General features: G+C 46.6%; 1 protein-coding gene across 1 annotated transcript; it reads right to left on the reverse strand.

Moving 5' to 3' along the window:
- Positions 1 to 74954: 74954 nt before the first annotated feature.
- efnb3b (ephrin-B3b) lies at positions 74955 to 118963 on the reverse strand. The gene is made up of 5 exons (XM_062566355.1): positions 118920 to 118963; positions 107518 to 107807; positions 82275 to 82367; positions 79102 to 79164; positions 74955 to 75443 (listed from the first exon to the last, which is right to left on the reverse strand). The coding sequence occupies exons 1-5, from the start codon at positions 118961 to 118963 to the stop codon at positions 75031 to 75033; spliced, it is 903 nt and encodes a 300-aa protein (XP_062422339.1). The 3' UTR covers positions 74955 to 75030.
- Between the last annotated feature and the right edge of the window lie 17742 nt (positions 118964 to 136705).

Consider the following 136705-nt stretch of genomic DNA (forward strand, 5'->3'; position numbering starts at 1 on the left):
CTCGCCTCCTTCACTATCTCGCCATGCCCGGCTTTCTCCCCAGGCGACCCCAGAAGTCTTCTTGATCCCAAACAAAGGTAGAGCCCTTAAAATTGGCTTAAGGGGGGGAAAAGACAGAGAAAATGTAATGTATCTGTTTCTATCCAGGCAGCCAGTGGGAACAAATATTGACATGTAATTCTTTTTTTCTTTTTTTTTTCTTCTCCCCTGTCTGTCTGCGGCCAAACCGTTGCTTCCATTGCAGTTGTGAGGGAGGGAGGGAGGCAGAGTCCGTGTCACCGGGGAGACCGACGTGAATGATATATTTTTTCGTTCTTTTCTCCCGCTCCTTCCCCTGCTCTGTCTCCGCTCCTCTCTGTGCCCTTTTCTTTAGCGAGGCTGCTCGGCTGTGGCTCACGTCGTCTTTGTCGCTCCCTCCGGTGAGAAAGTGAAGCCCTTTCCGAAAAAGGTAAATAACCATTAGTGGGTGAGTGAGTGGGAAAGGCGAGGCAGAGAATGAAACACACAGAGTGAGAAAGACAGTGGGGAAGAGATGAAACTTGGAGAAGGTCATTTGTTACTTTTTCAATATCCTAAAGCCCCCCCTCCACCACCCGTTACACCTTTTATTTGATCCAAGTGTCTATTTGTCTTTGCTTAAATTGTGTCTTGGCTCGAGCAAGAGAGCTGGTGCGTTTCACAATTTACGTCTCGTAATATAAGAGCACAATGGCAGCTTCTCACGAACCTGCACGATTTCTCATTACATCTCCTTATTTGTCTTGCGCAGACATACAGAAGGACGAGGAGACAAAAAGACGAGCCCCGAGTGGCTCATCTGCTCCGCCTATCACACATTGGACACATATTATTGATCACAGATGCTGCTTGTTGCCCTGGTCGGTTTGCCCTGTGTCCTCCCGTCTGCCTTTCTTCCTCTGTGTGTCGCCGTCTTTCTTCCCCCCCCCGCCACCATCCTTCTGTCCTTCCCAAAGCGCCCCACTTCTCATCTTCCTCCATCTGCCACCCCTCTCTGCATCCCACTTCTGTTACCATCCCTCTAACGCTATCTCTTTGCGGCCCTTTCTTCTGTCAGACAGGCCTCTGTCCTCCACCGTCCCTTTGAGGGTCCTTTGGAGGCACTTGTAGACGAGGCCGGGGCTCATACACTTGGAGGTTACGGAGGAAAAACAGTGGATCGGGTCCAGGGCTTGCTCAGCATCACGGCATCCTTGCTGGTTTGGGGATTTCATGAATAATTGATTAAATAATGGAAAATGTAATGAGGAAGATGTTTTATAATTCAAATTCAAATCAAACAACTCGCCGTGGCATCCGCTCCCTCTTTAATAGGCAGATGTCTGCGGTGATTGGCCGGAGGACAGGGCTGTGTGACTACAATGCTCCTTGAAGCACGGAGGGAGGAGATTGATTCAAGGGTATTTTTGGGGGAGTTGCGTGCAAACAGGTGAGTTTGTGTGTGCACAAATCTTCAAGTTCAAGCAAGTCAATCGTGACATTTGTGTCCGTGTTACGTCCGGGAGATGTTGAGATGTTTTCTTCCCTTTCTCTCTCAATCGCAAACGTAGCATTTTTTGATGATGCTACAACAATGTGGTGAAGCAAAGACAAAGCGAGGGAAAAAGAAACGGCTTGTGCGGGGGTCTGTTGCGTGTGAGTGTATGAGGGCGGGTCTACAGACGTCTGTTTGGTACAGAGCCCCCCGTACCATGCATGTCCACTAATGTCGGTGTGTGTGTGTGTGTGTTTGTGTGAGACACGACGACGCATCCGACGCTTGTGTTCCGAGGACAAGGAGCCGCACACCCCACATCATGGGAAGTGCACGTCACATCCGTGTTCACGCGGCCTCTGCAGCGCCATCCTTCGCTCTGCCGCACCGCTTCTTTCATTTAAACGTCCGCACTCACTTTTTCCACCAGTGCCCACCACTCCCCTTTCTCTGTCCCTCGCAGTTTCTTTTCCTTTCCATCACTCACTCCATAATTTCACCTCTGCACTTCATCTCTCCCCGGGTCTCTCTCTCCCGGCCCCTCTCACCCACACTGCCATGGCACAATGCAGGGATCATTAGTGGCTTAATGGAGGTAGAAATTTTCTGCAGGGGGGCAATAACAATGGCAATGAGAGGTATCCACCACTCCTCTTTCCTCCTATTCCTCCCTTCTTCCATCCAGCACCCTTTCTTCTCCTTTTCTATCTTGTTGACTCTCTGCTTCCTCGCCCTTGCTCCTCTGCAGTGACAGTGACAGCTCGGTGTGAGAGTGGTCCCCCTGTCTCATTTATACTGATATTGGACTCAGTAGAAAGTGTGTGTGTGTGTGTGTGTGTTTTTAGATTGGAGCGTAGTGTGACACATCGGCAAGAACAAACACAGGTGGGATGCTTACACACGCGGGTGTGCTTGTTCACGACTGCGCGCGTGCACGCGTGAATTTCTGCCAGTTTATTTGGGTGTTTTTGTCACAGGGAAAGGGGAAGAAAAATGGTGATTCAGTGACAGATAGCAATGGCCTAATGGTAAAAAAAAGGGAAAATAAATAATGAAATCCGAGCCATTTCTATATGCACACATTCAAAGTCGGCTTGATGTCAGCATTTTGTGAGCATCGCTTCACCAAAAATAGAGACCCATGCTATAAGTGTCACTGACTAGTAGAGGAGCTAAGAAGTTTATTAAAGAGTCATCTAATAAAAACCTGAAGGATTTACATCTGACAAAATGGAGAACCCTAATCATTTTACAAAGCTCATGAGAGGAGAAACAACCGTAATATAAATAACCAAATGCCATGGTAACTCAACTGCGATGCCTTTAACAGCTGTAAGGTGATACCTGGCACCAATGTCCAATTGGTACAATGAACTGACAAATGCAGTGGCTTTGAACCCTTGTATCCATCATCACGGTGTTGTGCACACATCACATTGCTGAAGAACCATGACGAATGGTCATGCTTCCATGGAGGGAAGAGGAGGTTAATGAATGCTTTCATGAGCGTGAACATACAATAGCGGGACGCAAATGACGGCTCCACATGGAGCACATCTCAACTCTACCCCTCCGTATGGAAGGTCTCACCGTGCAGAGGGGACGGGCCCTGCAGGCCAAGCGGGGGGGGGGGGGGGGAGTGGCAGTACTTTGCCACGGCACCCGGTGTTTGGTATTTTTCCTTTTGAGTTGATACCCATCGGAATATACACACTCCTATGAGGTGATTCCTTCACTGAATGTGCGCATTCATATACGCCAGGCGGCGAGTCGCCTGCTTTTTTCATTACGTTTTCACTGTATAGGTCAAGCTCATTAATATGAATGAGATCAGCTGTGCTTTGGGTTTGCTACAGTCCATCTGTAGGATTCATAGAGGAGCATGTGTCTTGCCATACACACACACACACACACACACACACACACAAACTCATGCAGATTTACTGACTTGGCCCACATATCCCTACGCAGAGTCACAGGCATAGGCACACACCCGCTGGCACGCTGTGTATTGCCTGACAACTCATCGCTTTATTTACCCAGCGTTGTGCCGCGGGTCCCTCCACGCCTCTCTCTCTCCATCCATTCTTCTTCTTCTTCTTCCCCTCCTTTAATACAAGCCTAGCCCACAGTTACCTCCTCCCCGATCACCGCCTGCTGCCACAAATCACAGTAAAAAGAGAAGAGAGGGCGGTGAGAAAGAGGGACAGAAAAACATTAAAGGGAGGGGAGGCATTAGCGGGGGTCTCGCTTTCTCTCCCTCCAACAAAAGACCAGTGGGCATCCATCTCGGGCCTATCTGTTGACACAGGGCCACGGAATGAGCAGCCAGCTGGCTGGATCAACACGGATGAAAAATAGTAGAGTCACAGCCACAACAACAACAACAACCAATGCGGCGACAACTACGACAACACACACACACACAAGCCATCTCCTGGCGGGGAGAAGACAAGGAAAGAAGCAAAGACCGTGCAGCCTCCTCAAACGCACGCCACAGGTTGCAACCCCAACCGGAACCACACCTGATGCAACAGCGACGACAAGCTGTACTTTGTCCGGGACATCGGCTGTAACCACTAGCTACTCCACAGCAGGAGCCCCCTCCCCAAAGAACTACAGCTACAACATCCTCAACCTCCACCACCACCTAAGATTGCAGCGTGTGCTGCAGCTACTATTATGCCGGCAACCACTTTTACCGCAGTCAGTGCTCTCAGCCCTCCTCACTTTTATACTTCTTCAGTCCTCTCCCGCATCTCCATCTCTCTCGTTCGTTCGTTGTGCAGCCGTGGTGGTGCGAACATCTGCAAGCCCTAAATCTGAAACTGCACGGCGGGCAAACAGCACCCCCGTCACTCCTAACACCCCCCCCCCCCCTGCTCATCTTCCCCTCTCCATCTCGCCTCTTTCCCGCTCTGCTCGCAGCCATCAAGCACAGCAATCAGCAGAGGGGGGGGGGGGGGGGGGGAGGGTGCAGGGAGCATGAAGGGGAGGAGAGAGGGAGGAATATCAAGGACATTGTTGGTAGAGAGCAGGGGCTTGACATTTAAGGCCAGGGCCGACTGGACGTCATGGGCAACGACTCAACTCATTCCAGATATGAGGCTCACGCTTCATTGGTTATTAACGTAATAATCCAAAACATTTCTAAAGTAAGATTTCTAGTTCATGGAAAACTCTCCATACTTGTTGTTTGGTGGAAAATGAAAATGACTGGTGAGGTGTGACTTCAAATTCAAGATTGTGTTAATTAAACCAAATTGTCATCGAGGACACAGTTGATGGAAGAAAATATGCTTTTTCCTCCAATCAGCTGCGATTTGATTTTTTAGTATTCGCCAGTTTAACTGGAGACTGAAGATGTTGTTTTGGAAACAAAAACAGACAGTAAATACATTTCAAAATATTATTGTACTTTACAAATCAAGGAACTAGTTTTCCAAAATCAACGGAAAGTTGGGGTAATTATTGAATATTATAAATAAATGAATTTGGTAATGGACCTGTTGAAGACAGTGTTCGTGAATTATTCCTGTGACACTAAAACCAGCAAAAAAACTGCAATTATTCCCATTCAAGGAACATCCCCCCCCATTAAATTACACGACACTAGTATTCCATTCTTGGTAATATGGGAAAGTTGATTGGTGCAACTTTAAAAAAATGCATTCTTATGAACTGCGGATTCCCTCGTACACCCATGTTTTCTCCCAACTCGCTGGTGTTTTAAATCTCAACTACCAAATGTTTGACCTCCAAACATCGACAATGATTTCAAGGACTCCCACTTCAGAAATACTGCCTTGAACAATGCACTCTAAATAATGGCTGCCTGGCTATGCTGTATTTGTGTAGCCATCACTATACCGTGCAATGACAAACATCAGCAGCGAGTTTGTAGAGGAAGACCCAAGTAAGAGGAGACCCCCTGTCATGGGGGCACTTCAACATGATTTAGAATATGACAAGAGAAATGAGATTACCACCACACATTTATAACTGTAATTTATAAACAATAATGTTGTTTACGTCTCTCTATCTTGAGAAACATTGTGTAAATATATGTATGTGTGAAGTGAGTGGACATTTCAATATTCAATCAATATTTTCCTCCCGTATTTACAAATTCAGGATTTAAACAAATGTGAAAAATTGTCAAAATCTCCCCATCTATATGGCACCGGCCGGAGGTGTTAAGAGTGAGACTGACCTCCGATTCCCATGTAATCAGTTTTTCCTTCAGTCCGAGTAAATATTTGTGCCAAATTCCTGGAACCACGTTCAAAAGAGCGGGACAAAAACAAACATTAAAACAAAACACATTTAGAGGCTTTTAAATTTGTTTTTGTATGTATGTTAATTAATTTAATTTCTCCCACATTTGTGGAACAATCCTTCAGACAGGACCTTTCCCCTACCAGTCCAGCTGGACCAAACATTTCTATGCCGATTGGTGCTGGTAGCGACTGAGGAGGAGAGGGAGCGATGGTGAAGCCAACAGAAAGGAGTAAAGGAGTAAAGGAGGGGGGGGAGGGGGGGGGGGGGGGGGGCTGAGGGGAACGGCTAGGGAAGAGGGAGATAAGACATGGCGAGGGAAGCAGGGAGGGCTAGAGCGGCGAGAAGTGACGAGAGCTGATCTCTATTGATCACCAAGGACAGCTTCATTATCAGCACTTTAGCGGACACATGGTGAATCCACAACCACTTCCTTCAGTGTGTGTGTGTGTGTGTGTGTGTATGCAGTATTGAGTACATTACTTTTCAGATGTGGCCCAGTAGACACACTGAAGTTGATGGCATCAGTCTGGTTATTTGGGGTTTGCGCGACTCCACTCCATAAAAACGACAACTCATTTGACTTTACTGCTCAATAAAAACGATTGTAATCAGATTACTTTTAATCCCATCACCAAAAAGACCTCCTTGTGTTGTAGCCGTGTTTGTTGGAGCTGTATCCCTAAATCTCTCCACAGCAGTGACTGAGCATCTTCACCGGCAGCACATCCATGAATTAATGACTCTTCTTTCCGAGAGCCGGGGAAAGTATTGAACGAACAAGGAGGTCCGTGAGAATGAAAGGCGGAAGAGAAGAACAATCCAACAAAATAGTCTTTTGTGAGAAATGGCAGCAAGGTCTCCCTTTGCTCTCTGCTTCTGAAGGATTCTATTATGAATGCAGTTTTTGATGGCCAACATCTGTCAGTACAAAAAAAAAAAAAGAGTGAGAGTGGAGCTCCGGTGACAGTGTCAACCATTGGAGTAAAGTAGTTAAGAGTATTAAAGTAAGAATAACTTATATAAGTTCTACCCTAAGTTGCTTATTCTGCAAAATTGTAATTGATATTCATGAGAATTAGCCGAGTAGGCCAATGCCAGATTGTTTAATCTGCAGAAGAAAACATACATTTCATTTTCAATTTTGCAGCGGTTACATGTTTAACTTTGGGCTGCAACCAATGACTTCCATGGGTCTCTGGTGGTTGCCTGGCAACTGCCCGCACACAATAGTCCGGCACCTATAACTTGCTGCTTTTACAATTGTTTTGGTCTACTACAGATCTATTTTCATGGTACAGACATGTAGGCAGAGTGGTATGAATCTTCTCCTGTAACCTTCAGTCAAAAGTACGGCCCAAAATGTGGAATTAGCCTATTATTTAGTATTAAAGCACAATCTTTGCTAAAACTAACCTAATGTTTAAAATAAGACTAACTAAAGCATCAAAATACTGCTCAAATTGGTGCACAATGCTTCTCATATTTAACCGATCGAAGTGAAGCTAATTCTATTCATTGAGAAATCAGTTAATTGAAAAATAAGTAATTATTCATTCTAAAGTTAATTTAATATCGTTGGTTATTGAAAATTGAATATCTTTGAGGTGTACACCGTTAACTGAAGACATCAAGTAATCTCAAGAAACCTTTTGCTTTACAGAAAATGAGTAATCAAACACCAGCGAAACAAAATCAATAACAAGAATAATAGACTTTCACAGCAGACAATTTCACCCGACGCAGCTGAAAAAGCAAAGCGTATCCGTTCTATTCAAGTGGCAATGTGACAGTGAGCCGCCATGCACAATGCAGGACCCTGAAACTGAGGTGGAAAAAGGAAATTCATTCATTTTTATCATTTTTTTATTTATTTTTTACCTGTGCCTTTCCAGCTGTGACGCTTTATTCAATGAAAAAAGCCAATTGCTAGTGGCAGCCACACAAATGCGGAAGTAAAACAAATGTTTGGAGGACTTGAAGAACCACACATTAAATGTATAGAATGTGGTATATTATAATAAGGGCCACAGGTGAACTTACCATATGCCCAATGCGACCTAGAACAAGGCTTTCTCCGGGGACTGGAAGGCTGCATTAGCTCGGCCTCGTTTTTTTACGGCTTTCTCCCGTCAGAAAAGCGGGGAATATGGTCCACTCCACATCCAACCATTCTGTCAATGAGTGCACCATCTGAATGCATTGAATAGTCAATAGCGTAGAGCAGCAGATAATATGGCAGAGGGAAGGGAAACAGGGTATAATGCATGTTCACTTCAAATCTTCTTTCTTTTCCCTTTCAGCAACCCCCCCCCCCCCCCCCCCTCTCCTTCCCTCACACACCCTTCACTTCATATCTTCCTTTCATTACCTGGAGAGGAAACGGCGGAGGGGAGGAAGGGAGGGGTTGAGATTGAAAGTAGTTAGTGGTTGCTGGAGTTCGAGGTGTGTGTGTGTGTGTGTGTGTGTGTGTGTGTGTGTGTGTGTGTGTGTGTGTGTGTGTGGGGTAGAGTGAGGAGAGGGAAGGAAGAATGAGCGAAGGTTGGCGAGAAGTTGCCTTGGCAACGGGGAGCGGGGCCCTCGTTAGCCCAGCAGGTGCTAATAGGGATAACGAGCGGGTGTTGGGGATGTAGGGGGAGCAGAGAGGGAGACAAGACCTTTACCTCTCCCAGCATCCTTTGCTCCAATACTTCCTCTATCTGCTCCTCTTACTCCTTTGTCTCAGACCTCGTCTCCATCCCCCTTTTTTTCTCCTCTCTCCCACCCTGTACATCCCTCCTCTATTTCTTGCTCTGCTTCTCTTTCTATCCATCCATTCCACTTTAAGCATCTCTTTCCATTTCAGCTGCACCGGTTGCACTCATTTCAACAACTACCGGCCTCTCTCTCTCTCTCTCTCTCTCTCTCTCTCTCTCTCTCTCTCTCTCTCTCTCTCTCTCTCTCTCTCTCTCTCTCCATTTCTGCCTCCCTCTTTAAGCCCCGTCCTCTTTTCCACCCCTCCATCCTGCCCTCCATCCCTCCTTACAGTACTTCAAGATAGATGGAAAATAAAGTCCTCCAACAGCTCTCTACATGAAGAGAAAAAAAGGCAAAGACGGACAAGGAAATAAAAGCTGAGGGGATTGTGAGGCCAGATAGAAAAGAAGGAGGCAGAAAGTGAGACAGAAAGAGGACATTCAAATCAATACTTGTCTTTGTCAGGTTCTATTTTTCTGCTTTCTGGTTTTTAGTCCTCCCCCTGTACTATTCCGAGTATCTGTCTTGCTAAACACACACACACACACACACACACACACACACACACACACACACACACACACACACACACACACACACACACACACACACACACACACACACACACACACACACACACACACACACACACACACACACACACTTTGGCCATGAACCCAGCAGCCGCCGCCATTTCAGGTTGTTTTCTCTTGCTCAAAAGCTCTTTCTCCCTCTGCTGCCTTTGCCATTTAGCAGTCTCTGACAAAGCCCCTTCATACGGCATTCAGGCAGAGGACAGATCCTATGCTACCGTTTCATGAATTTAGAGTTCATACAACCTGATGCTAATTAAAACACAAGTGCCCAAGGCCCCGCCACTTATCGGCACAAAGAAAACACAGGGACTCCACATCAGTGCAGCCGGACGCTTTCTGCTACAAATATGTCACACAAAACGACATTCTCACAATTTCCCAAGTTCAGTATTTTCTCTTATGGTAGATAGATATTTTGGTGGCGATGCATCCATGTCTCACCTGTAAATCACTTTGGAAAAAAATGATTGTGGACTGCTAGGAAGAAAGAAGACTGACCTTTTAGTCATTTAGAATATCTGATGCCGACTGCATCCACAGAGAAGACGGGATAGCCCAAGCTACATCTGCACCTTCAACCAAATGCAAATCTCTACCTCGCTCCAGATTTTTCAGAATGCAAATCCTAAAAGCAGAAGCTCCCCTTATAGATAACATACCTGCCTATTCTCTTGGTTTACCCATGGATAGGGTTGGGTATCGTTTGAATTTGAGCGATTCTGATTCCGATTCCGATTCCTGGTTTCGATTCCGGTTCCCAGCGATTCTCGATTCCGATTCTTTTAAGAGGCAGGGTCAAAAAAGTTTAAGTTTAAGGTATTTTAAATGAGCTAGCTAACCAAGGGTCTTTCTGAAGGAAAAAGTCTGACCTTCTCCATCAATGTTAATTCTATGAACTTTTTATTAACTTTACTATGAATTTCTAACAGGGCTGTTTTCAACTACAATATAAATATCAAACTATGAACTTGAATATTGTATAAACATTATAAATTATGAATATATTTTAACAGGGGTACACTTTCCTCCAGAGAGCTTTATTTTTGAAACCTCACAAAAACACATTTACTCGTGAGTGTATGATACTGCAGGTACTTAAACGTTACCTTGCTCCCACTGATGGACGAACCCTTGGAATCAGAGGAAGAGACAGCGCGTCAAACACGGCGCACACGGAGGGGAGGGGAGGGGGGGGGGGGGGGCGCGCAACTCTCCCAACCTCAAATCGGGGACACTTTCGCTGACGGGGGGGTGCTGGCGTTTGACGCGGGGAGTGCTAGTACAACCTTTTTTTTTCTTTGCAGCGCCAGCCTCATTTTAACAGAGGACCGCTCCGCTCTGGCCACCCGTCACCCGCGCGCACACACTGGTCTGACGCGTCACAAATTCACAACAACCGGGAGTTTTTTGCAGAGTTTTCGGTTTGTTTCGAGAAGTGTAACCACACTTTGGACCGCCGACGCACGCTATACATGTTCGATCGCGCTGTTACGCCAACACTTCCGGTGGACGCTTCTTCGTTGGTGTTCAGCGGTTTCTATTTCCGGTCGGCGCCGGCGGACTGAGAATCGAAACTAGGAATCGAATTTTAAACTTTTGAACGATACCGGGTAAATCGCAAAGCTAGTTTCGATTCCAATCGATTCTCGATACCCAACCCTACCCATGGACCTCACATTTTGTGTCTTAGCCTTAGAGGGCCATCAGAGGAGAATCTCATCGCATCGTCACAGCCCCGAACAGAGTTAAACCAGCTGTGTGTGTTGTAAGCTCTGTCGAGGAGGCGATCCCACCGAGAAGCAGTGACGCCGGCCCATCTGCATGGTCCGCTGTGGTCCTGGTGTCAAACACCTGACGTCCAGCGCGTCAGTGCTGCTGTGCTCTGAGGAATGGGAAGTCTGATCACAAGGTTTTAAGTCACCCGGATCCCTACTTCTCTTTGGTTATTTTGAAAGGAATTTGTTAAACGGTTGTTAAAACGTTGTGCGAGACACTCAAAGGAAGCACCCCGTTAAATTGTAAGTCAACTCATTTGGTTTGATGCTGTGGAATTATTGTCCAGTCACCTAGGTTTCTCCCTAAACATAACAACTCTGTGTGGAGGCCGATGAGTCTTTTACCCTGCTTGTTTAAATTCCTTCAATCTGTTTGGTAGTCAGGCTGCTTAACAGCCAACAGAAGACAGGCACAGAGAGGCACAACATGGCCATAGCAAAGCTCTTGATTCAATATCTATATATCACAAAGTTTTCCCCTAACAACTTCAAAACAAGCAACTCACAAAATTGCATCCACCACCAGAGGGTGCGCATTTTTATTAAAGGGTTAATATAACAATAGCGGATTTAACCTGTAATATGTTATAGTTTTATTACATTTTGAGGCGCTTTCCCACTGGGCAAAATAATTAACATTTTGACATAGAGGTTTCTTCAGGTAAAAGAGAGAGTGATTGATTAATGACACCCAGAGGAAACACTTATGTTCTCCCCGAAGCCACCAGACGAGGATCAAAAGACACCTGACAGAAATACACAAATCATATATGTCTTTTTAATCGTTCCACTGTTCCAACATTTATTACCTTGAGACTGCCGTTTTACCTCACTGATGAATCTAAAACAAATTGCATTCTAACTTGGCAGAAACCAAATATCTTCCCCCTGTTCCGACAACTAACCTGGTTTCCGTTTATTTGTGACATAAAACATAACAAATGTCTTCTTCAGTGTACTGGCGGTGTGAAAAGGAGCCTTGTTATAGGTTTTACTGTGGGAATATACCTGCTAATTTTAGTGGAAAAAGGTCTTTAGATGCCCCTTCAGTGCATCGGGCAAATACTGATTAAAAAAAAGTATAGCTTAAAAATGATGACATGTCTTCAAATCCCATCCCAACATTTTAACAGCACCCACTTCTGCTCCACCTGTTGGCTCAGATTGCCGTTTCCCCTGAAGGGGTGAACGCATTATTGTTGTCCCGCCCTGTTTGCAGACATGAGTTAATGCTGCAGGTCAGAGCACACAAGCCAAACATTGACAACTCTATTAACAAATGATTAACTCCTCAACGGGCTGTGTGAGCATTATTTTGTCCTGCACTGTAGGCGGAGGAAGAGTACAGCACACCCAACTACACCCACACATTTTAAATAATAAAAGCAAATGTTAAATAGCTGGCACGGTGCCCTGGAATAAACAATGGCAACGCTCTCATCTTTGGATAGGTACATGAAAAGCAGGATCCAAACTCCAGTCCACCAACAAAACGTGAATGTGTTTTATTTACAGGTCGGATATCTACAGTACTTCATAGTTACATTGCTTTGAAAATGTACGCACTCATACTGCTGCTGAGCAGTTCAGAGGGGCCGCCACACTATTATATTATGCATATGTATTGCATGCATGCAAGACAGAGGACACATAAGTAAGTGATGCACAAACCAACAAGGACACTGTAGCGCGCACACACAAACTTCTGAATGAATAAACGAGTTAGGCAGAGGACTAACTCAAGGACTATCTCTCAGATGTCTCTCTCTCTCTTTTCGTTTCCCTCTCTTCTCAGAAATAAACCAGGTGTGCTTCAGGCGTACCATCCTCCCTCTACCTGCCTGTCACCTCAGGGATGAAGGAGTGAGTGTGAGAGACAGGGGGGCGGGAAAAGAAGAGGAAATTCCCAGCAAAGGAGACAGGAACACAGACATTCCTGGGGTGTGAATGGGAACAACCCCTCCCTTTCATCCTGCTTGGAATCCTGTCCAAAATGCTTGGGGGGGCAGATATGACCCTGAAACGTACTCTCTCTCTCTCTGTCTCTCTCTCTCACACAGACACACACGTCTTCTGTAACAGCTGGATGAAGACATCTGTCATAGCTGTCAGTTTACGCCCCTTGCCTCTCAACCGCAACACCAAAATGCACATGCTAGATGAAGTGTGTGTGTGTGTGTGTGAGCCACCATCCCACCTCCACAAAATCACATGGACAAACACAATCGTCCTTCGCTCTCATCTCTCTATAAATGTGGGATAGAGACATCATCTGCCACACTCAACTGTCTACTGTCCAAACACAGCCGCCCACCTGTCCACGCACACATACACACCTCAAAATCTGCGCGCACACGCAGGCTTGGACTAAACAGATGCAACCAACATCCCCTCACACATCATAGCATTTCTATCTGTAAACACTCCAATTACCTGAGAGCAGCGTGGGGTCCGGGGGGAAATTGCTGCTTCATTATCATAGCAGTTATTATGTTAACCCACGCGTCAGAATCATGGTCACACAAACACACACACACATGTGTTATGATGGGGTTGCGCTATAGGGCTGACAGCACTTCCTTTGGACAGACTAGGTCATTACAGTAAAATACATGCATTCAGTAGGAGAGGAAAACACATGTGCCTAATATAGAAAATAATAGTGCTGTGAGTTGGTGTTTACCACATCATTGAAGTTCCACAGGCAGTGACATAGCTCCCAAAGCTTCTGCTTTTTGGACCAAACAAACAACAAATGCTGCTTGTACAACAGGGGCCCTGCTCTTTAATGTATTGCCCCAATATTCTGCTCTAACTCTGTTAAAGACCTGCTCTGGAGTGGCAAAGCTATAACTGCTAAGCGGCTAAGCGCCTCCTAATGCACTTGATCCTGTGTGTTCCTTCTTCAGAATTAAATATCCACCTAAAGGAAGAGAACGGAAATCTGCTTTTAAAAGACACACCAGAGCAGCGGGTGGTCTGCTTTCTGTTAGTTGTCTTGTTTGCTCACCGGAGCTCTTCTCTTCCAGTTTTTGACTTTAAACGTTTGTGTGTCTTCGAGCCGCCACATTATGGGCTCCGGTGCCTGGTGAGTGCGGGTTCAACAGAGGAGAGTTTCCCAGGGACTGTTCTCATGGAGCAGGCAGTTTTGGACACCTCCCTGGCCTCTGATTGGCCACAGTAATATACTCTTTTATTCCCACGACAATGACTTTTTCACTTGTGCTGGCGCAGCTCTATGCGAAGGGAAATTGAGTGTAGAGAGCTATGGCTCAGCAAGATCTACTTGTGAGGGGTGTTTAGGCCGCTCTTACTTACGGTGTTGGCGCTGTCATCCAGTCAAAAACTTAGGCGGCCAGACACACATTAAATAACATCCTGAATCACCCTCCAACCCTAAAATGGGCTCTATAAAATGCTCCACTGCCAGCTCAGCTCATAACGTTCAACATCACCACCACCGGGAGGACCGAGCAAGGCGGGGATCACATATTTTCATAGTCCCCTAACCTTGACAGTTGAAAGTTATTTGTTTTAGGATAATTCTCAAGTGTATTAACAGGCCCAGTGTTTCACAGAGCTGGTGGTATAAACACAAGCTGTGTTTAGGTTTGAATGGGCTCGAGCATTCCTGAATGACGGGGAAAGGCAAATAGCTGCTGGCAAGTGAGACAGTAGAATAGAATATTGAATCTGCCCAAATATGGAAACAGCCGTAAAACAATCACATCAACAGCAGGACTCTTTCAGGACAAGCCTTTTTTGTGGGCTTCCAAGTGAGCGGATTGAAATGGCACACACGCTTGTATTCGACACACACACACACACACACCAATTTACAGAGCCACATATGCATCCCACTCACACAGTGTTGTACAGTATCTCCATTTGAACAGGGGAGTAGAGGGAGAAGGCATAGAATAGCAAAACGCCAGAGAGACAATTAGCTCTTGCACATGAAGTTACAATGGTGTGTGTGTATGTGATCCTGCGTGTTTATGTGACTGTAGAGGTGTGTATGCATGTGCCAAACGTGTGCATGCATTGCAGCCGGCTGTATGTACACACGCCAGTCAATTCGTTTGCTTACCAATCAAACTCGCTCCCCTTGTGTGTGCATTGTGGCCGTCACTTTTCTCCTGCCCAAAACGCACACAAATACACAAACAGGCGGGTTGGCATTTGCATTGGCAGCATGACACCCATGTCTGGTATCCATACAAAGAGCCACAGAGCTGTAATCCAGACCCAGGCCTTGGTGTGCGTGTGCGTGCGCGTGTGTCATCTAGGGACACAGTTGTCGTCCACGTCGGGTTGCATAACATCACGCTTTAGACTCGTTCCCTGGCAGCACACAGTGTGTGCACGCACGCACACGCGCACACACACACACACACACACACACACACAACCAGCGCCCAGGCCCGGAGAGGTGAGCCTGCCTGCGTGTGCGCCTGCATGGTTGTGTTGTGTGTGTGTGTGTGTGTGTGTGTGTGTGTGTGTGTGTGTGTGTGTGTGTGTGTGTGTGTGTGTGTGTGTGTGTGTGTGTGTGTGTGTGTATCTACTTTTGTTGTGTGACTGGGTGTGTAGCAATGTGGCATAATGAGTCTAAAATCACCCCAGGTGTGTTTAATGTGTTCCAGCTCAATCTGTGTGACATCACACACAGAAACCGCGGTTTCACAGGTGTTCCAGAGCTGATATGCATTTGTGTTCTCACACAAGGACAGATTCATACGCGTTGCATATCTTTCACACTCACTATGTGATCTGTGTGTAGGAGTATGTGTGACACACAAACACACACACATATATACAGATATATATATATATAATTTTGTGTATGGCAGACCCAGGTGTGGATTAGTAGGCCGGGGCTTGGGGAGCGAGCTCAGCACACAGCCACTACTGGGGGGGTTGGCCGGGGTGACACGGGTTAATTAACAATACATGCGCCAGTACACACCTGCGCGCACAACACTGACCTGCATGCTGGTTGGTCCCCAGCGGAGAACAGGTGTAGTTTTAAGGACGGCATGTGTGAACGTGAAGGTGTGTGATTGGATGGCAGACGTAAAATAAAAAGGAGATTGGAGTCAGACAGAAAGGAGGGGACAGGTAGGGGGACAACATAGGGAACAGATGAGCAGACAGACGGAAAGCAAAAGGTCAATAAACACACAGGCAATGCAAACAGACGGAGACAAACAGGCGGAGGAGCAAATACGCCAAACTAGATTGAAACGAGAAAAAAAATGATGGAACCTGGGGGTGGACGATATCATGAGACACTGCACAGGGAGCTAAGACCCAACTAATCTGCGTCACAGGGACAAGCAACGTCCAAAACAACCGCTTTCTGCAGAGACCCGACGGATTTTTGGTTTGCTCGTACGAGTCAGAACTTTCGTTGAAATCTTCCTCTCAAGCTGATGCAGTTTGATTGATTGGCTATTTGAACAATATACTTTTTTTTGTTGATAAGTGACATTGCCAAGTGACATTGCCAAGTCAGTGTACTCAAGCTCTTTTACAACAGCTGCATTTTTTTTTGGGGGGGGGGGGGGGGGTATGTATATACGTTCAATTAAACGTAGTATGACAAAAAAAACTAAATGCATACCAGAAGGCCAAATCGCTCTGTGAAGTGGTTCAATAAGGTCTAAACTAGTCCACAAGTTTAGCATTATTTTTCCTATAACTCACAATATACAGTAAAAAAAAGGTCAAATTCTAGGCAGCATAACCAACACTTGCCATGCTAGTAACGGCTAATGTAGCCGCCAAGGGTGTGTGAGCTCACTTTCGGTCCTAACCTAACCCCAGTAGTTTTCAGCCCCAGCTGACGCTGACTCTTGCAACATCACTTGAGGCCGTTTATCACACAGCCCCCACTGGAGCCACAAAAGGCTTTATACAACTTTTCTCACACATGCACGACTTTAAATGAACGCGGCTCCGCTGGTGAGGTTTTAACCAGAAGCAAAGACAGCAGCAACAACAACACAGGTCTAACTTCAGTATGAGAAGGACTCTTGAAAAAAGGGAGGGGATTCCGAGAGAGACTTTTCAATTTAGCTGCTACATCATATTCTAATCAGAGGTTTATGAAATGTGCATGAATTAATTATTATTATGATTATCCTCTTTGAGTGGATTTGGTGCGGAAGGTTCCAGTGGGCCATGTCTAATGCCGTTTCAGAGGCATTTCCAGTCAGCTACAGTTCAGATGAAAAACAGTTTTTAGGGATGCACAATATTAATTTTTGTCATTACCGGTAATTGATAATTGACTGCTTGGTGGATACCAAAGCATACAGTGATAACCATGCACACTGAGGGTATGACAAGCAAAGACGTTGTGCGCAAAGATGCTTAATTGGTGCATCTCTGGTCTCTCCTTCCTTTTTGCCATGTTTAATTATCACCCAGCCCCACATACCGGGTGTGTAGCTGCTGCACTTTAAGGCTAGAAGCAATTTGACTTTATATTTTCAATCAATAACATATTGGTTATGATATCACTATCAGGATAATACATAAATATCTCAATTTCAAATCAAATCAGTTGATGATTGAAGTGTTTCCCCATTTCAAATGACTGTATTCAAAGTAGAAAATACAGAGAACATAGCCCATTGATTGCTTTGGTATTAACCAATAAAGACTAGTTGAACCTTGCCATCTGCCTTCATTCCATGTACCATCATTGATGGAGTACTATCGATTCCTCCCGTTGAGTGACGCCACAAGTCTGGGCCTGTACAGGTCAGTAAGTAATGATTTGACCAGCGCTCATTATCAGGGGAGACAAAGAGCAAGAGGAGACAGGTGGCCCAAGACAGACCGACCTACTCTATAAAAACAGCGTATATACGGGCCGCGGGACTATGGGAAAACTTTATTGAGGTTGTGGCGTATAAAGATGGAGGTGATTCAGGCTTACGACCTCATATAGGAGAGCACAGACAGAGGAAGAGAGTGGTGGGAGGCACAGACAGGAAGATAGCAGACAGTCAGTGGGGAAATTACTGAGGGGTGCAGAGTGAGGCATGCGGGGAGAAGAGTAAAATGTCAACTCAACACATTATGGAATATACAGGTGGAGGGCGGCGTTAGAGACAGAAAAGGTGGAGAGTGAAATGAAAAGTGTGTGTGTCTGTACGTATGCAAATGCCACTGGGGGGACAGGTTGCTGGGAGTGTACTGTAACAAGTTATGGGGAAGGGGAGGTGGTAGACAGTCACACGAGGGTCAACGTGAGAAAAGGCATGATTCGAATGCATGTGTTGAAGTTAGTATATACAACCTAATTTTCAGTATTTTTACTATACTCCCTTCATGGCTTGAGAAAGATTGGGCTCGCTCATTGGGATAGAGTCCTCAGGATAACTTACACACCTTATCCGCCAACCTTAACCAGCACTAAATGTAAAGGTGAATCATGTTACCAAGATCCCTGTTTAACTTCAGAGGCAGAACACAAATGTAGAAGCAAAGATTCCATGAATACAAGGTCATTTCATTAATTAAACCTGAGAAAATGGTCAACAAAATTTGACCAAAATAAATCTCAGACGGGTAACACTACAGTGTACTGTGTGTGTGTGTGTGTGTGGTAACACAGGAGATCGATAGAGAGACTAACTCACTAAGCCAGGTGTTGTATTCTGTTGGCATATGATACAGACGGTTCATTAATTGATATACCTGCAAAGTGTTTTAAGGACTTTTCACATTTTGTAGCCCAAAACGAAAAGCATATATTCTTTAATGAACGGTCTCTCTTTTCCTCTCTGTGCAAATGTGCAGTTTGGATCATTGGTCGACATGGAGCCTGCCAGCACCTTATGGTGAAAGTATTTGTGTAACTGTGAATATGGTCAAATACTCGGTATTCCGCAGCACAATATTTCCCTTGATATAAGGAAGTGCTATCAAAAGGTGTAAACCAATTATTGCAGAGTCCATGTTCCATCACAATGACTGCGCTAATGCAAATGTTTAAATGTTATAGTTCATAACAGACAGATTTGAAAGCGAGAAGAAAGAAAGAATGTACTAAAGCGTGCAACATGCATTTTTTTTGGGAGTTTGGGGTGATATCGATGACATTTAGGACACGTATGGGCGGAGCGGATGGGTTCTTCTTATCTTCATGCACTGGATTGGTCTTGTTAACAATGTGTGTGTGTGTGTGTGTGTGTGTGCGTGCTTGGCATCAAAACAGGTATCATCCTTGCTGAGGTTAAGCGACACGCAGAAACCAGACGTTATGGGGCGAGTGCCTAATGCACGGTGTCAGTCAGAGCATGCAGCGCGCACGCACACACACACGCGCACGCACGCACGCACACGTTGCAATGGCAGCTCCAGGCGTTGCAAATGACAACGTCAAGGGCGCCCAATTACCACGGCGACTGATCTGACTACCATTTTGCCTGCCTCCGTCAAATGGGTTCTGTCACACAGCCACCTCCCCCAATTTCAGACACAAACACACAAACATGCAGACACAAAAAATGCTAAAATTCTGGGGGATGCAGAATGAATAATGAAAAAGACATGCAAAGATACATCCATATACAGCAGATATCTCCTTTCTCTTGGCGCATACACACACACACAAACCCCTTCTCCCTCTTTCCGTCCACCGCGGCAGCTTTGGCATGCTGTAGAGAGAGGAAGAAGTCCACATTTAGAAAACAGAAGGAGGCTGTTGCTCTGCTTCCATGGAGAGCTCACACCAACATTTTGCCCAAATTCCACTTCCCTTCTTCCCTTTCCCACATTGTAGTAGGCTGCTTAAGGGGGTTCTGTTGTAAACAGAGCTGAGCAGTGCTGCGTTACACACAAAGGCACAACACTTTGGCCCGCAGCTCCGGTCCTGATTAGATTGGTAATACATGATATCTTTGTTTTTCCAACATTTACTTCATCTTTGGCACTCCAATAAACAGCGCTGCGTTGTTTTGGCATTGCGTTTCCTACTCGTCAGTAAAACTGTGTTGGCAGTGGCCGAGCCCCTCTCCTTTGAGTGTGCGCCTTGTTTACTCTTCAACCGTGGTATTTATGTTTACTCTTTAGTCCAAACTAACCACTGCTACCTCATTTCTAATCATGTTAATAAACAATGTGAGAGGCCAACTTAGGGCAAGTGTGTATAGGGGGAATCAACAGGTGGAACCAGCGGAACAGATTATGGATTCGGTGATTTATGACTCAACATCGGGGTCTACAACTAAAATGTAAAGAGTCCATAAGATCATTATGTGACTACTTAGTGTGATTGAATATAGGAATAGAGTTGTATCAACATCTGCATGAAATCCAAATCACAACTAACAAATCAAATGAATTCAGTACGATTCTAAAACTCCTTTGACAATATTTATTGTCACTTAACAAAGAACTGAACATATATGAGACTGAAATGTGAAAATTTCTGCATGAATTTCTCCTCCTCACGTGGAGGAGCTCATTGCGCCTCATGATGACGTTTCAACAGGTTCTAACCACATGAGACACTGGTTTAGTGCTGCAGTGGGAAGTATGAAGAGAAACGAGTCCGTCCATTATGGATTAAATGCTCTACTGACGCTGTCCATTTGTTCCTCATTTGTCTAACACGTCCCTTTCTCTTGCTTTCTCCGTCTCATCTTTCTCAAATTTCACTACCTCTCTTTTCTTCCTAGCGTCTTTTTATTAGTAATTGCCTGTCTCATCTGTCCGCAGTATTGAGATGCCATCATTGTCCTGCCTGGAATGCAAAGACTTGATTTGTCGAGTTGTATCACGTGGGATGATTTAACTCTAATGCAATTGATCAGTGCTTTTAAGCCACTACCATAAAGACGAGTAAAGCTGCACAGTCGAAAAGTGCGTTGTTACGTTTAAATCACAACAGGTTTTTTTTTAGCTTTTGGTCCGGGTCCAGATGGGACAACTTCTGGGTCCGGATCCGGACCGCGGTGACCTCTGCTCTACACCAACACAATGGTGAAAGTGGGGGCGGAGAATAAATAGTCAACCATAAACTAGTGAAATCTCCCCTCAATGCATTAAATTCCTTTAAAACATGAACATTGGTCCATGTGGTGGCATGCAAAAGAAGACCAGTAAATGGCAAACGAGTGGACAGACATACAGTATCAAGAAAAGAAAAGCAGATGAGGTGAAACTATGAGAAAGGTTGAATGTTGATATCTGGAACCCAATTTCAGGAGAAATAGGCGAACACATGGAGAGGAGAAAAGATGCCAAAGACCTGAGAGCTGGACTGGAATAATGGCCATGGGGGGTGGGGGGGGGGGTCACCTGAGACGCGCACCACCCACCAATCCTAACTGCACACCTGCACGCACAAACGTTTAGGCTGGCCTCATTTCAGTTACTCTACTCTTCCTCTCTATTTCCTCAGTCACACACACACACACACACACACACACACACACACACGCACACACCTCTTCTCTGGCCAGAGAGTCCAAGCGGGGTCAGAGTTCAACTCGGTAATGGAGTCTCTCCCACCTGGCAGTGTCAGGTAATACACAGCCGGGGAGGTGTGTGATTGTGCGTGTGTGTGTGTGTGAGCGCGTGAGCTCGGGTCCGTGCGCTGGCTGAAATGGGGCCGAGCCAAATGACCCAAATTGTGGCAGCAACCTTGAAGAGCTAAGGTGGTACACAATGAAAAATAAAAAGCAAGAGTTAGAGAGAGACTGCACATATAGGAGGGAGCATTGGGCGGAGGTGGAAGGTGGAGCGGGTGGGGGGGTCACAGAAGCGATGCTGTGGTAAAACGTGTCCTTAAACTGATTTCAGTTGTTTTCAGAGCAAGGTGTGGTCCTCTCATCTCGATGTGGCACCGCTGCTGATTGGAGGCAGTTAGATGTGTGCGTGTGAGAGAGAGAAAGCAAAAAATGATGTCTGAGTGTCTTTTGTGTTTGCACAAACGCATACATCATGTGCATATACTTGCTTTCTTCGATGCAATCACAGTTTTTTGGCTCTCCGTGTGGATTCTGCCCCACTCGGTGTATGTGCGTGTGTGTGTGTGTGTGTGTGTGCGCGCGCAGAGAGCTGCGATAGGCTGTCTGCAGCTGGCTGTTTCTCAGTGTCTGTGATTACTAATCAGTCAGCATTGTGCCTGAATGCAGATTGTTGACGGGGGCTGGATGGCGAGCTGGCCTTAACACTATGAACCTCATCAGAGCCTCAATCTAAAGCCCTCATTTGGCCTTTTGCATTTCTGCTCGAGTGGATTCAAATCATTTCTAATATCAGGTCACATGGTTGCTCGACGGACATAGAGGGCAGAGAGAGTGCCAATATGAAGCAAGTTTGTGATTCGGGGTGGCTATATGGAGGATAAAAGTGGATTTCTGCAGTATAGTGGTGCTAACAATAGGTTACAGGCGAGCAGCATGATGATCTGCAGCCATTACGGACTCAGAGTTTTCCCTACTCCATCGGTGGTATTGTGTTTAGTATGTTCAGAACTTTTACACACCGTTTTTTGATTTCAACGATTTGGTTAAGACAGCCTGCCTGCTCTGGGTCAATAGGTAGTTGGTCAATTTGAACTATGTTAACCTGTTATTGGAAAACCAGTTGCAACCTTTGCAAATTGGCATCACTTTGGATGTGAATGGTATTGATGCAAAATGGCGAATTTTGCATTGTGTTGTAAAATCGAGCTCAGCCCCGGTGTTAACTTTTTAACAAAGCAACCACAAAAATAATACCCATCTTGTATCAGACAGAAGCATCTTTCACAAACCCTTTGTCTATGAAAAGCACACATTTTAATGATGTGAAGCATCTCTCTGCATAACATACCGCAATTGCCAATGTAGGTTTGTTTTATTTGAGTATACAGAACACAGAACAGAGCTATATGAAATGCAAAGTTTATAGCTTGCCGCTGCCAGAAATAGTCACATTTGTCACGCATTTTTGTTTTGAATACGTTTTGCTCCATTATTCCTGCATTCTTAGACTGCTGAAAAACATATGGCCATATTGATGAATAAGACCTATTGCTGGAGGTATTATTTGTCATTGTGACTCACTCCTGGTGATGGATGAGAGCGAGTGTGTGAATGTGATTGATGGCACTGGGGGTAGCAGCTTACATGGTTGTGTGAGTGAGTATGTGTGAGAAAGCAAAAGTCTATTAATATGACCTTGAGAGGAACTTCCAGCACTGCCTGTAAACCAACAATGCAGACTCAACGTGACGAGCTACGACATCTTTGTGTGTGTGTGTGTGTATGTATGTATAGCAAGGCGTATTGTGAATGCAGATGTATAAAACCTTTTTTTCCAGGAGGAAACTGTCAATATTACCTTTCCCTTTTATCTCTACCCCAGTGACTGTGTGTGTGTGTGTACACATGGGCCAAATTAAATGGTTTGATTAATCTTCCTTTACTTAACTTTCTTTCAAGCCCTCTTTTTAAAAAGGGTGATTTTTCCTTCTTTTGGCCAATACCTCTCTCGACTCCCTTCCATTACGTTGGTCCCCCTCCTCCTCGTCAGTGTGTCTGCTGTAATGCGCTCGCAGTAAATTGCACAGTAAAGGTCCGTCCGTTAACCAGTGATCACCCTGTAGTAAACACACTTCGTAAAACCACAGGCTCTCATTCATCAGCAGCCTGCTCACCTCGTCTATAGGAGCCAAACACACCGATCATTTTCCTGTTAGAAGAGTGCGGCTTCCTCCTGGCGGGATGTCCGGGCCCAACTTGATGATTTATTTACAATTCTGACCATGCGCTTCTCTGGTAAACGCTTGACTTTGAAGGGAAGGATTACTTTCTGAAGCAAGGGCACTGGGCAGCAAGCCTGGGTGTGACTTGGCAAATGTTATAAGTCATTGTGGAGAGCATAACAGATGATGGAGAAAGTACCATTTCAAACGTGTCGTGTTGACTGCCAGTTATTTCTGACAAAAAGCCAAGCTACACGGCCTCAAAATATTTAGGCAATATGAATCATGTTTCCAGATGCTGGAAAGAAATAAGTATATTTCCATTAGTTTGCAACGTTCAGTCAGATTTGGATGAATGTACTTCTAGTGAGAGTACATGGACATTAAATAAGCAGACTTTCTTAGATTGGGTTTAAAACACAATAAAGACACCCAAAAAAAATCTTTGCTTTCAGAAAAATGCTAACCACATAAGCCACTGAAACCAACCCTTGCTACAGCAAAAATAAATGACCTTAAGGGAAGAGGGAAACGTTACCATGAATAATATAAGAGCCATTCAGAGCACACAGATGGATTATGGCCTTGAGATTGACAAGTACGCTTCTCGGCGGGGTTATTAGCTGGAGACTATACTGGCAGTTTTGCACATTTTAGTCCATTAACTACAGATCACATATAGTTTCACATCACTGCTGACCATTTCACAATGCACACCAAGTTTCAAGATTGATTTCCCACCTCTCTGCTAATGCAGCTGTGAGCAGATCCGCCTTTTATAATTCTTCCCTTGAAGCAATCGTTGAATTTGGGCAGCGGCTGTCAAGCAGCAAGACACTTAATGTCTTTATTCAGATCTTTTCCCGCGTTGTCCATGGTTACATAGCATGGGTTTTTTTAGGGTTGATTTTTGACACATGATTCCCAGGCAGCTGCTGCTCTCAAAAGGTTACGGCCAGCAAAACAACGTCTTAACTAATGGTTATTTTTTGTTATAGATCTGAAGTTTATTTAACCAATTAATTGGGATGTCTTTTCAGTCTGAAAATAACTGTAAATGACCATCATAATTCCCCAAAAGAAGTGATATCTTTAAATGCTTACTCATTTTTAGCTGTGACAATTATGTTTTAAAAAAAAGACCAATGGCACTGTTTGATTCTTCAAAAATAATTACAGGTTCATTTTTGTCTATTGACTAATCAGTCATGCCACTAATTATTGCGGCTGTTCATCTTACCTTACCAGAGTGTATAATTGAGACGCCTTTAATTAAGTCCCTTTCAGACATGCACCTCTTTCAGTGCACGTCATAGCAATTCTATTGTTCCCGTGACGATCTCATTAGGTGGTGCCTGGTGACACCTCCGTCACACTCTGAACGCCCCGAGCACGAGTCTGAACGGAGACCCCTCAGGCTAAATGGAGCAGCCCCAGGTTTGAGGAAGAAACAAAGACGAAGAAGTGGTCATTCAGCAGACGGATGAAGTCAGAGCGGCTGTGTGTCACACGCGTCTGGAGAGCGGGCTTATCTCATGATGCAACAGCAACAACAAATAGGACCTGCTGCTGCACAGGCGTGTCTGTGCGGAAAAACCTCCTTTGACTATTCGAGCAAGGCTGAACGTGGCGCTTTGATGAGAGAAGATCCGTCTGAATGGCGTCATTGATTGGGCGGGGGGGGGGGGAGATAAATGACGGTCAGAGACTCATTAAACGCGACCCCTGCCTCCGCCGGAGCTCCTACTGAATCACAGACTCCGCTGAAGGCCGCAGAGATCGCCGCTAACAACGCTGCATCAGCAAGCAGACAAGCGTCGAATAAACACCACACGAGACAGAGGGCAACTTTAATAAACATGCCTCTTTCTCTCCTTTGAGCTCTCGCCGCAAAAAGTGTCAGTCTCTAAAGGTCGTCTTATGTTTGGATGAGATTGTTTCACTTTTTTTCCCCCCCCCGAGAGTTCCTGTACAACTCAGAGCTTTACTCAAATTCACATATGTTGAAATGAGTGTCTCAGAAGTTCAACAAGTCCTTGGTTTGCTGTTAATGTATTCTGCTGTGTCATTTCTTATTTTACAATCCATTCTGTGAGTACTGGGTGCTGTAATATATCTGCTTACTATCTGGCTGACACATCCCGGATTTTAACATTTTGCTTTATGTTCCCCCAAGCTTGATGTGACTGTCACACATTTCCGTCCATCACAAGAAAACAGAACAATTTCTCCGGGATTGCCAGAGATAAAGAATTCTGGTCAGAATCAATACTGGTTATGGTCCATCATGTTTGGTCCAAACTAAAATAATCAAATGTTATTGTAAAGAGGTGGCTTTTTAAACCAAACTAATTCAATTCCATCCCTTTTAGTTGGTTCTCGGGAGCATAGGAGCCAGATGGCAGCCTTCCGCCTAATACAAGTCTAAGCTTGCTATTGTAGACAATAGCATCAAATGCTGCCACTCATCCATAATGCTATTGAGAAAGCCCTAAAGAGTGGAAACGGAATATTTAACAGAGGTTTTTACCAGAGAAGGTTTCCATCCCGATTGCTAGGAAGGCAATAAAAACAAACGGGATGTTAGTGGGCGGGGGGGAGGCCCGTCAATTTATCTTGTTTATGGAAGCGACAGGAGACCGCTCAGCTATTGTGTCTGCCTCTCTGCCACAATTGGTACAATACTCAGGACGAGGATTTAACCAGTTCCATCTGCCTCCTCCTGCACTCCACTGCGTCTCACTCTCTTAACTCCCCGTACCGAATCATTTCTCCATTCCTGCGTGGAGTGTATGCTCCGCGTTTATGCCTTTCTGCACTCATACTCCCCCCCCCCCTCATGATCCGTCCTCTTCTCTACATCCATCTCTTTTACCATTCCCTTACAGCCGTCTCCACCCTACCCCGTGTTCCTCGCTCATTGACCCCGCTGGACGCCATCATTGACTTCTCCAACCGTTGCAACAGCCTCGCCTCGACACCGCGTTTGTCTCACTCAAAAGCAGCACAGTGTATGTGATCCAGGCACAGACCCTCGACAGGCAGCGCAGCGCGGCCTGTCCACCGACTGGAAGACATCTAAACTGTAAAACCGGCAGGAACCCAAAACCATGTTCACACAGCTGTGAGTTGCTGCGAATCTTTGAGGATCAGCTTTGTGCAGTAACAAGGGGAAGCTAGCTTTGCTGTATGACTTTGGGTGAATCTGCTACTAGATAGCAATTTAGCTACTTACCACCGATGACTTTACCTGTGGATTATGGTCAAGCCAGTAGAATTCTATATTCTAATGTATGACATAATAAAGGAAAGGTGTTCAAAGATGTGATCCCTGTTGTGCTACATGTCGAAACAAACAATCAGTCATGAAAATGATTTGCTGATCTGGATGCTTTAAAGCAGCAAATCTTTGTCCAAATCAGCATCCCTTTTGTTTACATAGGCTATGCGAGACTCGCAAAATTCCCAAAGAGCCCGTGAAATGAAGAATAGTAATCTCACATTATTCATAATGCATCAATATTCATCATTATACGTTACTCTCAGAGATAGCGCTGTTTGCTGTGTGCGTGTCCCCTGTGCTGTCCTGGAACGCAGTGGAGGAGATAAATAGACAGAGTCTCAACCATGCAGAGTATTTATTTTATATGTTGGCATTGGCTGCAGTCTGTTTATTCATTCATTTGTTTATAGGGTTGTTTATGTGCAAATTTGCTTTCATGGGCTGTTGCTGTAATTTTTGGTGTGGTTATTGCACAACAAGGAAAACACTTGAAATCAGATTTTTGTAGCCATCATTAGACTGCTGATCTCTCTCTTCCCCCCCCCCCCCCCCTGCCCCTCTGCCACACCAATACCAGAATTGCAATAAAGTACGTTGTATGACAAAACATCAGAACAAACATGATTGAGTGAATTTGACTATTGTGTGATCCCAACACTTGAAATCCACCCCACTAGAGTAGACATGCAGCACATTCTTCCTCCATCTTGCTTGGATTATTTCCCGCTCTCGACTCGGCCGCCTGAGAGGAAAAATTAGACACCATTGACTCACAATCCCCACCCTAGACAGACTCCACATTACATTGATTGACATCATCTTCGGCAACTAAAGCACAGCACAGCTGCAGAGTGGAAGAGCGACAGGTCGCTACACGTGCCACGCTCTTTACTTTCTCCTTTAGCCAAAACATCCAGAGGGGATTCGTCTGCTTGGGAAATGTCGAGTGAGACAGACAGCTCATGGTGGCGCATTGTGCCGACAGGGCACATAGTACAATACCTGTTGGTTTTACAGACGTGATCAGCAAACACAACACATTCATTGTTGTGTCTTTCAGAATACACAAACTCCAGGATGCAGGATGCGGCACACGCCCCGCCCCACCCCCCCCCCCCCCCCGTCCCCCGTCCCCCGTCCCCCGTCCCCCCTCCCGTATTCATTTAGTTTATTTATGATTGGCTGTAAAATTTTACTGTTTATCCTTGTTTTGTTCCCTTTTTAATAGTTACATTTCTCACTAGAGCTAATAAATCTACTGAAAATAAAATGAATAATGTAATGCAAGCTGATATCTTTGGGCTATACGGGCCGGGACTTTACAAAACCAACGATCGCAGCTCCTTTTACTAAATTCAGTGGAGCGAGTCATAAATATCCCACGTGTCCAACAGGTAGCTGCGACAAAGCCATTTGTATGATGATGATGACGACAGTTACTAATATTATTTGAACAAAACATATGATGGAAGTAAAGGCAAAGACGGCTGCGTTGTCGTCCTCCTTGTGCGGAGGCAGACAAACACATCGACCTGCTGACTGACGGCGGATCAGTGGCGAGACAAAAAGACATTTCTGCCAAGCCGCCACGAGAACTGCAGGTAAATACAGCAGAGATAACAGCCTGCATCTCCCCCTTCCCTTATTCCCACCTACTCCACCTCCTTCCTCCCATCTCTGCCTCCTCTGTCGCCACAGCCGCCCCCCCCCCCACCCCACCTCACCTCCCTGTGTGTTGTCGTGGCAACGCCGCAGCCGCCCCATTATAATGTCTGCGTGTTTGTAAGTGGAGTTGCTGCTTTGCCGCTGTTAGTTTCTCCTTTTTCTCCCCCCCCTCCCTTCTCGTCGTCTCTTTGAAATGAAGAATTTAAAAAACGGGGGCCAGGCAGACAGTGGAGAGGAGGAGGTGAGGGAGGGACGCAGGTTTGGAAGGGTGACACATGCGCTCTAGCAATCATTTAGCACTTCCCTTTTGCTTTTATCTGTCCTCAGAGCTGCTTTCTACATTTCCTTTTGTCTCCGAGGTTGGAAGCTGCTCCCGTAAAAAGTGTGTGTGTGCGAGAGCACCCGGGAAGTTTATTATCGGGTTGATGGGGCACGCACGCACACGCACTTTCCTTTTACATATTTCCCGTTCCCTCTCAAACACACAAACGTCATTTGAAAACACACACACCATTACAAAGTGACAGAGTGCATGGAGACATTAGATGCATCGATGAGGAGAATCAAAAGGGAATCCACAATGAGAACAAAACATACAGAGCACATGAAACACCTCCTTTGTGTTGGGCTCCAGGAACCCCGCGCCTCCTAATTAGGAGGAATGAACGCGTGCCAAAAGGCGCACGCACGGTGAGGTTTGCGATCGGTGGATTTCGTGTCTTGTATTCGTTTTCTGTACAGGACAAGCTTGTGTCTGGCAGCATGTCTACACGCGCAGACTGACAGGTGTGTGTGCATGAGTGTGTGTGTGTGTGTGTGTGTGTGTGTGTGTGTGTGTAATCTCCCAGATAAAGTAGGCAGATCGAGAGAGCAGATAGACAGGGGTATTGGGGATGAGATTGCAGGAGGAGCTTAAAGCTGAAGCTGTAAATCACTTAACCTGGGGCTAATGGGCTTATAGGCTGTACTACAGTACACACACACACACACACACAACCTCAGTCAGTCCCTCCCAAACACACAAAATAACTACATATCGGCAATGTTGAGCCCTAAGGCCTCAATAAGTCTCATCTGAAATGTTAACTATTAAATCATGTCCATGCAGAATGTCAACTTCTAAACTGACTCATTTAGAGTGTGTGTGTGTGTGTGTGTGTGTGTGTGTGTGTGCTAGTGATGTATTGCTCCACTGTGATTTTGATCAATGTGATGTGTGTATGTGCGCACAGGTATGCTCTTTTGTTCTTGTCCTCCACGTTTATTTCTCCTGGTTTACATTGATGTTGCGTCATGCCGTGTCATATTTCACATGAATATGCATTGTACGTTTTCATCCAAAGTATGAATATATGTAAATCACCAGGAAGTTCTGCCAGGTAAAAAAAAAAAAAAAAAAATAGTAATAGTAAAGCGGGTCCTCATTAGCCAGTGTCATTATGGACAAAACATGTGACTCATCAATTTTTCCTGCAGCGCTACTGGAATCATTAGTGCTGAAGCAAAGGAGGAGGCAGCCGAAGCAGCCGCCACACATTTAACATGAAAAAGGAAAATGCTTGGGTGGAAGAAAAAGAAAAGACACACACACACACACACACACACACACACACGGTACACAAACACACCGTACCCTCATGCAGGGTCACATATGGTGGGCCATTCGCCCGGTAGGTAGCTCATTACATTTCTCATTATGTCTTTACACACATTTGGCCGATCCTCTGCACTTGTTGAGGTGTGATATACCGGCTCTGTGTTTACACCTGCTCCTCCTCCTCCTCCTCCTCCTCCTCCTCCTCCTCCTCCTCCTCCTCCTCACTCCTCCTGTTCCTACCCCCACTGCTCCATCTCGCCCTCCTGCCCTCCACCTCACACTTCTCTCCCCACCACTTCTATCTGCCTACCTGCCCGCCCGCCTGCCTCTCAGCGCATCCAACGGCGACCACGCCGTCGCCAAGGCTACCGCAGCCATTGTGTACCCAGTTGCCAGGTGACTGGTCGCCGTGGCAATGATCAAGAATTCTGAAGCGCCCGCCGCTGCCGCTCTTCCCTCTCCTCGATAGATAAATCTTCACTGGGGGGGTTTTCTCCCTCTTCTCTCCACTCCGTTGTTGTCCTTCCGTCTCTTCTGTCGACGATGTTGGAAGAAAGGAGTGGTGACCTTTAAGTGGGGCTGAGCAACAATGGAGGGATAGGATGGGATGGATGATGGCTTGCTTGTTTTCATTTGCTCGCTCTCTCTCAGTCTGTCTGTCTGTCTGTCCTCAACTCTATTTTTCTCTTCCCTTCATCCATCTCGTCTCTCGCTGTCCAGCCTGCCCGGGCTAATAATGAATTGGCTCTGCTTTCATTCTCATTTCCCTCTCCGCCCGCTTGTTTGATCACCCCCCCCCTCTAATTTTTCATCTCACCCGTTCTCCAGCCTTGTGTTTTATTTCACCAAACAGCAGACCGTGAATGGCCCTCGCTCGGGCTCTGTCCTCCACGTCTTTGTTCATCCCGGCACTCAGGGGTAATTCAACCTCCGTCTTTTTTTCTCCTTCGGCCCACCCCACCATCATTTTTACAACGTTAACCTTTTTCCATCCTCTATGCTCCCTTTGTCCTTTTCTCTCCTCATCTCTGGACAATTTTGTCACAGGGTTGTAGGGATGCTCTTATCCTTTTAATATGCGTTTTCTAATGTGATATTTAATTCTTGTTCCCCCATCACAAAAGACGATGCTGGCAGATAAAATTGGCGTGCACTAGGATTTGACCATAATGGGTTGTATTTTTTACTAATAATGCGTATTTTTTGGCATTTCCATCAGACTGTTTTTTGGGTTGAAATTCAAAACGTTTCAGAGTTTTCCAGCCAAAAACATAAAAATATCCCATTTCCGCTCCCTAAATGTTACGTGGCACCAACTTCTAATGCAAGCAAAGATGTTTTGGTGGAAGAAGATGAAAAAGTAAAAGAGAAAGACTTATCCAAAACGAATTAAACTGTGAAAGATATCTGGGTTGGTCCTCTGCAAGCTGATGTGCTTAATTAACGTGGGTACCAGAGATTAGGATGAAGATACAGCATTACTAAGTATATTTATTGCACACAGAACCAGTCAGAAGTTTGGACCCATTTTCTCATTCAATGAGAAAGTCCAAAAGTTCACGCGTTCGAATGGTACTGTACATCGACTGCTATGAGAGAAACAACTCCCAACCAAGAACTCTCTGCATGAGAGAAAATTCATGAAGCGCAGTAACAAAAGGTGCTGCAGATTGTACTGTGAAAGTAACCTTGCCTGCTCACCCATCCTCTAGAAGTGCTACCTCCCGCCAGCTGGCTCTGTGTGTGTGCATGTCGTAGTGTAAAGGGCAGGTGATTGCAGTTGCCTGTGTCCGCATGTCAGGACGTGTGTGGATGTGCGTGTGTGTGTGTGAGACTAGGCTTGTCCCTTGATGTGTCCCCGAAGCTTAGCCTGACGCTCCATTGATTTGTATGGAAATACTGCCTGTTCACACAGCGGGTCAAACGGCCTCTCCCGCTCTCTGTCATCAGTGCCCAGCTGTGGGACACCTGCTGTGTTCCCTCATTTGATTTTGTGTGTGTGCGTGTGAGAGCGAGGGATCCGTGCGAGGGTTACAGTATGTGGTGGAAAAGGCTGAGGGCTCCAGCTTGGGTGACTGCAACGCCAGGGTCATCAAATTTGTGCTGATGGAGATGTGTTGACGCTTCAATGCAAGTGTGTGAACGGACATGCGTCTCTGGATGACACTGTTGCACAAGCTCCCTCTCAGGCACATCCACACCTTCCAGCGCGCCCCCCGACAGAATCCATAGGGTTCAAATATAATGAGCAGCAGTACAATTCAACATTCTCCTACCAACAGCCTCCATGCTTTTGTTTATCACCTCATTCTTGTCCTCCTGTTCCTCCACTCAAAAGATGACTCAGTCCTGCACTTGTCTGTCGTGAGCCTCTTTTCTTCCTCTCATTCTTTTTTTTTTCAATCCTTTACTCCATTTTTCAGCATCTTCTGCACCTCCAACTCTCCCTTCCTGCTCCTTCTCTCAGTCTCCCTCTTCATGCAGTTAATGTCACGACCCTATTCTGTTCACGTGCTCGTCACTAAATGACAAACCAGAGACAGCTTCCGCCTCTTAAAAAGGCCAAAGCGAGATGTGTGCAAATTCATCTCTCCCTCTCTCAGCCCTTTTACCCCTCATACAATTTGTGTTTTTTTTTTCCCCATTCTTGCCATCCTGGGCTGCACTCTGTTGAAAACCACAAGTAATGGCACCATTCAGGGCAAAAGGACGCCGCACAGAGAGAAGAAAGGTTCGGTCTCACAGCCCGCTTGTTTGCTTCATTCTCCGTGTCGAAGCATTGGCACAGTGATGCCATCCTTTGTAGCACGGGCAGCCATTTGATACGTGTTGTACACATCAAAATGAAAAGCTGGCTAATCTCAATATACACCTTATTTACAGAATGGAGTTTACCCACTCTCAGAGAATGACATCAATATTTATGAGAGAGTCGCCTTCCACATCTTAGCCAGCATCTTCAAGCAGATGCAAGTTGTGTGAAGATAGGCTGTTTTAAGGTGGAAAGGGGAGGGGTGGAATTGAATTTTGTTTACATTGAATTTTTGACTCACGATGCCCAGACTTTCGGAGCACATCAGAGAATGGCTTGAAAAAAAAAAAAAAAAATGCAACTTCAGTGCCCGCTTCTTTTTTTGCTTTTTTTTTTGTTGTTATTGAGAAGAGCCAATATCCTTTGAGGAGGCGAGCTCACACCGCGGCTACAGAAGCCTCACGTAGGCGGTGAAGATACATGGCTTTGATTACTTATGATATGCAAGGTGAGATGGCTGCAGCCTCACCACCCCAACACGCTCCCTCGTCTTTAAGCTGAATCCAGTCGCTGCAGCCAGACTCCATACCGTATTTATGAGTACGTCATAAGAGTCACTTCGCTTTGGCGCTGTGTGCAGCTGTGCACATAGGGCATGAACTCAAACATAAATCTGGACTGTTATGCCGCGTCGACGCACGCTTGTGTGAGTGGACCATGTTTTTACTATCTTGAGACGCCAGAAAACGCCGTCGTGGGAATGGATAGCCCTTCAAGAAGTGGTCTCCAGTGAGTCTTTTCTGGCGCTTTATTAGAAAAATGTCTTTTTTTGGGGGGTCGAGTGTGCAGGTTAAGGGTGACAACTCCTCGCTAGTAAATTCAAACGCGTGTTGACTTTGGTTGAACAGAAACATGTGAAACTGGAGCATTTCATCCAGAAAGAGGAGCCCTCTCTCTGCGGCCTCTCTGTGTGCGTGGGAGCGAGTGTGTGTGTGTGTGTGTGTGTGTGTGTGTAGCATTAGCTGGTGCTAGCTGGAAGTCATTTCGGTTGGTATTGGATATAGCCTGCAACACATTACACCACTTTACCGTCAGAGTGCTTATGGCAAAGCTCACTTAGTGCAACACTCGCTCACAGACACACATGCATATTGTGACATATGATCATATGTAACACAAACCTTTTATGATATTTGCAGCTTTGAAGGAAATGATGGGGAAGGCCGTTTAAGGAAAGGTTTTTTTCTTTCGGGGAGATTTGGGGAAGGAAAGTGCATAGCACACATTAAGCGTGTTCTTTCCTTTATGCGAGCGTGCATAAAGCTCTTTTATATCATTTTAGATAATTTCTCACTCGTACAGGCTCCAACTAAAGCATATTTCTCCCCTTTTATCAGCCTTCTTTTATCGCTCCATCCTCTTTACAAGCATTTTCCGCTCTCCTTTTGCTAAGTACTCTTCTCTTTTTGCAAAGCCTCTCTCCCCTTTGTCAATCTTCCCATTTCGCCAAGTCTCGTTCGGTCGCCACGCTCTCTTTGTCTTTTCTTTCATCGTGGGTCCAGTCTTCTGTCACCATTTATGTGCTCATACGTCTTGTATCTCAGACATGATGTAGTGTGGATGAAGCACACAATCTAGAGCAGCGCCTGAACTTTAGAGTGTACATCATCTTCTGGATGTTTTTATGCCTTTTAAATGCATACCTGCAGTTATAGCTGCCTTGGGACAAATAATGTTGATCGAATAGTAATGTTTGAAATGTAATCTCTGTTTGTCTTTCTGAGTCGTTCCATAAGCCTCCAGAGACTCCCATCTCCTTTCTGTCTGGTTTCTTTTTCACTGCCTCGATCTACTATTTTCCCCTCATTATTATCTTTAGTCCACTTTATGCCAGTGTACGTCACATTTCTAAAGTGTAGAGTTCAGATAACTAGGTCCATGCAGGCAACATTTATTCCAATATCTGTGAACAATATCTTAACACAGCCCCTTTAGGATATTAACCAGATTGCGGTTGTTGTTGATAAACACGCTAACGTTAATTGACTCGAATCCTGAGTTGCACAGCAATTACCCGACATCCCGACCCACCAAAAGGTGGCTTATTTAAAAATGGAAACATCACGGTGTAATCATTTTTTGGCAGCTATAGAAAGAGCGTTTTCATACGAAAGGATCATTTCAGCAGATCAACGCAATGGTTCTGAATGGGCAGTGTTTGGTGGAAGTGGTAGGTTGATGCTACAGGTGGTGAATGTTAACAAGGCTGACCCTGAGCCCCCACCCAGGTCCTCTACATTAATACATACATGTTTGAATGTGGCCTTCACTTTCCGAAAGTTTCTACCTTTGTTATATCACCTCCTAATTGGTTTACCCTCTGCATCTCTCCAAACTCTCCTCTCTTATTACTTTGGTCTTTTATTTCAGGTTCTTATGTTCCCCGCTTTCTTCTCTTGTTGGTAAGTAATACACTGACCTTCTTTCCAGGCCCGAATCTATAATAGTACTTTGTCTCATTCCACCCCCCTTTTCCCACCCTCTATCATATCTTAAGCAAGGGGAAGAAATGGGGCAGACACTGCATACATTTACGTACTGGCACACACCCATAAATACACACAGGAAGTGACAGACAAGGGAGGCAGGGCCACAAGGGATGAGGAGAGGGACTGGAGGGGGGGCTGACACCAATATGGTGTTCTATTTGTCTGTTCATATCGGTAAACACCACCTCATCTGGCTCGAGCGCTGTTTTCCCGGTGACACCCTGAGCGTAATTATGACACATTGTCCTGCTCCTTGCCATTTTTCTTCAGCAGCTACCACATGCTCATCATGTGTACTCACAGGCACACACGCACACACAAACAAACTTCCACATGCGGACTGACGGTGTGGCAAATCTGTACACAGACACACTTTGATAGAGATGCGAGTGCAAACACACAAACAAACAAACGGACCCACACACTGTGACTCACAGAGACACGCGCGCGTGTCACACTCGTCTTGCATTGTGTTTGCTTACTGGCTTTGTTCCGTCCATCACACTGTGACAGCAAGTCGCTGTTGATTAGAGCCATGTCAGCCTCGACGGGAAACTCAATGGTGAAATATATAAATAAGGACACAATTAAAGCGTTTGAGCAGAGGGGAGGCAACAAGTGGCCTGCTGAAGTGGCACCTCCTGCCGGCAGAGGGCGCTGATGAGCTTCCCACTCAGTGGAGGGAGAGCGGAGGGCGGTGTGAGGTTTCCTTTGTTCGTCCTCCATCACTCTCACCATTCCTTCAACAATTACAGAGAAAGAAATGCAAGTATGGGCATTTCTAGCACTTAGTAACCTCACGCTTTCCAATCATTCACATCTGACCTTATGACCTCAAGTGGTTGTTGAATTCGTTACAAAAAAGAAACAAAAAGAATCTCCAAAGAAACTAGCTTAAAACAAAAAACAAGCTAGTTTCTCACCATCGATCATTGCTCAGACCAGAAACCCACAGTTGGCCCCTGGAGCCCCCAGCAGCGTCATTCACCGGCTTGTCGGAATAAAAATGATTCATGCGTTTTGGGGTGGTTCAAAAGTCAGGCATTCAGCCTTGAAACTCAGACAAACCGGCAGAAATAAAATAAAGACTAGTCAGGGAAGGTGCTCAAGGCACGCAAACTGAGGATGTACGCAGGAAACTAAAAATAGAGGAAGAAACTCGCGAAGGAGGAACTAGAGTGGCTTCAAAAGGAGAGAAAAGAAAAGGAAAAAGAGAGAAATTGCCGCCAGCTGCTACTGATTCCTCAGCAGAGGAGTTGAGTGGCATTTTTATGAAGAAAAGGCACGCAAGCCAGGACGCCAAACTGCGCCCACTTCTCGACAGCCTGGCACACGTGCACGTACATGCGCACACACACACACACACACACACACTCATGGGTAAAGCGGCCTGCACTGGTCCACAGACAAGTGCTCTGTGTGTGTGAATGTGCGTAAACAGGAGCAGAAATGCACTCAAAAATGCTAATTGCAAAGCACAGCTCCATGACCTGCACTGGTGTGTGTCTGTGAGCGTGTGTGTATTTTTGCGTCTGGCATTTCAAAGCTTCTTGTTTGTGGCTCTTAACAAGTCACTTTCATGTCAAATCTCAAACAGACACACACGCACACACTGACACACACTCGCTAAGTAACACCCCAGCGTGGTGTTGCTAATAGTGCTAATTAATAGGCTAAATTCTGCTAATTGAACTCGCTTATGCTGAAGCTCTCTCTTCCTCCTACTCCTCCACTCATCTTTCATTCTCTCTGGACATCAAGTCCATGCTGTTAGCGTTAATTTAAATTTGCATGGTGATTACATTGCTACTCCATAGACTAATGCAATCTCTGCTCTTTCATCATTACTGTAAATAATTCCACGCTAATCCCGCAATCACCGATTTTCAACCTTCTCTCATTTTCAGCATTCATTCCCCCCGCGTTTATGTCTGCGTAAAACCCCCGCTCCAACACACACACACACACGGCACACCTGGTTCTGTTTGAAGCCTCGAGGAGGATAGAAGAGCAGAAGTAGGAGAAAAAGAAGCAGTTTTCAGTTGAATGAATGAATGAGCAGAGTGTGGAGGAGAGAACGAGATCTGGGAGGGATGTGGGGAGGGACACCCATTAGCCATGCCAGCTGTTTCCCTTGCATATTAATACACAAGCAGGCAGGCAAACACACACACACGCACACAAAATGCAGGCACTAATGCTGGCATCGTGTAAACCCATACTGCGAGTAAAGAAAACTAGTGAGACAAGCAGAAGGGTCGGAAATACTGTACTCCACATTTAACATCAAAGTGTTGCAAGAAATTCACAATAGAGTGCGGATTCACGACATACGTGGACACACACAATAAAAGCTAAGTGAAGGATTTAAAAAGTCATAAAAATTAAAGACTAAATTAAAGATTTATGGCAGATACTTCTATATTGATAAGAAATCCACTTACATGCAAGTTCACACGCATCGACACACGCTAAGACTGGGATAAAAATTCTGTGCATTAAACAAAAAAAAACGGATGCATGAGATTTGTAGTTGAGATACGCTGTCCATATTGAAACCATGAAATACACCTAAGTTATCAGGGCAACCATAGTAATCAGACAAATTTGCATGCTATGCTAATAAATGTGCAGCACGAACACCTCACAGGAGTATGTAAGAGGAGGAAGAAATCAAGCAGTGCTGTGTGATGTGTACAGAGAGCAAGAGAAACAAAGAGTGGAGAGAGGGCAAAGGGCAGCCATGATTGTGGCTTTTGCTCAAAGAATTCCCAGAGTGAGCATTATTTATTGAAAGGGGGATGAAGTGCAGAATGGCATCTTCCCTTTAGCTCATCGGCAGAATGAACAAACACGGTCACATTCCGGAAAGCTTTTCACAGTTGTATGTGCTCTGGCATGTAATTTATAAAATAACATGATAGTATGTACATTTGTAAACAAGAAAAATACTACTATTGCTACTAATGTGTAGTCCACCCAATGAATTATATGATTGAACTTATACATCAGCATAAATTGCAGCCTCTAAAATGAGCAGCACTTCCTCAAATTAAAAGTGAACATAAGAATCTTCAGGACGGTCAGACTGATATTAACTTCAATGTATAATGAACTGAAACGCTTTGTGTTTTGGTTGGACAGAAGAAGGTGTCACCGTGGAATGTGGGAAAACCACAATTTCAGATACCAGATAGTTTGATTGTCTTAAACTCCACATTGCGGCAAACCATGTCAAAGCGGTTTTATTGCAAAGATCCCAACATCACCTTTCCTCCTTGTCTGAAACATTGTCTTGAAAGGCTGGCCGGCCGGTTGACCCCTTGGGATCTGCACAATTCACGTGGATGATATATTTTGATTTGATTGAACGGTAAATTTTGCCAAAAAACAACAGGTTTGCAGCTATGACTAAAGCGGCCGTTAAGAGAAAAAGTAGTAGCTAGCGGTAGCTTCTCTAGAAATCCTCCCTCATCCATTTCTCCCACACATATAATAGACAATTATTTCCTCAATGGTAGACCCAATAGAGGCAGAAAAGTATATTGAAATATGAAACTGAAGCCTTGTATGAGACCACTCCTTGTGACTTCTGACTGCATATGAATAGAGAAGAGAGGATGGGGATAGTACAAAAGTACGGCATTAGTGCAGATGTCATGCGGCAAATAGCACCAAGGCTTTGAAGACGTGCACCCTAATGCCACGGATACCTGGGCCTTGAAGAAAAATACCTGAAAAAAGACAAAGCCAGATAAATATGGAAAAATAATATGTCATCGTACCCCGCACAACAGACAGGTTTATGAAATAAAGGGCCAACAGAGTGACAGGGAGAGGGATTCAAAGCAACACATATTCAGAGGCTCGGGGTATGTTCAGAGACAGATGCATTTAAACATACACACAAACAAGTACACACATGCTGCAGGAAGTAATAAGTGCGGTGACATAGACACTGAAACACGGAGACAGGGAGGGAGAGATGATTGTGATGTTGGTAGACACGCACACACGCCGCTCTCTCTCTCTCTCTGGTGCTAGCTTGACTTATGAAACAATGATTGTGGCTCCACACCGCAATATTGCCTTAAAATGTCAAAGCATCCATGGAAGCCCCACTGGGACAAAATGTACTGTCCACACACAGGGCTCAATCTGTTCTCGCAAAGACACATGGCTCTCATTTATCACATTCTATGGCCAGACAAATTGTTTTCCCAAAACCGGGACGTGCGACACGGCGAGAATGGTAAAGAAGGAGAACTGAGAGCCGAGTTGGGCTCTTTTAACACCGATATAGAGCGCTTTGTGCTCAGCAGAGGTGGCTCCTCTGAGTTAAGCCAAAGAAGATGGAAAAAAAAAAAAAAAGTAACCGGTGGAAATAAACCATTAGCAAATCTGGCAATAATTTCTAAAATATGTTGTTTTCTCTCTTCTTTGAAAATAAATTGTTTTTCATACTAAATAAAATGCTTCGACAGCTGCAGGGCAGCCCAAACCGTGGTGTTTGGGGGAGCGGGGTGCGTATCAATTTAATATACTTAATTTATGTTAATAAGGTATTTGCTTTTGGACGCCCTTCATATACAATCAACAAAATGTTATTTTGGCAAAGGCGAACCCATAGATGATATGAATTTTGGTCATAATCTTTGTTGTCTTTATTTGGTTCTGCTGTTTACATTCCTTAAAAATATATGCACCCCTCTGGCATTAATGGGCTACATCTGCATCTGTGAAGAACTGGTAGTGTTTTTCCACTTAAACATAACAAAACAGAGATAAGTAGAAAATTAGTGGAAAATAACGTGACACAGTGGGTGGGTTTTCTTAAAGACGAATGTGAGGATATTCGGTTTCAACCATCATAAGGTTGAAACCGAATATCGTCAACCATCGTGCAGGGTTCCATGCGCTTTATTTAGCGACAGCCTAATTGCAGGTGAAGCAAGGTTCAAAGTCAATCAACAACAACATGGACTTAAGTCCTGTCTATTAGACTTTTGGGAACGTCTTATTAAGTTCTATATGTAGTCCTAGGGGGACAAAACACATATCAGATTCTTAGCATAATGGGTTTGTAGGCGTATAATTAACCTTCTTTGCTGTAAAAAAAAACAGTTAAAAATATATACAAAAATAGAATCCAAGCATCAGCCCAGACTGCAATCTGCCCATGGTTATTTCTTTTTCGGTTATTCTTTCCAAGCATCAGTGACTTGGCTTTAAGACGTTATAATCTGTCTCCATATACCCATAAACCCTTGCGTTCCGGAGCAATTTCCTGTTCAGATTATGTTCTAAGTCTTTCCACTACGTGCTGCCGTTGTCTTGGAGGAGGACAGACAGAGCTGCATTTAGAGGCTTCTCTTTAAATGTGAACGCTTCGTTGTCACCTGGACAGACGCGTGAAGCACTTAAAGCGTTTGAATAAGCTGCCGCAGACAAGCTTGCTGGGAACGCCTCCTAAAATCAATGAACCCCCAGTGGTTCAGCCAGTTTGGAAATGAGGGTTTTAGGCTTACACAACAACCGGAAACTTTTAATCTTTCAGTTTATTGCATTCAGAGGAGATGTTGGAGTGTGGATGGAATTGGTGAACATATGCAGTACATATACTTTGACAGCCGTGGAAGCTTTACCTGAAGACACCTCAGGGATTCAGGAACAGTGCATACTGAAAGCTTGACGCACAATACATGCAACGCACACATCCTGAGTCCGTGCTTTAATTGCAGTTGCCTACATTTCTCCCCCGCGTTTCACGCCAATTAGCGAGATAAACGATCCCATGTGGCACGCTTATTTTGACTTTTACTACGCTCTACACCTACACCTACATGCGCGTTTAAAATAAAGCCGTCAGAATGTCCATCCATTGGTGAACAAATGCGCGTCGATCCGACACATCAAATACGCGTAGGCACATTGAATGCAAATACGTTTATGAATGTTTATAAAAAGAAATGGAATTAAAAAATGTTTTTTTTAAATCCATCAGCAAACCTCAGCTTCCTGTGGCGAGGAAGGCCGTTGGATTTGAGAGCGTCTTAACGGGCTCTCGTCGGGGGAGTTGTGACACACTGGGCGCATGACGCCAAGCTCGTAAGGCTCACCGCGGCGCTGCCACTGTCGCCGGCCAGCCCGAACCTGTACCTTCCACCGCTACACACACCACCCCGACGCCGGCCGCAGGACCGCTCCCTAGCCAGCGCGTCTGTTTATAGATGGGAGGTGGTGTGTGTGTGTGTGTGTGTGTGCGCGCGTAAAAGCTTTCGGGGCACAGTCTCACATTGTGACTCCCACCTCGTGAAAGCCTGCGGTGCGACGAGTGGGGAAACTGGAGACCCCGAAAACGGCCATGGCAGTTTTTATATGGCCTCGAATTGATCCAAGATGGCAGTGCAGATTACCGACTAACAATGCAGATGTGGGCCGCTGTTGTTCATTAGGAGAGGCCATATTAGTTTAGCCTCAGGTTAAGGCGCAGGGGATGGCGAGGGATATTAACTTTGTCATCCTTTTCAGTGGGGTCGTAACCTCCCTCCACCTCTGCCTCCCTTCCCCGTGCTCTATTCTTTCCTTCCTCCTGACCTCCTCCTTTGCCACTTTCACTTCTCTTGACCCCTGCCGCCCGGCCAGCGATTGGGTCCTTTGTGTCAACCGCCGTCTGTGAAAACAGCGGTCAGATAAGCCGGGGCGAGAGCGTCCCTCCTCTAATGCTGACGACGCAATGCGATAAGCCAAGTCAAGTATCAGCACTGGAGAAACCGATTCAATGTTGAGAAAACATTGCGCCCGAGATAGGGCAAACAAAAGTATTGCACATTATGATTGTGTTTATTTCCAAGTCGCAGATAACAAGATGCTGCTGGATGGAAGATAAGCTGGTGCAAGTAGTTGGGCAAACACATAGCTCTGAGCCTGTATGCATAAACACATTACAGTGGAGCGCTGCAGGACGACCTCTTGGCCAGTCCCATGACATTAAAGTAACTAATCTCTATTTTCTATGTCAGCTTACTGTTTTACCTAAAGCCATATTTTGACCAACAGAGATATGGAAATGTATCTATTGGGCTCTAGACACAACCATGGAAGTACACGGTCTACTGTGGTAACAATTTCATCTCAACCCAAGGAGTAATATCCATTCAGGAGTAGTTTTGATGATGCATTATTGATTAATAGTTTGTATTGGTGCAAATAATCACGCTCCAACTTCTCTGTTTGTCACACCAAAAAATGACTGTTGATTTGCAGGACTCCACCACCGTACCAAACCATGATTTAAGATGTGTAAATAGTCAAAGATCATTTTGGGGATTATTGTAGGTAATGATAAAGAAACTTAAATTACATTTTTATTAATTCAAATCTGTAAAACGTTTTTTGGGGTGAAAAACTACATTTTAAAAAGGTTTTTTTTTTATTCAATTTAATTGATGATTTGATATGTTGATCTAGGTCCGAGAGACCATGGTAAGGTCTTCAAATGGACTTTCCCAAAAACTTTTTTTTTTGACAAATGTTTTAGCACTATATTACGTTTTCAATTTCCCATCCCAACAACATGAGATTCTCTCCTCAGAATAACCACTTAAGCTTCTCCACCAAATTCTCTTCAAATGTATGTTCTTCCGAAGTTGTAACATTACTTTTGAAATAATCAAACAAAATCAAGAGTTTTCAGATGCACAACCCCACTACTGCTATTGGGCCTGCTATACTTTTTTTCTTGGTCGAAATCTTCCATCATGAATAAGGAGAGACTGCAACTGGATAAAAACCAAAGCCCAGACACACACGGCGCTCAAATAGCCTTTCAAATCCACTGAGAGAAAAAGCAAGACAGATAAGGAGAGAGAGGCAGAGAGAGAGACACAGGCAAACAGAGGGAGAAAGAGATAGAAAGGTGTAAAATGGAGAGGATAACGAATGAGTGCGCCGCTGAGAGGGAGTCTTAATGATGTCAATTTGATAAGTCTAAAACGAGGTGAAAATTGAAATGAGTGCTGCCGCGGCGGTGGTCGGCGGCGGGGGGAGTGAATGGTGCCGCCGCTGCATTCGTTCGCTTAGATTAGCTGGTGGAGAAAATAGAGACGAGGTGAGGAAGAAGTGAGCAGGAGAGAGCTGTGAACCTGAGCAAAAACCTGAAGGCAGGTGACGAGGAGGAGACAAAGCAAGAACCAGCTGCGGGAGGGACAGGAGGTAAAAAAAAAAAACATGAAAAAACAACAGAGGAAAGAAAAAGGGAAGAAAGAAATAACGAACTAGGGTGAGACAAAGGGAGACTGGGAGCTAAGTTCAGGCCAAAGTCAATTGAACAACTAATGGGAATCGATTTGTTGCCTCTGCCTTTGCTCTTTGGGGAGAGAGTGACATTTTAAAAGGCATATTTTATGATTGGGAGGAGGCGGGGCCGTTTGCCTGGCAACTGAACACACTGACAGCCTGCTGACAGCTGGACGGAACCCACTGAATAGAAGAAATACTGCAAATGGCCCCGTGTGTGCTCGGGGATCCATTGTAAGTCTGTTGAAGTCTGTGTGTGTGTGGGGGGGGGGATTTAGATAATGCAAAGAAGGACCAAGGGGGTGTGCACGTGCCTGTATCTGCATGAAGGTTTTTATTTAAATTCTTGCATAAGTATGCTTGATGTGTTTACCTAAATGATAAATACTTTAAATGGCCTGTGTTTTGAGTCGTATTCGAGTGTGTGTGTGTGTGTGTGTGTGTGTGTGTGTGTGTGTGTGTGTGTGTGTGTGTGTGTGTGTGTGTGTGTGTGTGTGTGTGTTCTGTGAGTAATTCATGGCAGTGAGTGCATGAAATGTGGTGGCCGTCCACATGCAGCCTGGAGTCCTGCCAGTACAGAGGGCCAGCATTAATAATTAAAAGCACTTTTACAGGAAGCATCGCTGCAGCGTCTGCTGTCGGCTGCTCTCTTCAAGGGCACATTCAGGACAATCACACTGAGGAAAAGTTTGAAAATATTATTCGGAGAAGTAGGCTAGGCAACGCCGCAAAACATCTTTTAAAAAAATATAAACACCTTTCTCTAGTCCTTCATCACCACAGCTTTCTAGCCAACTGGATGCTGCAGTTGTGTCTCATTGATGGATCCAAGGTATTTTGTCTTTCCTTTTCCACCAAGCAAAACACCACTTTTGGTTCAGGATAATAAAAAAGTCACAGGGATTCACTCGGGCGCAAGGACCTATCCACAAAAGCAGGGTGCCAAAATAAATAATTGAAGGAGAGTAGTCTCGAGCAGACCCAAGTTTTTGGTGGGAATCCAGCGAGTGCACTAAACTACCTTTTGTGTAATCCTGGGAAAAGCCTTTCAAACAGCATGCCGCGCTGAGGCTCGGATCAAAACAAACAAAACAACATCGCTGTTCACCAGCGTGGCCACGTTGCAGCCCGACAGAGTCATCCCTAAGCCCAACCGGCTGGCCAAGTATCTGCACCGGGGGCCATCCACGCCTTATTGGAAACGCTAATGACCAGCGGGGGAAATCAGCTTCGGCACATTACACCTTCTCAACCGCAAAAACATTATTGTGCATTGCGGACACTAGCACATTAATTCCTGATTAAACTGCTGATACAAATATCCTGTTTCTGGAAGGCAACGTACTATTGTCTGATACTAGATGTTGATGCAGAGACATGTTGCGTTCAAAAGGTGGCTTTTTATTCAGAAATGTCTGGCTGATGAAGGTGGGGGGCTCTTTGTTCTTATTTACTTAGACTTCCTTGTGTTATAATTGGCTTCAGACAGGAACATGAGGTCATTAACGGGCGGTCACTCACACGAGTTCATGCTCAGAGGATGTGGGTGATCAGGGGAGCTCATCTGGGAAATCAGCTGTTCATCAGCTCATCTCTTTGATCAGGGCCAATAAACACCTTTCTGCACACGCGGGCCCCAAAAGACGAGGTTATATTGAACCCATCAATCTCCGTGCATACATTGTGCACCATTTACTGCTGCTGACTGCTTTTACTCTCAAGCAGCTGCCGCGGCAGTAAACCTGTCGGCTGCACTGAAAGCCCATTCACATCACGTTATTTCTATAACTGTTTCTGTGATATTCAAGCCAGTCAGAGACGTATTACATCGACAAACCATGCAGAGGAAACTAACAGGGAACAACAGCTTCATTTCAGCGGCGTCTTCTCCCCATGGAGGTCAGCGTTACTGCACTGCCCAGAACAGCATGGCTCTCTTGGACAGTAAAAACGCCTTTGCATGGATCGATTACGCCAAAGTGAATTGTACTCGCCACGACGATCGATTAACTATGATATTTCGGACAGAAATAACACTGTGCGAGTGTTCTTTATATGACACAATCAACAAATTGAATGCTTCTACCAGCACCGGGCTCAACCTTTCATCGGAGCCCTTCTCTAACAAGCGGCTCTCGCTTGACATTCTGCCGATGTGGTCAGGATTGAGACGGAGGAGTGATCTAGTTATGGTGGTCGACGTTTCAGCAGACCGAGTTAAACCTGTACCAGAGCCATGGTCCATCATGATAAAAACATTTTTTTAAAACAACTCTGTCTCTTAGTTCTGTGTGAGTTCAGTAATGGGCACAGATGTTTGTCGAATGTGGATATTGCAAAAACAACAACAACCGTCCTGCCAGCATGTCAGCCCTCAGAGTGGTGTGATAGAAAGGCTGGAAATGAGTCCCTTTTGTACATATACACACACCTACACACACACACACACACACACACCCCGCCACTTTCTCCCCGTCCTCGTGGCTGTCAGAGTGAGAAATTAAATTTTTCTGATGAGAAACCTTTTTTTCCTGCCCCCATTCCTCTCCTCCCTCCCTCCCACCCTCCCTCACTCACTCTCCTCCCATGCATTCTTTAATTTATTCGCTTATTTGTGAACTATTAATTTATGCAGTGAGAGAGAAATTATCAGTTGTGCAGTCAAGTGTTGGGGCTGCCGCCGCGCTCACAATAGATGATCATCACCCAGGGACTGGCACGAGTCACACACACAGAGAAAGGCATGACACCATACACTTGCTTAAAAGGGGAAGCGAGGCAGGTGCTGCATATCAATTAGGGCCGAAATATCGGCCATCAGTTACGAGTATGGATAACAACAAACTTCCATTTGGTTTTAAATTGTTACAGCCAAGCCGGAGCACTCCCTACCAGTATGCTGGTAGGAAGGAGGTGTGCAATGTGACGAAATACGGCACAGATCTATTATTTGTGTCCACCCTCAAAAACAATTTCTCTGGCAACACAGAAAAAATGCAACATCAGCTTTACTGCTATGAAAAATGTATGTATAATGCTGTTTTAAATTGGACTGGGTTGCGTTTTAGAAACGGTCTTATGAGTCTAATAATTTCTGACTCTTTAGTCCAGCAGTAAAAGTGTACCCTTCAGGGATGGCGGGAAGCCATAAAAGAGAGATTGGAAAACACCAAAAGGAGGCCAATTGGTAATTGGAGGAAAAGACGTAACTCAGCAATAATTGGTACAAACCATGAGTCCATAGGAATTAATACGTCTATTGCTGTGATTCTTTTACTTCTGGCCAAGCTACAGCTATCCACTCGTGCTCCAGTCTACCCAGAAGCCCCGCTCCCAGTTCCCACGCTATCCCAGCATGCTACATGTTTATCCAGTCAGTCATCCAGACGGTGAGTCGGTAATTCAGTCGGTCAATTAGGCGAGGCAGTCTCTCAAGCAGTCGGCGTGGGCCGGGATTAAACTGACGCGCGGACAGGTCGGTCAGCCCCGTGGGGGCAGTGGAACACGACGCGACCCATGCCGCCTCATTAGAGGGTTAACTGGCACGTGTGGGCGACCACTGATGTGTTTAGACTGTGTGTGTGTGTGTGTGTGTGAAGGCTGAGTGGCGGGGCGGGGCTACATGTGAGTGACAGTGGCGTGGGCGAAGGGCTACTCTTCGGTGGCCAAAAAAGAACCCCAGGGGAGGCGGCAGTGTGTGCATTTGTGTCGCTGCGAGTGCCAGTGAAGGACGCCCGTGGGTGGACAGGCGGTTTGTTAAACACGGCTTCCATCCAGCTCGGACAAGTGGATCACAATGGGCACCTAAACGACCACTGGGACTAAGTGCTGACCCCGTGTGACGGGGCCGGGGCCTGGGGCCTGCTTCAGTTGGGATGAATTAGCCGGTTAAAGTCTGAAGTGGGATCTGTTAAGCAAGACTGAAATTCTCAACCACCGGGATAATTGTTTAAATTTGAGACCTTAGTGGAGTTACTATTTCAATCTGTGCCTCTTGTCATAAAACAGGATATATTGGGAGACATGTTCACACCCCTTAGGGTTGTAATAAACATTCTACCACCACCTGCATGCCATCTGGTCTGCTCAGAACACAACATTTGTTTGAATCCTGTATTATCAACTATCCTTTATAGAAATTATTTTTCAAGGTTTGAGTTGTTGTATGTCAGTTAACAGGCTACGGCTCATGTAATTAGGCACGAAGTAATAACCGTTACCAATGACATTTTGTAATCTGGTGTCCTCTAAATTCTCAAAAAGCAGAGATGATTACAAGTGGTTCTTTTCCTCAGCGCAGGTCAAGTCTCGAGTCACTGTGAGTGCTGCTTCCCTAATATTTTCCTTCTGGAAGACAACTTGATATTGATGTTAAAAAAATTCTACTTTGAGCTTTCAAATGGGTTCAAAAGTGGACAAATCAGTTTGTTTATTTAAGTCATCAACCTGTACAAAAGGTTGCATTTTCATCCTTTAATGAGTCTTATCAAATTCATGAAGCTGCAGGTGGTTCTTTCATTTTAATTACTGAACCACATGGGAAAAGTTAGATGATAAAATGCTCTAAACTCCCTCAACATTTAATGTCAAAGCGCCCTTGAACACAGCAGTTATCTAAATATTCAGCGGTGGGGGATTATGGTCATACTGGGTAGTGAGATCATCCCGCTTGTGTGTGTGTCTGTGTGTGTGTGCGTGTGAGTAATGGTCTCCCTGTTGGTGACCCTCAAGTCAAATAAGTATGGTTCCTAAATAATATTAATTAAAAGTTAAGATAATTTTTAAAAATAAATTAAAAAGGATTATTGACCCACCTGCTCATATTGGTATGCTATTATCGGCGGGGATAACAAGGAACATGAACTAATTGGTCATCACGCACGCACACATACGGACAAGACAGATGGACTACGGAGTCACATAATATCTCATCCACACGAACACACACACGCACACACGCATGAATATAAGCCCCCCTCCAACGGCCTAGACAGGGTGGGACAGAGTGGACTTGTCCACATTTTGATGATTGACGGTTCGGCCTAAATTAACTGCTGCAGAGCTCCGTGCGTGTGTGTGGGTTTGACTCTGTGTGTGAGACTGTGTGTGTGTGACTGTGTGTGTGTGTGTGTAAAGCTGTAAGGGGCAACCCGAGTCAGTTATTGATCCGGTCAGCCCTTCAGGCAACTAATCAAATGAGGCGGACACTGAGGGGACACAGAAGGCACTGGGAAGTTTCTCAAGTTTCTTAGATTTGTAAACCACGCGCACAAACACACACACACACACACACACACACACAATCAGCCAGTCAATCTGCTGTTGTGTATGTGTGCATGCACCCGAACAACCATCCTGTCTGTCTGGGTTATCCATCAGCGCCAGTGACTGATGGGTTAAATCCAGAAGGTCCAGCTCTGCAGATGGACATTTCCCTGCTGCTGAAGCCCACAGGGAGAGGCCTTCACTGGGCCAGGCCTCAAAGCTGGGTGTCTGGACAAACGCCCTGGAGTTTTGCCGGTGGGAGGGGGGGGGAGGGCAGGATCAATGGTAGACTTTAAGGATCTCAGCCCTAATAGAATAGATGTCACATGTGTGTTTTTGTGGTTGATGATGGATAGGAATGGCCATGGCTGGAAGAACTGGACAGATAAGATAACTATGATAGTGACAGATAATCTATGAGGCGCGACGATAATTGTGACTTTAAAAACCTGCAATGCACGCATGTAGATGGAGAGTGATGAACTACGCCGTTTCCAGAGCACTACAGGGCAACGTGACAGGATCACATTTAGTCCATGACTCAGATAATAAAAAGTCAGATCATTTCTCCAACCCCTCGGCTGCACAATGTGGAAGAAAAGATTTACAATAATATTCAGAGAATAGTAAATTGCAGCCGTTTGGAAAAGACTTCCCAGTGTGTTGCTATATGCCGGGTGCCGACCAACAATAGAGCACAATCACGGTTTCCTACATCTGTTGCCGGGGTTAATCAATGGCTATACAGTAACAGCGAATAGACCGCTGATTCCATATGCCCGCCAAAGAATAGGCAATCATCGACTAATCAGAACTTGATAGAGGCCACGTAGGATAGAGAACAGCTGCTGTGCCCAGCGAGCACAACTGTAATCACATTATGTATCATTGATCTACTAGACTGAGGATTATGAGCTCCGATATTTCTACTGGGCACGAGAAGCGTCGCACTTTCCAAGGTCACAGTCGGGAGTGCTGGGACTGAACCAGCAAACCTCGGGATTATCATCAATCCATGGCTGATGAAAAATATTTGAGAAAAGGACTTCTGGCTCGCACGATGAAGGCGGGCCAATCCTAGAAACTTTATAACTCTGATTTTCACACATATTTTCAAGTACCACCCTCAGAACACACACACACACATGCACACACACACTGCGCTGCAGTGTAGCTGCAAACTGTCCTCACTGCACTGCAGAGATATTGATGTCTTAATACAATAAAAAGCAAAATAAACATTATTATCCTGATCGTTATAATCATCTTCTGCCCAGAGGCTCAAACTGAATTATTCATAGAGGGCTTAATTAAATGGGTAGACTAGGCTGTGAGTGTTGTGAATTTGTGTATTACGTGAGTCTCTGTTGCCCGATGTCTTGTGGACGACAATCTTAAATGAGAGTAAATATGAAATCATTCTGAAGGGACTTCGAAAGAGAGACACAATGCTGTGACAGAGAGAGGGAGGAGGAAGGATTACACACGCCTACTCGTTCATCCTTCGCTGTGGTCCCTGTCGAGGAAAAGCAAGACGGCAGCTGTTTAACTTTGCAGAGCAACGCAGCTTGTTTTATACACTTCACTTCATGTTTAACTGCCAACACAATAAGCAACCAGTCGCTGCACCACTCGTTAGGCCATAACACACAAGTGTGTAACCAAGCTGAATGCGTCGCCTCAAATGCAGTCAATAGTGAAGTCAAGGCCACAGTCGTTAAATGGCGCCTAGTAGACGGTTATTACTTCTCCCTTGCTCTGATTACTGTATTAAACGCTGAATGAAGCACTTCTTTAGGCCACGCCACTGATATTACACTTGGAAAAATGTCAATGGAGTTACAGAGCCAATATAAACACAAACAAAGGGAGACGAGCAGACCTGGTTGTGAGAAAGCGTTTGGATGCACGCATGCACAATTCAACACACATCTACAGTCCACATACACGCAGCGAAATATCTACACACAGACACACAGTATCTAACCCTGAACATTGGCCCGTATGCATAAGATTGCGTTCATACAGAATGTTATGCATGTACAGTACCAGTCAAGTTTTTGGACACGTTCTTCAATTGAATAAGACCTTCTCTGACGCAAATGAAAATATCCAAGACTGGACACTGTGGTAATGTAAGAGCCCATTCACTTTAATATGCATTAGAAAGAGGGTTACTATTTTCATTACACCCTAATGACAGTTGGGTGGGTGCAACAATCAGCCTCGCGGGACCCCTTCAAAGTCCAAAAACCGTTTCTTTTCTTCACGCGCGCACACGCACGCACGCACACGCACACGCACACACACACAAAATGATAGATGGTGAACAAACATTGCATCCATTTCCCACAAGAAGTCATTTAAACGCTCCTCCCGGGGCATAAGTGGACATGCTGCACACCGTGGACACACAAACATAGGGCAGAGAGAGAGAGGCTGGAGCCCCTGTAGGCCGCCACACCCCGCGACATCGTGCGCAAAAGCAGCAGCGCTCGAGAGACGCGCGCGAGGCATCAGAGATCAAGTCAGCGATACATGGGTCAGAAACACAAAGATGGCTCCCATACCTTGTAGACGCGCGGTGTTCAAGGGACCCTCAGCGGCCGCGACACCCGTCACAATGCACCGAACTCCGGTCAGTTTTTTTTTTTTGGGGGGGGGGGGGGTCAAACCTTTCTCCACGCCAGCAGAAGTTTGGTTTTTGCCTGTTCTTCACGTGTCATGTTCATATACGTTCATATATTTCGCTCCGTCGTGTTGTTTTCAGTGTCCGCCATGATGACAGGAGCTGGCTTCCTCTGCCGGACTGCACACCTGCAGCACCTCCACCAGCTGATTGGCAAACCGACCAATCAGCAAGGAGTACACATCATTCACATAAACATCTCTGGAATTCTCTGGAATATTTCATACATATTCAGAATTGTCGAACTCCAAACAAGACTGTGGTATATTATTTTTGTCAATTTTAGATAATATATTTACATACACCGTGGGTTTGCATACATAACAGACACACAGATGAAGACCATACAGACACACAGTAAAGTTACATGGGGGGAAAAGCACATTCATTCAGCTCCACCACACCACACTTCACTGTGAACACAGATTCACATGTTCCTGTGTTGGCATCTGCTTATATGCAAACACACACACAAACACCCACACAAGGTGCACATGTGAGAGGGGAGGATGTCTGTGGAGTGCAGGAGAACTGAGTGATTAGGTTTAGAGTTTCAACCTTGGGGCAACAGTGGGCAGGGAACACGGGAGAGTAAGTTTCTATTTGTGTGTGTGTGTGTGTGTGTGTGTGTGTGTGTGTGCATCCGTTGCCCTAAGCCCAAAGTGTTATTATACCAGGGCTGCGTCTATTTTTTTTTTTCCAACCCTGAAATCTTTCTGTACACAGCGATCTGTTGACCCTCACCTGAATGTTCTGAAAATTGTTTTCCGCGTTGAAGCTTTGAAACATTTTCCTCTAATCATCTTGAGAGAATGAATCATTTTGAGGGCAATTTCAGTACCACAGAGGAACAAGGGCGTTCTGTTATTACTCTTGTATTTATCTTCTCTCTTGTTGCCATTTAATTTAGTCATTTAATTTAGCCTTTGCCCATCTGCTGACACCAATATCAACACTCTACCTTGTATTAACTCCTTTATTCTCTTAACATGTTACCCTATTACTTATTTTAACACTAATTACTTCTTTCAGCTTCTGTATCCATGAAAACAAGTGATTAATAAAATAAGCAGACTAGACCAATTAGTTGGTCGTCATAAAGGGAAAATGACTCTGTTTACTAATGGCAGCGTTTTTGTACCACCTTGATGCATTTTACTACTTTAAATTGTTTCCACAATATAGTCCATACCGAGCACCAAATGTGCCACACTTTTTATGTTGAATACAATGATAGTTGAACCAACTCGCGTGAATTACCCCTCCTACTAGTTCTTTTTGTTTCATCTTCGAACAAATGTCCCTCTAAAAACAAATCATAGCTGTAAAGTTAATTGTGTTTCAACAGAGCAGAGACAATGGCCACCCAAGAGTCAATATAATCTCTTCTTTTCCAATCTGCCCGAGCTTCCCTTTCTTTTATTCTTTTTTTTTTTACTCACATAGTGCTATAGAGCTAATCTAATATTAGCTCTGCTCAATGGAGGTAGATGACCTTTGAGTCAAGGTTCTTTTAAGTCTACCATGGCCTGAACAACTAATGATGTATGGTAGTCTAAGCAAGGGTGCGCAGAGAGCTTCATTGGCTACTTAATGGTGGCTGTTTAATCAAATTCCTTTTCCCCTCCCTCATAATTCCTTGTGTGCTTTTTTTTTTATTGGAAATGTTTTTCAAAGGAAAGAATCCACTCGGCGTGCAGGGAGGAAATTGAAGGTGCCGAACAACATGCACACATTGAGAGAGTGTGTGTTTGTGTACCCCCCCCCCCCCCCGTGTCAGAGGATAAGACGTGACCGAGACAATGGTGAGTGCTGCTGGCGGTAAGGGCTCATCATAGCCGACCCACTCCGCCCCCCCACCCACCTCCTTCTCGGCTGGCGCACATAAACACAAGCACACGTACACACCGTGGAGCACACACTCCAGCTGGGACGGTACCCGACGGCAGCCACTGGGACTCCCAGATGCCCAGGTGGTGCAGGAAACCCTGGAGCTATGCCCAGACTGGCACCGGAGAGACGGCCTACACACTTACAGAAAGGGTGCACAGTTGCGGCTCACGCACGCCCATAAAGCTCATGTTCCTACGGACACACACAAAAGCACACCCTTGCTCACTCCCCGCCTTCTCGCAATTAACACTGCTCCTGTAGCTGGAGGCGCAGAGGAAATGAGGTTTGGGTTTTGTAACTGTGTGTGTGTGTGTGTGTGTGTGTGTGGGAGAGAGTGAGTGAGTGAAAGAGGGGGAGAGAGTTGTAAGAGGTAGAAGGATTAGGAAGGAGGTGGTTGGAGGGTTATGGTTGGCGAAGGAAATATAATGTGCGGAATGGAACTATGTACTCAGGGTACGGTAATGACCGTGCATAAGAGGTTGTGCGTGTCTGGGTGTATAAACGTGCTCCCCGGATGTGTGCACACCCCTGCGTGTGCATACGTGCACCCACATTAGGTTGTTCCCACCCGTTCCCTCTCTAAGTATCATGTTCAGAGGCTGCAGTTCATTCCTGTCTGTCTGATTGTGTTGTTGTGCAGTCATGGCTAATTACCTTGATAGTCTGTTGACAGCGCTGAGACAATTAAACAACCAAATGGGAAACAGGAGGGAGAACTTGTCTGAAATGTCCTCTCTGAGAGTTGAACCAAAGTGAGTGATTCATCTCCAACATGTGTTTACGATAGGAAATTGTTTACAGGTTAAAGGGATAGAGTTTGTTTAGCAAATTGTAGGAACGCCCGGTACGATGTCAGCTCCGGAGTCAAAGATATACAAACATTTACAATTAGGTCGTAGGAGAGCAATGTATCCAACATTATCATGGACCCCTGTACTATCTGGCCTTATCTAATTCGTCTGCAGCGTTCAGTTTGTCCAAACTTTCATAGGGAGACACCCGAGGTGAGAAATAAATGAACTAGATAACGCCACGGAAAACTTCCGCAGTTAATCAGAAGAATTTAGACAATTACTTTTGGGTTTGAACATTTTTAAATCTACAAATGAGGCATGATCTTTTAAATTAGTTCAAAAACATGCCTATATGTAAACTCTGATTTTTGGATATTAACCGGTTTAAAAATAATGTTTTTATTCATTTTATTTTTATTGACAAAGGTTTGTAGACAAAACAGTCACCATGTTTTACGAAAAAAATGTTCTGAATATTAAGCTATTTTAAAACTCTCTCTTAAAATCTTTTTAAAAAGTTTCTTTCAATAACATGCTTTCTTTTAGTGTAGAGGCACAAACTAAACTATGCATTTTGGTCAACATGCTGAACTACGGTGGTAAAAATGTTAAACATTAGTGCGGAACCGTGTGCATTGTGCATCATGCTGAGGTTAGCATTTAGCTCAAAGCACCACAGTGCATAAGCGCTGCCTCACAGAGCTGCTAGGATGACTGTGGTCTCATTAATTGTTGCCAAGTCTACATTTCTGCAAAGACACAGCACGCCTCAGCTCTATTTTAGACAAATGAGGGTGAAAAACGATAGTAAAGCAACAAATGAGAGACGTCCAAACCAAATATGTCATTAGAAAGAAATAGAAAATAATTTTGCCCAGCTCTCTATAAATGTGATTCTACATAGCAACCCAGGTTCCAGTACGGCCTTTACATAATCACATTTAGAAGCACAGGTTGACCATGAAAACTATTGGTCCCATTTGCAGACTTGACATATACTGTATCAGCCTCCCTTTGACAGAGAAATCTGCACATACATATAAATAAGGCCAGTCTGTTCCATAGGCGATAGCGGCATCCATTATGTACACACATTACATTCAAATGGAATTTGCATAAACATGATTTGGGAATTAAGAGGGTTAGTGTCGCTTGGCGGTGGGAGGCAGGGCTGAGAAGAGGTTTAAAGATGCATTATGGGATTTCTAACAAAGATTTTCGAGGTATTTATCCGACAATAGCATGCGCAGGGGGTGAAACTCAGAGAGACGATGTCATACAACACAAAGGTTGCGTGCAGAATTTAAATCCACAAAAGCCTTTAAGGGTACGACTACGTCGTCTGAACCACCACTTCACTTTTGGGAGTAAATAAACTGAGGCTACATACACAAGGGTTCACGGAGGCTAACGGATGGAAAACAATCCCCCAACATTTTACAACTTCCAGGTCAACTTGGGCTCTTTCGTTCCAGGAGAATACAGATGTCGGCAAGCGGCTCACAGCACCGAGATGCGTTTCCACCTCCAAGCGCAGTGACGCGTAATCAGTCCTTGTGTCGAGAGTTCACCCAGCCGCCTGCGTTGGTAACCCGACAAAATGTACGCAAACACGGCCGGCAGCAGGGCCGGCTTGGCACCAGAGTGGACGCTGTAGACCGATCCCAGATTGGGTCTCCAAGGGTTGTGTGTGTGTGTGTGGGGCGGGGGGGGGGGGGGGGTGAGGGTATTGGTGATGGTGTTGGTTGGGTGCAGGCCACAGTTGGCAGGGTTGTTCACACACTTAGGGCCAGCTCGAGTGTGTGTGTGTGTGTGTGTGTGTGTGTGTGTCTGTGGCTCCTGGTGTGTGTTGGCAGGACGTGCGCTGGCAGCAGCCACGTCTGACACCGGTACAGTTGGTCCCCTCTGGATGTACATTGCACCCCCTACACTCCTGCAGCCCCCCCCCTCCTCCCCCACCCTCCTCTTCATCTCCTCCTCACTTCCGGTGGGGAGGACTGCCTGCTTCTTCGCACCTCTTCTCCCCTTCTTCCTCCTCTTCCTCCTTTTCCAAAAATAATTGAACAATAAAATAATGAAGCTCAGTAGGGACACAGAAAATAAAACTTTATGGCTGCATTCAGGCATTGGTCGAAGAGGAACTGCCATCATATTACCAGTGAATGCCAATATATGATATAATAAAAAAGCAATAACTGCCCAAAGTAACTGCGGATCATAAATCACCATATAACTATAACCACATTTTCACAACAGACCCATCCTTTCCTGTCTGTTGTGCTGTCGTTGTGCACCCAAGAGTGTCCACACAGCATTTTTAAAGCCAAATTTCCCTTCGTCTGGAATAGATTATCTGTCAATATTAACATTTTCCACATCTAGGGAAACCTCAGACCTCTCAGATCAAAAACACGTTGCTGTTGTTTTTTCGTGTCTTTATTTATATTTGAGATATATTCATGCTTTATATTTTAGACCTGCTGAATTAGCTGGTATAACAGTAAAAGTTTTAGTAAGCGGAAGCTTCTTAGGTCTCAACAGAAAGCTTCCTTCCTTCCCCCATCGCCCCTCCCATGCATCTGACATCTTTGTTCCCGCTCTGGTCCTCATCTGTTCTACATTCAGGACAGTAGTCCGCCTTCCATCTCCGGGTATTTTCTTTATTTATAGGAAGCTCGGGACGGCAGCGGACAGGAGGTTCTGGATAGATCAGCCCCCGGGCTAACACCAACACACTTTGTTCTGTGTTCTATGAGTGTGTGTGTGTTTGTGTGAGTGTGTTAGGAGGGGGAGGATATGAAGAAAGACTGGAGGGGGTCTTATACCACTAAAACTTCTCCAGGCACCAAACAGCACATCTGTGCAGAAGTTAAATCAAAATTTACCGTGAAGACACATTCTTTCTTTCCCGTCTTCCTTCCAAAGTGACCCCCTCCCCTCCCCCCCCCCACACACACACACACAAGCCTCCTGCCCAGAGCACTTACTTATTTACAACCCCGCCCTCCCTCTCACAAGACAGTCCCACCTCCTGTCCCTTCCCTCTGTGCCTCTCTGTGGCAGATGGGCACTGTGTGTGACAGCGGGGTCATTAGGTCACATCCACATGGGGTGGTGGTCTCTTTTTGTGTGTGTATGTGTGCATCTATGTAATTTGACCTCTCGCATGCACATATATAATTGTGTGGTTTTTCTTCATGTGTACGTGTGCAAAGGTGCATATTTCTCTGCACATATCGGTGCGCGTGCTGCATTTGCATGCTGTTGTGTCCGCTACTGTGAGTGTGCATTGGCCCAACTGCGTGAATATGTAGGGGTCCCAAGGGCCGCCGCGTACAAGTGGACTGGGGCAAATTTAGTTTGTATCCCTGAAATTGTTCATAACCTCGAGCAACCTCAGCACATACCCACACACATACAACCCCCGCCCTCCTGCTGTGTCTTCAGTCTCAGACATGATATGTGTGACTGTGACTATGTGGCACAGTCACGCATGTTTCCATGAGTGAATGTGTGTTACTGAGAGTGTGTGTTGGTAAAAGAGACACAGACCGCTTGGAATGAGAGTATTTATATGCGTGAGTGTGTGTGTGTGTGTGTGTGTGTGTGTGCGTGTGTGCGTGTTTGTGTTTGCGTGTAAGCGCCATTGTGTATGAGACAGACGCCTGAGGGCATGCTCATCAGCAGAGAGACATAGATTTGCATAATGAAATTCCCTCTATCGCACCGCCGCAGAGGACAAAATAAAACAAGACCCTTAACACACCCTTTAAACACCTAGGCAAATGCAACAATAGAACACACACACACACACGCACACAGTTGTCCTTTGGACCTTTGATTGTAGCTAAAGCCTTGCAAGAGGCTTAAAAGTTTGCATAGGTACAGCTGCTCTTGTTCGGTGGGTGTTTGAGTGTGTCCATTCACTTCCTGGAACAATAACAAGAATGCTTTGCCACTTTGCACTCGTTCTGCTCTCTAAAACTACGTGTCGATCGCCTTTGTGATGTGTGTGTGTTTAATTCTTTAACAAAAGACACGTGGAGGGAATCCAACGTTTCCGTTGCTGGATTTGGAGCTTCACACTATGACTGAGTGATCGAGCTGAAGAATCCCCTCTTGAATGAGCATCATGTGAACGCGGCAGTCACGTCTGCCTGTACGTGTGCGTGCGTGAGGAGAGAGAGAGAGAGAGAGAGAGAGAGAGAAAGCAAGAGCCGGTGCTTTCGTGCTCCACGGTGCTATCAGTGTATCTGTCAGGCGAGATGATAAAGGCAACCGGGGACCTTGGCATGTGCCCGCCTGGCAGACAGGAAATCTCCCATCACCACTGCTCCTCCGCCTGCCTGTCTGAATGTAATGTGGTACACGCCTCACACTGCAGAGGGGGGGGGGACAGAGCAACGGGGGGGGGAAGGGGCGGGTCGAGGTGGGGAGAAAACTGGTCGATAGAGGAGAGGAGGCGATGGCAACAGAAGATGCAGGAACGGGAGAAATCGGTTGTTTTGGAGACAAATCATTTGTCTTCCGAAGAACAGTGGCAGCTGTTGCGTGTAATGCTGGTGGGTGAGGAGGGAGGGAGGGAGGGAGGGAGGGAGGGAGGAAGGGAGAGTGAAAAAGCTTAGAAGAGACAAAAAAGGGGTAAGACGGAGATGCCGTGAAGGCATTGAGGAGAAAAAGCATCCTTTAGCTGTTATGGAGCGAACCTAAAGGGAGTACGAGTGTGTGTTGGGGAGGGGAGGAGGGGGGGGGGGTGGCGAATCTATACAGAGACCACCTGTTTTCGGGCAAACGAGGAGAGAAGCGGCCGAGGACTTCACAGGTCTTAAGGATGTTAGTCCTCTCCGTGCCTATAGACTGCGTTAAACTGCCGCTGGCTTGTTCAACGAGGCCTTCCACACACGCCCTCAGCTGGGCGCGTCCCAACCCAGTAAAACCGGGCTTTTCCAAGACGCTCTCCGCAGTGCATGCACATGCACATTGTGGCCGAGGACAGGCGGAAACCTATTAAAACTCTCATGTGTCGCTGTAAACATTCACAGACACGATCGGGCCCCACTGCATAGCAACCACAGGCTGCACATTAGAAGTGCCAACGAGTCACCGCGACGTCACCCCGTTGGGCTTGAGGACCACAGCTCCGAATGCTCCGGTTCAACATTTGGGCGGTCGCCATTTTGTTTCTCGGCTTGTTGGAATCAGAAGTGACACGAGAGGGTGGAGCGAAGGAACACCGAACGCTGAAGGAAAAAGCCCATTTTACAATCAACTTTCATGAAGTGAAATCACAACGTGAAAGGGTGAAAGCTTTCAAAAAGGTAGCCGTGTGCTGAAGCTTTCCGTGCTTTACAGCCACTTTCACTCTGAATGGAGCCATCATTTATTATCCAGATGACAACCCATAATTGGCTTCTTTCGAAACATATGTTATTTAAGTCCGATGGCCTGCTTTGCCTCGAGTCACAGTGTGGATTTGAAGATCAAGTCTAATACATTAAATCAATAAGGTCTGACGGACAATGGGAAAACATCCATCGGGTATCAGCACGGTGCTCTGATACAGACACACAAGGCTCCCTTTTCGCCCCCTATGAGACACACTTCGTTTAAGTCCAATGTAAACCCATTCACGGTCAGATTAGACGCCCCGAGAAACGTTCCGGATGTCAGGTGGTGTAGTATTAAAAGCAGAGTCTGTGAGGCGAGGTGTGAGGCGATGGACAGGGGGAAATGAACAAGGATGACTGCTGCTTAAGTCCTGTGTTATTTAGTATGTGTGTGACTTAGAGTCACTGACGTCACACACGTAATGAGACCTACGTCAACTATATGGCCCCACATCGCAACAGGGAATGGGAATATATTTCGCTTATAAAACCAATAAAATATGTATTCTTTGATTTTTCTGCGGTGGTTTTGTATGGGTAACTGGACAATACATTGTATAAATGTGTAATGTGTATTCTTGTGTGTGCCGTGCATGTCATCTTCTTAAGGGACTGTGTGTGCATGTTTTCAGTATAATGGTAGCGTGTTGGAGCATGTTCCCACTTTCCGCCACGTGTTCAGCATGTGTACAGGTGTGTGTGTGTATATACACAGCATTTGCAGGTGTGTCTGTGTAATTATGGGAGTACTTTGTACTTAAGTGTCCGTCTAATATGTTCATGTTTTTGTATAATTCATTTAAGAGCACAACAGCACCAAACCTGAGTAGTATGTGTGTGCATTGTCACGTGTAGCGTGTGTAGACCCACATCCGAGTGTATCTGCATGTGTGTGTTTAAGTATGCATGTTGTGTTGTGAGTGTTTGCTGGCAAAACCTGTGCGATATGTACAGCACTGCATAAGAACACTGTTGGACCACGGTTTGATTTTTTTTTTTTTTTTTTAAGAAAGTGAAACCCTTATTTGGGTTTATTTGGATGTCATTTAATCATGTTTCACATGGCTCTTTTCTGGTATTATTTATTTATTCTTTGTGATGTGTTTTTGTCTGCTGTGCAGTGTGTCCATTGTTGTCCGTATGAATGTTTTTCGTTGGGAAATGCATTTCCCCATGGGGGATTAATAGAGTTTTCGATTCATGTTTTCAATTTGAACGGATCACGTGTGTTTTTTCGAAGCAACAAAGCCATAAAAGTAGCCGCGCCGCATGTGCGTGTAATAAACCGGGCCTTTGGAGATGCTCCACTTCAGTGGTTTTACGCGTCCCTGTTCGCCATTTAGAGGCTCTGCAGTGTTTTTTGACCCTTGTCCATCTCATCCCATCATCGCTGCCCCCCCATCCCAGGGACAAAATCTCCACCCAGCCGCCAAACTTCTTAACCTGCACCACTTCACCAAACTCTTCTCCCGCTATTACCGACCACTTACCGCAGCTCACACACCAGCTGTAAATTCTATACTTTTACTGAGCGCGTGTTTGTGTGTGTTCGAGAAGGTGGTGGTGGTGGTGGGGAGGGGGGGGGGGGGGAAGGGGGTTTGACGGCAACCTCTCCTTAGTTTGCTTTCAAAGCCAAACACTCTATCATTGCAATCCTGTTCCATACAGAGAGAAGCGCACACACACACACACACACACACACACCATCTACCAACACCCCCGCTGTCTTCCGCCCCTGCGACTGTTCAAACACGCGCACACACTCACACCCGCACACCCGCATCCACAAACAAAGTGCGATGAACACCTTTGTCTGCAGCCAGCTGTACTGCGTGTAGTCGTTTGAACACCGGGGCATGCAAACGCACACACACACACACACACACACACACACAGATAGATAGACTTAATGAGGACTTGGTAAATGTAAGGCATTAACTATGAACTGAAGTCATTGGTACAGTGCGGAGAAGGGCCTTTGGTATGCTGGCCACACACATGTCCCGATACTGGGCCTTGTGTTCTGTCTCCTTTGGCAACGGAAGTTCAGTATTTAAGAGTGCTGCTAGACAAAACAAATACCCCTCCGCACTCCTGTGTGTCTCACTCTCTTTCGTTCTTCCTCCCTCTCTCTCTCTCTTATATCTCTCTCTCTCTCTCTCTGTCCGGTCATCGTCCTCTTTCCTCCACAGTCCTCTCATCTACTTTCAATCTCCATCATTTGTCTTTCTCTGTTTTTTTCCCCCCCTAACGGGCTTTCTCCTTCTTTTCTTATGGCCTTTCGCGGCCCAGTTCGCACACTAACACGGCTCAGTGCCTCCCTGGACACATACCATTCTCCACACTTATTGTTCCTACTGACAGCTTTTGTAGTCGAGAGAAAAAGCGACCTCTCCCCTCCTCCTTTCCCCCCTCGGTCTCCTAAATTCACCAACTCAGCCCCTCTCCTCTCCTCCCTGCGCCGCTTTCACCCCTATGCTCCCCTTTACCATAGGCCCGCACCACCACTGGTCCACACACACACACACGCACACATTCCACAGGCGTAAAGGTCAAAGGGTGCAGCTGCCTCAATAAAGAGATGGGGGAGGGTGACAGGGGGAGAGATGGACAGGGAGGAGGGTGATTCATTCACTTTCTTCCCTTTCAGCAAGGGGGAGAAAGAGTTAGAGCATGTGGCGGTGGGGAGGGGGGGGTACGTGTTTTTTGGCTGGTTTTGCAGAGTTTTTAATGGCGGCTGTTGTACCCCTTTCTCACACTCTGTTTACTCTCTTTGGCTGCAGCAGATGTAAACAGAAACGGTCGGTTGCAGCTATTTACCGAAGAAGATCCTTGGCCCTGTCTGCTTTGTATTTATGGAAACTAACATGCTGGATCTGCTGCTAGCCAATGGACAAACGCCATCGCTGCTGGATGAAACTAGACTGATTTGTGGGAGTGATTGTGGCTTTTTTGTGTATTTTAAGTTTGCAGTCAGTCATGCTATCCACCTACAATTTCATTAGGATTTCTATGCAACTGCTCTAAAGCCATCCATGAAACCTCAGTTTATACATTGTGTGGCGATGGCGGCGCATGGAGTAGTGTGATGCGCTGGGAGCCGCAAGGTTGGAGGTTTAAATCCCAGCCGCTCTATTTGCCATGTCGAAGTGTCCCTGAGCAAGACACCTAACCACCTAGCTCCCCAGGCAAAAATGTAACGCATGGGTTATGATGCTTTGGATGAAAGCGTCAGCTAAATGACGTATAATGTAATACACTGTATAAATGAGGTGGGAGGTGGGAAAATGATATAATGACAATAGAATCTCTCTATCTTTACAGGACAGGTGACAACCTCTGACAAATGAATCACATAGTTCCTTTTTTAATGTTTTGAATTAAACCCCTTCATAGTTAAAAAGAAAAAACATTTTTTTTTGGGTGAAGTTTTAAATAGTGAGACTGTTTCCCGATCCTATACTATTGGATAGTGAGGATGACAATATTAACACTGATATTCTCACTTGCCTCCAGCAAACACAACAATAATCTTGCGTGTTAACAATCTCCAAAGGCCGGCTCTGTAATTGCACGACATGACATTTCAATCTTTCCTTTCGTGGAGTGTGTTGTTTTCCCAGAAGCAGAACTGAACTCCGCTTCACTCATAGGACTCAGAATCCCTCTACAAAACCACCAGGTTGACTTTTTATTTAATTTTACGCTTCTATGAACCACGGGATAACAGGATCCACGTTTCTGGAACAACAAAGGCCTTATATGCGTCTCAGTTTCCTTAGCTGACTGTAACAAGTAAGTAACAAGTCCAACAGGTTTATGTAACAAGCGTAAAGGCGGCGTTGACGTGTGGGTTTATAGCATGAACAGTGTGTCCCTGTGTGAAAGTCTCTTTTCTTCCTCCAACTCCCCCCCCCCCCCCGACTTGCAATAACAGTTGCCCAATACACTACGTCACTTGTGGCACAAATGTCGACGTTCAACATGGATGTGAAAAGCAGATCGCTTACTGCGTACAGGTGGAGGGCAAAGTCCCTTCGATCAGTGGCGATTGGCGTGGGATCAGTTCGGACCCTCCAACATCTTGGACCTGGCACTAGACCTACGATCGAAGTTAAGATGCCATCACATAGGAAAACGGAAAGCAATCCCTTCTGGGATTTAATAGGGTTTTTACTAAAAATCCTGCCGAAGCCTTTTTTTAAAAGTCACTCTAATGTTCCTGCCGGGACAGATGGTGCCTGTGGTCGTTGGGAAATCATACATTAACCTTTTTCATAACTGCCACTCTCACAAAATGATTGATCTCTTTAATACTGCAAACACAGTGGGCTGCTACCGAAAGTAAAATCTACTTGATTTAATACATTTTTAAAAAACCCGGGGCTGTGGATCGCAGCATTTGCACAGGGATTTCCAAAATCTGGGAATGAATCAGAGCACTGTGGTAAAAAAAAAAAAAAAAAGTGAGACCTACATTATGAATGAAATTTTACTCTCACGGACTGCTACGAGCTGGAAAAAGCTAATGGGAGGCTGCCACAGCACAAGTGGTGTGAAATCCTTCTTGATGGATTGAAAAGTCTCTTCAGGGATCCGAAAGCTTGCCTTCTCGAGCATCTCAAAGGGTGTGGTGCAAACCAGGATGACTTTGGCATGATCACATTTAGACTTGACTGGTTGAAAATTAAATCAGATCTCCTTTGAACGGGATTAGCTTTGAACTCAGCCCAGGCATCATTTAGAGAAAGGTCTCATGACACAGTTTGATCGTAGAAATGTGTGCAGGTAAAGAATCCGCCTCCCCGTGGTTAGTCCTAAACTTTGAACTCAACATGAAAAAATCCCCCGGCCTCTCCAAACTCTCATCTTGTTATGCACACACTTCCTCGCGGGGATGATGATGCATTAAAGACTTGAGAAAGGTGTGTAATGCACCAATTGGTATGATGAAAACGGTTCTGTATCTTGCCTGTTGCACACGTCCTTTGCAAAACAGAGAGGCTTCCATTACTCGTTAGTTTGGCTCTACAGTACATCAAGGTCCAGCCGATTCTTGAGATACCGTAAAATAAAATGGGGTTCATATAAAGGCTCATTCTAATAAAGGAGGTTCTATCTTCACTCCGGAAGTCAGAAGTCATGTTTCGGGAACAGAAGAGTGCATCCAGCTGCCGTAGATTCACTTCCACAGCACCTTCCGACGGCTATCTGCATATTTTTTGCGCTTCGGTTGCTTGAACTATAAGTGAAGATTTCTCATCTCAGCCTTAGAAATGTATGCAAATCAAGTTGTGGCACAAACAAGCCCTCGAAGACGAGCACTGCTCATCCAAAAAGCCTCCCTTCATCACCAACCGCAAGAGCAAATTGCGTGCTTCAGCTGTTAAGACTAATCCAGCTCGTCTGGCACCCGTACACCCTAAAGCCTCTACGCAACTGGAGCTTTTTCTCTCCTGATTTGAGATTCTAGGGATGGAAAACTCTCTCCAAGCTATCTTTGATGTAGGTTTACAACAGCGATGCCATTTCTGTGGAAATCTGGGTAAGAAACAATGGAAAACGTTGAAGTGTTGATTCTTCATTATCTCACCTACAAATACTTTAAGGTGCAGAAATTACAATGCATTTGCTTGTGATTTTGGAGGATTCTCAAATATTCCAATGACGGGAGACTCATGCTTTAATCCACTGCATTGCAGAGAACCATATTGAGTGTTTACCTGACTGATGAAGTATTTACATTTTTTACCTTCTTTTTATAACTTTAAATATTAAGTGTTTTGTGTATTTGTGTTGGCTTCAAAGAAATGTTAATATAATAAAAAAATATTTTATTAGGTCCTTTGTGGTCGTGCACAGTTAGAAATACAAATGTTTATTTTTGTGCATCAGATCTTAAACTGCGCTCAATATGCAGTGATTGTTTCATCATTACCTGACTGAAAACGCCTTGGGCTTTGCGTCCCTTCATATAAATTTCCTTCTTTGAAAGAGTAGCGTAGCGGTGTATAGAGCGATTAGACCAACTACAAGCATTGAATACTTCTCTCAGGTTTGTGCAATAGTCATGTAACACTGAGAAAGAAAAGTCCCCACAATAGATGCAAACTGATTTGGTTGTTTTGTGCATTTTCCAAACTGCACAACTTCAACCACGTATAAAGCATTTTAGCGTGTCCTCATCGTTCTAACTAATCATAAAAATGGCCTCATACATATTAATTTACTAGTACGGGATTGGTTGGTTTGGCCCCATGAAAGCCAGCTCTGTACCTGTAAAGCACGTGCACATCTAAGTCATTTTGAGGGTCATGTAACAGTTGATGCTATTGTATGAAAACTACATTTGTATTAGTACTACTAGTACTGCACTATTAGTAGTGAAACCTACACCGATATAACACCACATCCTTGTGGAAGGCCCTGACTACAGGCACACTGTTAAGGCCGATAGTCCAAAAGAACGCTCGTATTAACATTAACAGTCTCTGGTTACTTTATGGCCCCCTCCTATTCGAAGTATTGTACAACTGGCCCGGTTCAGCAGCGTACAAAGTACCCACAGTCCTTCGGCTGTGGGACTCTTCAACCACCAGACCACCCTGACGCCACATACACAGATTCTTTTGTTAGAAAGCCTATTCCTTCGGCTTCACAATGAGCTTAAAATCTAAGAGGAGTTTTTAAATAAATGAGGTTCCTGGTAAACTTCAATGAAATGAAACAATAGAAGGGTGTTTCGGAAACAAACTCTGGACGACTTTGTTTTTCTTGGTTTGATTGAAATGTCCCTGAGAATGCGGTTTATATAAAGTCTGCTTGGGTTGTTTATCTGCTTTGGGTGCCTGTGTGCGAGTGTGGAATGTACTTGTGTACAAGATCTTTGTTGTTCTTGAGTTGTGTGTTGTTCTTATGTGTAAGTCTCCTCTTGTGTAAGAGGAAGTGACTCCTGGAAAAATATTTTCACAGTATAGTTAGTAGGTTAGTTAATCTAATCTCCATCTTCATCTTCAATTGGTCGATTAACTGGATAAATATGTTATGAGTGACATTCCGGTTTATTATTGCCTATACTTCAGCGATTGGGATTGTAGTTTCATAAAGGCAATTCAAAAGCACACTTGACATGTAGATTACAGCATTTGAAGAAATGTAAAGCATGATTGTTGATAAGCTGTGAATGTTGAGAACTTTCTAAAGTAGTTGAGGATGTGTGTGTTGCATAATTATGTCTGAGTGTGTGTGTATTTGGCAGAAGGGGGGGGGGGTGAGTGGGGAGGAATGTTGCATGACAAGCGTAAGCGTGCTATGTCCCCAACATCGAGGGACCGCAGTGGACTGTCCACTCCGGAATATTAACGAGTTAATCATCTGAAATTAATGCTGTCATATCCTCAAGCCAAACGCATAATGTGCAACATGCCTCCCCTCCCACCTGCTGCGCCAAACCACGCTATTTTCTAACCGTTTTCCCTTCCCTCCCTCTTCTTCTCACTCGCTCTCCATCCACTCTGCATTCGCAGACAGCAGCTGCACTTGTCATCAGGCGCGTTATTAACCGCAACATTTTCTCACTCGCTGAGATGGAGGGAAGGAAAAAGGAAAGATCCAGTGAGGTGGGAGGGAGAGCGAGCAGGAAGAAGAAGAAGAAGAAGAAGAAGAAGAAAAAAGCCAAACGACCAGTGGGAGACAGGTGGTGAAAGAGGAGAGAGCAGAGGATGGTGGTGGGAGGGGGACTGGGAGTGTGTGTGTGTGGGGGGGGGGGGGGGTAATCTTGAGGCACAGAGAAATTGCTGCCAGCATCAGTGCTGTAAAACCATGGATTTCCGACTGATAATTCCTCCTCTGCTGCCGAGGTTTAATTACCCTCTGCCAGAGCTATCTGTCCGCCCCCAGGTCTGGCCACACACAGAAAGGCCTTCGCCTTTGCATCCAATCAAACGCCTTGACCTTTTTAACCCTTCATCTCTTCTCCAATCATGACGTGACATTTGAGGTCCGTCAGGTGCGAGCCATCACTGCACTCTGTGCAGCTCTCCTCCTCGGGGTGGAAAGGCGCCACACTACATTAATCACAGTGACATTGTAATCACAGCCGCTCTGCCCCCGATTCACTATGCAGATTCCTGGGTTATATTTCCTTTGATTTAGAGGTCCACACTTCTGCTCTTATTCTTGACCTTCGCTCATTATTCAACTGCATCTCACTCGGGGTTGTTATTTGGGGAGTCAAGAGGGCCAATGCTTTAGATTTTAAGTTGCGCATCAGCAGAAAAGCTTTTCAAAATGTAATTTAGGGGATTATCCCTCTATTGATTTCACTTAAAAAAACGGACACTTTTCTCTTTTCCATCGCTCGGCTGCTGTAATAAAGCATCGGAGTGCGTGCGTTTCCGGATCGAGCTTCCCTTCCTCGGCGGAGTTGAAGAGGAGGCTCAGCGCGTCTCGCTCGGCAAAGCGCACGTGTTCGCCTTTGTGTGCCACGGCGCGTGTCACTGCAACTTTTTGGCGCCTATCTGCATCTGTCTGCGTGTGTTCAAGCGGCACGCTCACACGCCCGGCTATCATCCTCCTTGGCATTAATATTCATCTGTGTGTGCATTGAGCAGAACAGATTAGCAGGAGTAATGATGAGCATGTAATGATAAGGGGACCACAGCAGTCCCGATAGTCTGAACAGGGCTCCTTTAAACCCGACTGTAAAGAAGCAGACAAACTCATTACAGCTTAACAGCCATTAGATTAGCATTAGTTCCTCTTTGAAGGGAATATTGCTGCTGGTTTCCATGGATTAGCGACCGTGGTGAGCCATTCAACGAATGTTATCACCCTGCCGGTTTGATATTAGACTTAGTGATTGGCATCGTCGGCATGGCTTCTTTACTTTTACCTATATCGGTATCCAGGGGTGATCATCCAGCGACTCTGCAGGTGAACTAATTAACTGCCACCCAAGTGACATCTTTTTTTCCGTGTAAAGGGCAGGCTATGACAATGTCACGGGATACAAAGGAATCAGAAAAGATAACTAAAAAGTGCATAGTATAAGCCTTAAAGAGACAGTTCACCCAAAAGCTGGTAGCACCACGAGCTCATTGCCGTACAGCTAGTGTCTACAAACTCTGTATAAATGTATTAAGATTAATAAAGAAAGAGAAACATGTCTTTTAGATTCGGGGTATTTATATTTATGGTATTTAGGCTAATTATGTTATCACTGTGTTCCCAGGGTCATGTTGTTAATTTTGACGTTGTAAAGAGTTTTAAGGGTTGCATTGCCATGAAAATGCAAAGAAATTGAAAAAGAAGGTTTTAATGCAGCTCGAATGGAGAAATGACATTCTGTAAGTAAGGATCAATATGTATAGTAGAAAAAGAAAACTATTTTGACCGCAAATTGTTTCAAATAGTATAGCGTCAGTATGCCATAGGCTGTCGGTGGGTAATTTCAGCATTTGACCTTGAGAAACATCCTCACGCCTGTGGGTTTCACTCAGGTCCTTTTGCATCACTTTTGAAGAATGAGAAACATTTCCCGGTGACCTAACGCTGCAGTTTCAGTGTGCTCATCAAAAAGATATAATCCGGAACTAAGTATCATCAATTTGAGGTGCGTGTTGGACCCAGCACAGACACGTGTGGCCGGCTGGACGAACAGGAGAGCTGGCTAGCTGGTTTCATCCCCACAGTCCCGAGGAGAGCTCTAATCAGATTAAAGTGAAGGCACCTGTGTGAGTGTTCATGAGGCGCGCAGCAGCTTCGGTGTTTTCAGTGGGCAATGGCGTCCCAGTTTTGTACAATTGGACCTTTTGACATGTAACAGCAGAAAAAAGCACAGGCAAAGGTAATACAATTTGGAGCTGGGTTTACCTGCTTCAGTTCCAGGGTCGTGCTGTTGTTCATGCCGGCTCATTATCTCACTGTCGTGGCTTTCTGGGACACTTTCCTAGAACAGATCTATCCTTAAATGTCATTTGTAACACCTGTGCTTTTCCTGCTCTGGCAAGTCAAAATGCCTACAGACACTAGGGGGGGAAATGACAGGAAACGGTTTAAATCTGTTCCAACTCTAATTAGAAACTACGACTCATTTCCAAAGCCTAGTCACCGCAAATAACCGGTTTTGTTCACAAGCACGTTATGATTATGCTTAATGAGATATTGGTTGAAAAAAAAACCTGCCGTGCATTTATAAAGGTATGGGGGAAATCGCTGCCGAATGGGACACTGGCTAAAGGTTAACGGGAGATTAGCAGCCAGCTGCTGGTCAACGGACGTTTGTTGTGCTCGGCCTCAGTCACAACGGCAGGTTGTCATGGCAGAGGCGGTGAGAAGTGACTGCCAGGATCAATAGTGTGGCACTGCACAGGATTACATGCAGACATGTGCTGGTCTTTGTGCAGCTTGGGGTGAGTGAATGTGCGTGTGTGGCATGTGATCCACTCTCACACATCGCAGATCAAAGAGGAGAGGCCGCTGCCTGGTCATCTTGCCCTATAGGCCACCCTGATGGCACGCCACGCTCCGGAAGGGCCTTAAAAAAACACACACACACACACACACGCACACGCACATACATTCACAACCGGATGAAACGAAAGCTGGAAAGGGGGAAAAAGATGCCAACAGTTACCATAGAAACATGCCACAAAGCTAGGAGCGGGAGAGAAAGAGAAAGGAGAGAGAGGGAGAGGGGGAAATGGAGGAGGAAGAGGGGAGTTAGAGAGGCAGACACAGAATGAAATCAGCTCTGTCAATACGTTGCCAAGCAACACTCAGCACGAACGAAGCCGGGTTTGATAACTTGTTGATAACGCCAGTAGGAGAGCCAGAGTGTAAGTGTGTGTGTGTGTGTGTGTGTGTGTGTGTGTGTGTGTGTGTGTGTGTTGAATGGCAGTGTTATTAGCAGAGGCAGTGAATGAGCCCCTGCTGAGACAAACCCAAAGTGGAGATAAGGAAAGAGACCTTCTACTAAAGGCAGGGTTACCAGTGGGCCTCAGGAACACACACACACACACACACACACACACACACACACACACACAGTAGCAGGACAAAAGACCTCAGCGGCCTCTCACCAAATAATGAATGAGACAACTGGACCAAGAGAGTGGTGCTTAAACATTTTTGTTTGTTTTTTTATTCAACCTTTTTTTCCAAACCAGGAATGTACTAGTTTTTTCCTCTCTTTTGAGGTGTGTTTGGGAAGGTGGGAGGGGTGGTGGGGGGGGGGGGGGAGGGGGGTTCGGGGGGGAGCAAGTGGACGAGGGAGGGAGAGAGCAAGGAGGGAACGGGTCGCCATGATGAGTAGACAAGGGGGTGAGGAGAAGAGGAGGAGAGGACACAAAAAAACCTTCTCAGACAGAGTTGTCCCAAAATACAAAGTCTCAACACGTTACACACGATAGCCACCTCGCTCCGCGGCCTCCACTCGCTGTCTATCGGCACAAAGAAACGCACACTCACATGTGAACACACACACACACACACACTCGCTTTCAAAGACGGAGAGGTGAGGGAGCTCGGCGGTAGCTGCTTCATTATTTTTTTTTTTCCCTCTCTTTCCACTTTCTTCTTTCTCTTTTCAACATGACAACCGGTGGTCGTGTCCGCGGTCCTTAGGAACGCCAACACGCGTCGAGTCGACCAGTCAAACACAAGCAGTGAGCGCCACCCACACCACTTTGAAAAAACACCGACGTGGAAAGCAAACAAAAGCAGAAGAAAAAAAAACAAAAAAACACTAAAACTTGAGTCCAAGAGATACTCAGCATTCTGCTCGGAGGAGGGGGGGGGGGCGTAGGGGGCTGAAAACAGGGCAGTGGCTTCTTCGTGGAAATTTGACGTCGTGAAGTCCGAGGCGTTTTGTTTTTCCTCCTCGCAGTGGCAGTGGCCATCTTTGAACGAAATACTGTCATTTTGGGATTTTGGAGTTGCAGAAGTTGTCGCAGAGGAAGGAGGGGAACAGACACTTCATTTGGCTTGGAGGATATTTTAGGTACTCTGAGCATGTTTAAATAGACACAGACTTAACAGCGTACATAAAAACTAAATTGAAAGGAATAAAACACAAGTTGTCAGTTGTACAAAAAGAAGAATTAGGAGTTTTTCCCCTTCATTTCATCTTTAAAATCAATTTAGATACAGTCAAATACAATCCAAACTCATTTATGGTATAAAAACTTATCTGAACATCATCATTGTGTGTTGAACAAATCCATTTCAGACAAATGTGACACTAAAGTATGAAAGATCCTTATACAATGTTAGATACTGATACAAAACACAGTTGAGAAATGTCGTCAGGTCCAGATTTAACACTAGCTTCACACACAAAACATGTCTACGTCACTGGAGGCCTTATGTGTGTGTCTGAAAGAAATAAAAAGCTTGAGCCTTTCCATTACCACCCATTTTACACAAAAGCCATAAACATGTCTGAGCAACACAAAACTGCATTTTAAAATGATTTTTTAAAATTTTTTAGTATGCACATGTGAACATATTGCACCTCTGAACACAGCTTTGTGTTTTTCGCCCTCGACGTTGAGGTGCTGGGCACTAGCTCCGCTGTGTGTGTGTGTTTGTGCGTGAGGGCGTGTGAAAGAGTGGAGAGCACAAGCGCTCTTTTCATCTGTCCCGTGTCCGTCGGGTCAGTCTCGGCCACAGAAATAGAGTCATATGAAAGCAATCAGCGTTCCTGTCGAGTGTGGCTGAGCGCGTGAGAGAAAGCGAGAGAGAGAGAGAGAGAGAGAGAGAGAGAGAGAGAGAGAGAGAGAGAGAGAGAGAGAGAGAGAGAATGCATGTCGCTCAATGCAATCAGTAGGCATCTGGGACAGTCATTAAAAGGTGTGAAATCTGTGTTGGGTTGTGTGGGATGGTGTGTGTGTGTGTGTGTGTGTGTGTGTGTGTGTGTGTGTGTGTCAAAATGAGTGGGGTGACTGCATTGGGAGAGTAGGTGGGGGTTCTCTCATGTGTGTGTGTGTGTGTCCGCGGGCTAGCAGTGCACTGTGTGTGCTTGTGTAACAAACAGAGGGCGTGTGATGCATCGCAACACAAACGTTGGCGGAAATGAGGAGCAAATCCGAAATGCGCCACCTCAGGTTGACGTTGAGTGGGACACAGTAGATGTAGTGTGTGTGTGTGTGTGTGTGTGTGTCTCTCTCTCAGAGAGTGTGTGACAGATGAGATCTGTCCTTTCCGTGGTTAAAGTTCAATCTCCTCCAAAAAATGTGTTTCAGCTGTTGGTCCGTCGGTCCGAAACCCCTCCGTTCAAAGAAAATGTCTCTCTCCTTAGCCAGCCACTGTGGTCATTTGCTCCCTCTGTCCTTCCTTCCAAAGGGATCCTTCATCTCTCACTCCTGCCGCTCCCATCCTCCCCTCAGCTTCTTTTCCTTTAGAGTGCAATTCCTTCACAGTCTTTTCTTCCCTTGTCTCCCTCCCTTTCTTATTTTTTCTTTAACTTCTGCATTCAGACGCGGCTTTATTCCTCCTCCCCAGACAGCACTCTCTCTCTCTCTCTCTCTCTCTCCCCCTGTTCTTTTTCCTTTATTCTTTCATTTCATCCCCTCTCAGCCCCCTCCCATCCCGACCCCACCCCCCCCCCCCCCCCCTCCCCTCCCATTTCCCACTTCTTTTCACTTCTGCGTTTGAAAAAAAAGCATCTGAAGAAAAAAAGAAAAAAAAGAAAAAAAAAACTTTCATAGATGGTTCTACCTCAACACTTCCACAAACGAGGTCTAAACTTCAAAACTACAGCATAGTACAAGGAGCTATAAAAATATACACAGAGTTCAGAGACCCTAGAGGGGAGAGGGAGGGGGGGGGGGGAGAAAAAGGGGGAGGAGGTGAATGGCAGGGGGGGAAGAGAGGAAGAGGGACACAACCTCTGTTCGCCGGGAGAATTTGAAAAAAGGGATTAAATTAATATACAATGCAAAGGGAAAAGGAAGGAAATAAGGCTGCTATAAATTGTGAAAAACAAAAACAACAGAGAAAAAATGTCTAGCAACGGAAGTGTATTTTAACAGATAAAAATAATAAAACAATAGAAAACTGAAGAAAAAAAACATCTAGAAATGATTTACTGGATATTCATATATATAATCTATAAGTGTTGATAGCGATAAAAAATCTCACTTTTTTTGATATTCGCTCACTATTTTGTGTTTTGGTATTTAAGACACGTCTAAAGAACGCACACATACGCACAGTCACTCACACACAAAGCGCACACACAAACTGAACCCCACACACGCATATGCGACCTCATATGCAAAACTGGCTGTACTGAAGCACACTAACTGCACACACACGTCTAATGTGGAGCAGCAGCGCCATAATTATTATCCAATGTGTATGCACACTCGCAGTCTCACACACACACACACACACACATTATTAAAATATACAAGATTCTGAATGTCTCTGATTGCCCGGAAATCCTCAGACTCGGGCCTGGGCCTGGGCCATGTGACCCCCGAAGAGCTTGCTGATTGGGTGAGTCCGAGGCCCCTATTTTTCTCAGGAGAAAAATCACAAACAAACTAGAACCCTATTGGTGAGTTAGTGGCAGGGGCCGGTCTCTGGTTGGCTGATGGAGCTCTGAGGGGGTGGGGGCAGTGGGCTAGGCAGGTATCTCCGGCGCTAAGTGGGATCCAGGAGTTTCTCTTTTGTTATAGTCCTTTCATCTCAATTTTTTTTTCCTCTTTCTTTTTTAAAACATTGCAAGTCCCAGCGCCAGGTCCGTCCTCCTGGGGACAAAGTGTGCTTCCACGCGCACAAACACACGCTGGCCTTACGGGGGGGGGGGGACCCCTCTTCAATTCGGCACGGGCGGGTCTCGCTTTCCTCCGAGTTAACAGGAGAGGGGGCTCTCAGAGGCTCGTGCCCATTCGTGAGGGCCTTGTTAAGTAGGCCCGACCGATACGAAACTGCCCTGAACACACACGTTGTGGCCCCGTGTGTGAGAACGGGGCGGGCGGGCGGGTGGGCGGGTGGGGTTTATTCTGCTAGGAACACAACTGTGGGCCCGGCAGCGAGTGGTAAGGTGTGTGGAGGGGAGGTTTTTTTGGGAGGGTGGGGGCTCGTGGGGCAATACTGGTAGTATTGAGGGGTTTGGGATCGGAGCTGTGATGGCGAGCTCTGCTGCAGCTTCATTTGGACGGGGGGCGGGGGGGGGGGGGGGGGGGGGGCGGAGGGGGGGATTGGTTGGTGCGGATTAGAGGGAGGTGGGCGTGTCCAGTCGGCCGGAGCGGGCGGCCGTCTCATACTTTGTAGTAGATGTTGGCGGGGCTCTGAGGAGGCATCTCCTGGACGATGTAGACGGGGTGTCCGTAGTCTCCGCTCACCTTCTCGTAGTGCGGGCAGTAGGCCGAGTCCGACGTCCGCAGGGGGATGATGATGTCGCTGGGCTCGGAGCCATTGTTGTTGGAGCTGCCGAGGCCCCCGCCCCCTCCCCGCTTGGGGCTGGTGAGGGAGGACAGCGACAGCGGCGGGTGGTGGGTGTCCGAGTGCTTGGCGTGGCGCCGCCTGTAGCACACCACGCAGATCACGGCCGTCACCAGCAGGAGGAAGGCCGAGCCCCCCGCGGCGCCGGCGATCAGGGCCACGTTGGAGGGCTGCAGGGGCCCGTTCTCGTCATCGGCAGTGGGCCCCTGGGAGGAGTTCCTCGCACCGCCTGCAACGAATCACAGAACAATCTCACTCTGGTATCACAGGCGGTTTTACACACAGCCATTAATCAACGCAAATACGCCGGGGCGATTACACAGCTTGCTTTTTTTGCAATTTAAGTTTTGATGAGCTCTTAAATAAACATAGCGATCCTTATGGCTCTGTGGGTAATGGCGGGGGTTTAGCTCAGAGGAACGCGGCGGACAGCACAGACGCTCACGTGTTGGCCTCCTCTTAGAAAATGCAAGAGGGACGTAAGCACAGACTCTGGTGGATGCCGCCTGGCAGCGCGCATCAAGGCAACGCACTCTATTCCCCCCTCGCCGTAACAACTGTATTTACTTAGCGTTACAGCTAAGCCGCGTGAGGAGAGCCTCCGCGTCCGGCTCCAACCGCCATCACCACACACCTGCCCGTCTCTCTCGTTTTTTTTTTCTCCGTTATCTGCCCGTCTGATTACCGCGCTGTCGGTCGCACACTCTGCGTCTGTCCGTTGTGTGTCTGCCTGAAACTTAAAGATCTTCACAGCCTCGGAGCTCACAGCTTTCTCAACGGGAGGTCGGGTCAGAACTCAGCAGGTGAAAGATGGTCCGGAAAGCGCGCGCGCGTGTGTGTGTGTGTGTGTGTGTGCATCACTGTATAGAGGGAGGAGGGAGGGGGGGGGGGGGCTTGTGTGTATGTGTGTGGCAAACTGGTTGAGGCCGGTAATGCGAGTGCCTGCTATATAGAGACTTTGGATTGGTCTATTATTATTCCCGGCACACATCCCTTTCCTCTTCTCCCTGTCGGTCTCTGCGCGGCGCTTCCTCCGCCTCCGCGGCCTCCCTCCGCTCCGCGGCTCTCTCCATCTGCGGGTTATTGCAGCCGTAATGACCCACCTTGCTCCGAGCTCAGTGCCTAGCAACACAAACGCATGGACGTCCACGGGCAGGCGAGGAAATACGTGCGGACGCACCTCATCCCCCCCCCGCTGGTTTTTCGGCGCCCCCCCACCCCCGCGCCCCGCCACGCCGGACTGACTTGGAGCAAAGCGCTAATGCCGGCCATCGATTATGCTCCCCTGTCCTCCTCCCGCTTTCTTCCTCCCTCCATTAACCCAACATCGCTCAGGCTCCATCTCCATTAGGATGCCCCCCTTTCACCGGTTCTCCTCACCTCTCCTCCTACGCCATCTTTCCCTATATTTTACACCTCTCACGCCCTCCTGTGTTTTTTTTTTTTTTATTCAGACTTTATTAACCACCTTTTATTCCCCTTTGGTCGCTCTTAATTATTTAATAGGTGAATTTCGCCTTAAGAGAGAGACTTCCAACAGGTTAAAAATGAAACAGGTCGAAGTGACAACAGCTGTACTCCCTCCTCCATTTCTTGACTCGAGTTCACATAGTTGGTCTTATGTTTTTTTGTTTTTTTTACATTCTTTTTTAAAACGAGAAAGAGTCAAGACACTATGATTTTTCACTACACAAATTTGTTAAAATGTCAGAACCAAGTGTGAATCAGTGCGTGTTTCCATCAACAGCCTGAAGGAATACATTAAAGGAGACCCGAGAACATTTGATCATTAATAGAGCACCAGTAACTCTGACACATCGTGGCATTTCATTGCTGCTTCCCACACCATTTTTTATTTTTCTCTATCCATGTGTATTGCACATACTCCGGGCATCTGTGCTCTTTTTATGTATGCTTTTTTTAAGGATGGAGTGAAACGGGACATGACAACACCTGCTTTACAAGGGTTACAAGATTCAAAAGCACTGTTTAAAAAAAAAACTTTTGCTAAGATCTTGTGGCTGTTTCCATCAGGTTGTTTGTATTAAGCGAATAACCATCGCCATGACCAATGAGAGGATTAAGGATGTTATGCAAAGCTATTATCTAATCAGTATCTATGTTTGTTTATTTCATAAAATTGGATAAACCCCAACATGGAGTGGGCGGGGTCTAGATTTAAAGTTGTTTACAACCACACACAATGTCCAGTCATGAAGTATAAATAAAACAGCAGCTTTATTTTGCACTGCTCAACTTCTCTGGTGAAAACTAGTTGATGGGAATAAATGCAAGGATATTCCATCTGAAACTATCCACACCTCATGTGTTTGCATCTGGCTAAATTCAAACATCATGCTTACTACTGCCGCTTGCTCTTTGCATGGTGCAGACGAGTCAAATGTATTGTCGGAATATAAGGATTACGAGACCAGTTCTTATGATTCATGGGAAATATTGAAACCAAAATCAAATGACATATATTTTGTATGTGTCTTGTGGTTGATAAAAAAAGGCAGATGTTTGTGAGAGCACAAGATGCAAATATTGATGTCGCCCAGGTGAGCTGGTACAGTAAAAAGAGTAGATACATGCTTTACTTTGGCTTACGGGGGTAATAGCGTAAAAAGATAATTGTTCCTTTATAGAACTGCTTGTCTTTTGTTACAAGGTCGTTATTTCGGAAAAAAGGAATTGCTTTTTGAGGTAACTCCGTAAAAGGTAGATCTTTGGGATTTATGATCCATTATGATAAATGGATATCTTAGATCCTGTGGATGATGTCTTTGTGGTTTAATTCCTTGAGAGGGGGGTTCATATGACGCAATAGTGTTAGTTTACATCCCTAGAGAGGATCACAGGGGACAAACAAAACCCACAATATTCCAGTTAACAGCTGAAATGACTCACACGTGAATTCGAAATGTTGGCATAGATGTTGTGTCAGGAATAAAAACAATCATTTCAGATAAATGTGCGCTAATTCGTCCTTGTGTGAGTATTCAAAATGTGTAAAATCCAAATGTTTGTGATGCAGATCAGTCTTGTAGTGTGTCATTGTAGGACAAACAATGCACGCTATTGTGGCTCACTTCACACGTGCTGTTCTCACGTGAGTAAGGTATGGACAAATCACTGGACAATGTGTGAAGGCCGTGATTGACGCGTGGAATATAGTATACGTATTTACCACCAAAAGCAAATACAGAAAGGGAGACTCAGAGCCCATCATTTCTCCTCCGCTGGATGACTTTGAGGGAAGAGTACGAATCGAGCCTCTCTCCATTTCCATCTCCTTGTTCTATTCCCCGCTCCTCTTTGCGTTTCAATTATTCTTGACTTTTTCCTTCTTGTGTGTCTCCCACTTCTACCCCGGCCTGCTCCATCACTCCCCTGTCTCCTCGTCCTCTCTTCCCTCATCTTTCCGTAATCCTGATTCCTTTAATTCTCCCTCTTGACGGAACTAGAGAATCCAGGCTACCCAAACTAATGACAGTATAACTCTCTGAAATGTCGCCGCCGGTCCAGCCATCTCTCCTGCTGCCCTCTCCCCCCTTTCTCCCCTTCTCCTCCCTCTCTTTTTGCTTCCTTCTCCCAAGGTAGCTATTAGCCGTCTGCAGCCCGCCTGCAGCACTTAGCTCGGAGGGCCCGGGCCTGGGGAGACCGGGAGGAGAGCGATATATATATATACGGCAGAGAAGAGAGAGAAAGATGTGGAATTAAATAGAGAGATCCACACATGTCACCGCTGCACATTCTCCATCTGTCGCCTCCCCCCCTCCCCCAACGAACCCTCCCTCCCTCTCATTTTATCCACCACTCTTTTCCCTTCATCCGTTTTGTGGATAGATCCGCAGAGGATTATTGTCACTTGGGCTCCTGCTCACCTGGGTTTCTGCTGGTGGTGCGTCCTGCTGGCGGCTCCTTCTTCGGGGGCAGCCCATATGGGCCTGTGGAGGAAAATAAGGGTGAATTATGAGCAGGGTGGAAGGGAGACCAAGATAACAACAGTCAAGGCTGTCGGATTTGCAACCAATATTATCAGCAAAGAGAGGGCGCAAGCCAGAGAGAGAAATTGAGATGGAAGAGCTGTAAATACAGCTTTGCCCCCTTCTTTACCCATTATGAGGAGGCATTTATTGATCGGGCTTCTATGTGCCGTGTATCAACACTTTTCCATTTCTTTGAATGGCAAACTATGGAGGGGCTGCTCGTTGTTTTGGCCAGAATTAATTTACACAAGGCCATAACGGCTTGTAATCTGTAGTCACTAAATCAGGCCATCTGTCTAGCAAGCCCTCAGTAATGGTGATGCCATTAAAGTGCGTTTATGTGACACATGCAAACACACACACACACACACACACACAGATGCAGCTAATGTACAAGTGCCACTCCTCGGTGCTGAAAGAGATGGTTGAGAAAATAATCATTTCGTTCGCTTCCGAAGCCATCTGGCCGACAGTGGGGTGCAAGAATAGGGATTTATATTGGGATACAGGACTACTCAGCTCTGCAGTTCATGCAACATTTTAAAAAGAAAGTCTGTTATCGGTCACTGCGGCAACAGGGGGAGAGCAAAATGGATGTGACCACAGGGGTGCTTATGGACAAAACTATACAGTAAAAATCTAACACCGCATTATGCCCCATGCACACAACTGCTGAATTTGTGTGTGTGTGTGTGTGTGTGCACAGCCACAACCTATACATGCTGACATTTAGAGAAGAGTAGAGCTATTGGCTCGCGGCTCCCTCATGACAGTCGACCAAACAGAAGTTAGGGGCGGTGTGCAGTCTGGATCAATAGAAAATGCTGTGTGTTGGGCAGCGCAGGGAGGTTCAGGCGGTGTGTGTGTGTGTGAGACGGACAACAAGCAATATAGATAAAGAATAAAATCAGGGAATGCAGGTCACTGTTTGTGTGTGGGGCAAGGGTACAAGTGTGTGTGTGTGTGTGTGTGTGTGTGCTTGTGTGATCCTCGGAGAGAAGAAAAGCTGCATATCTCATCAGGGATCACCATGAGGCAGCACGCCGCTTATTTAGATGATAAACAACACAGACGTGACCTTTCAGCCACAGAGCAGATAAAAGAGGAAGACAGAAAAAGAGTAGAAAATAACAGAGAGGGGAGATTTGGAAGGAGCGGTGGCCAACGCGCAAAGTGAAAGGTGGAGGGAAGAGGGAGAAACGGGAAATTTGAAGAACAAAGCAAGCAAGTTTTCTCAAACTAAAAGTACTTAAAAAAAATAGAGAAAAGGGAGTTGGGCAGAGGGGTTTGAATATGTGCGTGTGGGGAAGGTAGCGTTTCCATCGCCCCCTTGGTGAAAAAGGGCCCGGAAAGAAAGTGTGTTGAGCTGAGCTGACTGTGCTGATCTTATTGGCTGATAGGAGTCACATCAGCTCCACTTGCAATGTGCACCTACAGCACACTAGGCTTTATAACAGGGGAGAGTATTTGTGTGTGTGTGTGTGGGGTTGTGGGGGGGGGCAGGTCGTGTGAAGGACAGGTGCCTATTATGTGTAGGCATGCGCACGTCAGGGAAAACGCTTAAATGGGCCTTTTTTAGTTAGTGCTTTTCTAAAAAAGCCTGCATGTGAGGGCCATTACCTGTAACGTTTTATTTTTCTCCCTCAAACAGATTAGGAGTGTGTGCAGCTACGAGCCATTAAAAATCACCTCAGACTGTGGGCTCCAGCGCCGAATGAAGTATTTTTGTTATCGTGCGCTTGCCAGCAGGTCAGCAATGTGGGGAAATGTACGATGCGTGTGTGTGTGTGTGTGTGCGTGTGTGTGTGTGTCCGCGAGCCTGCCCGACATGTATGTGCTCGTGTCTATGTGTGAGCTTAGCTTGATGTACATCCCTCACATGGACAGGCAAGCTGCAACGCGTGCGTTTGAGTGTGTGTGTGTGTGTGTGTGTGTGTGTGTGTGTGTGTGTGTGTCCAGCATGAGTCACTAGCGGTTAAAAGGGAAAGTGAGAAGGGAGTCAACAGGGCTCATTAGAGCTGACTGATCCCACACTTCTCTGCTGTTCTCACCACTTAACGAGCCCTAATACGCTCAGAGAGAACACAGGAATGAGTTGGTGTGTGTTAGGGGGGGGGGGGGGGGGGAAGATAAGAGGGACGGTTTAGAGGTGGACGAGGCTGCATGTCAGGCGAGGCGTGCGTTGTGCCGAGGGGAGATGGCGTGAGATGCAGTGGGCCCGGAGCCGGTGGCTGTGGTCCTACTTTGCGGTGAAGGTGCAGTTTGGGGGGGCCACAGTTTACAGAAATGCACCGCTGCACATGGACGTATATCTAGAATATTTTGCTACGGATGACGGAAGCTGTCCATGCACTTTCTTTAAAGCTGCCAGACTCAATTAAAAAAACTGCAATATTGGGGTATCTGTTTTAGCGCTGCCTCTGTCGGTTAGTTAGTTAGTGACTTTAGGGAATCAGGACGATTTAAAGATCAAAGTCACAGTATTACACACACACAAACTAACCGATCGAGGCAGTGGTTAACCAGCACCTCCTGTGTTCTTAGGGGTGCAATTTTTTTAAATGTGGTTGCTTTGAAGAGAGCACAGCTATCGGCTTCACTTCCTCGTCTGAAACATAGTCTGTATAACTCTTCGATGTCAAGGTAAAGCAGAAAAAACATTCAAAATACAGTGTACATTTAAACTGACATCGATTTCCTTAGATGTGTAAAACAAGTCTAGTTTTGCTGTGTCCACACCAGCACATTGCTTCGCTCCCTTGCTGGTACTCTGGTCTGTTTCTCCAAACTCCATCAACTGGAGGTATGATTCGCAGACTATGGACAAGTACCTCATACAACCTCCACTTCACAACACCCAAACTCACCCGTATGAGAGCGCGATTGTGCGTGGAGCATGAATCAAAACGTGTGAGTTATGAGTGAGCGTGTGAAGAAGAGTGTTTTGTATAGAGGGGCTGGAGGGAGAGGGGGGGGCGGGGGGGGGGGGGGTCTCACATGTGTGTCTGTGTGTGTGTGTAAGAGAGAGAGAGAAAGTAATGTAGGACAAGGGAGTTGACGAGACTTACTCTGCCCCACTTTCAGGACCACCTTCATGCCTTGCGTGGCACACACTCCGCCTCTCATGCTATCCAGGCCTTGACGCGTCCCATCTGACGTAGCTGGAGGGATGGAAGACAGAATAACACAATTAGCTTAAGTAACAGGGTGGCACACACACACAGTGAAAAAACAGCCGTTAAAGCCACACAAATTCATTTTCTCCCAATCTATAGCCGACGCCAACCACAGCCTCCATTCACACGGTCAGCCGTTCCAGAGTCAGCGAGTGACATTTGCAGAGGCAGGGATTTAAAACTCCACCAGAAGCTCTGAAATGTCAAACTACGTGGCGGCAGCACTTTAAGTCCTCATTTAGCAGCCCACAGGAATTCATTAACACCCCCGCCGCGATGCATGGTCTCCGCCGCTTCCAGTCCACTGCAATTGCCGCTGGGGCTGGGAAAATGGCAGGAGTGGGGGGGGGGGGGGGGGATAATCAAAAGAGCCACAGAATGAGCGATGGAAAAAAAAGAGGGATGGTAATCCAATCAAGGCTACATATAAAATAAAATGGGGCCCCTGAGACACAAAACACTGTATGTAGAAAGAAACTGGAAGAATGGAGTTAAAGCTCCAATGTTGTCACCGTCAGTGGTGGCTCACGTTTAATTAAGAGAATTAGCAAAGAATTTTGTTTGGCAATAGTGGGAGTGATGTGTTAATAGAGGCAATGAGCGATTTAACATGCATTGTTACGCTATAAATGCTTCTCTTTACATGGGAAAAGAACAATGCAACACGTCAATCCGAAAAAGCTGGAGATGCGGCGCCTCGTACCAAATGAGCCTCACGACCTGCTCGGGGAGGTCAGAGCGCTCCGGCGCGGAGCTATAGGAGGGAGGCCAAAGGAGGCCAAGCAGAGCTCGCACAGGCGAGAGGGTATGTGGGCACGAATCCCTGGAACACTCAAACACTTCTTCTTACATAAAGCGAATGCATTAAAGATCACTGGTCTGCAGGTCACAGAGGCTGCAGGAGGAGGAGGAGGAGGAGGAGGATGAAGAGGAGGAGGAGGAGGGAACACACAGAGGGACAACCAAACGGGGGATCAAACATTAAAAGTGGAAGGGAAAGAGACAAGAAGACACAAATTGTCCGGGGGAGAAGACAAAGGAGAGCGGGCTGGGGGGGGGGGGGGGGGGGTTGTGGAGATGAGAATCAGAGCCTTTGACACACGTTTTCGCCCATCGCTCCGGCCTTCATCACATGACAAAGAGCTCCTGCGCCACAAAAATAAAAGTAAACATATTGTCCTTCCTTCCACCAACATCCAGGCACACCACCTGTCTCTCCCAATTTTCTCCTCCACAGCCCCCCCTGGGGCTAACCCTCATCTTGTCTCCTTAAAGAAATATAAAAAATAAAAAAAATCATTGCAGCCCCTCCACTTAGCTGCAGGCTATAGATTAGACCGTCTGAAGAGAGGCAGAGAGGGAGGGATGGCTCGGGAGAGAGAGAGAGAGAGAGAGAGAGAGAGAGAGGAAGAGACAAGTGTGAAAAACAGGCAGCTTTTCTTTTAACACCTCCGTCGCTCTCGCTCGCTCCGTCTCTGCAGGACGCCGAGTGTGAAAGCAGGAGGAGGAGAGAAGCAGGCGGGGGTCAAGGCGAGCAGCAGTACGGCGGGGAAGCCAGCAGCGGGGATGGATGAAGGGGACGCTTAAAGAAGTGCTGCAAAGAAGTTTGCAATCTCTTTCAAGTTCTCCTACTATTTGTTGTGTTGGGCATTTTAAGTGGTAGTATTTCTTCATGTGTGAGACCTGTGTCATATATCCTGTCACACTTGATGTCGGAGGGCGATCTATTTAAATGCGGTTCAAGTGATCGGAATCGAAACTTGTGCTTAATGAAGTAGGCTCCTGCTGCAGTTTCTTCAGCGCTTAGTGGTGTCATTTTGTGTTTGCTTTTTAATGATTTCATTTGGAAAACATTATTCAGAGATTCTACTCAGAACAGATTAAGCTTCAAGCAAGAACTACTTTATTAAAAAAAGCTATGTTCTTAGGTTGCAAGTCATATTCATAAAAGGTTCTCTTAAGGCACAAATGGATTTATAGCGCAACATAATACACTAAAGGCTATTTTGAATTCAGTCTGATTTAGTTACAGTCAAATTATACATGGTTACTACGCCAAATAAATGTGTTTTCATAAAAATACAATTAAAATATGTTCTATATTAATGTGGAAGTTTAGAGTGAGGGGCGGAGGACAATGATTGCTGAGCGTAATACCTCCTGACACGCGAAGCAGTACGAGAAGGTGACAGGAGCCGAGGGAGGTGAGGAAGACTGGGCTGAGGAGAGGAGGAAGAGGCCATGCAGGGAAGCAAGCAAGGAGACTGATTGACTGTGACAAGCTGTGGGTGATATGATGGAGACGGGAGACCTAGTGAGACACTGGAGATGACCCACGCAGGGGCCTGTTGGAGGGAAGACAACGTTTATAGAAATATTGGCGAAGGGTGGAACAGAGAAAAAGTGGAGCAGTTAAAAACAGAAACCAAGGAGAGAGTTTAAACGACATGATAGATAGCGCAGAGGTAAAACACTCTAATGTCTCCATTATGGAAAAGTGCAGCAGTAATGGATACAAAGAAGAGGGAGACAGAGAGACCCAGAGCCAAATTGAGCCAGGAGAGCGGCCAAATATGGGATTTTGCAAATGCAAGTTATTTTTTTTTACATCACAATCAACAGGTCACAAATATCACAACGGCAATTTTCGTCAAAGCAGTGAACTGCATCGCGAAAAGTCCTCTGTAATCCATCAAACATGTTACGGGGGGCCCCTATTTCCGTGCCTCTCTATTACACAGGAGCAGAGCGGACAAAGAGATCGAACATACAGTATCCCCCACCGCCGGAGTGTTCAACACTGGAAGAGATATCACCAGATCTAGGTCTGAATTATCACAGAACACCTGTGTAATCCTGATGAGAGACTAGGAGAGATGGGGAGATGGAGCCACGGCGCGCCTCGAAATCTCTTCCCTGCCTCCCTTTGGGAGGACAGAGAGAGAGAGAGAGAATAAAGGGAGTGGGGAGGAGTGTATAAAGAATTTGGGACGAGATAAGGGGAGAAGGGAGGAAGAGCAGCGAGGGGGAGGAAGATGGAGACGGGGGAGGGATGAGTAATTGAGACAATGATCAGCAGTGATGGGGGTTGAGGGGGAGTGGTGGGACCGGGGGGTTTTGGGGGCGGGGGGGGTGGGGGGGGGGGTGTAGCGCCAGAGGACAGAGGAGAGGAAGGGCGTCGCTCTGCCACCCAAGACAGGATGTGAGATGCAGAGGACCTGGGGAAAAACTTAATTAATGAAATAATATCGCAGTCAACCACAATCAGACCGCACAGCGCCAGGTCTCAGCACGCAGTGAAGGGGGGGGGGCAGGCTGTGGGAGGAGTCTGTGTATCCAATCCATAGAGAGGAGCACAGACTGGATGAGACTCTCTTTATTGTTCTTACCACGGTCAGCTGTGCTGCCAAAAGTGCAAAAGTGGGAATCACAACTTGCATTGTTCATTCATTCAGGGGCTTAACCCCCGACCCCCCCCCCCCGCCCCCCCACCCCCACACACACACACAAGGCCTAACATGCTCCGGGTGGACTGTCACCCGCCGCAGCGGACTATGCAAAGCGACTTGATTTGCATCAAGACGCGGGGCGCGGACCTCGATGTTTGTCGCCCCGCTCTATTCCTTCCCCCTCCCACGGTGTGCTGTGCAGCCCTGGTTATATATTCCACACATGCTGAGTGACAGCCGGCCTCCCGCGGCAAAACACTTGCTCCTGTGTGAGTGATGTGAGTTTTGTGCGCGCGCCGAGCTTGTTATTTCCGTCACGTCCTTCTGTCTACGTCGGGACACAGCTGACAAGTCACAAGAAGTGTTGCTTTAGTGCCTGATTTCAAGTATCTCGGGGTGAAATGGGAGTGTGATATTTTGAATATGCATTAAGGTCTTGGTGCAATGTGCTGTTTCAAAAATGCAAATGGGCTTTGCAGGGGAGGAGTAACCCAACATGCAAGGCCTGCGTCCCCAGGGCCCCCGAGAAAAGGAACATGGTCACTGTCTCACTGAGGGTCTTTCTCCCGAAGGCAAAAGTCGTCGACCCCAAGCTGGTTTGAGATTTTAAAACAAGGGTTTTTAAAAAAAAAAACGTCTAGCAAAAGAAGAAAATGCCCTGCACGTTTCCCTATTATCTATTATTTTGCTACCAACAATAAAAGAAAATGTAGTTTTCATTGTTAGAGACCTCCTGCTTTTTAATGAACCCATATAAATATATTAGCATTTCTACTTCAAACAGACCCGTTCTGTTCAGTTAATGTTTAATTAGAGTATCTATTTAGAATACTGCCTGGAAATAATATTTAACAAAATATGTATTTAATTAAACCAGAAAGAAACATTTGCTTTTTTTTTTCATTAAAAGGAATGAAAATGAAATAAATGTTTAATTAAAATGTGGGTTTAATCATGACACGTTGGACATGCACTTATGGTTGGTCACTCGTGTTGACGCTGCACTACAGTCGCAGTACAAACACAAGGTCAACATTCCAAACTAAAACACCTGGGAAGGCTCAAAATATATAAGTAAAGATCGAAGATGTCATGACATGAGAACCGAAAACATGCCCCAAACATCAACATTGAGCACCAGCACCCTTTCTTCTCTGTGTGGCTTTTGTCAGTCTTCGCATTATCACGTCATCAAACTCCCGGAGCACGTCGAACATGGGTTGGCTTTGGGTTTACCTCGTAGCTCCTTTGAAAGCCCCATGTGTGTCCTACAGAGGAGGCGCCGTCACACGGCGAGGAGCGGGACGCGGCGGCGTCAGCCTTTGACACCAAGGGAACGGGACGGGACGGTTTTAACACACCGGGGGCTCCCGGGGCAGATTAATGTCACTTCAAAAAAGGTCCGAGCCTGCTAACTGCAGCGAACACGCCTATATTACACACACGTGCACATGCCTGGAGCTTGACGTGGTAACGTCTTTCCCGATGACTAAAGGGAGCGAAAGCGGGAATGTGGAGCGCGGCGAAGAGAGAGAAGATTAAACAACAAAAGGAAATCGAAGAAACGAGCCGGCGCGGGCCAGGGGAGGAACAAAGCTTGCTCGCTCTGTGCCCTCTGACGTAACGGGGGCACAGCGGGGCACACCCCGCGCCCCAGGCCTGTGGCGCGTGACGGCCGTGGGAGCCGCGTCGCCGCGTGTCAGGTTCACCAACGCCGTGATCACCCATGCGAATGCAACGTGAAAGACAAAAACCCGAGTAGGTGTTTTTTTTTTCGCTTTATCCCCGGGCACACAGGTACTGGGATGGTTGGTGTGTGTGTGTGTGTGTGTGTGTGTGCAAAAGGTCTCCATCTGTGCAAACCTAAAACCAACATGTTGCTTCACAGCAGCTTTGCCTTCCTTTGAGTTCTAGTTGTTTGGCTTTTTGACCACACTAAAGTCTGTTACTCCGTGTGTGCGTGTGTGTGTGTGTGTGTGTGTGTGTGTGTGTGTGCATGTGTGTGTGTGTGTGTGTGTGGTGAGTAGGAGGTGGGGTTGGGAGGAGATTTACAGTTGCCTTTCTATTTAAATTTGGAGGCTCTATGAGCTACATGTGTGTCATCTCGATGATGAAGAGCATAAAACCTGATCCCATCTCCCTGGAGTTTGAAGCTGGAGGATTCAGTCCTCCTACTTTTCACCATCCCCGCCCAAAACCCCCCACCCCTCGGGAAAAAAAAACATAATCTCAACAATCGAAATATCCCGTAAGTAGAGAGTCTTCAATAAATCTCTTTTATAACCTGGCTATGACGCATTAACACGGCCATCACAAGCCATTACCTCACTGCGGCAGGCAGCGGGGGGGGGGGGGGGGGAAGGCATTAAGCTGAAACAGAACAGGCATTATTTTAGATGTCCCTCAAAAAAATAAAGGGTATCTTTTTCACATTCCGTCCCCATAACACACAACACACTGCATTACTTCCCGCGTGGCATGAGGTTTCCAAACTTTCTGTTGTGCAAAGAGCGCAGCTCTCTTGTGTCGGTCTTTGCAGACAAAGGCCCAGTGTTGACTGCTGTTGAGGGAGCACTTGATCCTCAAAACAAGGAGGACGCAGAGGCGTCTGCCTGTTTGGCGCCTCTGTTGCACGTGGGGACGCGGCGGTTTGCTTGTGGTTAGTAGAAAGTTTAGTTTGACTCGTGGGATAACGCGAGAATAGGAAGAGATTTTGCCGATAAAGAGTTTTGTTGGAAAGCATCCGCTTTTTCTCGCCTTAAAGAAAGACATATGTGGTGTCAGTGGAAAAAGCACGACATTTCTTTGGGGGGGGGGGGGATTTATTATTTCTTTGTTAACCAGGAATAATATTGAATCTGACCCATGCAGTACTGTGTAAGTAAAGGGTAAGAGAAATCTAATTACTTTACTACCTAAAGTGCACGGACAAATTAAAGCCAAATTCCTGGCTGGAAACCCAATCCGGTGGATTCCTGATGGGAACTCTTCATTTCCATTTCCACTCTGCAATAATGTGATTCAAAAGGCACACAGGTATGACATTTGCTGTTAAGCAAACGAGCTAATGCCATCCGTGCCTTTCTAAATGGCTTCTTAAGGGGTTTTGTCTGAGAGGCGATGGGACCACGAAAGGCCAACACCAGGAGCTGAGTCATGGTCACAGGTTGAACCCACACGATGTGTCACATGGTGGCCAAACACACACACACACACACACACACACACACACACACACACACACACACACAATTTCACACATGCCTCCACAGAGAACACCATTACCTCAAAACTATGATATGTCACAGACACACAATCCACCGGGGGAAGATGATCCTTAGTCGTAGCTTGCGTGCAGGTTGATCCGTCCCTCTGTGCCCGATGACATTTTAATTCTCAGCAGTTATTCTCCTTCCATCCTTCCGGTTCTATTACGATCAAACCACCCCGCCTCTTCATTCCCTCTCTCTCCATCTCCCTCTGTCTTTCCGTCTTTGGATGTCCCGTGCGCTTGGAGGGTTGGCAACTCGGAATCACATCGTATTAACCTCCAGCACCAAAACACACACACACACACACACACAAACAACAAACTGGGCCACGGCACAGCAGACTCCATCCCCCCAGCCTTCCTCTTCGTCCTCCTCCTCCTCCTCACACCACACATCAGAGTTCAGATAAAAAAGGACGAGCGTGTGGAGCGCACCTGATCTCCAGGTCTGACAAACACACACATGCACGCAGCTGAGAGGGGAGTCTGATTGCTTGGGACAGATCCGCTGTCATTTCATGCTTTAGTTCGGAGGCAGTGGGTAAAACAATATTGTTGGAGGCCTGAAAAATGCTGCCGTATTCTGTCACGCGGTTGCTTTGGCTGTGACTAAATCCATTTCGTAGGTTTTGACACGAAAATAAACGAATGATCCAGTTGGGTATCGTTGTGTTGTGTGTGTGTGTGCGACCTCCCGTTCTTGTACATCTAAATGTTTTATACATCTATACTACACGTGTGTGTCAGTATGGGAGACATCCCCCGGCGGGTCAATGCTGTCTGCCGACCGCAGCATTAACACACTGTGTGTAACCGTCTCTCTATCAATAAACAACCCGCGCACAACCCCCTAAAGCTGCTTACAGTCCCTATAAGATAGATTTATATACATGTATATATATGCGGCTGAGAGGGGTCAGAGAGAGAGAGAGGGAGAATCATCAGTAGGCATAAACACAGATGTAGATTTCCACCCAGTCATTCTCACGTTAATTAAACGACACAAACCACGGAGGAGCAAATAATGCGCGGGCGAGTGAATGTCAGCGCCGGAGCACGGACGCGCCCGTAATGGACCAACAGAAAGGACGAAAGAAAAGAGGCAGCCATTAAAAAAGGGGCCCACTGACTGGCTGGATGAGCCTTGTGTAACGCCAGTAAAGTGCTCGCCATGTAGGACAGTCACGACCAATGTTCCTCAACAACTGGGTCAATGTCCCCGTCCCGGGGCAGCAAGGGCGTTGTGTGTGTGTGTGTGAGTCCACGCGCGTGTGTGTGTGTGTGTGTGTGTGTGTGTGTGTGTGTGTGTGTGTGTGTGTGTGTGTGTGTGTGTGTGTGTGGTGTGTGTGTGTGTGTGTGTAGTGAGTATCTATCCGCTAACTTCCACAAACCTGCTACAAACCCCCGGTCAAGTGCACCTCAGAGTGGAAATCCATGCATATTGAATGAATACTTCAATGACTACTTATCAATACTTCATGAATGCTTATCGGTGAGTCCCTGAGTGACTCCTCCAGCACTGATTTTTTTCCATTCTTCCATTCTGCTTTTTCGTACGTGTCTCTGTGGGCACCGCGGCCCCGCTGACTTCCCGAAGCGCGTTGGAACGCCTGAATGTGACAATGTGCTGATGTGCAGCGCTCGGCGAGCAGGACTCCGTCATCCTCTGCCGCCGTCTGGTGGCATGTGTCCGTCGCAGGGGTTGGCGCGAAGCCGCTCCGCGTTACATCAGCCGCTCGATGAGGAGGCCTGGAGAAATGGGTCAGCGCCATGCCTTCGCCGTCTCTCCTGCTCTTGAATATTTTTTATTTCCATGTCTCTTTTATTCCCTAGATGCTCCCAGAATAAAAACGAAACACCTCCGGTTGTCCACTCCTCCTCGCGGCTGCCTGGATCTGGGTTAAACCAGCAAAGTCCATCCCCTCAGTTCCCTCTTTCCCCTCCTTCCTTCCTTACTTCCTTCCTTCCTTCCTGACGGCAAAACACTTGGCGTCTCCTGCCGTTAGGAGTGAGTCACGAGCACTTTTTGAATAGTCCTGTGGGGATTTTGATGAGTTGGGATTTGTCGTGTTGCTGAGCCGACTCTTGTGTCTCAACTGAAAACATGTCACAGTGAATTTCCTTTGCGCTTTGTGTCTTTTTTTCCCCCCTGTAGCTTTAACACGCACACACACACACACACACAATTGTTGTATAAGAGTGGGTGAGACACGACACAGGTAACAGGATCCCGTATCGAGACGAGTACAGGAGAGATTGCTCCCTCTCTAACATTAATGCTCCAATCATTCATCCTGTTGGGCCAGTAGGATGCCCTAAAAACACCCCCACCCAATGCGCGTACATACACACACCCCCCCCCCCCACACACACACACACGCCTGTGTGAGCACACAATTACTAAATAAAAGTCCTCAGTCTCACATTAGCCTGATTTACTGTCCCAATTTAAGCATGCATTCGGGGCAGCCAAGAGGAAAACGGGAGACAACCAACACCTAACTCGCGAGTTCCACATCACTTTGTCATACTTTTATCACAGGGGGGGGGGGAAGGGGGAAAAAAAAGGCGCCTGTTGCAGCAATCACTCTCTCCTCCGGTAGCTGTTGCTTCGCCTCCTCTCCAACATTTCCCACTGTCTCTCCTTTCAATCACTGCCTTCACGTTTCCAGCCTCGCTGCCGGGGCCCCACGCTTTGTTGGGGCCTCCTCAAAGGCCCCCAACCTTAGATCCGTCGGTCTGTCATTGCCGGATTGCCGCTGCCGGTAACTCGCCGCAGCACACGGCAAAGACGCCGTGGCATCGGCGGGCCCTTTGCCGTTTATTCGTTGTGCCGCGAACCCTTTTGACGAGAGCAACAGCTCTCGAAACTCTGCATGTATCTGAAGCCAAAGCTTCCCTCGGAGACCATGTGCTGTCAGATGCAATAACATAGGGAACTTTGAGTCAACCGTGTAGCTGATGGGGACTTTTAGACAATGGTGCTGCTGAGGAATTAGCCTCTTTTTCCATTAATCATTACAATGGAAAACAATTCTCAGGCCACGGTATTGAAATGTTATGCCTGATAAAGAAAGAAAAGCAACATTTTGAACCCCACACCGCCCCATTCAACGCTGGCTCCATTTTTATAAGAAAAGTGTTGAAACATTACAGGCCGAGTCATTTTGAGATTATACAAAACCTCCCTGAAGGGAAAGCGGTCAAATGCCATTGGGCCTATTTCATACTTTCTGAGTTTGATATCTGGGTTATGCTTTGTTTGGTGAAATGGAAAAACGGGGGCAATTGCTCGGCTGAAGGACACACGTCTGGTGAAACAGGAAGCTCGGAACGATGCAAGGAAGACGGAAGTGGGTCAACAGTCTGAAGGGAGAGAAGTGACAGCGATCTGTGACACGTAGCAGTAGAGAAAAAAAAAAAAAAAAAACAAAGCAAGTGGGAAGATGGCGCCGGGGAGAGGGGAGGTGTTTCTAAATTAAGAAGAAGGGAAGCAGAAGGGTGTGAAGAAGGAGGAGGAGGAGGAGGACAACGACAAGTGAGGGTGGATGTGTGAGAGAAAGATGGGAGCCAATGGGCGACTGGAGCCTTCAGAGCAAAGGGCCTCGTAAATGTCACTCCTTTCTGGGGGGATATTAGTGGCAAATGTCACTAGAGAGACCCAGAACTTAAGGAGGTTAGGCCTCCTAAATACACACAAACACGTCTATGAACGCCCTCAACCGGAGTTTCTCCCTTCAGACAAAGACTTGTGAAAAGAGGCAGCGAGGGAGTGGGCATGCCGAGTAGCTGTACATCTTAAAGACTGTAATCACACATAACTGTCAGTCTAATTAAGGCTTTTAATGAATTCCACGAGAGCTCAAAGAGGACAAAAAGTCGCTGGAACACGTGCACGTTTGTTTGCATGTGTGTGTGTGTGTGTCTGTGTGTGATAAATGACGTGCTCAAGAAAGAACGTGCACAATCAAACATTTTAATGAGTCTGAGTGCAGTTTAAGGTCCACCGTCTAATAAACACGCATACCTGGGCCCCCCCCCCCACACACACACACACACATAATTAATTATTCCTGTCACACTGTCTCTGGCGATAAGGTGTTAAAGCCCTGCCCACTGCAGGAGCGAGACTGGACCTATAGGAGAGGCCTTTGAAAGTATTGGATTTTCCATTAGGAAAAACTTTATTTAGGATTGTAGCTAAAGTACTAAGTAAAGGGGTCCTAATCTGCATTATACATCATTGAGCTCTTGGCTACACTGTTCTTGGCTGGCCAGCTATAGGAAAATAGATTGAACTGGGAGCCTAGAAAAATGCTCGGTCTTGATCTAGTGGCAGATAGAGACTAATGACCAGAATCACATCTCGTTGGATCACGGGTGGGCAAGCTACATCGGTCAGAACCACTGGCACGGGGAGATCTCTCCCTCCGATCTTCAGAACACAATTCAAAATGTTGGAAAATTGCTATTGATGCATATGGGTGCGGCTATTCTCAATTGACTGTTCTACACAAACAACAAGGAACAGAAAACACAGACGGCTGACTCATTCCTGCACTCATCCTTGCAGCACAGTGTGCACAAAGTACTTCTATTGTCAAGACAAACGCATGAACGGATCTCAAGGTGTGCAAAGAACGAGCTTTCTTTCTTTCTGGTTAGTATAAGCAAGATAAGTTCAAGGGACTATCACTAGTGTTATTTATCCATTACTATTAATCGTACTATTGACACTTATTTCCATTTCAGGGCCACCATCCGCTCTACGGCCCAACTCATACGTCAAGAAACACCGTAGACATAGAAACAGTCTCTCTTTTCTTTCTCCCTTAAGTTTCCTTCTTTCGTTGCATGCCATTCTTTTGACCAGCAGACTGTAGACACCGTGTGTTCACACACACACACACAGAAGCACTTTAAACCTGGCTCTCTTTGAGTGTTTAAATCCACCAGCCAAGACTGAGCTATAACACAATCACGACAAGCATGGAGGTCCTTCTAATGGATCAACACAGATCCAATTCAATGCTCCGATGTGTGTATACTTGCCTTAAATGTCCTTGAACCATGACTGCAATACTTGAATACAGAGTGTGTGCTCTTCTCCTCGGGATGTATGCTTTAGTCTACACAGGGATGTACGTTGTAACACAGAAATGTTTGACTAATCTTTACCAGGACGGCCCTCTTTCCTCTCCCTCACCACCAACCCACCACCCCCACTGCCATTATTCCCAATTCAAACAGAGGCAACACACACACACAGATACACAAAACATGGGAGCAAGCCAGCCCGAAATAATACATCTTGACATCTGCGCCTGCACACTGCTCCGGGGAGAGATTGGAGAGAGAGAGAGAAAGTGGAAAGAAGAAGGGTTAGATATGAAGGGGAAGATGATAGACAGCAGAAAAGCATTGGGCAATTATATACTGTTTGTGTGTGTGTGTGTGTGTGTGTGTGTGTGGTGCAAGTGTACATTTCTATATGTGCGCAACAGTGGGGGAACGAGAGTGATGACAGTTGTGTTTGTTTAGCTCCTCTGTGATTAAAGCAGCCCGCTAGAAGCTGTGTGCTTAGCTGTATGGCGGTCTGTCTGTTTTTTTTTTTTTGCTTTCCCATGTGTGTGTGTGTGTGTGTGTGTTTGTGTTAGTGTATGCATGCTTGTGCTTGTCTGCCTTTCACAAATGGGGGTGTATTTGCTCTCCGCATGTGTCAGTCTGTCTTCAGTTTTTTGGAATGCGTTTATGTGAACGTCTCAAGTCGCATTTTGCTCGTCGGGGGTCGACGCATGCGAGCACTGCAGCGCGTCCTCGTCTCTTCCCCAAATGGGCGGGGTTTTTTTTTTTTTTTTTTTTTTTTGTGTTAAACGGCTAATCTCCGGGTCTCGTTTGCTTAAGTGAAACCATCCGCGACTATCTGGTGCACGCGGGACTGGAAAAAACCTGTGTGTGTGTGTGCGCTCCTCAGCGCGAGGTCTGTCCGGGTGCCGTGGCGAGGTTGGTTGTGCGTCTCCGTCGGCTTTATTGCAGAGTTTGTTTCCTTTGGCGGCTGAAAGATATCCGCCCGTCGCTCTCTGTCACCTGCGTGTTCAAGTTCGACCCGCTTTCGCCAGCCCGATGGGATCCTTCTCACGCCGCCAAAGTAAACTACAGGACGCAGAGTATGTCAAAGTTGATTAAAAAAAAAAAAAAAGGTGGAAAGCAAACCTCGGACTGTAAATTATACTGATGTGTAAGGAATATTAATAGAAATATGTACTTATTTAGCCTCTTCCAGCCCTTGTGGACACGAGTGAACTTGGCCAACTTTCCTTTCTCTCAGAGGCTCTAGAGGTCTGGAAGAAACCTAAGTAATGATCCAACTAAAGAAAAATATTCCCTTGACCTCTCACCTTAAGATATATGAATACAAATGGTTTCTACGGGTTCCCACAAGTCTGTCGTTTACCGACTTGGCCCCATTATAATAATCACAGGCTCTTTTAGGCGGCAACAACCCCTAAAGGTGTGCAGGCAAGCATAAATGGGCTATTTTCACCGATTCTAGAATGTATACTAATATTTCCTTGTACCAGAGTCCCTCAACAGGCTTGCAATTGAATAGCTGGAAGGCTGATAATGGTGTGCATCCAAGTAGCCTAGTTGTATTCATGTGTGATGATGTAAGTTCTAATAGCAGCCATATTATGTCACTGTATTAAAATGACGTTTTATGACCTCTGGGATGATCACAACCACCTGAAACGTTCTAACCACAGACTACAGACATTCAGAAGATCCACGGTGGGGGAATGAGACACTTTTCTGTGTCTTTGAGTTACTGCAGGGAAATGAAAGACGATAGAGGGCAGCAAGAAGAGGAGTGTGTGTGACTTGCACAATGAGGCAAAATGACAGACATCAAAAAAATAGGAGAAAAGACCACCTTTTGTAACGTTAACATGGTCAAATGTGAGGCTCTATTGTATAAACAGCTCAGGCTTATTCAGATTATAAACGTGCCACTGACGCACACACACAACACACACACAGAGCTCTCGTAGGATCACAACCTCACAACTCTTACCTCTAAGGGCCGCTGGCGGTGCTTGAAAAGCCTGGTCAAAAAAAGGGAAAAAGGTGCCAAAACATGGCAGATGGGAGACATTTTCCTCTCGCACACTGACAAAATCTCACACAACCAGAACTGATTTGGTGGCATAAGGATTGATATAAGTGTGATGTACTCTCAGAACGCGGGGAGCAAAAAGAGAGCACTACAACGTCGATGTCTTCAATGGGGTAGGGGGGGGGGGTACTCAGCTAAAAATAAATATCAGTTCCACGAGAGCACTCGCTGATGGGAAAAAATAAATAAAAAGGCAGCACAAATCCCAGCAAATAGGCAGAATCGTGTTAGCATCTCATGTTAGCATCTCATGTTAGCATCTCATGTTAACATCTCATGTTAGCATCTCATGTAACGCGGCGGCCCCAAAAGAGCTGTGACTAATTTGTCACCTGGTGTCATAGTTGTGGTTTGAGCGACTCTTCTTTCTCGTGCCGCCGCCAAAACTTCTTTGATTACTTTATCGGTAATCCGTTTAAAGCAGCGCGCTCCAAATGCTGTAAATCTGCCCCGCTCCTCTAATCTTACAATTCATCACACATTTACTAATCAAACTCTGAAAATAACAAACCTGGAATTACTTACTCGCTTTCTGTACGAGAGCCGGGCCAAATGGAAGCCATCAGATGCTTGATGATGGCGCGCATAAATCACTAAAGACTAACAAACTGCCCCATTCACCTTGTTATATTGTGAAATACAAAAATGAACTTTATTCTTAATTAAAGCTTCAAAAAGCTCCTGCAAAAATGTATTGGCAAAATCTGCCCTGTCAAATCACTTCTTAAATCTTTGCAGGGACAAACTTGGACGACTAAAAGTTGAACCAATAAAACAGAGAGAGCATTCTTCATTAATCCTTGTCGTCCCTCCCCCTCCACCCCCCCCCCCCCCCCCCCCTCCCCAGCCGGCTGGCTTCCAGAGGCAAATGACATCCGAGCTGTTGCTGCAGATGAGGTAAGACGCTATTCGCCACAACGGGGCCCCCTTCCCTCGCCGCACACCGCCCCGAAGAGAGCAGCCGAGCGAGGCTGGAGGTGCCAATGAATTAGTTCACTGTTTTCACTCATTATGCCCAACTGACTGCCTCACTTTTTCTGTCTTTATTTACAGCCTTTTCTTCATCTTCGACTTCTCTGGCACCACACACACACACACACACACACACAGCCTACAAAGCCCCCGCTCATAATGAGGGCATAGCCGTGTCTGAGCGACTGTGTGTGTGTGTGTGTGTGTGTGTGTGTGTGGAGGGAGGGGGATTATGGCAGCTCCAAAGCTGTGAATAGGGGGCCAGGCTGGGCCTCGGCCCTGGCTGAATTAATTACTCTAATTAGCTTCTTAATTGCATATATTAAACTAGTGGTTAGCCGGGCTGGAGCTTCGGTTGGGCCTGGATCTTCAGCTGGAGATGGGGGTGGGCCCAGGAGGACAAAGGGGTACACGCACACACACAGACTAACTCCACCTTCCCCCGCCCACTTGAGGTAGTCTCAAGTGGGGAAACGAGACCAAGCGCCCCTCTCCATGATGAGGATGTTCAATTATCCAACCCCCCCCCCCCCCCCCTCTTTGTCATCAATATATAATAAGCGTAAGTAGCAGAGGCAGATGTGTGGTACTTATATGGACAATACCACCCCCCCCTCTCCCAGCACATCCCAGAGGGAACAGCCTGGATTAATATTAGACCTTAGGGGACTACTTTAAGCAGTCTTCATCTGAAACTCTTTGCTGTATCACTTACTCAGCTCTCCGCTCCGCTGTGACATTCAAGAGGGCCAAACCCCCCGCCGCTGATTTGCGAGCGCGGAGGGAGCCTCGCCCCGTCTGGCCCTGTGGCGGCACGTCACACGGACTTACAGGGACCGTGACAGCATCAGAACCATTAATTCCGCCGGCTCGTTCCCCCTTTTCCAGGGCTTTTCTTAAAAAAATAAAAATGTAAAAAACGTTTTTATTTGGTTGGCTCGAGCGTTTTTTTTTTTGCGCATTCTAAGCGATTATTCAAACCGTTGGCTCTCAGGAGCAACATGCATCAATTTGAACTTTTCTGGCTCCAGTTGACCCGGGAGTAGAAATAGGCCAGGCCGAGGAAGAGAGAATGAGATCCTCCAGCCAGTAAGAGCTAGAGGGAGTGTGTGTCTGTGCGTGTGTGTGTGTGTGGAGGGGAAGGATTTGGCTCCCATGGTGCAAGGCGGAGGAGGGGGTTGGAGAAAACGCGTTGTTGTATTTGTATCTCAAAACAATGACGATTAATCGCAAACAAGTAAGCAGGCAGTCCGCTAATGGTCCTGTATTCAATAAACAAGTGGAGTACACACGCGCACACACGCCGCGCACATTCGCGGGGTGATAATGACGTTCTTTGCAGAGTTTTGGGGGGTAATTAGGACCCCGCTTAAATGGTTAAAAAGGCCGATTGTTTGTCCTTGTGGGCCCTGGAGCAGTGTCCACACGGTCTTCTTCATCCGCCTCCTCACAGAAGCACACGGAGCTCCCTCATCAGCCCGTCCAAAGTCGACCTCTTCCTCCGTTTAGCCCCTCTCCGTCTGCATGCTCAAATTATTCCGGCTCGTCCGTTTCCCTGTAATTTACTTTTCCTCCTCTGCCTCTCCATCTACAGAACTTCTTCTGAACAGCTGCCGGGTCCAATTCAAAATCCAAGAGCACCATAATCTCCCTCACACATGGCAAAGATCACGCCTGTAACTGGGAGACGAACCCGTGGAAATCCTCGGCAGTGTGGCTCTCGAACGAATAGTTCAACATCATTTATCTCTTTCCAAAAAAGCTAGAGGAGAAGGTTTGAATCATTTTCTTGTCCGTTGGGATACTAGCTGCTTGCCCCTGTCATTATGCTAAGCTAGGCTAAACACGGCCTTCTCATCTCACTGATGCAAGCAGAGATGCGTTGTGTTAACAAGACAGCAAATGTTTCCAGCTGTTTTGCACAGAGTTAAAATGTTAAAATTGTATATTTTACAACGATAGACAGTTTATCCAGGCACCTTTGAATAAAAAGTTTGCACCTGTGCGTGTGAATGTGTTCATTGTGTAGATCAGAGGGCATGTTTGCATGGACCTGGACCCTAAATCAAAGATATATTAGCGTGCTAATGAGTTCTCCTGATGGCAGAGGTCAGCAGAGAGGTGCGTTTGTTTTGTCCTCCCCCCGTGTCTGATTGCTGGGTAACACGTCCACTTCAACAGAAGGCCACAGCACAATGATGCCTTTGTCTGTCAAACTGCGATGGGGAAAGAGAGAAGTTTGTGTATCCGTCTGTGTGTGTGTGTGTGTGTGTGTAAGACAGACAGGCAGTGTAGGAAGGTTAAATGGATCTTACAATGTAAACCAGGACCAATCCAATTAGGGAGGGATTCTTCTTGTCTGACCTTTAACAGGAGAGACGTATTCACCCTCCGAACCAAACAAGCGCACACCAACACTCACAAACTCAACAGGCAGCTTCCCACACAAACAGATGGCCACACAAACATGGCGGGCCGCGCAAGCGCAGGCCGACGCCCGCATAGACACCCTAACCCGCCAGCGAGGGCGCACGGAAAGCTCCGGACCCACATCCTCAGGCACAGCCAATCTCGCAGACAGTAGCGCGGCTCTGATTGCTGACCTAAATCGGCCGGGCGATCTGTCACTTTCTCTTACTCACACTCCCCCACACATCTATTTTTTCCCTCCCCTTTCTCTTCTGCCTCTATCTGGGTTTTTTTTTTTTTCATCCCCCCCCTTGCCCAAATATCCCCGGCTCTCTCCCAATGTCACTTTACATCAGCTCCCCTCCCGTCCCCCCGTCCTCTTCCCCCAGATTATCTTTGCCACAATAACCTTGTTTTCGTCATTGTCATTGTCCCGGGACATAATAGGTGTCGGTGCACAGCGCGTCGCGTTTTTTACAGTGCTCTCGCCGTGGCGTGACCGCTGTATTTAAGCGCACGTGCATATTCTCAGGCATTTAAATGGAGTAACATGTGAAACAGTGCAGATCAGCTCGGGGCAATCTAATCATCTAAACCACTTGAGTTGACTATCGTGGTTTGAAAAGGAGTCATTTCTTTCTGCTATCCACTTCCTCTCATCCATTAAGAGATGCAGATAAACTTTATCTCGAGAGGGGGAATTAGTTTGGTCTGTTGCACCGTACCGCATGCTGGCTTATTCTACTCCATTTTCCACTTTTGGGCAATTTTCAAATATGAGAATTTCACTTTAACTAGAATTTGATGTGAAAAGGGTGTTGCCCGCTAGAGAAGTCTGATGTCCCCCTTTGAAACAGTTGTGACGGGCCGGCTTGAAGCAAACTCCAGGCGTGTCCCCTGAGGGCCACAGGCCACGTGAACGCGCTGGAAGAACGAAGAATGTGGAAACACAATTTCACTCGTGCGTCACCACACGTGCGGTTCGACCCCTTGGCGGTCGGGAAAGGAATTAAAGGTAAGAAGAGAGCTCGCTGTTCACACCTGAGGTGAGAGGAACAACTCGGACAGGTGATCCGATTACAAGTGAACAGCTCAAAGTGCAGGTGTGAAGGCACCGGGACACGTTGAGATCTGATCACTCAGGCCACATTTGTGGGTGGTCGGTGCCACTAGTAATAACAATAAAAACTCCATTTCTATAGCGCCTTTCAAAACCGCAGCGCCCCAAGTGCTTCACTGAAGATTTCAAAGGACGTCATTCACAGGAACTGCAACAAAAACCCGGGGCTTCAAAGATGTGGTCCAACATAGAGGGATAGAAAAAATAGTCTCAAAATATTTTTGAGAAGATATCACACAGGTGGGTTTTTAGAGGCCTTTCAAACTGACTCAGCTGATCAGACAATGAGGGGGAGTTTGTTCTCCAGCATCGCAGCTAAATGGTAAAACTATTCTAACCCCTAAGGCATGTGTGGGATTTTTAGTTTCTTGTGATGAAATGATCAAAAAACAAATATTGTTAACAGAGTCTCAATATTCTGTATCCATTTTAATATCCCAACTTCACTGCCTTCATGAATCGGGTATTTTCGAGCCAATTCTCAAAAAAGCTAAAACGAATCATTCCGAAACCATTTAACAGCATCCAATTAATTCATTAAAAAAGTTAGTATGACCTTATGTAGCCACTCTCCCGTTCAATTGTTTCTCTTCACCTTGGACAGAGGCAGAGATGGGATACATGGTGCTACACAAGCACTTAGTATTCAGTGGGATCATTCAGTGTGAAACATCCCCTGCCCTCGTCTCTAAGCCCCTCAGCGTGGTCATCTCGTTTCTACCTCCTCCGCCCTGCTCCCCGCAGCTTCCTCTCCTCTCCCCTGTGTCTGCGGTTGCTTCACAGCCTGGCAGGGGGCTCAAATCTGAGGGCTTAAACTTGATCAAATATTCAGCAGATATAGATCCCTCGCAGTCCCCCCCCCCCCGAATCCTGCAACTCTTCCACCCAGCTGCTTTCCACCGCTCCCTCCGCTCCTTGGATCTCTCACTTTTGGCTCCCCTCGCTGCAGTCGCAAAGTTGTGTGCTGCTCCGTCACAAAGACGCACGCACAGACACACACACACACTGGCACGTAGACGGCCACGCACGTATGGACATGGGGAATCATAAACCAAAGCCGAGCGGCGGCGGCGAGGTGCAGCTCATTTAGGCTGCAGTGCAGTGTTTCTCTCCGCTTCCTCTCCTCCATTGTCTCCTCTCTCTCCTCTATTTCACTCTCCGTTTCACTAATGTTCCCCATCCTTCTCTCCATTCATCTGTCTCTCTCTCCCCCCTCTCTCTGCCTTCCCTCCCAGCCTCCCTCCCTCCCTCCCTCCCCCCCATCTGGATTCTGTGTCATTTATTTCAGCTTAACCCTGATAAATAAACCAGCGAGTAGCTCTGCATTATTGAACACTTTGACAACGCTGCGTGGACGCGCTGCGGCAGCCCGGCACTGTCCAACAATTCGACCACACACACACACACACACACACACACACACACACAAAGCTCCTCCTTGACCAAAGACAGCAGCTCCGACCAGAAGATACAATTAAGGAACCACCAAGTTCATGCGAATACACACATACACAGAATGATACGTTGGACTGCAGAGTAGACGCCATCGTTTACATACACACACGCGCACACCACTGATCAATTAAATGTCCCCTCAAAAAAAGAAACGTCCCTCATTAACGCCCACACACGCCCACAAACATGCACAAACACTCAAACTTATTTTTTTGAGGTGTGCAGGCCCCAGTCAGCTCTTCTATTATTCATATTAGCGGGAGGGTTTGTTTATCTTCTGCTATTGTGCGACGGCAAGCACCGGGCGCTCCGCAAAGCCCCGGAGGGCCCTACCAACTAAAAACACCGGTGGGAGTCATTCACATGCACACAAACACGGAAAAGAAATACCGTTTGATATTCACGCTCCATACGTGGCTGCGTGGACGCACAAAAACAAGAAAATTCAAACCCACTGTCCATGCACACACACGCGCTCGTTGACATCTGCCTGAAAACTACACTGCAATCCCACGACGAGTGACCTGTTCAGTGCAAACAATATGCATGTGTGTGTGTGTGTGTGCATGCTATTTCCAAGTCATTATTGTGTTTACAACCACAAGCCATATACACCAATCTGTGTGTGAGTGCATATATTTATGAGAAAGCCTCTGTGTACAGCAATGTGAGCATGCATATGTTACCAAAGGAGATTGTGTGTGTGTGTGTGTGTGTGTGCGTGTGTGTGTGTGTGTGTAGGTGTAGGCGTGTGCGTGTGTGTGAAAGACCGAGAGAGAGGTCACTCCCGTATGAGGTCATATGTATGTTGAGTGTGAGCCTGCAATCATTCACTGCTGGTGTGCCAGTTGGTGTGTGTTCAAACATAGAAGAGTGTGTGTGTGTGTGTGTGTGTGTCCCCTTGACAGCAGCAGCAGTGGTCGGCGTGATTGAAAGTGGCCGTGTTGTTTCAGTGTCACCCTGCAGATGAGATGCCGGGTCTGTGCGTGTTGACTGACACTCACATCCCATTCCCATCAGCCCCCCCCCCCCCCCCCCCCGGTGTTTAATCCGTCTTTCGTCCACCTTTCCCCACCCCGCCCCCCCTTTTCCTCCATCACACTCTCTCCTCCTTATCCTGACTTTCTTTGAACCTTCAATTCCATCACTTAATCTACAAATTAAAAGCTCCCCCCCCCCATTCTAGTGCAAGAATTGTTTAGCCACTTTGGACCATGAGCTGAACATGAATCTTGAACGATATAGTATAATTAACAATACAATACAGAATATAATACAAATCAATATAATCCACAGGGTGAGTAGTCATCAGGATTTATAGGGACTATTTGGTTTCATAAAGCAGGTCACAGCACGTCAATGGATTATTGTGAAGGTTATTCAGATATCCTTAACAGAAAAATACCTTCAACGTGGGCAAATTCAACAAAAACAATCCAGGTGGCATGCTACCATGAGGCGTCAGTGAGGCGTCTTTTTTTTGTTTGCGTGAACTGACCCTTGAAAAATGTGTTAAGCCTGGACCTGTACAACAACACGGTGTCTCTTGTCCCCCATGTGTACGCTGTCCTTTAAGTTGCAGAGATCTAATTAGGAAAACACGTCATCAAGACCACACTCTACGTGTGTGTGTGTGTGTTTGTGTGTGCGCACACGTAGTGTGAGTTTCACAACGCCCTGGCGCCTGCTTTCAAAGGATTCATTAAAAGCGGTGAAAGGCTTAATCTGAGGTTTTGGGCTGATGTACTGAGCATGTCTGTGTGCATTTGTGTTTCTGTGTATGTATGTACGTGTGTGTGTGTGTGTGTGTGTGTGTGTGTGTGTGTGTGTGTGTGTGTGTGTGTGTGTGTGTGTGCCTGTGTGTGGGATTTGAATGGGGGAAAGAAAGGAGAGAGGAGAAACTAAAATGGGGGGGGGGGATAAACTGAGAGGCACGGACTAACCAGTCAGAGAGAGAGAGAGAGAGAGAGAAAAGCTTTTACATAAACTCTGACCTCGCATTATGAATGAAAACATCAATCAACGAGTATAACTAATCAATTTCCCCCGCTCTTTCGCTCCTCTCTGCGGGATACAGAAATAAAGAATTACATTTAATGGGATTTGAGTAATCTGATTACAAAACAGTGGCATCTGTGATGCATTAGAAAGTGCAAAAACAAAAGGAAACTTTTCGTGTTGACGGTGTCAACGCAGATCGGGAGATTGAAACCCGAGGAGCCTTTTTTTTCAGTATCATTCGCCACGCATCCCCCGAGGAAACAGATTACCCAGTGGACCTTAAGCAAGTTACCGGTAATCTGTAATGGGTTTAACGTTGAAATTAACCTCCGCTGCCCTCTTGGCTTCCGGCTGTTCCGCCGTCCGACCGCCACTGCGTCACCGCGGAGCGCTCTCTGCGCCACGCTCTTCTGCAGCGTGCAAATTAAATCACGTTATGCTAGAAGTTAATTAAAACACGATTTCCCTGAGGCTCACGCATCGCACGCTGGTGCAAACACACGTTTTACGGTAACGGAAGTCCAACGCCATTTATGCACGGGGGGGGGGGGGGTGTCCCTACAGAGGCGGTTGGCGCGCACGAGCCGCTGCAGACATGCGACTCCAAATGAGCGGCAGATTACAAATGATCTCGCAGGCTCGTTAGGCACGCGGAGGCAGCGGTGCGCGACCGCGCGCGATTCTTCGTGGAGAGCGTGGACGCGCGAGACATCCGCAGAAGCTATCGAGAAGTGATCGGCCCCAAACGCTCTCTGTGGTCGGTCCCCTCACCTGTCCAACCCCTCCTTGCCTTTCAAATGTGTTTGTGTGTGCGTGTGTGTGAGTGCGTGACCTTGTGTTGCAGCCGCCATCGATCGGGCTGGAGCTGTCAATCGATCAGTCTGGTCTGTGTGTGAAGATAAAGGTGTTTCTATCTCTGGACCCTCCAGTTGCCAGGTGGCACCACAGAATGGAGGAGGGCAAAATAGAAAGTGTTGGGACCACGTCGCCTCGCATATTTCTGTGTGCCTGCAACGTGTTTTATGGCTGGTTTTATTTTACGGCAACGTCATTAAATTCAAGTTTAAGACAAGATGTTGCAAGTAAAACGAACTTGTTTACTGTTGTGCATCCGGCTCCGTGCGCGATAAGCAGTGGCGTGTGACAAATGTGAACCCCTCGCTTTGAATTTCTTACTCTATATGAAAAGTGGGGCAGCCCTTAGAGTAACAGAGCGTTGTTGAACAAGTACGTTGCTGATTACCTGTTGGTTTGGTCACTTTTTGTATTAAGCTTAGCCAGGTCCCGCCACAACGCCAATAAAAGCAGGATATAGTGACAGGTGGAGCAAATATGATATGTTTTTTTACTAAAGTTATAAGCCGCAGCTCTGAGTCCATACGTAAGGAATTTTACGTCTGAGACGTATGAAAAGTGAGACTTTTGTGGGAAAATGACAGCATAATGGCCTTAATATATACAGTGTAATAAAACACCAACATTATGAAATGCACTGATGGTTGTGCATTCATATAATAAATATCCACATAATCACACCATAAAGCAACCTGAGGCATGTGTCGCAGACTGACGCCCCAAAGCTCACATAAAGACACCAAAGCCTAAAACTAAATCTAAGTGTGTTATTGAACAAAAAAAAAAGCTTTTTGAACCACAAGATTGTTTAATATAGCCATCAGTGTCAGTTTTATGAATCCTATACAATATGGCAGTTCACCATCTGTCAGTCATTGATTCAGGTATCACCAGGTATCACATTGCATTAATTTCCCTCCCTACTTATCGTGCCAAAATTCCTGTATCATTGGGTCCCTGGGCGCACAACCAGGGCACGGATGCACACACACACACACACACACACACACACACACACACACACACACGCGCACCGCTTACTCCCCCACTCAGCTCCTCGGGTCTAATTCAAGAGGAGAAAATGTGTATGTATATATATATATATATATATTGCTAACGATGCAGGGGAGATATGGGCAGTGCCTCGCCTCTCTTCACAACACGCCGGGTATGAGGTCTTGTGGAAGAAAACCTGAAAACAACAGTAGAACACAAAGAGGCACGAGGGACTTCACACACTTGGAGAGATCTTACATGCTCTTTGTCTCTTTTTTTCTCTCCATCTCTGTCCCAGCTTCCTGTTCCTACTGGCTCTACTCGTTCCAACGTTTTTAGGCTGTTTTTGGTGGTCGGGGGGGGGGGGGGGGGTGTTCGTACCCGCAGATGAAAAGTAAAGAATAGAGCATTCACACACCCGAGTAAATACACCTAGCAGGTGCGTGGGAGGAGAGCTATGGGAATCAAACCGGGTCTCTCTCTCTCTCTCTCTCTCCCTTTGTCTATGCTGCTCACTCTCTCACTCCTGGGGTGTTTTTTTTACAGGGCTTGTGTTTGTATTGGAAACTTGTGGGTGTATGAGTGTGTGTATGAATGAATCCACATGAGTGTCTGTGTGTGTGTGTGTGTGTGAGAGTGTGTGTTCCTCCAATTGTGAGCGCTGAGCGCTCTTGGCTCTTGGGCTGTATTTAAAAACAACCCACAGGTTTCGGTTGAAGCGACCTCCACTTGCAGATTGCTCCGTCCGATACAAGTCCTTGGCTCTGGCCCTCCCCGATGACCTCACTGGGTCTTCACGCGGCCATAACTCCAAACAAACCCTCGGAGTAAACCAAAACAAACTGGGCTTCTCCATTTGCGGTCACTGCAAGGCTGGCAGTAACAATAAACAGGCCCGAGGCCGGCACACACACACACACACACACTTAGAAACAACGCTGCAGAACAAATCTAACCATACTTCACTAAACACAAAATCCCACACAAGTTGCATTGAAGGACACGTCCAGGGACAAGCTGCAAAAGATGAAAAGAATAGAAAAAGAAAAGAAAATCCTTCTAAGTGTAAAAATAAACTTTTGACACACTGATGATGCATTGAAATTAGGGAAAGCTTGTGAAAAATCTCCTGACAAACTCACATGGTCACTTTTGGCAGTCTAAGTCCTGTACTGTCTCAACCCGTGGGCCGGATCACACATAATTCTCTAACCTAATTACTCTAAACACACCCGCCCAATCATCACCACCACCATCATCATCATCATCATCATCATCATCACTGGAATAAACAAACACATTCAGACACAATCAGAAATCAGCCATGCAATCATAACAACCCCCCCCCCCCCCCCCCCCCCCCCCCCCACACACACACACACACACACACACACTCCAAGCCACAGTCTCCGGCTGCGCTTCCCCCGACTCACCGATGATGTAGTAGTCGTGCATGCTCTTGAACTCGTGGCCCCAGAGGTTGGGCGAGAACTCCTGGAACTTGATGGTGAAGCGGCGCTCGCGGGTGGGCTCGTCGCAGGTCAGCACGATGTTGGGCGCGCCGTTCACCTCGCAGCGGTCCGCCTGCTCCCGCAGCGACACCAGGTAGAGCTTGTAGAACTCGTACTCCGGCGTGGACCGGGCCGTGTCCAGCGGCGGGCAGATGAGGTCCAGCCGGTCCCCGATCTGAGGGTAGAGGACGTAGCCCTTATCGTCCCTGAACCTGGGGGGGGGAAGAGGAACAGAAAAGACTCATTATAGCCTCAAACCCGGCTCGGAGACACCTGTGCTCGCTAATAAATGAGCAACAGATGGGTCCTTCAACGCTCTGATTTCTCCTGCTTCCTCCTTATTTCCTCTCCCTCGCAGAACAGGTGCCTTTACAGAGTAACCGTAGTCCAATTAACTTCGCAAATACATTTTTACCACCAATCACACGCAATCCCCGGGTGACCCCGCGAAGTGGATCAGAAAAACAGAGGAAATATAACCACCGGCCGACGACCCTCATGGGGGAAATAAGTGCAAGCCAAAGAGAGAACTCCGTTATTAGAAAAGAATTCACTTATGCTTTTTCCTTCCTACTCACCACAGCTGCCCTGGAGAAATTACCCATAGTTAAGTATAGGTTTGGGCTGAGATGTAGATTTTAATCACGCAAAAGTAGTCTAAAGTCTTCAGAAGTATGCAAAAGCGATTAGAGGATCGGGAGCAATATTCCCATCCAAAAAACAAGCCTCGAGTCTATTTGAGCACAGATGGAATTCAAAACTCCAAAAAAAGTTGAGGTAAAGCCGACAAAAAGTCCTGCCACGAACACACTTGTGCGAGTGTGTGCGCAGGAAACTGAAGTGACACATCGTAAACAACAAACACTTTCTGGCACAACTCATTCGGGTGTTTGTCTAGCTCTCGTGTTTGGAAGTGAGAACTGAAGCGTGTCCATCGAGGAAGACACTGGCAGACGAATGTCGCCGTGGCACCGCGCTGCCAAATCTCAGGTATATCAGTTAATTAGTTTGCTAATTAGCTTTTTTTTTTTTCTTCGATGTCTGCCATTCCCGTCTGATATGAACGATGTGCAGTCTGTTTGTTTGCGGCCTGACGGATGGTTTGACACGTACCACAGGCGGGGAAACCAGCAGCCTGAACCGATTATAACGCGACCAAAATATGCCTGGAAATGGTTTGTCATCATCATCAGAATTCCACTGTGGCTTTTAAGTTTAGTCAACAACAGTGATGGTTTAAATTATTTTAAAGGGCCCTTCTTGTGTAAACGCTGCAGCGGATTTGGAGGAATATATTTCACACGGACGCGATAAATTAATTCTGCAGGCTTGTTTTTTTGGGGGGGTTTTTTGCAGTATGGGTGGCTGACGGGCTCGCACAGCTTCCAGAGGTGGAGCACATGAAACGCAGCAGTCCGAAGCGCATGAACTTAACAAATGACTCAGAGTCTGTCGTTCCCCTCACAGCGCAGGGCCCATTGCTCGCTGATAAGGCCAAATACCGTGAGTTATCCACTTGGCCCCTGAGGCCTATAATGACTTTAGCGCTGAACACAAGCATGCGTGCGTGGCCAACAGTGGGGGGAATCAGAGAGGCGTCCACGCCATCGGGACCTTATCTCAGGTGAAGATAGATGTCACACCCCCCCCAGCAGAAAGAAGGCACATGTTTACAGAGGTAAAAAAAAAAAAAGATGAAAAGCAGGAAATTCAAGGTTTTTTTTCGTCACAGAGAATCTTAAGTGACACTTTGATGTTGAAGTGGGAGGAAGCAAATGCCTGTTAAATGTTAAAAAGCCCATTTTCTGTTCCCGCGGACTCAAACACCGCTTCTGTTTCCAACAAATCCTCACCAACACTTGGGAGTCACTGCACACAAACCAGGCTTAGTTATTCTCTCTGTTCTGCTCTCTGACAGCCGTTTGACCGTTAAAAAAACAACAACAACACAGCATCACAAGGCACGAACGCACCAACGTTGCTCAGCTAAACTGTTAAAAAGGCTAAATAAATACTACTGAAGTCACGTTTTTATTTCTGCTTTTGACTCGAAAGCTGACAAAATGTCAGGCCAATTATGTATAACAAAGTGTATTCTTAATATTATGCTTTCAGCTGGGAAAACATCAACTTTCTTTGCATGTGTCTCATTAACTGCCGCCAACTTGTTCAAATTAAGGGAGCACTCCAGAAATGTAATTTACAAATCTTCCACATAACGTTCAGAATCAAAGCAAAAGACAGCTGAGCTATCTTGACTTCCCTGATGTGTGACACGCTCAGAATAGCGCACAAAACACTCCACCACCGGATCCTACGTTACCCACGCTGCAACTTAACAGCATTTTTGTCAGACCCTCGGTGCCTGCTAAGCCTGTAAAACGTCCGCAGTTTTTAACAGGCTTTCCATTAAAACATCTCGGTCCCCCCGAGCTCAAACTCTGATTGCTGATTGCTCAAGTTGGGTTATTTCCACCAACTTCACAAGTTTCCCTTCAGAGCCAAAAACAGCAAAGTGCCAAATCAAGGTAAGGCCACTTTTTTTTAAAGTGCAGGTCACACTTTGCCCCAACTGCCATGTAAGACACAGCGCATTCCCCGCAATATTGCCATCGGACGCGAGAGCAAGATGAGAGCAATTTTGCTGTCTGAATTCATCTTGTTAAGCTGAGCTCTGTTAAGAGGAGACTTATGGGTGATTTTTATGGGTCTCGTTTGTTGAACCTGCATCTTTCTGATCCACATCGTCGCTTTTCGTGCACTCCACCGCCAGAGCCCTGACGGTCAAAGGCCTCAGACCTGCCACTGTTCCACTTCTGGTTATCCAGGTCACCCGGGGGGGGGGGGGGGGGGGTTATCAGGCACTACTTAGAAAGGGGAGGAAGCCACTCAGCTTCACTCAACACATGGCCACATATTTCACCTTCCTGACGGCTTCAGACGGGCGAGGCCTGCGCACTCGCGCCATTCGTAGACTACGAACTGTAAACATGGTGGCGGTTCCTGAGGCGTCTGCAGCAAAGCCTAAACAGAACTATCTATTCAACACATACACACACACAGGCACAGGCCCGTACAAAAGCCCTTGTGCTAAACACAAAGGTTTTTCCCAAACACATCCACCCACGTCCAAACACACAGGTTTGGTTTTTCCTAAACATGAACGCTTAAATCCACTGATGATCACACACAAACACTCTTATAAAAACAAGCACCTTTTGCTTCCCGCATGACGCATTCTGTGAGCGTATCTGATGGTATCCTGAGTCACAGCCGAGCTGCACTGCAGAATGGCAAAGCAAACACACACACACAGTGTAGGGGATGGTATGGTTGAGCTGAAATGCCACCGGGCAGGTGCAGTGCTTGAAAAGGAAAGAAAGAAAGCGGGAGGAATCAGTGAAGTGAGAGGGGGGGAGGGGGGGGGAGTGGGAAAAGAATATTGAACAAGTCGGGCAAGGTATCGAGCAACCACAAAGAAATAGAGAGGTTCCCATTTTGATTCCTAAAGCACTGAGTACCTATATATATTTTATAATCCCATCTTTAGAATCTAATTTATATTGTGAAAATACATCCTTCAAATAGCTGTATTAAGATTCTCCCCAAAATGTCTTATTTTTACAATATTTGTGAACATTTGAACAAATGATGCAATAAGTATAATTGACCTTTGCTGACTACTCATTTAAACCAAATCGAGCTTGAACATATCATCGTGTAACTCATTGCAAACTCCCATAGTTCACGTTAGCTGTTGGCTCTGTTACAGGACTGTGCTGCCAACAGCTGACATTAACATCCACAATGTCGCCTTATGTAGCATTGTGTTTAACCACAGGTGGGAAGCACCAGTCTGCACATGTGCAGCAGTGATGGACGCGCTGTCGTACTGCCTTTGTCACGTAAATGAGACGATAAATTGTGAGATAATACATCCGTTCGGGCAGAAGTTCTTTTTGATATGGGCATCAGTACCAACACTACAGAGAAATGTGGTGAACGAGCAGAAAGGAAACAGAGAAGGAATGAGAAGGCTGGAGAAAGGAAGACGGGAAAAGGGAAACTGCATTCCAGCACATTCCTGCGACAGAACTCAATTTTCTGATAGGCTCCATGTTCAGAGTGTCAGATTTGCTGAGTTAACCCAGGTTAACCTTGTGTGTGTGTGTGGGTGTGAGTGAATTATACTGTGTGTGTGTGTGTGTGTGTGTGTGTGTGCTGTAAACAGGAGGGGGTAGGGACACCTTCTCCCAATCTAATCATGTGGTAAAGCAGAAAAAAAAAAATTGGAGTGCATTTATCTGAGAATCCGTCCTCTGTGGGACGGGCCCTTGGTGTCGACCAACCCGCACTGCGAGTGCGACGATATACAATCACTGGGGGGGTGGTTTTGGATGAATTAAATGCACCATAAAAGTCCAGACTGAAAGTGCAACACACTCTCCCTCCCTTACATACGTTTTCCCTTCATTCGATTCCTTTTTTTATGCCACATTTCGCTGTGAGAGACACTCTCCCACTCCCCCATCTCTTTTTGGCTGTCCGCACTCTCCCTCTCCCCCCAACCCCACCCCCGCCCCCCTTCTTCTCAGCCGTTCACAATAGAGCCATTGATGTGGCCACACTTTGAAACATGGCGTGGGGGATTGGAGGGGGCCAGAGGTGACACACACACTGAGGAGGGAACAGGAGAGAGAGGAGGAGGAGGAGGAAGAGTTTGAGAGAGGTGGAGAGGTGGAGAGGTGGAGGGGTGGAGGGGGGGGGGCTTCCTTTTCTTGTGCGCAGCTCTTTTATGAGGGAAGAAACATAATTTTCTCAAACCGAGCGTCACCCCACCGTGACCCCCGAGCCGAGAACACTCAAGTGTGAGTCTGCCTGACCCCCTCCCCCGACCTCTTACACCTCCTGCCCCCCCCCGTCCTCTTTTATTGCTGTTGCCCGCGTATACAAACGCAAAAATCATGTGAAACAAATTTACAATAAAAAGCGAAAAAGCAAAACAGACACGTTTGTGCAGGAGCTGTAAAAGCCCTGACAGCTGTTACAGGTCAGGTTTGTTTCTCTCTTCTTCTTCTTCTTCTTGTCCATCTGCGCGTTGCCTGCCGTTGTACCTGCTCTGGGCGCCGTATCGGACAGGGCAAACATTTCCCAGATTCCACAGCGGCAACCCGAGCCATGTCCGGACCAAAGCCGGGCACACAGGTGCAGCCAGCAAGAGGAGACAAGGGAGGGTGTGTGTGGGTGTGTGTGTGTGTGTGTGTGTGTGTGTGTGTGCCAGTGTGCAAACATGAGAATATAAAGGGGAGGCGGGTGGTGAGGGAGGAAAGACGAGTGTGAGAGAAAAATCCACGAAAACTAACCGAAGGGATGGCGAGAATGAAGAGACAAAAGGAAAGATGTGGCATTCAAAGTGAGAGAAAACACACATAAAAGGACAAAGAGAAAGCAAGAAGTCAAACAGATTGCGACAGAACACAAAGTGGGAAAAGTGCAAAAATCAGACAGAAGGAAAATGTAAAAAAAAAAAGAAAAAGGTAAAAAAGAGCGACTGAAGGACACGGAAGTTGGCACGAATCAAACTAGTGGAATCAGCGCGGAGGATTGACTCCAGCCGCCGCATCACCTTTGACCCTCTCCCATCCCCCCGTGGCGCTTTCGTCCTTGAGCTAAACCACAGCCGGGTGTGAGCAGGAAGCCGAGGACAGACAGCAACGGGCCGATCTATTAGGCAATAATAAACGACGGCAGCTTTCGGTCCTGCGGCCGGGGAGATTTATGGCGGGCCCGGCGCATAAAGCTGTCTGCACTAATCTCATGGTATACACAGCGTAATCACACACACAGGGGTTCCTGAGTGCACCCCCCCCCCTCGACGCTTTCAATGTACACACGCTGTCAGGCGCACGGCGGGGGAGCGGGCACGCAGAAGAGTGGCGAACCGATCGGGCCGCGGGAGGAGCACACGCTGCCAACGTGCACGCACACACACACACACACACACGCCCGCGGAGCTGCAACACCTGCAGGCCATCTAGTAGCTGTCTCAAGGAGGTCCGCTGGGCCTCATTTGGTGGAGAGGTTGCTTTTAGAAAGAATGCCACAGAGAGCAAACGCACACACACACACACACACACAGCGGAAAACAATTTATTTAAAAAATGTCATTCAAGACCACGTGAAATCATGAAACCGCACTTTTGGGAGAAAAAACGCTGCCCCGTAATTCACTTTATTCCAATGTTTCATTTGCTTTTATGATTTTCCTTTCAAACTAATGTTAAAGTCTCAAAAGGAAACACTCGCCTCCTCTCATGTGAAGAAAAGGATTCAAGAAGTTTGGAGAGGTAAAATTATCTCACTCAACTGACAGGCTGTTTAACCTACTATAAAAAAAATATTATTCCAAGCCTCGACGCTGGATTAAATCACTGAGATGGAGTTTTTTGCCGAGAAGGGACTGCAGTGGCTATTATTTTCCAGTGTTCTGCTGTAGCAATCAGAGCCCTTATATACGCGCCGCAGTGCAGGAACACCAGCCCCATGTAACGTGAAACACATGGTCAGGGGCATTCTGATCGCTCTGTCTTCGACGCGGTGTTTTGCAGGAACCCGACGCTTCATCAAATTGGCCGGGGGCGTGCTCAGCACGTCGCCCCACATGTCCCCGCGTGCTGCTCCATCCTGACGGCTTTAAAATAAAAGATTCAGGAGCTTTTTAAATTCAACTCATGCTGAGATCTTTTATCTTGACCTCCTCTTTCATCCGTTCTGTAATCACTGTTGGTACAAGCCAGTTTGAAGCCCATTTTGTCGGTTGAATTAGAGGCCTTGGGTAAAAAAAAAAAGAAAAAAAAGAAATACTATCATTGTCTGTAGTTTCTGGGTGTGAGGTTATCCTCTGAAATATTACTGAATTATACTAAATGTTTGTTACAGAATTATTCCAGTTTTCTATCAGTGTGGGAGGATTAAATTGTTCATTAAAAACACATAAAGTGCCTTTGATCTTCGGAAACATGCACAAAAAAGGACACTTTCCAGTCCCGTGTCATCTTTGACACGTTGTTTGTCATCTTAAAATGCTCCGGGAATTAATAATCAATGCTCATGATTTAGTTATTTGAAATCCAGCATTATGCACTGCAGCCTCGGCTTCCATCAGTGCACAGGGCAATCAGAGGGTTTTAAAATATCCATAATCATTATCACTGTCTTCATTAAAGAACCATATACCCTGGAGAAGAACTGCAGAAAGTGGTCTTTGACTGTGTGTAGAGAGCTGGACGGGGGAAAGAGATACATCTGTACGAAATCGAGGGAGACGGAGAGGGGTTAGGGAGAGACAGAGAGAGGGGGGGGGGCTATAATGTAAATTGATGAGGGTTTGAGTCTCTCTAGAAGCCATGGCCCAGATACCTCTGAACATTTCTATTATGGATGAAATGATGGAATGGATGCAAGTCCATCTGGGACAGGGAGAGGGGGGAAGGAAGATACGAGCTAGGTTTCCATCCAAGAACGTTTGTATGGTGCATTGTCTTCTTAGGATGCGAGTAGAACTAATGTCTTCAATATAAAAAACAAACAAACAACAAAACTTCTAGTTGAGATCCCAAAGTTTTCTAAGGATAGCAAATGTGTAAAGCTGAAGGCGAGGCCGGATTTGGGGGAAATTGTGTTAACTATTCATAAAAATAGAATGTTTTAAGCAATTGATGGAATTGTACAGCTGCAGACAGAAGAATTAGTGGATTGTTTAGCAGCTAAATGGCCAAAAGAATTCACAACCGATACCATAACTTGCTGTGCTTTCGCCTTGTTACTCCGAGGAGTCAAAAGAAAGGCAAATAATACGGCTTTAAATCTGCATATGACTAAACCCGAGAGGTAAGCTGGATGTTTGAAGGGTTTAACAGACACTAGTGCAACAGAACAAGAGATAGGCCAACTATAAAGACCAAGGTTGATGTAAAGTCAGTAAGCGCTGGAAAGCCCTTAGGAATGTTGCTGTTGAGAAACGGCAGCCGCGGTAACAGCTCCCACATGGTGAGAGAGCGAGGGAGGAGAGAGAGAGAGAGAGAGAGAGAGAGATGAGAGGAGACCAAACGGTAGAGAGACACCACTGATGCTAAGAAAGGGGGAGACGGGAGGTGGCAGTCAGCGGGTAGGAATGCAGGGAATGCTTGAATAGTTAGTTGGCACCATGGGACTTTGAAGGTAACTGCGTCCTTGTCATCCACACACACACACACACACACACACACACACACACACACACACACACACACACACACACACACACACACACACACACACACACACACACACACTCATCCTTCTGTCCAGAGGTGGTCCAGGATACTGCAGCGTCTGTGTCACATCATGTACATATCACACCCAGCGTAGCCACGGAGACGCAGGATGGAGGCAAGATGGATGCTTTGGCATTTACAAGGAGCACATACACGCGCACACACACACACACACACACACTGACAAAGGGTTTGTCCCTCCTATAGACACACACACACACACAACCTTCAGCTCCCTTGTTGCATGCACTCCTGCTGCGTTCGGTACAAGCTATAGGATACAATGCAACAGATGAGCGAATCCCATTCGGTTGACGGCTGTGGCTGCACCATGAAGAGAGAGCGAAGAAGCACTAACAAACCCACTATGGAGGAAGTCTTCTCCTCTTTCAACAAAGCCGAACAATGCATGCGTATTCAGGTCAACTGAAACTTTTCTCAAACAAACCCGATCCTTTTTTTCCCCCCTCATATCTCTCTCATTTGCATCCTTGTTCCTATTTTTTTTTTTTTCCTTGCTCCTGCATCTCCAGCTTAGAACTTTTGTTCGTGGCTTCTGTGGACTCCTCCAAACACTCACTATATAGAAGGGAGCTGTAGACGCCGCTCCGTGTTCAATCCCGCGCCTCCGCCTCTCCCCCCGCGCTCTACCTCGCACGCCTGCGCCGCGCTTTACCGCTCTCCGTTCGCTCTCTTCAACGAAAACCATGTCACCTGAGTGGTTTCAAAGTTCTGCTTTTCTCACAAACATGGAGTTCAGCAAAAAAAAATAAAACTAATACCGGGGAAGCTGTGCTTAAAAAAATGTTTCAGTAATCACATGTTTCTCTACTGCACTTTCAAATGCTGGGAACGTGCTCTTAAATCTGCGTTTTACATGTGCTTGCTTTAGCTGACTGGTCTCTATTTTTACATTAATATTAATCTTTAAATAATTAATGTCAGGCTTTGCATTTTAAAATGTATCAAACCGCGCTCCTCGTCTATTAACGCATGTTACCGTGTCTTTCTACATCTGTGTGTCTGTGAGTGACTGTCCTGTGAATACCACGAGGCTCCAAAAAAATCTATGTGATTACTTATTGATGAATTGATTGATTCATCTTCCCCAGAGTGTAACTACTTCACATGATTCTGTCCCCGAGATTTTTGATTGAAAATTATAATAAAGAAAAAAAAACTTAACCAAAACATATTTTCATTAATTGATTATCAACGTTCTAGTCCTTCTGAAACTGCCAAATCTGTTGCCATTTTTAAACAGTGACGGCATTGCTGCCAGTATTTCCTTTTTCGGAACATGATGCCGCGCTCTCCCCAGCAGCCGTGAAGCCCCCCCAGTGGAGACATTAAGTGTCCGACCATGAAACCCAGCCAATCACCAAACCTAAAACAGTACCTCTCTTTCTTTTTCTGCTCTCCTGAATCGTCTCGAAGCCCCATTTCCTCCTGCTCCCGTGCCCCCCCCCCCTCCCCTCACCTATTTTCAGCATGCACTCTGGATGATTTGCAGCAGTCTGGATTGGGCCCATTAAGGTCATCTAGTCGAGGTGTGTGGTGACAGAGCATCGCCAGTCTTGACAAATCCGTGTGTGTGTGTCTGTGTGTGTGTGTGTGTGTGTCTGTGAGCGAGGGGAAGAGATTGAGAGGGCCCCCCAGTTCACAAATGGATACACCTACGCATGTGAACCCCTTGACAGAGGCTGAAGGAGACCCTTGAGACGGACATGCACATGCTCCGGACCCCCAGAAATTCCCGGGGAGGTCTGCGGCGTGTTTAAGAGAATGGCTCACGATGACATATACGCGCACACACACACACACACACACATGGATGTGGCAGCTGGTGTTAATGCCTAGTGTGGGAAAAGTCTTTGAGCTTCAACTCATTCACTCCAACCACCTCGCTAATTTAATTAGGTCACACAGGGCTCTGGAGGGCCGAAGGTTATAATGCATGCAGCGGCTCTCATTTTCTATGCTCCACACACACACACACACACACACACACACACACACAGTCCCTTTGGGAGGGAAGGAGTGAGGTGAGACGCTGACCTGGCACAGTGGGGGTCACCTACATGTCCAAAGCTATGTGAGTGTGTGTGTGTGTGTCTGTGTGTGTGTTTCCACAGGCGTTCATGCATGTAGGCAAGGGTCCCCTCTCCCCATCTGTGACCCCGGAGGATGTGTGTGTCTGTGATGGTGTGTGTGTGTGTGTGTGTGTGTGTGTGTGTCTGTGTCGTCTCAACTTTGCTCCGGAGAGGCCATAGGGTGCAAGGAGTCTGAAACTTTAGCTAAAGGCGACTCAACTTAAGCTCAGTCAGGCCACGGTGTCAGGAGAGCAGTGTAATCCATCGGGGCCCCTAGAGGCCACAAAGTATGTGGGGCTCCTGGGATTTGGCTCAAGCTGCTGAGCTTTTGAGGATGCAAAAGTATACCCATGTTTATTTGTGTGTGTGAACATAACCTAAGTAAGGTGTTATATATTTTTAACATCAACAAATCACATGAAAAAAAAAAAAAGCCAACAATGGGTTGGTCTGTCTCTCCATCAAAATGTTCCAACTCTCGTAACATGTCAGCTCAGCTCCAAGTTCCTACCCTCTGGGAACCACGCGGCCTAACTAGAGCCATATAGGGTTCCTCACCGTGTCCCCATAGGAGCACCATGCTCAGGTCCTGGTTTCCTTTCACATCCTTTCGCCATCCCAGAAACTGGAACATATTAACCGGCTCGCTAGTTGGGCTTTATGAAAAAGGATGTCAATTAAGTATATTTCCCAAAATGTGACACTATTTCTTTAGTTCTGGGGTGGTTAAAGAAGTATTATCTGTGTGTTTGGATTAAGGTTTCTGGACAGACGGTTTTCATGGGGACATAAGTCCAAGGTTGGCTGTGTGTATCCCAACAGGGGCCTTGTGTATCTGCAGCAGTGCTTAATCCACCATTGGAAATGGGAACCTGGCTTCCATTCGGTTTCCCCCACAGGCTCAGAGCAGCGCTACCCGACTCCCAGGCACTCAGCTACTCTGACTCCAGTGGAACGCATCTTGAAGCGATTTGGGGCTCAAACCCTATGCTGCTCCCTTTCTCCCTCGACCACCACCACCACCACCTCCCTCCCCTATTGGCTGTCCAACCCCCCCCCCCCCCCCCCCCCCACACACACTCACCCTCACTCCCCCTATTCTCAGCTGAAGGAAGCTTTAAGGGCTTAGGGAAAAGCGCTGGAGCGGCAGTCCCGGCTCGACCCGGGGGTTGTGGAGCCCCGCGGCAAAATCAACAGTTAGCCCGCAACAGTCCGAGCAGTCAGAGGGGGGGGGGGACGCGTACATGAAAGTAAGACCGACAGGGTCCAGGGCTGGCTGGGGGCTGGCTGGGGGCTGCCTCAATTGCAAACAGGCACACATAAGTGCAGACACACACACGCACGCACGCACGCACACACGTATGCCTGCACACATACACGCTGAAAGAGAAAGCCTGCAGGTCATCAAAAATCCCATTCACTCACGTCAGGATATTGAAGTGTGTCATGCCAATATTTCAGTCCTGATAGCTTTGCCAGAATGTGTGTGTGTGTGTGTGTGTGTATGTGTGTGCATGGCTGTGTGTGTGTGGGTGTGTGCTTGAGCGCTTTCGGTGCGTGTAGCTCGCCACTTCTCTCCCACTTTATTTTCTAAAGAGTGGCTTTTTCAAGTCGCCCGGGTATTTTCAAGGGGCCTGTCTAATTCATGTAGGTGAAGTGTTTGAAAGTTCCATTCCCAGTTTACCTGCGGGGCCAGCACACACAACAGAGGTGTTGAAATAATACCCCCTACCTTCCATCCTCCTCCCTCACTTTTATCACAACTTCTATCCTTTTGTCCTTCACATCCCTTCACACCTGCCCCCTCCCGCTGCACTCAGCTTTCTTCCCATCTCTCCTTTATCCCTCCTTCTCTCCCTTGCTCCTTCGCTCCCCACCTACCTCCTGCTCTCTCCCCTTCTCTCTTTTTCTTTTTGCCTCATCCATCCGTCATTCTCTCTCTCTCTCTCTTTGCCTCTCATAGTGTTTGAAGCAGAGTGTTTGTCTCTAGGGCTGGATGATTGACAGCTGAGAGAGAGCCAGGCAGCTCTCTGGTGACAGATAAGGACTTTGGCTCTATTACTCACTAGGTCCCACAGACACACAAACACTAACACAGACAAACACACACACAAACACACACACACACACACTCTCTCACCTATCCCTCCCAAATGCACACAGATTCACGCATTCACTGGCGCGTGCACACACAAACAGAGTAACACTCTCTCCTCGCACCATGCTGCTCCCTGAGTTCGGCAGGGAGCAGACAGACCTATTTGCATTAGGAAGCAGCGTGTAAAATAAATAAAGAATCGGATGAATCTAGGAATAAATAGACAGGGGGCTCGACTGGGGATCGAGTATGACTGATTTGCGAGTTGTGTGTGTGTGTGTGTGTGTGTGTGTGTGTGTGTGTGTGTGTGTGTGTGTGTTTGGGAGCGTGCAACCTCTGGGCTCCCGAGTGAGGAGAGCAGCGGTGCAGCAGAGGAGACACCCGACACACCCTGCTGAAATCACACAAACAGGCACAAGGAGACAAATACACATGAAAAGATCCTACAAAGCCCGAATCATTATGGTAATGAAAAATGAAAGGGTCTAAAAATACTGTTTTATTTCCCCCTTTGTTTCGGGGGAACTCCGGTGAGACCGTTGGCTGACAATGAGAGAAAGGAGAGAGAGAGAGAGAAGCAGTTTCTCCTCCTGTCTGCTTTGCCATGAACATCTCCCCCTGCAACCACCCAAATCTCTGGATTGCACCCCTCTTCCTCTCTTCAAAGAGATAAATTGAGTGGAACTGGTTCAAATTGGGTGCATGTTTTTGTGTTTGTCAAAAAAAAAAAAAAAAAAAGAACAAAACCTCAGTGACTGGTTGATTGACAGCTAAAAGTCAGATGGAGATGCCAAGGAAGCGCATAAACAAGTGCAACGGAGAGAAAAAAAAAGAGCAAAAGTGGAATCATAGGAACATAAAGAGTTGGGCTTCAAAAAAAAAAAAAAGGAGAAACGGAGCAAGGAGAGAGCGATGGGAAGAAGAAAGGGGGGGATGGATGAAAGCCTCCGAAGGTGTCATGCTGGGTTACAGGTGTGAGTGCGTTTGAGGGAGTCGTAACGGAGAAAATGAAGGGTGGGACGGGGGAAAAATAGGATGAGTAAGGGAATAATTACCCCCCCCCTCGGCATATCAGCGTGGCAGGTGGAAGGACGGTTGGAGGCCAAGCGATGGTTGGCAAGACGGATGGATGGCGGGGAGATGAAGGGCCACCGGTGTTGAAGGCAAGGACACGGTGACATAGCACGAGGAAAGGGAAGAGCGGCTGAAGGCATGACTGAGGCGAAGGCAAGCTCGGCTTGAGAGAAAAGGGGGGTGGGGGGGCCGGGCGAGGACAGCGGTTTAAAAGTGAGCGCAGAGCAAGAGGAGCAGGTGACAGAGACAGACGCAGAGCGTGAAAATTGCCTTTGTTGTTCCCGGGGACAGGAGACAAAAGGGAGCGATGACAATAGCTATTTGTCTGCTCATCAGAGAGCGAGGAGAGGAGAGAGGGGACAGTACAGAACACAATGTTCTTCATCCCTGTCCTCCTCAATCTCGCCTCACTCCACCCCTTCACCCTTCTCATTGCATGGCACACAGGGGCCCTTAAACACGGCCCCTCTCCCCTCGGCACACCATGGAACTAAATAGCTGCAATTCTTTGTTAATGGGGGGGGGGGGGGGGGGTGCCGGGGGGCCTCTACTACAGCCCCGTACTCCCTTATTTGAGGTTGGAGGTTAAGGGTCACGCTTGAATGCTGATGGTGCATCCATCCAGACAAAGCAGATTAACACACACACACACACACACACAGAGTGCGAGCAGTGGTATGTCACCCTCGGACCCCTCCCCCTCCCAACTTGTTCTCAAGCCTCAGCCTTATTGGGGCAGATAGCATCATATGTTGCACGTTGCACCAATGAGAGGTCAAGGCCTCGTTTGTGAGCGCGGTCAGCGGTCAAACCACCTCTTGTCCCCGGGGCCCGATGTCACAGCGGAGTTAGTATTCATAGCAGACATATTGTGGATATACCCCGGACGCCATATTGGCTCGCCCTGTGCGTTCCTCCACATCTCACGGCGTGTTTGACATTTTGTGGGCGCTAGCCACCACACATGTATGTTATTATTCAGAGTTAAAGTGTGACACCTGGAGACTGAATCCTGTTCTGGGGCCGTGCTCCTTTCACCCATCTGGGAGATCAACTCAGTTCAGTCCCTTAACTCCATGAGAATCAGCAGAAGGTTATCCAAGGAGCGTTTAACTCTAAATTAATTTCCTTTTGTCTTGTAGTCCAGCCCCGCTTTGGCTGGGAATTTCCGATAAGATTAACATGCAAACCCATTTTAAGGCTATCTGCTTAAATAATGTCATATTTTATATCTCCTTGGTGGGAAGCTGTCACACGGCCTCACCATCCTGGGAACTCCCCTCTTTCTTTAGCCACAAGGCATTTAATGATACCGTTTGGTGAGTGAAATCTCTAAAAATGCCATGGCAATTTCCTAGTACCCTAAAGGGATGTCTTGGGATTGTTACCATGACCAAGCAACTGTTTCAAACCAAAAGGGAATTCATTTAAACTACAGTGACGAGTGAGAAAATGTATTAGAAGCTGAAAAACATGTTTAATCATTTATTTCAATTCTATCCAAATAGTGAGCAGGAGAATGGACGCTACTCTTCTTTAAAGAACTAAAAATATTTTAACCAGATTTGAGATGTAATGCAATTTTTCAACATAAAAAAATCAGAAATAACTTTTTGAAATATTCTTGCAGCACTGACTTGATCAGGAGATTGTTTACATGGTAAATAATCAGCCTATATAAGAAGCAATAGCAGGTCAGTTTGGTCAGCTGTTGCTTTGCGTATGAGGTCCTCTTCCTGATCTGGCGTCAGAGGGCAGCTCTGCCAGAGTGTTTAGTAGTGCTAAATGCCCCCCTGACCTGCTGCAGTCTGCTGCTCGGCCTACCGATTGCCAGACGTGCTAACCGCCATGGCAATGCACGTGCACACACACATTGGTGGGATGCACAAACTCACACGTGCAAACTCCTATACGTCCCACAGGACGTGGCGGGGGGGGGGGACGCAGCAAAGGGGGCGTCGCCACTGATCCTCCTTCCGCGCTTTCAGTGGGTGGCGTTCCGCCTTAGCCGTGCATACTGTATAGTCATTAATCACGATTCTCATTAATTATCTATGCACCCGGCTGGCTAATTAACACATCAGCTCAAGCAGAACTAATGCTGCATGCTAGTTCACCTCCCACTCACACCCAAGACTCCATAACCACACAACACACACACACACACAAACACACACACTACAACACAGAAACCAACTCCATCCCTGCGTCACTTCCTGTCACTTGGTAGGAGGAAACAGACTTGTTGTATCAGACAGCGTTAATGTGACATTATGGTATGAGGGGGACATGAAGACGAAATCACCGGCTGCAGATTAAAGCCTTACATTACCAGCTTGTGACGTTTAATGTCTTGTGGGATGTGTAATTTACGCCTTTGCTGAACACACTTGCTCTTCTTGCCGTGTCAACATAAACCAGAGCTTTGTACCGGAATGTGTTTAGACTGTCCCTAATGAATGGCCATAAAAGTGTCATTTTCTGCAGGTAGTGCAATACAAAAGCATGGCACAGGCTGAAGAAAATAACAAATCCACCACCAACCTTGTTGTTTTCCTTTGTACTGCTCACATGATAAATATAGCTTTATACTGCGCTGCCTCTGACATTCAATGCATAAAGGTCAAATGACACTAGCAATTTCAAAAAGTCCCATTCACTCAATCTTTGACATTGAGGCCAACATTGGTGACACGAAAGTTAAAGGCGATGACCTTTGTTTAATAGAGCTGACCCTCGAGGGAATGCACAGCCCAATGGTCCATAACAGACAAATCTCCCGCCCTTTTTAGCTGCATTATAACCTTCGCTTTTAAATAAACCTGGTGCGTGAGCACGCCACAAAAGGGGCACGATGGTTGTGCGACAGCAGATGCTTCACTAAACACACAATGTTCCCTTAAATAAACTGTGAAGGGCCTGTTTTCCCAGCTAGCTTGAAGAACTGTACTTGTAAGAAGTGCATTGGTAAAAACGACAAGGCAACTTGGATCATGGTTTCTAGCCACTTCTGAAAAAATAGTTTTGTGTATTCATGAAGGGGGTCATATGTTTGGTGTTTAGAATCTTATAACCCCACCAATAAAATCATTTTTAAAGAGCAACGAGAGCATATTCACGTGATCTTTTGTATCCCCCAATTGGCCAACTCCTTAGCTTTTTGGCACAAATTCAAATGCCTCCGATGTGGATCTGCATCTCTGCAGAGTGCAAAAGGCCTCGTTGTCTTTGTGTCCTGGGGTAAATTTACTGGGGGGAAAACAATTAAACTTCTGACACAACAGAGATATTTATACCCATTTCGGTGATCCCCTTCTAAAGGAGCCCAAAATAAGCAGGCTTCGAGGTGAGGGACAGACAGTAAATAACATCTCAGCAAGAGGACTCCACAGTAATTGAACTGGATGAATTGGAAACACCTGTGGCCTTTTACTCTATTGAAAGTGCGGGCTTGAACCGCCCGACACCAATCACCAGAAGGGGGCTGATTTTAATTTGGCCATTTCTTCTCGGTTAGGGCTCGTGTGACACTTGGGAGCAGACAGAGATAACAAGCAGTTTCGATGGATTCAAACAGAATCCGTTCAGAGTACAGCCGAGGCGTCGCGTCATGCTGGGACGTACGTGGTTCACATGCTGGTCCAGCTTCCGTGGCGTTTGCTCCATTTAATCTCCCATGAGGCCTTGGGCTAGAGAGTGAGATATGTGCCTGGGGGTAAAATGGAGGGTAATTCACACTAGACATGGAATTATAATGTTTCCATGCATGAAGCCTCTGAATAATTTACAGCTTGCAATGGCTTAACAGTACTCATCCCGCGAACATACATACACAGACACAGAGGTCCAGAGGCGCTCCAGCCAGCTGTGGTGAAGATTTAATCATCGCCAACGCTCACCAATCTCCGAGTTGTGCATCACTAAAGACAAACCCCGTCCTCTCATTCGTTCTGACAGCCTGTGCTGCATGCAATTATGTCCCCCCCCCCCCCCCCCGAAACCAGGGCAGTAATCTCACACATACTTGTCTGGCCATTATTATGGAGGCTCTGGCTTCTCTCTGCCCACACACTGCCTTTCCCGTCAACCTCTTTCATCAGACACTTGTTCTTTCAGCTGAGCTCTGATTTTTCCATCTCTACTTCTTCGTATCTCTCTCTCTCTCTCTTTCTCTCTCTCTCTCTCTCTCTCATTGGTCCAAAAGCCTGAATGAGAGAAAGAGACGCTCCTGACATTAACGAGATTGCTTGTTAAGAAAGGAGGGAGGGGAAGACGGCGAGAGAGAGGGAGGTTTGAGAATGGAGTGGCTGTAATTGGGAGGGTTTTTGAAAAGGAGAGAGGGAAGAGACAGAATTAGGTTTCCATGCAGGGCCTTTCTGCACGTGTGTGTGAAGCAGATACAGTGGGGGCGTCTTGGATATAAAGTGAGCGAATGACTTGTTGGATTTCTCATGGGGGGGGGTTAAAGGTCAGAGACACCCATCAATCAACATCAGACAAAAGGGCCCCCCAACCTCTCCCACCTCCATTTCTCTTCGGAGACAAAGAACCCCTTTACAGTAACACGCTGGAGACAGGAGACTATTTCCTCCTGCTGCGCTGTCAGCAGGCCCATTATAGAAATGCATTTCATTGACATTTCACTTCTCGTTGGGCAGGGAGACCAGAAAGCTGCTTCACAACACCAGACACATGGTGCCGAGGCGGATTGGTCTACGGCAACATAAGAGCCGCAACGACATCCCTCTGCATGCGAATACATTGACTCTGCCCCCCCACCCTCAAGGAGTGATGCACAGCTCTTTCCAGGGTTTAACTTCCCTCCAAACTCTGTCAGCTCATGATACCTACGAAAAGTTTGAGACGCCTTTTATATGAACGGCAGAGCCACCCCAAATAAGTCCGTGTGTGGCTGGAAGGATGAGGCCTTGCATTTCTTAATGTGCGAATATGTGCCAATACATGTTGAGTGTGTGTGGGTGTAACTCGGTGTAATCCCTCGCTGCGGGACGCCCTCCCTTCTTCCCGTGCCAGATGAGGAGATAGACTGCCAATTTCTTCGGGCATGTGGGCTGCCAACAGCGAACATACACTCTCAAACCGCGCCATGAAATCATACGCAGGCATGTGACACATCACATGCATATAGGACACGGAGAGCCGCGTGTGTGTGTGTGTGTGTGTGTGTGTGAGCAGGAGCAGACACAAACCCAATCTTGGCTGTGTGTGGGCAGGTTTATTCTAGTCTATAGGTCTGGAAGAGATGCTGGAGGATTAGGGAGAGAGCCCACAGAGAGGTAGATGGAGGAACTACGGGAGGGATGGAAGGACGGAGACGAAGACAAAAAAAAAAGAGAGAACGTTCAAGTAAACGAAAGATAAGACGGAAAGTAGATCGAGAGCCATAATGACGGAGGAATAAAAGCAGGCCAAGCCAGTGCTATGAAAGAGTTAACTCCATGGTTTATACCGACGGATGGATTATCTACCTCTCTGTTTCCCCCCCTCCTGCTCCAATCTCTCCATTGTGTGCCACTATGGAGCTCTATGGAAGCGGTGTAGAGGGGTATTGGAAGAAATTTCCTCTCTTTCTCTTTCTCCAGCCAAATTAATAATACGAAGCTCTCAATCCCTCTCAGTCTGCTTTATCCTTTTATTCGCCCCCATCCTCCGCTTTATCTCTGATTATTCCTCTATTATTCCCTTGGCTGTATGCTAGAGTTATAGGAGTATATGCTGCTGCTGTGTGTGTGTGTGTATTCAAAGCAAGCCTGACAGGCTGCACACCAAACTGAGCATGAGAAGTTTTTTTCTTTTTTGGCTGGTGTGAGACTGCAGGGTATAAAGGAGAGAGAACGAGTGAGAAATAGCAAGATATAGGTACAAGTGGAGGGTGAGAATTTGAGAAGATTGGAGAGAAAGACGTGTGGATGAATAAGGTAGAGAGCGTGTGAGAAAACTAGTGAGAGAGAGCGAGAGAGGTGTGAGATGAGAGCAAATAGATCAGTTACCGTTTCTAATAAGAGGTATGACACATTCTCGTCTTAGCCTCCTCTTTTTATTCAGCTTTCCACCTTTTGCTCCCTCCCTCATCAGTGCGTGAACTGTTAAAAAGAAAAGCTTCATGCACACGCGTGGGCACAAATACGGTGAAATAATTGTGGATTTATACCCTCAAATCAGCAACACACAACAGCTGGCACAATCTACCTGCTCGAACGAGTCCATACTATTTATAGCCAGAGGATTTCGGAGGTGCGAGCAGAGATCTAAGCAGCTTTCTGACTGAAGCAGACCTCATATTGTCCCACACCTCCTCTCACCTCTCCCCTTTCACCCCTCTTGGGTTGTTTGAGCAGGAAACCAGCCTATTTTGGCCGACGCTTATATTGCTTTTTTCCTTTTGCCACGGGCCCGAGTAAGCCCACTTTAATTGCGCCGAAGTGTGCCGCTGCTTCACATTAAAAGTTTTACAGCGGCGAAACCAGTGGGAGCCGACCATTGGAAAAAAAAAAGCAATGTAGCGTCTGTCCTTGGGTTAGCCACATGCCCCCATTAATCCATTAGAAAGTGGTGGTCCGGGCTGATCCCTATCGCCCAGTTTCCGCACTGCTCCTCCATTCTCCTCCCTCCCTCCCTCCCTCCCTCCCTCGGTCTCAGCCAGTGGAGGTCTTTAATCAAAGCGTCAATCAGGGTGCGAGTCACGTGATCGAATGAAGCTTAATCCAATATAAGATACACGCGATAATACAGCTGTTAAAGCCATCAGCCGCCTGCTAGATAACAACCCTGTCCCCCCACTATCTGCCTCGCCCCCCCCCCCCCGTCTCGCTCACTTTCACTCGTCGCCATTGTCAAATCGCGCATTCTTAATGGTAAAATGAATAGTTGTTAAATGTCAGCGTCTCTTCGTCAGCTTTCGTCTTGTTTTTCTAATGGAAGTCTATTTGAGTCGTGGTTTCCTTCAGGGTTATTACTGTTAACACAAAGTATGAATCTAGCTACGAAAACCACTGTTACATTATTTAATTTGATAGAAAATGACGGTAGAAAAAAATCAAATCAAATCTTGCCCGCGAGGATACTAAATGAAATAACAAAAACAATATTTATTTGCCAATGTACAGAGATATTCCTTAAATTGAATAATGTTATAGGTGATGTGTCGTGAAAATATTTTTCAGTGCTTGTGCATAACATTTGGTATCTTGAATCTTTATCAACCCACAAAGGGAAACAAGAAGCCTTTCAGATTGGACTCGTCTTCCTCAGTCACATGCAGGGCTCATTGAAATGCACCAGCAGCGACTGGGTAAAGGTATGTTTTTCCGTGTGAGGGGGCTTAACAGGTGCTAAATCTGAGCATATCCGACAAAGGGTGAATACATGTAAATTCAGACGGAGTGGATCAGAAAAAAAGATGTGGCTTTTGAATATTCAAGCATGTAGTATCTATGGAGTCAAAATACGAGCAGAAACCAGATAATTAGTATGATATCTCCTCTTCAACTACAAAACTGCCTTTGAAATAAGACATTCAAATGGACCTAAACGAAACCTCTAAATAAATAACAACTGCCCTAAAAATGTGAACCAAACCGATATTCAACTCAACTTTAATTAAAAGTTAATGTGAAACTGTAAAATCCTTGACCCAAATCTTTTTCACTACCACTAACAGAAAAGAAAACCTCATTTCTGTGATGGCGGGCTGACTGCTGGATGTTGGACTGCGGCAGCGAGAGCACTGCCAGGGTCGTGGCTGATACAATCCAACCGAACTGCCAGTGGGCGAACAAACGGCAGACAGAGAGCGATAGTGCATGCAAAACGGAGAGGGAAGTTAAAAACAAAAGGTGACGAAGAGAGCTAAAACGTGACCACACAGGTGGGCCAACCTGTTCCACGAGGCGCAGAGTGAGAGCTCTTTGAGCGCACTGACAGACGTTTAGGCTTAAACGCACGTTCAACAGACACAGAGATGGAGAGATAGTCGAGTTGAGGAAAAACTGAGAATTAATGGAGGGTGACCGGGGGGGGTGGGCTTCTGTCACCACCCGCGGGAGCCGCTGGACCGCTGGGGTCTAAAAGCAGCATGGTTTAAGGACGGAGAGATAAGCCGGGACTGCAAGCTATTCATCACGTTCACGCGAGAGGTGACATTTAGCCAGACGACAGATTGGTGCTCAGGCCACAAAAAAGGGGGACACAACGTCTCAGGTATGCAGGGACTATTTCTCAAGCATGAGTTTGGGACACCTGTCCCCTCCTAAAAACACAACCAAGACTAACACACACACACACACACACACACGCGTGCACGTCTTGTCTAGGTACGGCATAATCCTTGGGTGGGACGAAGAGATAGAGAACGGAGAGCGGGACGGGCGTTAGAGAGAGAGAGAGAGAGAAACCGGGCTTACAGAGGACAGAGGGAGGACGGTTGGGAAGCTGAAGATAAACTAAGCTTCAGACAGCAAAGCGGAACGTGTGTTGGGAGAAAAGACGCGCTTTGTTGTGAGGGGACCGTGGACAAGTGGACTGACAGACAGGTCTGAAGGTGGAAAACAGGGGCGGGATGCAGAGGCTGGCCCAGGGAGGAAGAGGGAGAAGGAGAGAAAATGCCTTGAGAGATGAAAAGAGGGGAAAAGGCAATGGGCAGAGAAAAAGAGGGCGGGGTGGGGTGGGGGGGGGGGGGGGGGGGGACGGAGGGTCCGCGGGTTCGTAATCCCCTTACATACGGCTTTGTTGAGTGATTGACAGCCCAGCACGCCGCGTTAGAGCCCAAGCACACGGAGGCCGCTGTGGGCTGCAGGGATTATCTCTCCCCAGGTTTACAATCGGCCCCCACCGCCCCCCCCCCCCCCCTCCCTCCACCCACTCACACCACCTCATCACCACCACCACCTCAACACCGCCTCTGCCTCGACGGGGTCAAGTGGTACAGGCCAGTTCCTGTTGTTTCCGCGCTCTCTTTTCATGCTCGCCCAGGAAAAACCTCGCTTTGTCTCACACGAATGTGTTGTTTTGCAAATAACGCCTAATGCAGCGATGGAGGGACAGGGCTGGGGGTGGGGGTGGATGGTAAACAGCATCAGAGGGGAGGGGGGGGGGGTGTACACAAACCCACGCAGGCTATCAACAGAAGTGCACGCACCCACGCATGACGCATGGCCGACATACACACAATCACCACCCTTTCGTGCGGGCAAACACACACGTACACACACACACACGTAGAAATGAGACTCTATTCAGCGGGGCAAGGGCATCGTGAGGGTGCAGAAGCACTTAAACAAGACCTTCGCTGAATTCTTTTGTTCTAGCTAAGTACCACCATAATAGAGTTAGCTCGTCACAGCAGTGATTACTTTAAGAGGAAACATAAGGGGGAAAGCATGGCTCTGATTATATGGAGATAACATTATTTTTATTTTTGAAACAGTTGAATTAAAGCACTTGTGCATGATAGCGCTCGGCCAGTCTGAAGCAGCTATGTTAAGGCTTTGATAAGTCACATAATAATAAGTGTGATTTACAAAGTTTGCGCTCCGAGACTGAAACGTTGCAATGCTCAGCTGTGCACACACACGCATTGAGATACACATATATATATATATATATATATATATATATATATATACCGGCCACCCAAGACTAAGTCTCCAGATGGGCTATAGGCCTAGCTGGGACCAGTGGCTTCACTGAAACACACAGAATGGGGAACCAAATACAAACACCACAGCAGCTGCGGGTGTTACCCCGCAAAGGAAACACACACACACACACACGTGCGCATACTTTTCAAACGCCAAGACCCACAGAGCCAGAGAGTTATCAGTGCCACGCAATGTGCACATGCACGCACGTGTTTGGCGCAGCGACCCACGGTGACTCCACCCATCCATCAACTGAAGACCAAAGGACACAAGAGAGAGGGAGACTGTCGAAAAAAAGTGAGGCTTTTGAAAACCTTGTCCCATCGACCCCCCCCCCCCCTCCAACTCGGCTCACCGGCATTCTTCTGACTCGATTTGCTTTGTGGGAGAGTAGGGAGAGAGGGAGGAGAGAAAGGAAGGAGGAAAGAAAAGGAGCGGGATCCATCTGCCCCCCCCCCCCCCTTCCCCCCCACCCCTCATGGGGGGGGGGGGGCTGGGGACCTGCAATGCAGCTGCACTGTTGGAGAGCAAGACCGGTATGGAATGAGAGAGATTTTTGGGAGGGGAATCTCAGGGACGTGGTAGCTAATGAGGGAACGGCTTCCTGATTTTGGGGGAGTGGCACATCTGCTCCTGTGTGTGTGTGTGTGTGTGTGTGTGTGTGTGTGTGTGTGTGTGTGTGTGTGTGTGTGTGTGTGTGTGTGTGTGTGTGTGTGTGTGTGTGTGTGTGTGTGTGTGTGTGTGCGTGCGCGGGCCCAACTTTAGCACATGAATTTGACACCGCCGTGATAGACAATCACGATTATTCCTCCTGTCTTCACTACAGAGGACCCATTTTACTGCCGAACAGCGATGAGGGAATGAAGAGAAACAGACACTATACACTTGAAAAAGCCACCCACCAAGAAGTAAAAAGGAAAATCTGGTGGGAAAGAGAGTAAAAGAAGAAGGCAACTTTTTTTTTTTAAAGGAGGAAATACATTTCTGCCAACTAGCTGTAACATGATAACAGCCGGATATGCGGAGAAGCAACAGCACACTGGTGACAACGAGCGAGAACGTCAAAGGAAAGACAAAAGAAATGAAGGGGGGGGGGGGGGGGGGGGGGGAGATTAGTATGGAGAAGTGGGCCGGTTTTACAGACGACAAGAGGGGTGAGGGCGCAAAGCCCAAGAGCCGGAGCTCGGGTGAGGGCTTTCAGTGAGCGCGCTGTTGGGGGTGGGGGGGGCAAAGGGGGGGGGGGGGGTGCTCTTTTGTTGTTCACGGGGAGCCGAGGGATGAAGGATGAAGTGAAGGAGTGAGAGAGTTAAAAAAAAGGAAGGAGTGAGGGATACGCTACCAATGGAGAGAGAGAATGGGTGTGTGTGGGGGGTAGGGGTGTTGGGGGGGGGGTTACCTATAAAGAAACTCAACTCCTCCACTTGGCCTTTTTCCAGCACTGAGAGCAATAACATTTTTCATCTGTGCGTGCATGAGTGTGTGTGTGTGTGTGTGTGTGTGTGCGTGTGTGTGTGCAGATACAGGCCCTCCACTGTGTGCATGCATGCATGCCTGGCTCTGTGTATGCCAGGGAATATGAATGCTGCTGTGTGTTAACGCTGACCGCAAGACACAAGGACAAAAGGCAAGAGGGACAGAGAAAGAAAGAGAGACACGGAGCAAAGGAGGCAGGCAAAAAAAACGCTACAAAAAGCAGCTCGTATTTTAGGGCCACTGCCAGGGTATCAGATGAGGCCACAACAGTCCACTTCACTACTCTTTCTATACAAGATGGATCGTGTTAAGAGTTGCTTGTTCTACAGTGCAACAAAGCACTGAGCTGCACTCCATGTCCGACGAGAAAAGAAAATTACATTTAGAGGCAAATCTGTTTTTGACCTGAAATCAGGGCTTCGGGTTGACACAGTTTTTTTTTTTTTAGGATTACAATTTACTATAAAATAATATTACAATAAAATTGGAATATATAAGCTGTTCTGTGAACCTTATATCTGCTTGAACCACCGTCAGACAGATTTTTATGGGTAAACAACAACTCCCGTGGTCCATCATCATCATCACCAGCAAATACGCTGGAGTGTGTACTAAGCAATCTGAGCATATGGAGATATGTGCTGATTGGCCACCAATCAACACACAAACACATTTACGTTTACAGTGTGTGTGTATCTATGGATAAACAAGTCGGGATCCAGCATGTTCTGTGTGAACTTTGAAACTTGAATTCCAGCTGCATACCTTATACAGATACATGAGTGGTATTGATATCCTCGGCGAGAATGCAAATTTGCATATTTTTTCCAATGTAAGTGTCCATCTCGATCAATTTTTTTTTTTTTTTTTGGTCAATCCCACTTAAATTGTTTTCAAGGCAGGATCCAGGAAAATGGAGCAGAATTTTCCCCTACGCAGCTAGCCAAGGTCAGCCTCCCCCATAGACTGCACCAACGATTGCCTAATGCCAAAGCCAGATGGACTGAACGGTCTTTTACCTCCTAATTAGAACTATGCATATGTTCACACACACACACACACACACAAGCATCAAAAGAGAAGAAAGCGCGAGGCCTGGGAAAATAATCAAGGTGCTGGGCGTTAGTGATGCCCGGTATTACCAAACATCTGAGGTAGAGAAGCAGGCCGGGGCTCATGTGGGTTTCTCCCCATCGAATACACACAGAGGCAGGCGGAGTCTCAGCAGGGCTGTTGGTGGTTAAAGCAGCGGGGACGGCGTGGGACAAGCCTCTTAGCGCGAGGATCATCTCTGACCCATTGTAAGTCAATGAGACTCTATCTTATGGCTAGGATGCTTCATAGTAACAGGTCTCCCACGCATGAGGCCAGGTGCGCTGCCCTGTTGTGGAGCACCGAACACTCGCTGAGGTTTTGTTACCAGATGCCTCGTGAGTAGGCTGTTTTTTTTTTAGTGGATGCTTACTTTTTTTTTTTGCGATTCTGTGTGTTTCCGGGAATCTCTTGTGAAACAGCTTCTCAGGCCAAAAAACATGAATGTAAGATGAGCTATTTAACAGAAAAGAGCCACCTGTAACCACTCTACCGCTGACAAAGACAGCTGCCGGCTGCCGTGTGCCTCGCTTTACAACGTCCGTCTCTCGTCTCTCGACTGCGTATTTCTTGTCATTCCTGACACGGCTTCGCGAGATTGTGTTCTCCACCTCGGCTACAATGGAGCGCGACAAAAGGAAAGTATACAGGCGAACATCGGGGGTTATTTGGAGAGCGTTTTTTTTTTCGAGGGCTCCGCGACTGGTCCACAGGAAAATCCATCGAAGACGAGGCCGAGGCACCGGGAAGCCTTTGGCTTCAGTGGAGCGGAATCAAAGTGGAGTTATGTGGAAGACACAAGAAAATACTTGCTTCATTACTCCCTCCTACAATATGAAAGGTGCTAAATTACAACACTTCATCCGGAGAGCCACGGACTTCAGATATTGATTATACCGTGGAACAGCGCGGCTTTCTTTTTAAAAAGCCAATTGATTTAGCTTTCGGCAAATTAAGTCCATCAACCCATTGTTCTGCTGCGAGGCGTTTTGGCATCGGTTAGACGCGCGATACTGCGTGTGAAGTTGTAGCACTAAATGTGTGTGTGTGTGTTTGCGGCGTCTCATCACGCGAGCTGCGGTAAACACAGAGAAGGGAAACAGCTGCCAGTCTCCTAAATCGCTCCGCGCCAAGTCGATCAAAGAGCCCTTTCTGCCCAAAGAGCGAGTGAATTCCTTTAAGGCTTACCAGGTTTCATGGTGGACTTCACAGGGATAAATATTATGGGACGTGTCAGTAATGAGGAATGAGGGGCCAGCGCGGGCTGCATGTGAGCAGGAAGCAGCTAGTCATGCCGGTGACCTCTAGCTCATCAGTCACTCTCCCTGTCTGTGGCGCGTCACATCAGCCGCTGCCACTGTCCAACCATCCGTCTCTCTCCAAGTAGCCGTCCGTTTCCATTCCCCCCCACCCCCCCCCCCCCACGTTTCACCCACCGACGACGTCCACCACTTCCATCTCTGCCCTCTTGCTCACGTCAGTCCAAGATGTTTGCCAGAACTTCAGGCGTGACGAGGCGCGGCTGTCCGAAAGCAAAGCCCCTCGTTCGTCTCTTTTGTTTCGACACACTCCATCTCTCTCTCTCTCTGTCTCTCTCTAGCATTTGCTTCCAAAAGCATTTTGGGACGGCGCCCGGTCAAAGCGGCGCACTGACGGGATGGGGAATGATGGCGTCTCGGTACCGATTGGAGTGACAGGACACCAAGGTGGAAACGGCAATGAGCTGCAGCTGCTGAGGACAAAGCGCTGGTCTTTCTTCTTGCGTTTTACAGGTTGTGTGGGAGCATGGGGATGGTGTTTGGGGCAGAACACCATAATGATTATGTGAAGAACTCAATAAGAGCTGATAAATACCTGTGACTACTTCAGAGACATTTGTACCGGCAATAAATAGGCCGATTGTAACTTTTCCCACTAAAAGCAGAAGCCAGTTGTTAGTGGGTGTTAGTGGGGTTTTTTTTTTTTAACAGTGGGACATGGGCTTCATAAGAATCCGGTTTTCAAAGAAGAGAAGAAAAGAATATCTTATCTGAGGATAATGGAGGTTGCCGCACTGGGATTGAGATATTTTCAACTCAATCGTGGAAAATAGCAATCTGCATCTGATATTTATTTGAAATAGGTTGGGAAAAATCTTATTAACAAGGCTTCATGACTCAATTGCAGACCAAATAAAGAGACTTTTTTTGCACATAGCATACATAAAAAGGGCTTAGAAGCCTGGAGACCCTAACACACCATTTAGTATTCATGGCACAAACACACACATACCAGCACATGCTCTTGTCACGGGCCACAATCCACACACACACACACACACACACACACACACACAAATGAAATGACGAGCACGTCAACTCCTTCCTGCTGCTATCCGGTTTATCTGAATGACGGAAAAAACTGACCAATCCAACGTGGAGACGTGCGGGGCAGCAGTGGGGTATCTTGTGATACTGAGCCTCAACAGCCTCAACGCGGGGGGGGGGGGGGGGGGGGGGGGAGAGAAAAAAAGACAGCACAGAGGAGGTGATGAGCAGTGTGACAGAGGTCGCCCTTACATCGCACTCCCGTCTGACCTGTGAAGTCCGTCCGCCCACACTTTCATTACGGCCCCCTCGTCCCACCAGTCCGCTTCTCTGTGTCACCCGTGTGGGGGGGGGGGCTTGACCTGGCCTAGTCCAAATGCTGCCGGGAGGGTTGGATGATCCTGTTTAGGGAGAGTGTGCTGTGGAGCAAGCTAATGAGAGGCCTGTGTGTGTGTGTGTGTGTGTGCGTGCACATGTCGTGTCTGGCTTTGCTGAGGGCCTCTGGGTTCAGCCACCCGGGGCAATCTGCCCAGTGATGCTGGGACACATGTGACCCCTCAGCCATCATGCGAAGCACGCTTCGAGGGAAGAAAGTTGCCGCTTGTACCCGCATGTGTTCAAACATTCAGCGCCGCCTTTTAATCTCCTTCATCCTCATCATCAGCACTTTTAACAATTACCAAAATCCCAAAGTCACTACTAAAGCCCCGCAGAGACCGGAGAAGCAAATGAGTTCTTTAGCTCCCCGCAGCACATTACAACAGCGCTTTAGAGCCTGTTGTGATGTTGATGGATGTCCACTGACTCTGCCAAATAAAGTTATAATCGAGTGATCAAAATAAATAAAGTTACAATCGAGTGATAAAATAATGAATGCGTTCTGAGTGGAACAACAGTCTGTGACGCCTGCCAATTTCCTCACCTGTGTGTGTGTGTGTGTGTGTGTGCGCGCGTGTATGCACATCTGCCCTCTAAATGCGTGTCTTCATTGCGACATCGG

This window comes from Pungitius pungitius, chromosome 1, assembly GCF_949316345.1.
Source record: "Pungitius pungitius chromosome 1, fPunPun2.1, whole genome shotgun sequence".
Taxonomy (NCBI): Eukaryota; Metazoa; Chordata; class Actinopteri; order Perciformes; family Gasterosteidae; genus Pungitius; species Pungitius pungitius.

Coding starts and splice junctions, on each gene's coding strand:
- efnb3b (XM_062566355.1), bottom strand. CDS start 118,963: ATGCGTTCCACTGGAGTCAGAGTAGCTGAGTGCCTGGGAGTCGG. Junction 82,368..107,517: donor GCACGACTACTACATCATCG/GTGAGTCGGGGG, acceptor CCATCCCTCCAG/CTACGTCAGATGGGACGCGT. Junction 75,444..79,101: donor CACCACCAGCAGAAACCCAG/GTGAGCAGGAGC, acceptor GATTCGTTGCAG/GCGGTGCGAGGAACTCCTCC.